Genomic DNA, 144,179 nt, shown 5'->3' on the forward strand with positions numbered 1-144,179 from the left:
AAGACTAGTAACATTTGTAAATATATGTTTTGATTATTAGATGACAACTATGTAAAATTAAACAATACATTTTAAAGCACGTTTATACAGACAGGACGTAACAATAATAATTAAAAAAAAGATTTTTAAAAAAAAACTGAAAAGGAAGTGACGAATGAATTCCGATACCACTACCATCAAATACGAAGCAAAAAGTTAAACCAGAAGAATCAAGACTATATGAGCTACCACTAAACAACTCACAGTCTGAAAATTACCATTAATAAAAACCCTGAACGTTTACTTTTCGTTTTAAACATTGTTTTAAGGTGTAAACGTGTCATTTAGAAATGCGCGTTCCCGTGACAAGGGTGGCATTCAGGCCCGGTTCTACGGGAGTGCATAACGGTGCAAACCTCAGTTGAGTCGTTATGCACCCTCATTTGACAAATTCAAAGTGAAAAAAAAAAAATCTAAAGGTAAAATATGACATATATATTAACAATAATAATAATTGTAGTAATAATAAGAAGAAGAAGAACATCGTCAATGATGGACATCATTTTCATATCAAATTAGCGTGTTAATAAAATAAGCTATCATGGCTTATACTTGCATATTTAAACAGAATCATGAAAGCCTGTTGGTAGAGTCAGGCACACGAGTCCGTTTGAGTTTTTGTGCTGGTGTCTGAACGCTCACTCACTGCTAGCTATGTAGCTAACTATTGGACTACTTAGCTAGCATTGTTATGGATCTAAAGGTAGCACATAGCACAGCTTTACTTCTCACTTAACACAATAACGAAACAGACCATACAGCACAAACAACACAAATGATCAATACTTACATATATTTTCACTTGTAGTATTATAATTGAAATGCTGGTTCTTCTGGAGGTGTTGTTGGCCCACCGCAGCGGCCTGCACTGTAAAATCGCTGGAGGACTGAGCTGTCACTCAAAAACTGAGTAGCCAATGTGTCAATGTTTTCCAAAAGAACTACGCATCGTATTCTCTTTTGAATGACAATATGCCTGCACTTCACCTCTAAGGTGCGCAATAAAATATTGCGCAATCTATGCCTGTGAGGCTGTGAACGTGCTGCGCGCGCCTGAAGAATGAATCGTTATATCAACAGACATTCAAATATATTGACAAGATACACTGTGTGTGTGTGTGTGTGTGTGTGTGTGTGTGTGTGTGTGTGTGTGTGTGTGTGTGTGTGTGTGTGTGTGTGTGTGTGTGTGTGTGTGTGTGTGTGTGTATGTGTGTGAGAGTGTGTGAGAGAGAGTCAGTCAGCTGATTGATGGGAAAATGCTGGGAAAATGGTTGGTTGAAGGATAACATTAAGTCTAATAATGATGTACCATGCATGTTCACATCATGTATACTTTGCATTATTTAATACAATTTTTCAAATATTTCATTTTTTAACATTTTGGACAAAATAGCCAATTTTACATCGAGTTGCCCAGATATCCCTAGTGCCCACCTATCCGATTTGAACATGCTGATGTACAATGTGATGTAGTAGCCTAATTCAGGTGTAAGACCATTGTGTTTGTATTGTGTTATAGGTATGCATAGTTTTCTATGCATTTTGAGGGTTTTGGGGGGTTTGACCCCCAAAAACATTTTCGAACCCTAGGCTGGCTCCCCCAAAGAATTAAATAACATAACCCTAACCTAACCAGGGTTCGAGTTATAAACTGACAGGCATAGTGTGTGTGTGTGTGTGTGTGTGTGTGTGTGTGTGTGTGTGTGTGTGTGTGTGTGTGTGTGTGTGTGTGTGTGTGTGTGTGTGTGTGTGTGTGTGTGTGTGTGTGTGTGTGTGTGTCGATTATTTTGAAAACGATTAATCGGGCGATTATTTCATCGATTAGTCGACTAATCTAACGATTATTTTTCTGTTCGATTTATAAAAAACATAATGTATCTCAAATAAATACCAAAAAACATTACTTCATTTATGACAACTGCGCATCAGCTTACGTGCAGCCCTGGCCTGGACATTGCTTGGCTCCGTTAGTTGAAATACATTGATACTATAAGCTGACTAACGTTATTCGAATGTTATGTTTGACTCGTAAACGACTACAACATGAGTTAGCTCTCCGTGCAGTTTGTTCGTTCCGGGTTAGTAGCGGCTAGATAGCGGTGTTCTGTAGACGTAAACTAGCTACCATTCCATCCAACATGAAATGCTGACAAACGTTAACTAACGCACAGCTGGCACTGCTAGCTAGGTAGCTAACATTAACTACTAACCAACCAAGCACGAACAAACCGCACGGAGAGCTATAAGATAGTTAGCACTACCGAAGTGCACAGAACTCAAGCTGCACAACACACTAGGGCTGTTCCTATTTATGAATATGCTTTTATTTTGAAGGAGAGGTAACGCAGTTGACAGGAAGTTGTTGTTGCTACAGATGTAACGATTAATTTCAGACAGTTTGAAACGCGAGGGCCGTGATTGGTACGTGATCTGCCCTCGCTCAAGGGAAAACCTCCAGCTTGACTTGAGACCGCCCCCGTGATAGATAAATGTAATTATAATGAAGCCAGCTGCAATGGATCATTGATCCACCAGGGGGTGCAGTGGGGTTCCACACTGGAGCTCATGTGAAATAAAGTCAGATACAGTACGCTGGATGTACAGCTGAACCTTGTTAAGATCCATATGTCACGGATATCACACTCTGTGCTAAATAAGAGACATGTAATCATTTACAAAACATCACCATGTTGTTATTTAACAAAATAATGTTGTTTAGTCGAAAAAAACGAACGGGAGGAAATGCAGCCCGGCTTTCGATTTTTAATCCTAATTTAATCATCATCTTCACCACGATCATTTATGTTTGTGTTCGCCGAATTGACATGAAATCACTGACACATATGAATATACTGTATTCAACTTCATTAAAATGTTATTAACGTGCCTAAACTCAGTAATTCACTAAAAATATTTATATTTTATTGGAGCCTCGTCGGCAGATCAGGATCCCAACGCGCAGCGGAGGGATCTTGGTCTGCATGACGGGTATTATTTTCCTCATAAGGAACAAGTCGCTGCAAATTATCCCGCTTATTACATGGCCACATTCTCAACAAAGTAACGACATGACTCCCAATATTAATTTAAATGCTTTTATGGATTTAGAAAATGTTTTTATTGATTTAAAAAATAGTTGTATGTAGCCTATTGATTTAAATTGACATGCATCCGCTAAGAAAAATAGTCCGTTGTTACCGTTTTTTAAACAGTGTGAATGAAATGGCAGCTCTCTCCCCCCCCTCCCCCCCTGATCTTTCTTCTCAGCAGCTAAATTAACTGTAGGTTACTCTGAGTGACCATAGACTGTATGTGACAAGCTTACAGTTAGTGACGTAACAACACCATAAAAGCTGGTGGGTTGAAAGCAATAGACAAGTTTACGCGCCAAAACACGGGTAGCGACATGACACTACACAAATGCACTTCATTTCCGCCGGAAGTCTTTTGCACAGCGTCTGTCGGTGTAAACCGATGTAAACAGTCAGACGGGCACTGGTGTAAACACAGCGATTTCGATGCTAACAGTGATGCTAGCTTGGGAACACGATTCTACTTCTTTGACTGGAGATGGCGTTACTCTCCCCCACCCGAATTCAGTGCAAAACTGGGAGGGTAACATGACGACGTGGCCCAGCATAAAACCAAAATAAACTGCCTTATTTAGGTCATGCCCACAGGAGCCAACAGTTGTCTGTTGTTTACATAATGCACAATTTACATGATCTCTTTATGCTGTGCAATATATCATATGTGCCTGTACTGTTTGAATGAAAATAAAGTTTGATGTAATTTAATTTCATTATTGCACTGTTATTGCATTATTGCATTTCATATGTTCCTTAGAGTGCTACAATTTATTTTAACACAGTTCATCATTCATATTAAGCTCATACTGTACATAAATAACACTGAATTAATTAATTGTTGAGAGGAAACTAAAGAAATGTCTTCAACAAGAAAGATCACATGTTTAATCCTAACAGGTATTACAAATTAAAATATAAAAGCAGCCCACACAATTACATCACTATGAAAATATTCATATATAATATTAAAAAATACAATGCATGCAGTATTTGTTGTGTTTATCTGTATTTAATGAACAACATGGCTGGGTGCTGGGTGCTGGTTTGTGGTCGTAGCACTCTCTATCTAACCACTCGTTCAGGTGCTTTCTCGAGTGATTGCAACCAACTACCGCACACGTAGTTCCCGAACCACTTTTCTTCATGTTGTAATTGTTATATCCTCTTTGTCTCTGCGATATCAGTGCTTTGTCGGCACAACGGAGCTAGCTAGCAAAACAAACCCAGTCCGCCAAAACGGAAGTGCATTGCATCGAAGGGAGGAGTTCAGGATGTAGAGCGGAAACGGCTCAATAACTTGTGTATACGGGAGGTAAAAATAACTACAATAATTGTGATTTATTTATTGTGGCTTTTATGTTTTTAGGTATAAAATGTTATGTAATTCAGGCTTATAGTTCATCCTTCTCTAAAAGCCTTCAACAATATTCATAGTAATTTAATAAATCCTTCCAACACACATTGTAAAAAATAGCCTACTGTAAGTTAAGAAATCATTCCAATATGTACATCTTCGGATGTAACAACAATAACATTATAAATAGTAACATAGCTGAACATGGTATTGCACATTTAGCTTTGAGTGTTACTGACCTGAGATGTTTTTATTACATGAATTAAGGTGACTGAGGCTTTGGGAATCAAACTCATCTGTATGAAAAAGGTGACAAGGATCCGAGCCCCCGGCTCCCCCACCCCACGGAATATCGGCTTTAAAATGAGGAATAACAGAGGATTCCAGCAGTCAGAACAACTAAAGCAGCAGTGTTAATAATAACAGAAACGCCAAAGAGTCACATCTAATAGAAATATATAAAAGCATTTATTTTAATTGTGTTGCAGTCAGTTTATAATTTTGGCAGCACTGTTGAGCATTTTGAAAATGTATTTTCATGCCTCTGTGCAAGGCTTAGTCTTTCTATCTTTATAGCCACATGGTGTAAAGTAACTAAGTTCATAAACTCAACAAGTAATATACTTGGGCACAATTTTGAGATACTTGTACTTTATTTAAGTATTTCAATGTTTTGCTACTTTGTTCTTCTACTCCTCTACAGTTCAGAGGTACATGGTGTACTTCTATTCCACTCCATGTATTTAATACCTTTAGTGACTTTACAGATGTGGATGACTGATGTGAAATATAATCAAGTGTTCCACCTGGAGTAAATCCACAAGCTACCCTGCAGTATACAAAGTCATTCAAACTAGCTGCACCTTTACCAGCTTTGAGAACACTTTCATGATCAATCATTATAAAACATATCATATCTATTATTCTGAAATGGACCAATCTGCACAATGACTACTTTTACTGTCGCTACTTTAACTATATTTTGATGAGAATACTTTTCTACTTTTACTTGAGGAACATTTTGAATGCAGGTCTTTTACTGTAACAGAGTATTCCTACACTCTGGTACTTCTACTTTTACTCAAATACAAGATCTGAGTACTTCTACTTTTACTCAAGTACAAGACCTGAGTACTTCTACTTTTACTCAAGTACAAGACCTGAGTACTTCTACGTTTACTCTACAAGATCTGTGTGTTTCTACTTTTACTCAAGTACAAGACCTGAGTGCTTCTACTTTTACTCAAGTACAAGATCTGAGTACTTCTACTTTTATTCTAGTACAAAACTCAGTAATTCACTAAAAATATTTATATTTTAATGGAGCCTCGTCGGCAGATCAGGATCCCAAAGCGTAGCGGAGGTTAGTTGACTTTTATGTTCAACTGCTAAATTCGTTACTGATAAAAAAGGGCTTCTACTGTACCTAATTACCTTAACAATAGAACCGCCAGAGGTTTTTGTATAGGCCTACCTAAAACCGTCAAATCCCGCTATTTGAATGCAATTTTTAACAACAAAGGGTGCTACATAACACACTTTCAGGAAAAGTCACGGACTGGGAGACTTTAATATTTTATTGAAAAAAAGTTACATTGCACACGCACAACACACATCACACAAAATGACCCGATTGGTGGTTCTAGTGTTAAATAAACTCACTAATTAATGAAACCAGTTCAATACGCATTATTGTTATTCTTATCATTCTTTATGAGCGCAGAAATAGTCTTAAAATCAGATCTGTTTTTTAAATGAAATCTGACGGCAGGCAGTTAGCTCTGATCACCTATGATAAATGCGCCACACCTAATCGCTGGCCATTCAGCCACAGAGCTCCCTCTATACAAATCAAACTGTAGACGGTGTGGAAGCATTGTTTTAAATAATGGTCGGAATGTGACCTCTGAGCCTTCTGAATTACCGTGGGACAGCACATTCTAAACTAAAATGTTCAATCAATAAAGTAACATCTTATCTTATCTTAATAATATCTTCATATTATTAAGAATAATAAATCATACAGTATGTGTCCGAAAGGGAGCAGGAGGAAGCAAACACAAAAATATACAAAAAATACACTGCATATTAAAGCAAACGATTGTAAAGGTAAAAGTATGAGCATAACAAATAAAGAAGTGTAATGTAAACATTTACATTATTATTATGATTATTTAATATATAAAGACTATATATTATTGAATTACAAGATTAGATATACTTTAGTATAGTATCTAAAATATTGATGTGTTCAAATGCTCTTCAAAACACAACTGAAAGTCCATGAAACTTGTCTTTCTGTATTTGTGAATGAAGCGCCATCTCCTGGTTAAAACCTGAAATAGAAAATCTGGCAACGCCCTCTTGGAAAATAGTGGGAGGGCTTAACATTCCTCTATACTGGTCTTAGGCAGGTCGTAGGCAGGAAGCTGTAAACTGGAGTCTGAAATGAAGTGCTACATCTGTGTTGAAACAACATGACGGAGATTAACGGAGAAAGTAATATCTACATATAAATACGGAGAAAGTAAACGATAAAGTTAATGGTTAAGTGTTAGCACCCCCCGAACAAGCTCTTACGTTGATATTGGAGATTTCAATAAATTCAATTTGAAAGACCTAGGGCGAGATGTTTTTGTTTGGGGGCTTTTTGCAGGGCTTTGTGCGCAATCCTGTGAGGAGGAGGTGGTAGCCGTTTCAGTCTCCGTAGTGTTTAAAGTGCGATTGCAAACTGCTTGTTGTTGTTTTGGGTGACCCACGTGTGTGTGACGAATCGTCGACGAGGAAATATGTCGTCGACGATATTTTGAAGTTGACGCATCGCTACAGCACTAGTGTGTGTGTGTGCTGGACCACGTAATTAGCAGTGAAGTCAGTCTCTCTCTCTCTCGTTTTATCTGTGAGAGCTAATTTTTGTATTTTCTTTCATTTGTATAGCTCTTACGTTGTTATTGATTGTGTATGAATTCATGTGTTTGAGCATGCGCAGTCTGTCCTGAAGTTGTGGAGAGAGTAAAACGTAATAAACGGAGGCGCTGTTTGTGACGCTCCAAAAGTACAGAGTTCCTGAGTTTTTGTGATTTTGTAATTACCTTTGAAGCCCTAACACATCAGACACTAATTGTATACTCGCAAGGGTGTCCAATGTATACCATCAGTTGGAGTCTGCACCTCCAAGGTGTACATACATTATTGCGCAATCTATGCCTGTCAGTTTATAACTCGAACCCTGGTTAGGTTAGGGTTATGTTATTTAATTCTTTGGGGGAGCCAGCCTAGGGTTCGAAAATGTTTTTGGGGGTCAAACCCCCCAAAACCCTCAAAATGCATAGAAAACTATGCATACCTATAACACAATACAAACACAATGGTCTTACACCTGAATTAGGCTACTACATCACATTGTACATCAGCATGTTCAAATCGGATAGGTGGGCACTAGGGATATCTGGGCAACTCGATGTAAAATTGGCTATTTTGTCCAAAATGTTAAAAAATGAAATATTTGAAAAATTGTATTAAATAATGCAAAGTATACATGATGTGAACATGCATGGTACATCATTATTAGACTTAATGTTATCCTTCAACCAACCATTTTCCCAGCATTTTCCCATCAATCAGCTGACTGACTCTCTCTCACACACTCTCACACACATACACACACACACACACACACACACACACACACACACACACACACACACACACACACACACACACACACACACACACACACACACACACACACACACACACACACACACACACACAAAACAGCACCGCGGACACAGCTCTTTTAGAATATCCCGAACAGTTTTGGGGCCAAGCACATTGGCTGTTATCATCTCAGCCTTTGTTCTTCCACATTGCATTTTTTTTTGCATTGTTCAAATCACTAAACATGGCACTTGCCAGCTTATTACTGCAGTCCATGCTGTTGTTACTCAAACCATGCTTAACTGTGTGATACACTGATGTTACCTCACATGCAGCAACTTTGTCTTGTTCTGCAGTTGAACTGCCGAAGAATTTAGTTATATGTGATGCACCTTTATTTTGTGTTGCTCGCTTGTGCATTTCTTTGCCAGCATGCTGTTTCAGGTCGTTTTCTCCACCGTGACCTATTGAAAACTCCCTCCGACACAAGGTGCAGAAGACCCGAGACAGATCTCCACTCACGGGCTTTACCCAACTGTGTTTTTCTTCCCACTGTTTGTTATAGACACAAGTCTTTTCTTTTTAGAAGGGTCAGGGCCCAGAACCACATCCTCTCTCTCTTCTCCTCTTTCATTATCACCTCCTCCACCGGCAGCGCTCATTTTCCACACGACTGAACAACAGGCTGACATGCCACACAAACAATGATGCCGCGCCCGCGGCACACCGGAGAAAATCTCACACACACACACACACACACACACGTGCGAGCATTGTGCCTGCCCTGTCAACTTAGCGGTCCTAGCGCCCTTCGCATCCAGCACACAAACACACAGGCACGCAGCCAGACACACTGCATTACGTGCAAACAGAACAATATTTTTTATTTTTCCCTTTACACGGGAGTCCGGGACAAACAAAGTCCCGTACGGGACACGCCCCTTTTGGCTCAAATACGGGTCATCCCGGCTAATACGGGACGGTTGGCAACCCTAGTTTTACCTAACAATGTTAACAGTGAAGTGCACTGTACTATTTAAACCAAAAGATAGATATAATGAGTTTAACTACCCACCACAGTTAGCTTTGCTAGCTTAGCTACAGATGGCGTCAAATTTATCTTCAAGCACCTGAAGGCGTTTATAATGCATTTTGATGGTGAGACGACCGGTGTTATAGTAAACCGAGCCAGACGTATAATGCTATAACTTTACATACAGCATTGATTGGGATATGACAACGTTGCTGCTGTGTTGAAACTTAGCCTTGACTTGTATTTTTACAGGCCAGCCTTGTCCAATGTTGGGTTGAATACGGTTTCCCCGTTGAAACATGGCGGCGACGTAAAAGCGCATGTAGACCATGGCGGAAATGTATGTCTTATACATTTTCGCTGTGAGCCGTTTTCGTACGTTTTATAAAGAACTTGTGTGTATGCGTGACGATACACGGAATGGGGGACATTGTTGTTAAGCGGTTATTGGGGTAGCCGGCCGCCGGTGACTCTGACATTGTTGTGTTACAGGTCTTGTTGTTTGGTTGAGGGTAAAAAACATCTCAAACTTGAGAGAAAAAAATATATACTTTGCCGCCTCACCCCGTTGCCAAGCAACACTTATTGTTTAGGTCACGCAGCCAGAGCTCGCAATTAACGATGTCCCGATGTCCCGGGGACCATAAAAATTCCTACTGGGACACAAATCTATTTTGTCTGGGACTATTTCGGGACAGTGAACATTTTTTTTAAAGTAAACTTCAAAATGGGTGTTATTTGCAAAGTCATTGGGCTGTCAAATCATAGAATGCATTCTACGTCATCCACTCTGCTGCTGACTGCTGCTAGACTCGTGCCAATGCAACGGTCACGACAGTTAAAAAAAGAAGAAAGAAATGCTGAGGTGGTTGAATAAACAGCCACCTGACGCAAGCCCCAATTCTGCCGACTCCGAAACGAAAACATCCCAAGTCCTGGTCATGATGCATCATCTTCCACCGTGGTAAGTTAGTTGTCTTAAGTGTCAATGTTAGCTAGCAACTGAAATGTGCCTTACAATGCATACAAACGTCCTAAAATGCGGTGTCATGTTCTTTTGAAGTTTGTGAAAATGATGTGAAATACAGTTGATCAGAATAAGAGGTGTAGCCTATCATTTTTCTATTTTCTTTGTCAGCCAGTCAGTGACAAGGCTAGAATCTTTAGCTGCAAAAACGTAAGGCATTTAGCTAATCATTTAGCTTTTCATCTTTTTTTAGTGTTTTAGTTTTTTTTGGTCAAGAACGTCAGTCAGATTGGGTGACGATTAGAAAGGGGGTCACAAGGTAATTTTAGTTTGTCAATCAACTCTGGTATGAGAATAATGTGTCATGTTAAGAGAGAGTAATGTTCCAGTTGTTTTTGTGCCTAGCTAATCTCCCTGTAGATTTTGCCCTTCAAAGCAAGGCTAAAATGTGCATTAGTGATGGCACGTTCGATGGCACGCTCGCTCGAAACGTGTCTTTAACAAGAACGAACTGACCTGACCATTGTGCATGTCTGCATTTTTTGGGATCAGGGCTCCCCCAACAGGCCGGAAAAAATATGTGTATATCTGTTGAAACCAAAGACTAAAATAATGCTGTAGAAAAATATCAAAATGACTAAGATTATAATGCTCATACAAATGTTGCATTTCACCACTTTTGTAATAACATTTCTTTTACAATTGATAATGTTTTTGTCTTCTACATCTATATTAAAACAAAACAGGGGTCTGGCTCAAAGACATTATCAGGGCTTTAAGACAAAGTTTTATACAACATTGTACCCTACTATGTTATGTAATGTTATATTATATTATTATAACATGAACATATGTTTTGTCTTAACTAAATTCAGGAGCTGCAAGTGCCCAAGGTCAAGGACAGAGGAGGCTATGAGGCGAAGAGGAAGACGAAGTGGCTTCCTGAATGGAGGCAACAATACCCCTTTGCCGAGTTTGATCCAGCTGCCAAAATGATGTACTGCTTACCATGCAGATCCTTCCCAGCAAAGGCCAAAGACAGTTCTTTGTTCATCGGTGTAAGTGGCGACAATGTACGTGTGAGAACACTAAAAATGCACGTCCTTACATCTGCTCACAATGATTGTGAGAAGGCTCTCAGAGTACGGGAAAATCCTGAGATCGCACCTCTGCCAAGCTGTCTTCTAAGAATGGATCAGAGTGTTGAAGATAAATTAATCAAGCTATTTAACATAGCATCCTATGTTGCAAAGGAGGAGGAACCCTTTACAAAATTTCCCAAATTAGTGAATCTGCATTTCAAGAATGGCCTTAACTTGGGAATCACATACAAAAATGACCACGCTTGTCAGACATTCACAGACAACATAGCTAAAACCATGAACAAGTCTTTGGAAGAGAAGATAAAGGCTGCAAGATTTTTTTCTATAATGTCTGACTCTTCCGTTGACCGATCAGTGCAGGACCAGGAGATAATTTATGTCACCTATATTGAAAATGGTCTACCTGTCAACGTCATGTTGACTATGGTGACATTGCAGCATGCTAACAGCCAGGGCATCCTAGACGCCTTAATGTCTGGACTTCACCAAGCTGGGCTCTCAGAAGGTTGGTTGGGTTCGGATGTGATGGGGCCTCTGTGATGATCGAGCATAGAAATGGAGTGTCTGCCAGGCTGAAAGAGATGTTTGGATCGCTGGTGACCATCTGGTGTGTGGCTCATCGTCTTGAGCTGACCCCATTAGACAGCATGAAATCTTTTCCAGCTCTCACAGAACTGAAGAAAAGTATCAACGGAATCTACAAACACTACCATACATCAGCCAAAGCTAGCCGTGAGCTCAAGACTGTGGCAGAAGCCCTCAACATACATCTGTTCAAACCAGGCACTATCGATGGTACACGGTGGCTTCCGCACACACTCCATGGTTTGTCAGCCCTTATCAGGAACTACCAAGCCATCCTTTTCCATTTGGAGAGCCACGCAAGTGACATGCATGATAGAGAACAAAGTGACCTCATGAAGGGGCGGGCCAGACACACTGTGAAAGGACTTACGCAATTCAAGACAGTCATTTTTGTTCATCTTCTTCTTGACATTCTCAGTGAGCTGAAAGACCTAAGCCTTCTCTTTCAGAGGGATGTGCTGACACTACAGATGGTGTCAGATGGACTGCAGAAGACGACCCTGGCTCTTGTAGCCATGAAGGTAAACAAAATTAATAATTGATAAATAAACTCCCTAGAGAGAATTTTGTATGCTACAGTGTATGTTTAGTGATTGTGACAGTGAAAGACTTTTTTCTTTTATCGTGTATTTCAGACAGTCCCAGGCCAGCATCTGAAGCAGTTCCTGGATGAAGTGGGGCCCTTTCCTGGAAACATGTACTCTGGTGTACAGCTCGACAGGAAACAAGTGGATGATGACAACCTCCACAAAGTGAAAGAAAAACGTATCAATGGCTTCTGTGACTACGTCACCACACGGTTTGGCAGCCTTGATGATGGTGTCTTTAAAGCTGCTGCCACCATGTTTGACCTTAGCAACTGGCCAGAGGACATCACTGACCTGGCTACCTTTGGCCTGGCTGATCTTGAGACTTTTGTCTCTCACTTTAAGGGAATTCTTGAAGCATGTGAGGACTTCAGATCAATTCAAGAAGCGAAACGGGAGTGGATTGACCTAAAGGTACTAGTGCATCGACACTTCAGGCATCTTCAGTCTCAGGTGTTATGGCAGAGACTTTTGCAAGGTGCCATAGGGAGGCCTGAACAGTTTCCCCTCATGCAGGTGATCGTAGAGATACTGCTTGTGTTCCCGATGTCAAGATCATGCTGTGAGAGAGGCTTCTCCTGCATGAAAAGGATCAAGTCTGACTGGAGAGGATCCCTCTCTAACCAAATGCTAAATTCCGTCCTCCGTATATATCTCTGCATGGCCCTGAGGTTGAGGACTATAACGGAGCCTACACACGGCGGCGTGCGTTTCCGCTTGCCGGCGGGGGGGGGGCTGAAACTCGACCAACAACCAATCACATGAATCTCCCGCCCCAGACACACAAGCACGCCGTTTGATTGGCTAGAGCTTGCACTGGCATATGATTCGATTGGCTGACGCCTCCGTCGAGGCAGCAAAACTAAAACATTGCTCTACTTTTGCAGCGAGCACCGCGAGAGAAGCTACGCTTTGCTCCCACAATGCAGTTCGGTGAATCGTGACGTCACCCCATTCAAAGTGAATGGGCTGAAGCGTTGAAGCGGCAACGCACGCCACCGTGTGTAGGGGCCGTAATGCAGAGCAGGCAGTTGAGAAGTGGTGGCAAAGTGGCCAGAGAACACGACGACCCATGTTTACCGACTAAATAAATGTAAATAGTAAATGTGAAGGGGGAGATCTGGTGGGGGGAGAGTGGGTGAATGAGTGAGAGCAAGATTATTGACATTCATGAATGAAGATAGAAGATCAATTTTTATTCCTATAGTACTACTGACTTGTCAGGATAAATTGTCATTTGATCTGAAAACAGATACATTTATTAAACTGTATTATGGAACTTCTGTTTTTTTATTATCATTCATACCACTTTTATTGCCAGATAGAGGGTTCCGATCATAAATCACAGAGACAATATAGCCATACCATATTGAATTGAAAAATACAAATCAGAATTCTTCAATGTTGACATGACAATGATAAATTAGTCTGGATATTGAGAAACAATAGAAACATGTCTTAAAACAACTCTCTTCCCTTTTACTCTAGGAGAGGCAACATATCAAACTAATGTTCATATGTTTAAAAGAATAAGTATTTTAAACTTACATGGTGGACCAGAGTCTATGGTGTGATGATTAAGTGACAAAAAAGTATCAAATTATATGTATTCTGCATAATTGGGGGGGCGACGATACAAATTTAAATTTGAGATACTGCTGGTTATATCCGGGACAATACAAAGTAGAATTCTGGATAGTTGTGGGACACTGAGGAAAAAAGTTAATTTCGAGCCCTGCATGCAGCTCCGTGATCACCTGAAGCTCAGCCGCTGTAACGGACCGGTGAGCGGAGCAAAACACACGTTTCAAGTTAGAGACAAACCAGCGCCATATAGATAGAAGAGTTACGACAACGGAAGTCCAAAAACGGTTATCGTCACGTGGTTCATGTAGACGAGGATCGTTCCCCGGAAGTTCATGGCGGGAAATGTGAATGCATTGATAACAGGAGATAGAACTACGATTTTTGGTAATTATTAGTGAATAAAGGTTTTGATTTGCAATATTTATAGAACAAATCGATATGTGTATGTATTTACATCAATATGTTTTAAAAAATAAAATAGAATTTGCTAATATTAAGTGATAATATTAGGATTAGTTTGAACAACTAGTTTACATGTTAGGCTAACAGTGCCTTGGTTAAAGAGCTTTATTTATAGCTTTGAATTCTTTAAAACCAATATTATCTTCTTAAACTTGTATGGTAGTCAGGAGCATCACTTTCTAATTTTTATTGATATATTTAGAGGGAGGGGATCTAAAAGAATGCTTCAAAATTCAGATTAGATTAATTTCTACCATTTTCTTAAATTAATGGTAGTTTCAGTAATCCCATGGTAATTGAGGACACAAGTTATCTAAATGACTAATGTCATCTTTATGGCGTTCAAAAAGGACAGGAGACCGACAGGTGACTATCAAAGGACTAGCAGCAGCAGCAGCAGCAGCAGCAGCAGCAGCAGCAGCAGCAGCAGCAGCAGCAGCAGCAGCAGCAGCAGCAGCAGCAGCAGCAGCAGCAGGATGATGATGATGATGTTGATGATGTTAAATGTGTTGTTTTAGGAACATCCATTGCAAATACATGGAATTCAATAAACATTGAATAGCATATCATGCAGTTTGTCTGTGCCTTTTCCTCCGTGTTGTCCTGGTTTGCCTCCTAGTCGCCACCATGGTTTCCTGTGCTGCCTGGTGATGCTCAAATCGCTCAGAGAAAGGAGTACGAATGTACGGCTTCCCCACTGACACAGAGCAGAGGAAAAAATGGCTGGCTCAAGTCAGCAGGAGAAATTTCACGACATACAGCAAAAAAATATGTGAGGTAATTATATACAAACACTGCATTTGCACTTTTTCACAAAACGAAAACTACACCATTGGGAAAGCTTAATGTTTTGTTTAATACAAAAAAACAGGGAAAGGCTTGAAAAACACTGAGAGTTGAGACTCAGGGTGAGGGTCTCAGTGCAGGTATTCAGGCTCCATTGAATCCCCCTCTGGTTCTTGTGCTGAAAGAGGGAGTAACAGACAGGAGAAAGGGTTATACACACCTATATAGCACACCTATTGGATGGGAAATTGCCTTGGGGAGATAAGGTGTGGTCTTTGTTCCCAACTGAAGTTATGGAACTGTATTATTTGTGAGTTTAACAAAGTACGACAAATGGCATCAGTAACAGATGTGATATGAATTTCTATAAAATTGTCTCACATTCTTGGTCATATTTTATATACAGTATGTAATGAGTATAATGAGTCCAGTAAGTATTAAGTGTTTCCTAATACTGTGTATTCAACCACTATGGAATATGTATGTGGGCAGACAAAACTGAGTTGTTCTGTGTGTGAAGTAACCTCAAGTCACTCCGCAGGCACATTTTGATGCAGACCAGTTTGTCAAGACAAAAAAGGGCAAGACTAGGCTGAGAGCAGAGGCTATACCCACCATCTTCGTGCATCGCCCTGTGATCAAAAAGAGAAGGGCCCCTGCACCACGATTCAACCCGGGACCTGTATCTACAAAGCCCATAGCTCACGATCACAGCTATAGTGTGAAAGGTGACACAGGTATAATAAGTATGAACTCTTAGTAACAAAAGTCATATTTCTTATTTTTAAGTGGTATAATATTTTAAATGTTCGAAAATGTACAGTGCCATGTCTTCTACTTACATTAGTCTCAAAGATTGAGGGAAGAAGGGATGAGGAGACTGAGAGAAAGGAAAGTGAGGGTGAAGAAAGAGAGGACATGGCTAGTGAGGAGAGACAGGGAGGGCGGAAACCACCCACTCAGCCAGCAGCCAGTCAGCCTACGAGGGAACCAGCGGCCAGTCAGCATACGAGGGAACCAGCAGCCAGTCAGCATACGAGGGAACCAGCAGCCAGTCAGCATACGAGGGAACCAGCAGCCAGTCAGCATACGAGGGAACCAGCAGCCAGTCAAACAGATCTATTAAAAAAATTAAAGAGAAAATTAAAGAGCCAAGAAGGAATCACCAAAAAAGCAAAGGCTGCACTAAGAAAAATCAGGAAGGAAAATGCAGCTCTCAAGAAAACAATGAAAATTAGGGACAAGAAATATAAGAAAACGTTTTCAAAAGACCAACTTAAAGCATTAGGCAGACTCACCACAAAGGGGATGAAATGGAGCAATGAGACAATTAAGAAGGCTTTAAAAATTTGCTTTGCTTGCGGACCAACGGGTTACAAAACTCTGCAGGAATTACAGATTCCCCTTCCAGGAATAAGGACACTGCAAAGAAGGATGCAATGTGTTAAGTTTGAGCCTGGTGTGTTGACAGAGGTCTTTGATTTCCTAAAATTGAAGGCAGATAGATTGACAGACCTTGAAAGGGAGTGTGTGTTGACCTTGGATGAAATAGCAATCACACCAAGTGTGGAGTTAGACATGATTACAGGCAAACTGTACGGTGATGTGACTTTACCAGGTCACACAAGGGTGGCAACACATGCTTGTGTGTTTTATGTTGGCTGGAAACACAACACGGTGGAAGCAAGTAGTGGCATATCATTACACTGGCAATTCTACCAATGGAGCAGAGTACAGGCCAATCATTATTGATATAATACAGAGGGCAGCATCCATAGGGCTACATGTGCTTGATGTCACCACGGACATGGGTAGCCCTAACCGAGCCATGTGGAAATCCTTTGGGGTGGACCAAAATAAAAAATCGGTGCCACATCCAGCAAAACCAGACAGGCAGCTTTATTTCATGCCCGATGTCCCACATCTGGTAAAACATTTCAAAAGTGCCCTTGTCCGTGGGCAGGTCTTCATAATTCCCGAGGATGTTGTTGACAGAGAGAACCTCCCCTCTAACGAGGTTTCTGTGGTCCCCATTAAGGACTTATTGACCTTTCAGGAAGGGATGGCATTAAAAATAGCTCCCCATCTTTCAGCTGCAGCCATCGAGCCAAGTCACTTTGATAAGATGAAGGTTGGTCTTGCTCTAAATGTGTTCAGTAAGGCTACAAGTGCTGGGCTGAAATACATGGTGCAGCAAGAAAACCGCCCTCTGTCCTACCTGACGACAGCGTGGTTCCTGGAGCAGGTTGATCGTTGTTTTGATCTGATGTCATCTCGCCATCCAATTACAGCCCTGACCAGGCTCAAGATGGAGGAGTACCAAAAGGCCATCACCGTCCTCCAGAACATCGTCCATCTGTTTCGTGGGATAAAGATAGGTCAAAAGGGAGGTTGGAAGCCTGTTCAAACAGGGGTGATAATGGCAACAACATCAATTTTGGCCATACAAGAGGAGATGCTTACACAAGGACACAGGTTTGTGTTAACGTCAAGGTTCAAACAAGACTGCCTTGAAAATACATTCAGCTGTGTGAGGTCTAAAAATCCTGTCCCAACTCCAGTGGAATTCCATCATGCACTGAGAATCATATCTGTGGGGCAGTTCCTCACCACCATCAGCTCTGGGAGCTATCAGGAAGACCACAGTAGCTTTTTGGCAGACTTCCTGGACACAGGGGAGCCAAAAATCACTCCATCAGTCAGAGTGGAACAGCTGATGGCGGTGAACAGAGCGGCTGCACCTGACCTCACAAAAACTGAGAAATGTATTCTCTTCCATCTTGCAGGCTACATTGTCCACAAAATCATCAAGTTTGCCAGCATCTGTGAAAAATGCAAAATTGCAACAGAGCACCATGATGAGAGTCCTTCTGGTGACAACAGCTTGTTAGTGGACTTGAAAGACTTCAAGGCAGGTGCTCTTTGTCGTCCCTCCCAAGAAGCCTTTGACTTCATTCACCAAATTGAGGAACTATTTAGGACCAAGACTGGTTCCTCTCTCATGCAGCTCCCCAACGCAGTGGGTGTCTTGGAGAAAGAAGCTCAGGCCCTCTCCAGCAGGCTTCCGTCATGCTGTGGAGTACAACAAAAACTCTTAAAAAGATTCATACGGCTGAGGCTGAGAATTGAGGCCAAACAAATCAGAAATGACAGGAACACATTTTTTTTAAAAGATGGCCATTTTGGAAGCAAGAGCCAATCCAAAAAGGTGAAAAGGAACAACAGCAGCCAAGCTACCATATCCAGCAACCCCCAAACAGATCCACAGCTGCAATCCTTTCCATTAGTCGTTGCAATGGAAATATTTGGACTAAACATTGCTCTTCCACCTGCCAGCACCCAGCTAACATCACTGCCCCTCCACCCATAACATTACTGCCCTCCACCTGCCAGCACCCAGCCAGAGGAGCGTAAACAACAAAAACAAGCAAGGTGTCCCGTCATGTACCTGGAAGTTTGGGTTGGCAAAACGGAGTAAGAGAGGGACTTGAAAAACATTGGTGGCTCTCTACTCATGTTGTTACAGTTGTCTTGGTTACAGCTCTCAAGTTTTTTTTTTTGCCATTTCCACATCTTGAGAAAATATGAAATAAATGAAGTGAAATCAACCTCTTCTCTGGAGAACAAACTTTGATTTCTCTGTCTTGTGTGTTTGCAGTCTTGCAGTTTTGCTCCTCCACCTGTAACATCACTGCCCCTCCACCTGCCATACAGTAGGTTACTAACAAGATTACTTATATAATACAGTGATAGAATATATATTTAGTATGCTTACTTATATAAAACAGTAGTATTAAAACGTACCTTGTGTTTTCACTCTCACTTAAAGGCCCAGTGAAGTGCATGTTTTTGCACCAAAATGAAATGGCAGTTTCATTCCTTACATATCATTGTGCCTGTTCATGGCTAAAATAATTTTTAATAATTCATAATTAATGAATTAATGAATTATTAATTTTGCCGTCTGAGCCTAACGGAAGTTGCAGACGATAGTGGCTGTGACGTCACAAGATGTACCCAGTTGCGATTGTAAACATGGCGGAGACTCTGGAAAGTGATACTAGTGTGAGAGAAATGATTGATTTGGACAGCTTTTCGTACAGGATAGATGAGGAAAGTGATCAATCTGGTGCACTTTGAGGGCAACATTAAGAGATTTATGGATACAGCTCTCAACACTCATATGAAACATATATTTCAATAATCAAAAAACATTGGAATGATTTCTTAACCTATTTTATACAACTAATATTACATAGATGGAAATATTTGTTTACATAGATGACCAAACCCACTGAGATAACTTAGGCTACAGTTTACCTCCCTGAGCTGACGTTATCTCTCTCAGTCCCACAGGAGAGCACTCTCCCTCTCCTTATTGTTGAAACAGCTAATCTCCGTTAGCTCCGAGCTAGCACCAGATGCTAACAACAACCCTGTAACTCTCTCAGTCTCTCTTTCTCTCTCTCTCGAATCGACCACTGGCCTTTATTTATCATGATCAATCAAATAATCTACGAAACAATGACACCAGCCAGGCTCACCTTCATCTTTTGGGAACAGAAACATCGCCACTTCGGCAGACTTGACATTACTACAGCCAGCGGCAATGCATCGTTTCCCCTGTGTTTTTCATCCCTCTTTCTTCACTGTCGCCTCCATTGTCAGGTTTTCTCGATTGGCAATCACTTCCAGTCGACTCCGACACACTTTCCAGGAAAATACTAGCTCAAAAACGTTGAGAAATTCGACTTTGAAAAAGAGAAAAAACGAACGGTGGTGAATGTAAACAGTGCAGCGGCGTCCATCTCGTGACGTCACGCAGTAGATCGCAAGCCACGCCCACGAAGGCGAAGGTCGACTGCAGATTTCCCCGGAAAATTCAAAACTCGTCAAATTTGTTGCTATTCCAACATTTTTTGATATGGGTTCCAATGGACAATTTTGGTCATTACTATACGTATTAGCATAACAGATCATGCACAGGTGCACACTTCACTGGGCCTTTAAGTCCCTCTCCCTTTGCCATCAATCCAAAATCAGCTGAGCTGCAACATTATACAGACAGGTAATAATCAACATAATCACAAGGACACACTATGGCTCTGCTAAAAACACTCACTCTTACACGCAACAAAGTTATATTTATCTAATATTTAACTCCCTCCACCCCCGCATACAATCCCGTTTAGAAGCCCCTCTTCTCTAATTCAACAACGTTGGACGAAAGGACATTAAGAGAACGGTATTTACAATTAAAAGGCTGTTCAACGTGTGTTGCTAACTTGATCCGGTATCCTAGCTTTATCTGTACATTTCTTTTAAAATCGTGCTGTGCAACACGAAAAAAAGGGGGAAATCGTGTTGGTGAACACGAATCAATAGATTAAAAATCGTGTTGGTGAACACGAAATGCCATGAGACTGGGTTGGGTGAACAGCTGTTACAACGGGCCGTTCAGGTGTTCAGAGCAGAGCTCCCTGTCGGAGCGGCAGAGCGTGATGTGAACTGAAAAGTTTTTCTGTGGCAATATTATTTAAGGAATCGTTGAGCTAGTTAGCTAGCACACATTGTCACTATCTGCTAACGTTAGCTTTAGCCTTCTATTTCTAATAGTTTTTTTCATAGGCTATAAACAGAGGTGGTATAAGTATATTGTACTTGAGTAAAAGTAGAAGTACTCAAATCTTGTACTTGAGTAAAAGTAGAAGCACTCAGGTCTTGTACTTGAGTAAAAGTAGAAGCACACAGATCTTGTACTTGAGTAAAAGTAGAAGTACTCAGATCTTGTACTTGAGTAAAAGTAGAAGCACACAGATCTTGTACTAGAGTAAAAGTAGAAGTACTCAAATCTTGTACTTGAGTAAAAGTAGAAGCACTCAGGTCTTGTACTTGAGTAAAAGTAGAAGCACACAGATCTTGTACTAGAGTAAAAGTAGAAGTACTCAGGTCTTGTACTTGAGTAAAAGTAGAAGTACTCAGATCTTGTACTTGAGTAAAAGTAATAGTCCCAGAGTGTAGGAATACTCTGTTACAGTAAAAGTCCTGCATTCAAAATGTTCCTCAAGTAAAAGTAGAAAAGTATTATCATCAAAATATAGTGAAAGTAGCGACAGTAAAAGTAGTGATTGTGCAGATTGGTCCATTTCAGAATAATACATATGATATGTTTTATAATGATTGATCATGAAAGTGTTCTCAAAGCTGGTAAAGGTGCAGCTAGTTTGAATGACTTTGTATACTGCAGGGTAGCTTGTGGATTTACTCCAGGTGGAACTAAAGTCTGATTTAACACTTGATTATATTTCACATCATTCATCCACATCTGTAAAGTAACTAAAGGTATTACATACATGGAGTGGAGGAAAAGTACAGCATGTACCTCTGAACTGTAGTGGAGTAGAAGAACAAAGTAGCAAAACATTGAAATACTTAAATAAAGTACAAGTATCTCAAAATTGTGCCCAAGTATAGTACTTGTTGAGTTTATGAACTTAGTTACTTTACACCATGTGGCTATAAAGATAAAAAGACTTAAGCCTTGCACAGAGGCACGAAAATACATTTTCAAAATGCTCAACAGTGCTGCCAAAATTATAAACTGACTGCTCCACATTTTAAAATAAATGCTTTTATATATTTCTATTAGATGTGACTCTTTGACGTCTCTGTTATTATTAACACTTCTGCTTTAGTTGTTCTGACTGCTAAAATCCTCTGTTATTCTGTGGGGTGGGGGAGCCGGGGGCTCGGATCCTTGTCACCTTTTTCATACCTGATGAGTTTGCATCCCTGTATGTTAAAAAGCCTCAGTCACCTTAATTCATGTAATAAAAACATCTCAGGCCAGTAACACTCAAAGCTAAATGTGCAATACCATGTTCAGCTATGTTACTATTTATAATGTTATTGTTGTTACATCAGAAGATGTACATATTGGAATGATTTCTTAACTTCAGTGATGCAAATTGGTCGCTTTTCGGCGCCTCCCGCTTTTTTAACGCTGCTTTGGATGACTTGTGTAATTCGTGGAGAACCGAAGAGTTTTCGTTCTGGGTTGGGGGGTGGGGGTCCGTCCGTACGTCAGTCCGTCCGACTGACGGACAACTTCTCACTTCAAAAAAGAAGAAGAAATCTAGATTGCAAAATAATTAAACAAGCGAGTGCCTGTTTTTCCTGGTTAAGGACAGGTTCCTTGACACAACACGAGCGTAACGTGTCTTCACGTGTTTATGTCTCGTCTGAAAGGAGTGTACTGTAGACTAGACTAGAGTGCTTACGGAGAGCACCGGGACGCTGCTCCAGCTCTTCAAATATTGCACTACCCATAAGGAGCCGTACACATGCCGCAGTGTTTGCGTGGCTGTGTCTTTAGTTGTAAGCACAGTGGCGATCTGTTGTTATTAGCATCTGGTTAGCTAGCTATGCTAACGAATTTAAAGAGCTTTTCTACAACCAGGTGGAAGAGAGCTCTCTCCTGAGAGGCTCAAATAACCTCAGCTCAGTGAGGTTAAGGCACACCTTGATATGATCATTATAGTTATTAATGAGACATTAGAGACTAAATGAAAAACAGGTATAAAATACTATATGACAGTAACAAAAAAGTTGTTAAAAATAACAAGAATAGAGTTTAAAAGGGGAGTGATTTGTAAAATATCCAAAAAGAAAAATCTGCTTACTGCTCTGTTTCAAATGGGTGTTGAAAGATGTACCCATAGATCTCCTCATGTTGCTCTCAAAGTGCACCAGATTGATGCTTTTAACTTCAATATTTAAAAAAAAATCTTCCCGGGGGGGCATGTCCCCGGACCCCCCTAGAGGAGGTTAGGTCCCCCCCACTTAAATCATGTTCACATTGATACTAAATACATTTTCACACATCTTTTGTCCATATCTTTCTGTTTTGGTGGTCATGCCACACCGTGCACATGCATGCATGCATGCATGCGTGAGTCATGGTGAGATATCTGGATTAAAAGGTTGCTTTTTCTTTGCACAGTATGAAAGAAAGGCCAAATGAAGGGGCTGTGATTTTAGTTTTTTTAAGCAGAGGTTGAGTTCAATCATTTGTACAGTCCTCGGAGGATGTTGTAAAAATTGAAAGGAAAAAGGTTCCCCACCCCTGCTGTAAATAATAATAAAAACCCTTGATTTATAACTTAACATCTCTGTCTCCTATTGATCTGAGTATATTATAAAGAATAGCCAGTTAATTGAAGCATTATAGCACAGGCCTTTATCAGATGGTATATTACGCTGTTTTTTTCCTGCTTCGAATAGTTCTCTCTTTTTTCACCATACCTGTGTTTGCATCACTGTAACTTACAGTAGGCTATTTTTTTAAATGTGTGTTGGAAGGATTTATTAAATTACTATGAATATTGTCATTTTTGAAGGCTTTTAGAGAAGGGTGAACTATAAGCCTGAATTACATAACATTTTATACCGAAAAACATAAAAGCCACAATAAAAAAATCATAATTATTCTAGTTATTTTTACCTCCCGTATTGCTTTCAACCCACCAGCTTTTATGGTGTTGTTACGTCACTAACTGTAAGCTTGTCACATACAGTCTATGGTCACTCAGAGTAACCTACTGTTAATTTAGCTGCTGGAGAAAAAAGATCAGGGGGGGAGAGAGCTGTGGGTGATGGGCCATTAGTTGTGTAAATACACAGATGAGAGCTGCCGTTTCATTCTGACTGTTTAAAAAATGGTAACAACGGACTATTTTTCTTAGCGGATGCATGTTAATTTAAATCAATACATACAACTATTTTCTAAATCCATAAAAGCATTTAAATTAATATTGGGAGTCATGTCGTTACTTTGTTGAGAATGTGGCCATGTAATAAGCGGGAAATTTTGCAGCGACTTGTTCCTTATGGGGAAAATAACACCCTTCATCCAGATGAGGATCCCTCCGCTACGCTTTGGGATCCTGATCGACCGACGAAGCTCCTTTAAAATATACATATTTTTGGTGAATTACTGAGTTTAGGCACGTTAATAACGTTTTAATGAAGTTGAATACAGTATATGCATATGTGTCAGTGATTTCATGTCAATTCGGCGAACATAAACATAAATGATCGTGGTGAAGATGATGATTAAATTAGGATTAAAAATCGAGAGCCGGGCTGCATTTCCTCCCGTTCGTTTTTTTCGAATAACAAAATTATTTTGTTAAATAACAACATGGTGATGTTTTGTAAATGATTACATGTCTCTTATTTAGCACAGTAGTATGATATCCGTGACATATGGATTTTAACAAAGTTCCGCTGTACATCCAGCATACTGTATCGCACTTTATTTCACATGAGCTCCAGTGTGGAACCCCACTGCACCCCCTGGTGGATCAATGATCCATTGCAGCTGGCTTCATTATAATTACATTTATCTATCACGGGGGCGGTCTCAAATCAAGCTGGAGGTTTTCCCTTCAGCGAGGGCAGATCACGTACCAATCACGGCCCTCGCGTTTCAAACTGTCTGAAATGAATCGCTACATCTGTAGAAGCCCCTCTTCTCTAATTCAACAACGTTGGATTAAATGACATTAAGAGAACGGAATTTACAATTAAAAGGCTGTTCAACGTGTGTTGCTAACTTGATCCGGTATCCTAGCTTAATCTGTTATCTGTAAACGTTCCCTAAATCTACTAATTTAGGGATAATCCACTGACATCCTTTAATACTCATGTTAATTTGAATCAGATGTACTGATAATATCCGCAATATTCATCTTTAAACGTCTTCTTACCTTTTAAAAGTCCGTCACGAACGGTCTATTATGCTGCAACTCTACAGCTCTGCTAGCCTTGGCGCTAACTTCCGGGGAACGATTGAGAGGCTCCACGATCCGCCATTGCTGTAAAAAAGTGGTCCATTGGAGTGAAAGGAGATGACGTAACTCTCAGTCTATATGGCGCTGGACCATGGCGGAAATGTATGTGTTATACATTTTCGCTGTCCGCCGTGTTCGTACGTTTTATAAAGAATTTGTGTGTATGTGTGACGATACACGGAATGGGGGCCATTGTTGTTAGGCGGTTATTGGGGTAGCCGGCCGCCGGTGACTCTGACATTGTTGTGTTACAGGTCTTGTTGTTTGGTTGAGGGTAAAAATCATCTCAAACTTGAGAGAAGAAAATATATACTTTGCCGCCTCACCCCGTTGCCAAGCAACACTTATTGTTTAGGTCACGCAGCTCCGTGATCGAGATGGGTCTGGATGCAGACCGCAGGCAGGGGGTGGTTCCTATAAGGGGAGGATCCTATAGATATCCAATAGAATAATGACACTCAGCAGAAATACATACTGTAGGTGGCAGTAATGCAACTTAAGGGATTCCAGCTGCTTTTATAAATCTTCGCAGAAGAAGTCATTCATTCTTTCAAGATGGCCGAACAACACGTTGAAACAGCGGTAATGGTATTTTCCAGAGATGCATGTTTATATTTATTGTAATGTCATTTTTCTTAACACACAATTGTCTCGTTATCAAAGTACAACATTGACTGTCCAACCTCGTTAAGCGTTAATAAAGTAAATAATAGTTGTATGTGGTAAAAATGTTTGTGGTATTAAATGCTAACTTAGCATGATGCTATAAACACGTTGGCCTATAGTCCCGTTTGCAACCGGGCCTACTCTATTGTTGTAATAACGTTAAGCTTAGATAGGTCAATAGATTATCAGGCTCGGTAACAATACTGATTTGTGTTACCAAAGCTGATTATCTAATTGACCTAAGGTTAGCGTATATGCTGTGATGCTAACCAGCACTTAGCATGATGCTAGTGTACTGTTGTGTACTTTTGTATTATCTTGGAAATATAAGTAGGCCTGCCCTACATACTGTAACTTAATCAAATAATATGGTATGGATTCGGATAGACAACATGGCTAGCTTGGTTGGTTGAATTGAGTAATAAGATGTGCGGTACTGATTAAGGTTGAAACTGTAACGGTTTGTAACTACTGGTTGTAATGAACCAGACGAGAGACGGACGCATCCTTTCAGTAAATGTCGGCTGCTAATCAATATGTAAAAATAACACTTCGGATGTGTCTTCTATAATTATGTAACATTAGTTATGGCATCATCAGAAATGTGGTAAAGTAATATGATTAGAGAAGAGTCACTGGTCATCTAACACATGCTTAATAGCTCACCTAACAGTATTAAAGACAGGTTAAAGAATGTAACATAATAAAAACTACCTAATATCGATAAGCAAAAACACTAGTTATATTATACAAATTATGTGACCCCTTGAGCTGCATAAACTAATAAGCAATCCAATTAAAATATAAATATCAAAGCTCATTCAAAAACTTTCCTGTCATTTATGTGATATGAATGGTTACTGTTGAAAGTGCAAATGAAAACAGTTTGAATAGTAAACAATTCCTAATTTTCTTCCAGATTCACCCAACTGTTTACAAGGGGGATGCCCTTCTAACACCCCTTTGTGAAGGCCCTAATAAGTACAAGTGCACATTCTGCAGCAAGGTGGGGGACTATGGCCATATTGTGGCACATCTGCAGACCCATAGAAGAACGGCTGTTAAACATGGAGGTATTTCTTAATCTAAATAAATGTTGCAGATCTTCCAAAATGTACAAATAGTTGACCAATTTTAGTTAGTCTAACCAATTAACTATTACTAACTAATATTATTCTCACGTGAAGTTGAATACAGTTTACATTTTTATATTGCCTTAAAGAGCATCTTGCAGGGGTTTTTTTTCTACATTTATGCTTAAACTTGCTTGAAAATTACAATTAAAAAAAGTGAATGGAGGATTTGATATGTTTTACGAGACATAAGGGCAGGAATTCAGAGGGAAAGGAGCAATTTTGAGCTCTGCTCTTAAAAACGGCTTTTTTTTAAGGTCATACGTCAAACGCGTCATATTACATCACAAAGGGTAAACATCTCCGCTCTCTGACCGCGGGTATAGTTAGTAGTTGCGTTGAGTTGAGCGGTTGTGTTTTAGTGAGCTGGTATTTTTCGGTAGTGTTACATTGTATTTCATAGGGATGTAACGATACCAAAAACTCACGGTACGATAATATCGCGATAACAAGTCCACGATACGGTATTTATCGCGATATTGAATAATAAAGGGAAGAAAGAAAAAATCAGAATTTTTTTTTCTTCAATAAAACATTTTTTTTACTCGGAAAATGTTTTTTTATTACATAATAAATCTGATTTTTACCGCATTTTTGTAGGATAGCAGTATTTTAAAGTGTCAAAAACAAAGTGACAGTAACAGACTGGAACAAGAAAACCAGTGTTTTTTTACCTACTAGTACTACCAAACAAAGTAAGCATTTTCTTTATGCTACTGCATCTCACAAATAAACAAGGACATTTAATAATCAGACCCTGCAATAAAATAAATCAAGTTTCACTTTAGCTTTTCAAGTAACTCAACTCAAACTCACTAGTCACTCACTCAGCATCATCAGACAGGTTTTTAGGAATATGAGAATGTCCACATTTCCAGGTATTTATAAGCTGGGATGTTTGGGCATTTACAATATCCCCTGCTCTGGAAAAAACTCTGTCGCTTGGTACTGATGTTGCTGGGACACCAGTGGTCGCGTTAACCGAATATTTTATTTAACAATGACGGAAAAATCTGAAAGCAGTCTGTCATTTTGACAGATCAGAACAAACTCGGAACAGCGCCAACGTTTCCCCGCAGCCAGGCTCTGCTGTTATGCCGTGTTATGCATGCCCTCCAAAAGGAAATGATATAGTTTCCAAACCGTACTTTGCCGTACAGATCAATACATGTCTGGGAGGTCTTGCTTTACGCTGTGCGCGTCCCACGAGGTGCATGCACACACGGCATAACATCGCCGGACAGCGAAAAAGTCTAACGCCAGGCTTATTGACAGGGCGAGATATAAATATATGGTTGATACTTGTCAATGTCTCGAGGTGTGTAAATGTAGCCCTGTAAATACGATGTCCTTTTGTGTTATCTGTTTTATTTTCATGTTGTAACCTACTTGCTGCCATGTTAGAGAGTTCTCTCTTGAAAAAGAGATCAATGATCTCAATGGGACCACCTGGTTAAATAAAGGTTTAAAAAAAAAAAAGTGTTTAAAAAAAGAAAAGTGTTTTTTTTTAAAAAACGGTATTGGGAAGTTTATTTACCGCGATATTCGGTATATCGTTACATCCCTAGTATTTCACCATTTGTAATCATGGTGCAGTATTGTGTTTGTGCAGGTTGCACAAATACCAGCCTGTCAGGACATCGAGTCCACAGTTTACCTCACGGGAAAAGGACCGGAGCTAGCGTTCGTTCCTGGGTGCGTTGTGCATCCACCTCCCTGCAGCACATACTCTCCACAGCTTTATCAGGAAACCGTATTACATCTCTCTCCCCCCCCCCTTCGCTGCTCTCTCTCTCTCTCCCCTCCGGTACAAGGCATCGTAATACGTAGTGTGGAGTTGCATTAGGTAACACTGTGGTGGCTGTACTGCTCCAGCCGTCTTCTTTGTGTTTGTTTGTTTCCCCCTGTCTGTGTGGTTTGTGTGTGCGTGGTGGCTGTCACTCCTGGCTCCCGGCTCAACCTCCACTCACCTGCTGCAATCAGCTGTGCACCCTCCCCGACTACACACCTGCTTTCCATCAAGCCATTTACAACGGCATATCAACGGAGGCTCCACAACCTTTCTCCGCCAGATCGTCAAGTATCAGCCGTATCTCGCGTCTCTCCTCCGGTACACAGCACCGTAGTGTGGATTTGCATTAGGTAACGCGAGATACGGCTGATACTTGCGCATTAGTTTCTGTTATGGATCAGTATCAACAGTCCTGCCAGTAACGTTACTATATTATCAATGCTACTTTAGTTATAGCCTGATATATGATAGCTAACTTCACAATGTTGATGTGACGTTAGCTAACATTCTGTAGCTAACGCCGGTCACTCACCAAGATAGCTGCCCAGTTCTCCACTGGTTCTCCTCACACCACAGCTCAATTTCTCTCCGATGGCCGTTATTTCTTCTAATCCTTGGCTGCTCCTGGTCTCTTGGACGCCTAGCAGGCTCATAATTATAAGGTTGTGGTCCGTCATATGCATTTGAATATTCATGTTCAACTTCTTCTGTCACTGCCGTTGTGACGAAAAGGGAGCTGAGCCAGAAGGCAAAGCTCTCTGTCTACCGGGCCATTTTCGTTCCTACCCTCAGCTATGGTCATGAAGGATGGGTCATGACCGAAAGAACGAGATCGCGGGTACAAGCGGCCGAGATGGGTTTTCTCCGCAGGGTGGCTGGTGTCTCCCTTAGGGATAAGGTGAGAAGTTCGGTCATCCGGGAGGGACTCTGAGTTGAACCGCTCCTCCTTCGCGTCGAAAGGAGCCAGTTGAGGTGGTTCGGGCACCTAGTTAGGATGCCACCTGGGCACCTCCCTAGGGAGGTGTTCCAGGCACGTCCAGCTGGGAAGACACCAAGGGGTAGACCTAGAACCAGATGGAGGGATTATATCTCTTCTCTGGCCTGGGAGCGCCTTGGGATCCCCCAGTCAGAGCTGGTTGATGTGGCCAGGGAAAAGAAAGTTTGGGGCTCTCTGCTGGAACTGCTACCTCCGCGACCCGACCACGGATAAGCGGGAGAAGATGGATGGATGAATGGAACTTCTTCTGTGTCTTCTGTGTCGAAACTAGCATTGGGATCCATGTTTATTAATACGTTACACCGGCCGCTCTCCCCCTTGTTTCCCCCATGTTACGTCACACGCGGGAGGTCACGTGCCGAGGCTTTTTTATGCGGAAGTGAAAATGTCTTACAAAAACGACGCCAGATGTCACTGTAGTGTATATTTCTGTATATTCTTTTGAAAATCTAGTGTATTCATCATTTTCCTACACATTTATTCACAGGTGTCTTTAACCTGGAAGTTGCTCTTTAAGAATGAAGTTATTTGTAAACTGGATTTCTCTTTGTAGGATTCACAATGTACAGGTGCAATGGTGTGTGTTGCAAATCCTCGCATTTCCACTGCTGCTACTGTGGGGAGATCAGAACCCAGCCCACTATTCTGAAACATGTTCAGAAGTGCGCAGGGGCAGCCTGCAGCATTGGATCACTTCGCCAGAGTAAGTGATGCACATGAACACACCAGAAGCAGTGGTCATAACCTTGTTCCCCCTAAACACAACTTAAACAAAACATGGGAAAAATGTATTATACATCTATACTGCTATAATGTAATCTATCCACTGTCTCCCCACCAGCCTCCACTGTCTCCTCCTCAGCCTCCACGGTAGCCTCCTCTGTCTCCTCCACAGCAGCCACTGTCTCCTACACAGCCTCCACGGTAGTCTCCTCTGTGTCCCCAGCAGACTACACCGTTGGCCCAGCAGCCTGCAGCGTTGGATCGCTTCGCCAGAGTAAGTGATGCACTTGAACACAACAGAAGCAATGGTCATAACCGTATTCCCCCTAAAGACAACTTAAACAAAACATGGGAAAAATGTATTATACAACTATACTGCTATAATGTAATCTATCCACTGTCTCCCCACCAGCCGCCACTGTCTCCTCCTCAGCCTCCACGGTGGCCTCCTCAGCCTACCCTGTCACCTCTGCAGCCTCCCAAATTGCCAGAGCATCTGTAGCCTCCACTCCACTCCAAGCCATCAGTCGCAGCAAAGTAGTCCAGTCAAGGGCCAAAAGGACAACATGCCCTTTGTGTAAAACTGAATTATATATGAAAAACCTCAAGACCCACATGGATCGACGTAACTCATCATCTGTTCCTGATATTACTTCTAATCACCATCTTCCATCCCAATGCTTAGACCTCAAAAAGGGCATTTTTGCTGTTGGAAAACATTTTCTGGGCTGAGAAACCCCATTCATGTACAGAAGTTCACCTGGTGAAACAGCCACCAAGTTGTTTGTGAGCTTGAAAATTGCAAGCAGGCATCAGAATTTTCCAGAAGAAGTAACTTATTAAGGTTTGAGTGTATTCATGTTAGGTCTCTGATATACTGTCCTACTTCATCCAAACCAGACGTCACACTGAAGGAGGAAGTTCTGTCAGATATGGTTGGGAAGAAATGGATTTCTGACAACACAAAAAGAAAGTGTCTAGTCAGAAAGGAGAAAGCTGAGTCTGAAAACAGCCCACTGAGTAAAGTGGTGACATTTTGCAGTGGCGCATCAAGAGTTTATGTGTCAGTACTTTAAACATGCACCTCATATTATTCGCGATTAGGGAGAGTGTCTGTATGTTATGACATAAAAAGAAATACTTGGCAGTGTCCATGCTCAAAGCCAAAGAATTCCTGTGCTCATAAGTCCATAGCAAAATGGCACTTGAATCAGACCCGACCTGAACTCTTCCTAAAGGTCCGAAGTACAGACAGTGATGTGTTTCAGACCTTTGTTGAATCTGATCCTGAAGGCCACAGTACTGAGGACATTCTCTATCCACCTGAGGGAGCCGCTTTGACATCACTTGTTCTTTACTTGTTGGACCACAAGAAATTGCCAGCTGTTCTGTCAACGGATGCGTGTTCACCGCAGAACATGGAGACACTGCCAAAGCGCCTCATACCTCTTGAGAACTTTTGCACTGTTTGCCCAGGAAAAATCCCTCTGTCGGATCATATGCCGATAACTCATAAAGCCAACATAGTGACATTCACTGGCATAGTAAAGGGTATGTTTAGTTTATGAATATATTAGTGATTAGTGAGGTCGTTACGGCCCCTACACATGGCGGCGTGCGTTGTCGCTTGCCGGCGGGGGGGGCTGAAACTCGACCAACAACCAATCACATGAATCTCCCGCCCCAGACACACAAGCACGCGGTTTGATTGGCTAGAGCTTGTACTGGCATATGATTCGATTGGCTGACGCCTCCGTCGAGGCGTCAAAAGTAGAACATTGCTCTACTTTTGCAGCGAGCACCGCGAGAGAAGCTACGCTTTGCTCCCACAATGCAGTTCGGCGAATCATGACGTCACCCCATTCAAAGTGAATGGGCAGAAGCGTTGAAGCGGCAACGCACGCCGCAGTGTGTAGGGCCCGTAATGGCCCCTACATGCCTTAGAGCATGCACAAGTTGAGGAGAAAATGGCCGGAGCCGGGTCCACCAAAGCCCTTTTCCCCCCGTTTGAAAATATGAAATGCTCTTTCGCCTAACATTTGCAGGAGCAAAAACTCTTTGATGGAAAGGCTTCAGTAAAAATGGATGTTAAAAGTCATTGCTTGGTGTTCTTAGTTGGTGCAATTTGAGAACTATAACAGTATTTTTAATTTGGAAAAGTAGAAATTAAAATTGTCCGCAGGATTGGAGTTTTTGTTTTGTTTTGCCAGTCTTTTACTGAAGCATGCTACTGGGATCTGACCTGTTCTTTATCCTCCTCATTACTATACAGAACGTCGGATTTTGTATAAATTCTCTACGGCACTAAACTAATTGATATGTTTGTGTGTTTCCACTGGGTACTCCTTAGACATCCGACATTGTGTCTCACGAAAGACAGCAGCACTGAGAGGCCTGCCGAGATGACACAACCAAGTTTCTTCTGGAGTGTTTGGTAAGTAACACTAACTGTAGGAAATAAACGTACACAATACAAGTAATATTGCTTAATGTAGCTTAAACATTTTATGACCTTATAGCTTATGCTAATCATTTATGCATAATACACTTTGTGTAAGATTTAAGATTATTTGGAGCCCAGAGATGTTTTCACCTCATGAACCAGAGTGCGATGAGTTCACCCAAAATTAAAAATAAATATCAGCGCTGTTTGAGAAACAGCCAACCCGATACAGCTGGCCATTGTTGTCTGGTGTTCTTTGTCAGAAAATACTTCTTTATAGAACTCGGCACAACAAGGTTGGTGGGTGATAGCCGCCGTGCTGTTGAGTTGCAATTATAACTTCCACAAGCTGAATGTTAAGACTTTGTAGCTTGGTGCTAAAGTTAGAATCAGTGGATATGTACAGACCTCTCTACTGCCTTTGCATACCTCTTCGGCCTACTTTATGCACTGAACATGGATTATCCAAAGGAGATCAGGTATACCTTTGAAACCATTCAGACTTTTACGAGCTTGGCTCTCGATGCTCGCAGCGCATAAGGTCTCGGAAAACAAAGCTTTTGCTGTGAATGTTAATGGGGAAGCCAGATATGACTTTAATCTATGTTTCGCATGTTCTAGTGCATTGTGGTTATTGCTCATGTAAGACCTCACAGCATTAATTTCATTTTAAGCATATAAGTTCTCTTCTGAAATAGAGAATCAAAGAATGTGTGGATGTGTAAGTTGCCAGTTCAAAAGAGGGGCATATCCAGTATTTCTACTGTTCAAGTTCATTGTTAGTGATCAGGTAAAACTTCAATGTACTGTATGTAGATGCTTGCACATGCAGTCCTTTTAAGCATGAAGTCCCATTTGCCTGTGAAATTGAAATGTGTGGAATTGTTAGTTGCCAGTTGACAAGAGGCACTGGATTGTAATTGTTATATTTGTTTATTCTTAAATTCTTTGATTGTGATGTGCTGAAGAGGCTGAGGCCTGATATATCACAATGATGTTAGGTGTGTGAATCCTATTTTGACCTGATGGATAAAAGCAGAAGCAGAAACGATCCTCAGAATCTGTGTTCAAAGGCCATCATAATTTTCTGTTTAAAGCAGCTTTGCTAGATGTTTATTATGTCAAGAAATGTCCTTAACGTGTCTTATGTTGCAAAACGTGCATTTTTTCAAATCCATATCTTCAGCATGTGAAGAATGCATGTTATCAACGTCTAGCAAAGCTGCTTTAAACAGAAGATGATGATGGCATGAGGTCTGCGAGACACAGAGGAACTCAAGCTGAGCACACACACACACACACTCTCACAGCCGGCTGTGTGTGTGGAAATCCGTTACGTCACTTTACTGAGGATGTAAACAATGGAAAAAGAGAAATGTCCAACAAGGCAGCACAGACAGGTATTTTCTGTGTTAGAGTTGTACTCGCTAAAGGGTGTACTTTGAGGGGTTGTGACTCTGCAGACCGTTTACATGCAGTAAAAGCTACATAACACACAAGGGGACGGGTAATAACCAGAAAAGCATGACATGGGACTTTAAGAGAGAGTGTTTTGTGTACAAAAGATGTTACAAAATGTAAAAAAAAAATAAGAAATGTAAGCTTGTGGACAAAAGATGTTACAAGATGTTCATATCATTAAATCTGAATAAATAACTGAATAAATAATGGGCTCTTTTTTTGTTTGTTCATTTTAGTTTATTTTCAATGTTGATTGCAATCTTCAGCGTGACAATATCACAATGTCGATTCGATGACTTTTTCTAATCTGATAATAACATTGTTTCAATGTATAATGCAACGCATTATATAGTTGAATCAATGTTGATCCAATTCTACATTCTTTCAATGTTGGTCATATCGTAATTGAATCAAGGTTGATTCATTGTTGGGATTGGTTGAAAATTCAATGTTGTTTCAATGCTGATCATAGCGAGCACATTCACTGTTGTTTCAATGTCTGACATCAATGTTGAGCACAATCTTCAGCGTGTCAATATCTCAATGTTGATTCAATGACTTTTTGCTATCTGGGAACGCTGCGCTGTCTGTCTACATGATGTGGCATCTGTTTCATATGGGTGTTTCCATAGATCTTCCATAGATCTCTTTATTTTCCCCTCAAAATCCACCAGATTGATGCATTTAACTCCAAAATTAAAAAAATATCTTACCAGGGGAGCATGCCCCCGGACCCCCCTGGGTCGTTCTACAGAAAAGGTGGAAGTACTGTCACTTACTTTTGCAGACACCAAAATACATGACGTTGACCTAACACTCACATTCATTATATATGTTGAATAAATAGAGATTGTCTTTGCAATTGTACTAAATAAAAAATGGTTTTATACATAAATTGCAATTTATTTAAAATGCCAAGTTCAAGGAACTGCCTTGTCACTTTGATCATACATGGAAGTGGAGCCTATAGTTTTAATTTAAAACATTTTTTTTCAATAAATATGTCTAATTTATATTTACATAACATTATATAACACTGAAATGGTAAAAAAACAAGACTCTAATTATTAATAATATCAAATACATTTCAGTCACCCAAAATTACATCATTGGTGTTACTGCTACACAAAACGCTTTTATTTTGAAATAATGTACTGTCTCTGAAGTGCCTCCTGTAACAAGAGATCATTTGAGACAGTGCAGTGGACAAAGACATAAGGAAAGTCAGATACTTCTTACTTTGTTTGTTAAAGGTGTCATTTTATCTTCAAATTGTACGTGCGTCTTTCAAGTCTGTCATTAGTGTTACCAATTTCATAGCCCTAGGGCTGAACATTTGAATGGGAAAATGTATTGTATTGAAGAGTTAAACGATTTTGATATTGACTGAAGCCATATTTGGTCTGACACATTGCAGCCATTTTGTTAAAATGTTAGTGTTTTCTCCAAATTGTCACTGGTGTTACTCTTCTTCCTGGTAACACGTAACACCAGTGACATTCCTATACAAATAAGCTTTGTATAATGTATAAAAATAATAAAAATACTTTAAGCTCTACTTGTTGTGGATTCATCAAGTTAAGAGATAGTTATTGCTAACAGGTTTTAGATGTGTTTAGAAGGAATATATTTCAGCAGATATGTATCACCCAGATTCCACCTTTTCAGTAGAAAGACTCCCCCTAGAGGATTTGAGGCCCACCCCCAAAACATGTTCACATGGATAGGTTCCCAAATACATTTGCAATTCTTTTTAAATAGTAACCCCTTATTACTGGTGTGTGTGTGTGTGTGTGTGTGTGTGTGAGAGTTTCAGTGTTCAGTGTGTGTGCGCGTGCATGCGTGCGCACGCGTTAGTTTCAAAGACCCCCATAGAGCTCAGTTTAAAACTCGAACCCTTACTACTGCCTGCTTACACCTATATGCTGTGAGCTGATTATCGAGCCTTCATTGTAACTGTCACGGGTGTACTGTGTATCTGCATTTGGGGATTGTTGCAGTAGAAAATTCAACTGTAGCGCCCGGTACCTTCATGGGAAACCCTACATGTTTGAGCACCCTCTATGAAACGTCAAGCTACCCCACAGAACAGGATGCCAGAACAGGAAACAGGATGACACCACAAGGCAGCCACTCTGTTTCACCAAGCCTTGCAGACTCAGAATGCAATCTACTGGTGAACAATGCATCACAACTACAAAAAATAATAATTTATACAAAAAAGAGGCAAGGTCGAGCTTCAAAGAAATGTCAAGTACATATAGGCCTACCAAAAATATTGAAAAACATGAATTATAAAGCTTAAATATTTCCTTAAACCATGAAAAGAAGCTTTCCTCACAGCCTGTTTCACAGCAAAAGAGGGCGCAGTCTGCCGCATTTCCGCCTATGGAGCTAAATCTCGGCCAAAAGTTTTGCTAAATTTGAAAAAATCTAATGTATTTGGAAATTCAAGTTTTGATCCTGAACTTTGACTACAAATAAGTATTTGAAAATTGTTTTCAGGTTGAATATTACTTTTGATTCAGCATAGCAATTCTTTTATTTTTTATTTCATTACTGTATTTTTTCAAAGTTCAGGATCAAAACTTGAACTTTCAAATACATTTTATTTTTTAGAATGAGCAAAACTTTTGGCCCAGATTAAGCTCCATACGCCTAACATCTTTAAACACAAAATATAAATATGGTCTTCTTTAAAATGTTGTAGGCCTAGTGATTAATTAGTAAAATGCTCTTTCTTGGTATAGGCTTATCCAGGCAAAAACTACCGTTTTACTCTTCTTATAAACAGTTTACTGGGGTGGAAAGTAACTAAGTAGGCTACTGTAATTAAGTAGGCTACACGTTTGAGGTACTTGTACTTTATCCGATTATTTTTGTTTTATTCAACTTTATACTTCTACATTTTGAGGCACATTTTGTACCTTTGAATCCACTATATTTATTTTACAGATTTATTTAGCCTACTAGTTACTTTATAAATACACATTTTGACACGCAATACTTAAAATATGATTACAACAATATTTAAGTAACTGAAACAATGAGTGGGTTAACAAATAATTAATTGGCATGAAATTTGCAAGTTTTGTGTTTAAAGATATTTGATATTTTCAGTTTCTCAAATGTGAAGATGTGCTCCTTTTGCTCTAAAATTATTTAAAATTATTCAATATATTTAAAGTTTTTTCTTCGAGGAGTACTTCTACTCCATTGCAGTACATCCTACTCATAGACTGTGATCCTACCATAGACTGTATGGATCCTACTCATAATTAAACACTTAGGCCTACTAATGTAGGCTACTGTTCTCTATGCGGTACTTATACTTGAAATTGAGTGTTTTTACAGTGTGTTACTAGTAGGTTACTTTTACTCAAGTAAAGAACATGAATACCTTTTCCAAACCTGACAGTCTACGGCAGCCAACCCCAATTAGCGGCCCGCGGGCCAGATCCGGCCCGCGAGAGGCAATAGCATGGCCCGCGCTGATCTACTGGCATTCACTTGTTATAACATAAAAACATAAAATAAAATGTCCGCGGTTTCGCTTTATTTTGACCTCCGTCGACACTCGTAAACCTGACCCATGACCTTATCGCGTGCATATGCAAGACGTGCTTCGCGCGCGCTTGACTTACTCGTCACCACCTGGAATAGCGGCAAAAACATATAAACAATAGCTCGCCAGCTAGACGCCTGTCATCCCAACCCAGCGATTGACCAACATGACACTAACGGGCCGTGGATAACTCAAACCCAGGATGGAATTCGCAAAGAAGAGGAAGGTAGACCAGGAGAACCGTCAGTTCAAAACTGACTGGACTGAGAAGTATTGTTTTTTTTTACCGGACCACGTCAATGCTAAACCGACTTGTTTGATTTGCATGCAGAATGTAGCTGTAATCAAATCAGACAACCTGAAGCGGCACTTCACCTCTATTCATGCTGCCAGTTTTAATGCTAACTATCCAGAGAAATCCGACCAGCGCACACAAAAGATAGCAGGTTTGCTTGCATCATACAAGCACTCTGTTTCCACAATGTCGAAAACAACATCGGCACAAGAGAGCGCAACAGCTGCCTCATTGCACGTCTCTTGGACGCTTGCTAGAGCCAAGAAGCCGTTTGCTGATGCTGAGTTAATTAAACGGTGTGCGATAGACATGGCTCATGAAGTTTTAAATCATGATGAAAAACAACAAAAAAAGGTTGTAGAGCTATTAAAGCAGGTGCCGCTGTCGGCTAACACGGCAACCAGAAGAGTAGAGGTTTTAGCGGAGGAGTGTTTTTCCAGTCTACTCACGGATTTGAAGAAAACAGAGGCTATATCCTTAGCCATAGACTCCTCCTGTGACCGAACCGACATGGAACAGCTGTCTGTGTTCGTACGATTTTTTGATGGGAAGATATTCCGGGAAGAGCTACTGTGTTTGCTTACTCTGCCCGGGCACACAACCGGGGAAATAATCTTCCACGAGCTGACACAGTTCTTCGAAAAGAATGGTTTGAATGTGAGTCAAATCGTCTCTGTTGTAACCGACGGGGCTCCGTCGATGGTTGGAAAGCACAAAGGCTTGGTAAGCAGGCTTTCCGCCGTTAACCCGGCGCTTCTGACATTTCACTGCATCATTCACAAATCAGTGTTGTGCGCAAAACTGTGTGGAAAAATGAAAGAAACGATGGATACTGTGACGAGACTGGTTAACTTTGTGCGTGAGAGCTCTAGTCTGCAGCATCGCCTTTTTAGATCGTTGCTAGAGGAAATGTCCTCTGAACACAAGGATCTCTTACTACACAACGATGTTCGCTGGCTGAGCAAGGGCCGTGTGTTGGAGAGGGTGTGCGACCTGCGTGATGAACTGGTGTCGTTCTTATCAAGCCTGCAGGGCCAAAAAGCCCATGAGTTTTTGAGCTTTTTAACTGACACCAAGGTGATAGCAGATGTTCATTTTTTGTGTGACATCATGTCTCATCTAAATCACCTTAACCTGCAGCTGCAAGGCAAGAACCACACTGTTGCTGAGATGTACGAGGCGGTTGAAGCTTTTCGGTCAAAGCTGCACCTTTTGGAGAGAGATATTCATGGGAGGAAGCTGCACTTTCCACGTCTGCGTGAGCACTGCGAGAAGAATGAAATGCCGGAAGATCCAGTAATGAAGGATTTTGTGTCAAAACTGGCAGAAAACTTCAAGGAGCGATTTGAAAGCTCCCCTAAAATCTCACGTGACATCCTCTTCCTCAGACAGCCGTTCTCTGTGTCAGCAGACGGGCAGTGGACTGGAGAGGCCAAAAGGCTGGTGCCTTCCATAGAAGAGGGAGCTCTTCAGATGGAGGTCTTAGAGATGGGAAGCTCTGAGTTGCTGAAAGCTCAACACAAGGATGCACCAGTGTGTGACTTTTGGATCAACATGGTTCCCCAAGCTCGTTTCAAAAACACCAGAGCTATTGCTATGTTCCTACTCACAATGTTCCCCTCAACATACATCTGCGAATCAGGATTTTCTTCAATGAATGCTATCAAAAGCCAGGACAGGAACAGACTCTCCAGTGCACATCTTGGACAGTGCCTCAGGATTGCCACAACAGAATACAAGCCCAACATCAGACAGGTTGCCTCATCCCGCCGCTCTCACTTCTCTCACTGATTGGTGAGTGAACAACATCAATTTATTTTTGCAATTTGTCAATTCTATTGTGGTATAATAATTATTAAGACAAAAATAACCATTTTATAGTTATATTTTATATGTACATTCATTTCCTAAATAAAATGCTACGCAGCGTAATTAAAAACAAATTATTAATATGATAGATAAAAAACCTTGGATAATGCAGGGCTTTTAACAACAGCCCACAAACTGGTTAAATTGAATACAACATTAAAATAATATATTAAAAATAAAGTAAAAAAAAAACAATGCTATTTGTTATTTACAGCCTGATATTATTTGGTACACATATTTAAAAATGTTAAAACTGATAATGTGGTGAATTTGGTACGACATTATAAAAGTAACTAACTGAAACTCTCTCTCTGTCTTCCTGTCTTTCCCTGTGTGTGTGTGTGTGTGTGTGTGTGTGTGTGTGTGTGTGTGTGTGTGTGTGTGTGTGTGTGTGTGTGTGTGTGTGTGTGTGTGTGTGTGTGTGTTACAGTGTTTGCTGAATTGGATGTGGACCTGTCTGACTATTTGATCAGAGTTCACTCTGTTGTTTTTTATTTTTGTTTTATTGTTATGCCCCATCAGACCACAGCAAAATCATTTGTATTTGTTAAAGCATTTATTTATTATTATTGTTAATAAATGTTTGATTTCGGTCTAATTTTGTTTCAAGGATGCATTTTTCCTTTACTCTCAACACAGGGTTTGTTTAATTACTACTGCCACTACTACAACAATTATAATAGAGGTAACATCTGCACATAGTGTAAAACAACTTTTAGTGACACATAGCATTTTGGCCCTTAGCTTGTCATGCTTGAAAAAAATTGGCCCTTTGGTAAATATAATTGGGGAACCCTGGTCTACGGCTTTAATCTTATGTATTTTATTAATAAACTCCGCCGACGGGGCAACGCCGTAGTTAAAAACGAGCAGCACCGCGCATTTTGATGACGCCATCACGAGCCACAACAAAAACAACAACAGAACCCAGCTGTTAGCAGCTAACTAGCCGGCCTAGTTACTGAACACCGTTATTTTCAGATTTTTTAAAAGTGAGATGTGTATTCGTTGCTTTACACTTACTAATACGTTCGCATACAAAGCAAACTCTATAGAAAACAGCAACAACGCGTTTTATTTATGTTTTATCTCATATTCCTTGGTCTCTGATCTGCTATCGTTAGCTTCTAACAGGATGTCTTTTGGGAGCCCGGTCCACTGAGAGGTAAATACTCCACTGTTGTCTGGATGGCGGCAGTGTAGATGGTGAGGGGCTGAGAATCTATTATGGGATGTTGTTTGGGCAGAAGCTGAAAGGTAACTGTCCCCAAAGCAGGAGGGCTCGAGTCATGTTACACACTGATATGTCACTGTAGTGTTTATTCAATTACAATTGAGTGTAATACCGTGATTAAAGTGAGCATTTGTTAATAACAGCAACTATACGTTTACTCAGTGGTGGAAGAAGTAATCAGAATGTTAACTTGTGTAAAACTAGATTGTTCAAATACTTTGTTGCAAGTAAAAGTCCTGCATTTAACATCTTACTTAAGTAAAAGTACAAAAGAATCAGCATCAAAAGTAGGCTACTGGTAACACGTAATGGCCTATTTCAGAATCATATATTTTGATTTATTTAGGATTATGATCATTGGTGTATTATTTTCATCCCAGCTGGTAAAGGTTGAGCTACTTTTAATTACTGTTGGATATCACATATATGACAACTTTGATTAAATAGTTGATTTATGTTTAGTAGGCCTATTGGGTAAAATCTAAATCTGAAAAGTAATTAGTAAGCTGTTAAATAAATGTATGGAGTAAAAAGGTATCCAACATGTAGTGAAGTAGAAGTATAAAGTAGCATACCCTGAAAATGCGTTGCTAAACTACCTCAAAATGTTACTTAAGTACAGTAGTTGAGTAAATGTACTTTGTTACTATCCACAACAACTTTTACTAAAGTTTACAGTTGTATTTGTAAGTAAATAGAGACTACAATGTTCCCCTCAGTGTTTGCATAAAGGACCCCTGCTTAAAGAGATCACATATTGTATGATTGAGTCTCCAGCCACATATATGATATTGATCCTGTACCTCAGAAAAAAAACTTTGAACTGAAGCCATGACAACAGGTGGAGTTTAAATACCACTCTGTGTTTGCTTCACATGTTAATGAAACTGATATTATATTGTGAGTTCTGGTATAGTGTTCCAAATTCCCGGGCATACACTGAGCTGTAGTGGATACATGAGGTTCATTCTTAATAAATAAAAAAGTTTTTAGAATTTAATTTGTACTTATTTATTTTTTATTACAGTTTTCTTTTGTATTGTGTTTTTTTGTTATGGTTTATCTACTTATTTATTGCATGTTGGTTTGCTTGCTATTTTTGGCTAAATTAAAAGGATTGAACTGTTAAACAAATACTATGTGACCCTCAAATAAGGAATACAAAGCTAGGTAGATTCTGATTATTATGACCTCAGGCATGTTGTATTGCCTGCTTTAAGACAGACCATTTCACAAACCAGTGGGTATTATTTATTTGCAGCATCTTAAATGACTTCCTGTCTGTTTATACTTTGTTTCTTTATCTCTTCCCGAAGGCTGGATATATTTATGGCAAAGCCAGACCACAAGACCACCCGGTGGAAAGTCTGACCTCCACCAATGACCACCAACATTATATCATCATCTGTCATCATGTCGCCACGAAAAAGAACCCTGGTCCCTGTCAGCAGCCGGAGGAAAGCAGCGGACGACTACTTCCCCTTCAACTTGCTGCCGGTGGAGTGCCAGCTGCACGTCCTGTCCTTTCTGAACGAGGTGGATAAATGCAGCTGTGCTCTTGTCTGCCTCAGCTGGAGCTGCCTGGTCCGCTCCTGGAAGCTGTGGCGGGTGGCCGACTACTCCCGGCGCGGGGTCTTCCACATGGGCCAGGAGGGGCTGCTGGTTTCGAACCGGGAGTTTGAGCGCTGGAAAGCCTGGGTCCACCACTACACCCACCACCTGGTGTCCCGCAGGGCCAGCCTGCTCACGCTGAAAGCCAGCTTCGACCTGGGGGACCGCTGCAACAAGTGGAGCGAGCTGCTGGGCTACCTGCTGGACCACGTGCACTGCAGAGACCTCAGCCACCTGGACCTGAACTGGACCTTCACCCTGCTGGAGCCGTTGGACCTCAGGGTGCACTCCAGCTCCAGCTCGCACCAGGACAGCATCACCAAGATGGACCAGGTAACTGCGCTCACTGATTAATTAAACTGATTTACTTAAAACAATGGCTGGTGCTTTAGCCTTGTAGTATTGTTCCTGATCAGCCTGCCCAATCCAATGAATATGACCAAAAAGACAGTAAAGTCAACTTTATTATCAATTTCTCTGTGTGTGTGATACAAACACGGAGATCGAAATGCCGTTTTTCACCGTCCCCAAGACTTAGAAAATATAAAAATATATGTGTATAGTTACATACATACACACCCAAACACCCACTTAAATATATATATATATATAGACACATATACTGTACATACTTTATACACACTTTAAGAGGTAATAATATTTTTATATATATAAACAGATTAGTGTCACACAATTTATAGATTTAACAATTGAACAATAATGAGTAATAAGTAATCTTACACGTTTTTGATATGCTTGAATCCCATTATGAGTGGAAAGGCTTCTTAGTAGAGCTGCACTATTAATTAAAAATGCTTAGCTACTGTGGTTGACAGTAATACTACAAATTCTACTTAATCCAAATCAGGTTTAATGCCTGGTTCACACATACATTGAATTGGCTTTTGTGTATAATGGTGCATAACATAAACGGGGTTAGATGAAGAAAGTTGTTGAAAAAAACAAGCAAATGTCAAACTATTCTAACTATATAATAATATGATTCTATAATGATGTGATATTTCCTCCATGCACATTCCACTGTTGCACAAGTCTCATGTGTAGTTTATATGTTTCCATACAAACTGCTGAAGGCTTTTGTAAAATAGTGAACCCCAAAGATCCAGAGAGGATCAGATATGCTTTATTGATCCCAAATTGGAAAGCAGCATATTAACAAGGCATTTCACATGAGCTTTAAATACAATGAAACAGATTACAATTAAGGCAAAAATAGAAATAAGTAAATGTATACACATCAACATCAGAAAAATATAAATCTCAATCTCTAGATGTATGGCAGCCATTCCATTCCAGTGTCTGTTGAATTCCTTTTATGTTCATTTTACTAAAACTCATACCTGTACATTGTTATTTTTCCAGAGCTGTGTATCTGAGAAAGAATGCACAATGAAAGATACACTTCATTGATCCCCCTAGGGGGAAATTCAGTTTTAGACCAATCTCATAATACACAAATATAAACATATATACTATGTAAAAGTGTGCATTACAGTTTTCTAAATATAACATTTAGATGCAGTGAGGTAGTGTGAGTGCAATATATGCACATTTTTGTAGGGTCCTTGAAAGAAAAAAAGTAACTATGGAGAATATGCAAAGCTCTGCAGAGGAGGTGTGCGTAACCATGGCACAAATATGGCATGAAACTAAATGTGGACGGAGGTTTTTCACTGCAGACGTTTGACTTGTCAAACACTCTGTAACTAATGGTGTAATTACCTGCTGCGGCCATTGTTAATGATATAGGTTCCACTTTTCTGCTGCGACTGCTAGGAGTTCAAATGTCTGCTGCCAAGATGGGCTTGGTTTGATTCAGGTTTAGCTTATTTAGTTGTGCCTGTAGGTAGATTTTGTTTGCAGTAAAAATACACGGTATCCATTTTGCGTTTAAAACAACACGGTCAACTTGCCAATCGTTAAAAAGTATCCTAGACTCCATCATATTACAAAACCACTAAAGAAATCTGGCAACTTTGCTCATTTTCTGACTAACCCTTTCCACCAGATGATTTTATAAATTCTATAAATATCATTTTTGGGAGTGATAATGTGGATGTTTTTTTTTCTTCAAGAAGGCAGCTTGTCAGAAATGTTGGAACTGCTAGTTATGTGTTCTTGGTCATACCAATATACAGACAATTTTCCAGGAAACTAACCCATGGTTGACCTGTTTGTCTGACTTGGCAGGTGACCAGTTTCCAGGAGCTGCTGACCAAACTCACCCACAGCTGCCCCCGCATCTCAAAGATGCGTTTACACTTCGACTGGTCGGACATGTCCATGTCGCTGCTCACCAACTTCCAGCAGCTTCGAGTCCTCGAGCTCAAGTACTTCTGGGTCTTCAAAGGAGTGACCCCGTCGACGCTGCAGCACCTTACCAAGTCCCTGCCTAACCTGAAGTCCCTGACTCTACAGATCCTGGTGCCGCTGAGGAACCTGGGCATCTCGTACACTCTGGAGTCTCAGTCTCTAGAGTTCCTGGACGTGTCCCCCAGTCGAGGCTTGGTGTTCTCCTGCCTGAAGCTTCCCGCCCTGCGCGAGCTTCGAGCCAAGAAGATTGTGCGAGGAATCACCCTGGACCGGAGGACCCGGCTGAGGATCCAGAGCCGCTGGCCCTGTCTGTACCATGTCCTGCGGGAGGGCACGCCCCGGCTCCAGGCCCTCAACAATGAGAGGCTCCTCCCCACATGGAGAGAGGAGAGATACGGGGAGATGTCGGCCATCCTGGAACAGTCCTGTTACTGTGTGCAGCATCTAGACAGCTGGCTCTGGTAGCACATTGCAGCAGTGACCATTAGCAATAAACCGTTTAACATGTGCGTCCCCTTTTGAAATAACATGGGGTGTTTCTCAATGTCGAGGAGGCTTGCTTGGTAGCACATGTACCTCCGAGTGAATTCCTTCAGAAGCGAGGCAAGAATGGCTCTGGAGCAGCTTTCCTCGACATTGAGAAACACCCATGGTGTGACATGGTTATGGTGGCCGAAAGGCGCAAACGCTCTACATGACACAAAACATTTCCATTAGGAGAAACCATGCTAATATAAAAAGACAAATGTGCTAAAACAAATGCAATGAAGAAACATTTTCACTAACTTGACAACACATGCAGCATTTAGAAAAACATTCCCCAATGTGAAGAAACATGCGCAGCGTTTACTAAAATAGCTTGAAACACGAAACTCTGCAAGAAGCTCAAACACAACGGAAACCAGGGGACATCAAAAAGTGACATGTGTTGTCAGGTTGGAGAATATGTCTCTTCATGTGTTTTGGCACATTTGTGTTTTTTTATCTGCATCGGTTCTGAAGCTGCATGGAGTTCCTCCTGATGGAAGTGTTGTGGGTTGTTGTAGCGCGTTAGCACCTGTTGGCCACTGTACATGGTTGCACATTGTACACAAAATGATCGTCGAAATAATTCAGCAGTTTTTCTTTTTAAAATTCTTTAACAGGAAGTTACAATCGAAAACAAGTCTAAAACTTTTATTGAGATTGCCCATTATCTCCAAAAGTGCTTCATGCTAATTGTACGGAGCCCTGGAGGGTTCATAGAGAGAAAAATAAATAAAACGTGGCCACGTTTTACTAAAGCGTGCGCACGAGTTACTAAAGCGTGCGCACGATTTAATAACTAAAGCGTGCGCACGATTTAATAAAGCGTGCGCACGAGTTAATAAAGCTTGGCCTTGTTTTATTTATATTGAGGGATTCCTGTCCGTGACTCACAGTATCTGCTGCCCACAGCTGTTTTATAGAAGGAAAACCTCCTTCACTTTATGAAATCTCTGCGGCACCAGTGGCCTGTGCTACGAAGCAGGATTCGCTATTTACACTATTCATTCATGAAGTATGACACTGCGCTGTCAGCACGCGTCTCCATGTTTGTGATTGGTCAAATGTTGCTAACCCCGTCCCTTTCACGTGAACGCGCTCTCAGCCGGTCAGAGAAACCCTGGTTGATTTACTGAGTTGATAACCAGCTTCGCAGGACCGCTTATCGACATTGCGTTTGTTAGGGCTAGTTAAGCCGGGTAAATCGAACATATCCAGGGTCTGTTGAACTGGCTCCGTAGTACAGGGCTCTGGAGGCAGTAACGTGTAACTCAGCAGAATCTGAGAAGAGCAGCACCAGCTGCAAAGAGCTGTGCCTTTTACTGTTTACTTCACTGTGTTTCCCTTCATTAGAACCGCTGAATAGAGATCGAGGCTGCTACGTTTAACCACACACACCTATACACACATCGAACTACCAGAGTATTCCGCCTCGTTTTATGAAGGAGATGTCCTGTCACCGGGGCGCATGGTGTGTGTGTGTGTGTGTGTGTGTGTGTGTGTGTGTGTGTGTGTGTGTGTGTGTGTGTGTGTGTGTGTGTGTGTGTGTGTGTGTGTGTGTGTGTGTGTGTGTGTGTGTGTGTGTGTGTGTGTGTGTGTGTGTGTGTGTGTGTGTGTGTGTGTGTGTGTGTGTGTGTGTGTGTGTGTGTGTGTGTGTGTGTGTGTGTGTGTGTACGCTCAGCTCCGCTCTGTGTGCGTGCTCGGTGTGTTTGTGTGTGTCCGACACCACCGGCATTTGTTTTCAAATGACCACGAACAGTAATTTACACAAATCTGGTTCTCCATAGTTATATGTGTATTCCCAAGTGAAAGAAATTCGTTTAATCTTAATCTCGATGTGATAGTCCTGCCGGAGTACACCGGAACGAACGATACTATCATAAACAAATGCCGCCCCCCACCCAAACGCCCCTCACACAAACACACACACACACGTGTGCGCGCACACACACAAAACGAGGCCACGCTTTATTAAATCGTGCGCACGCTTTAGTTATTAAATCGTGCGCACGCTTTAGTAACTCGTGCGCACGCTTTAGTAATTTGTGCGCACGCTTTAGTAAAACGTGGCCACGTTTTATTTATTTTTCTCTCTATGAACCCTCCAGGGCTCCGTATAATTGCACTCGGGCAAGAATTAATATAATTGTATTGGTACAAATGACATAATTAATTCCGGTTCTTGATAATTCCTTAATGAATTGAACTTTTACACTGTTTTAACAAAGCAATTTACCTATGTTAAATCAATACCTTCCTGGGATTGTAGCCCATGCTGTATGGACAGATGTTTCTGGTGTTTGAACTACTACTATTACTTGAAAATGAGCTTTGTACAGATATTACAAGTGGAAGTGTTGTCATCTTTCTTCGTGAATTGAGGCCACACTTTGGACCCTTTCTTCCTCTCAGCCAGGACTTCTTCTTGCTGACATTTCTAGAATTCTATACGCATGCCGAAAAATGATAAAATCACTTGAAAAATCGGAGCTGAATAATAATTCCGATGGATTGGACGATTTTGGATTTGGATTCTGCTCCCTATGCACTGTGTTGTACTGGCCTGGATTACTTTTTCAACATCAACTACAGCTCTACCTGAAGTGTGCATGGTCCATGTACCATACATGAGACTAGATGATGTGTAATGGCTGCTTAGAGTTGTGAAAATTGCCTTTTTTTAAATGAACTAAAAGACAAAATTGTGAGAGAGAACTAGGGAATAATGTATGTGCTGTTTTAAATTCCATTCCTTTTTTAACCTGAACCCCAGCTGAACTCTGTGCTTTTGCAGTTTGCATTCTAAACAGTAGAGGTCCTTATTGTCAAAGATGGTGATTTGCTACAGCAGTGTGTGTGTACACATGCGCTTGTGTAACAGTTGTAATCCTTTCACTTCAGTTCTTGTGCTCATGTGTTGTACGTGTGGCAGGTGTGTGCTTGAGGCTCGTCACAATATTTCAATGTACATCCATGTGAGATTTGGTTGAGATGATGAACGTTTTGAATGTAGAAAATTTCACAAGATTCCTCATAAAGAACTGTATTCAATCTCTTCATTCACACGCAATTTTTTTATTTCACAAGCAACATTAACCGCTTGACAGATGATGGCTCTGATCCCAGAGATGACCCCCTGGTTTTTGAGAAAATAATCCCTCCTGAGCCAAGCAAATGCATGATGTGGGAGTAGAAGAATCTGACATTCTGACACATGCATTATCTGGGGACATTTCGCAGAATAAGAAGTGATACATTGAATTTCCTGGAAGAGAACATTTCCTTGTTCTGGGGAATTTTTTCTTGGGTCACATTTAATGCACATCATTACGGCCGCTAAACAAAGGTAATGCCCCTCCACCTGGCTCCAGTTTCTGCCATGGTCTCTCATTGTTTGAGACATCTTACTGTTTCAATATGGTCAGGTTGGTTTGATTTCCTAGATCCTGCAACAGCAACATCTGTTCTCAGTACAAACATCCTTCGGCGCACCCTGCTCAGGGCCCATTTTCTCCTGCACTGTTGCCATTTTGCCTCTTATGGTTCCTCTCCTGAGGTGAGTAATTATGTGGGTGTTGTGGAGGCGGTGGTCGTGATCTCCTGCGGTTGGGCCTTTCTAGCTAATTTCCTAAAACAGTTTAGATCCTCCTCCTCTTTTCTCTCCTCTCTTATCCAACCCCTCCTCCTATCCTCCCATCACATACTTCTCGTTTGTAGGTCAGGATCTCTGTTGACATGTGTCTTTATTGAAGCCATCATCTGACCCCCGTGCATTGCGGTTTTTACCAAGAGCCATCAGTGCAACCTGAACCTCTGGACACCTTCCATTCCAAGCTTCTTCTGAAGGACTATTACTCACCAGCAGCTCATTTGTTCCATTCAGGCGTGTGATTATTGTGATCGTAGTGAGGGAATGTGTGATGAGTGCAGTTTAGGGAAAGTGTTTCCTGAAGTTTACCTAACCCCTTTATTAGTGGCAAGACCTCAGAAACCACCTCCAGATGTTTGAGAGCACAATCTGACCCATTATTTACAACACGAGGAACATCGCCCTCTTCACACGGACGCTTACTCTTTGCTCCTTTGGCAAGGGCCGAGTTAATGCTTAATCTAAGTACAGAGTCGTAATTGCTAAGGCCAAGCCCAGTTCACGGGAAGGAGGTTACTTGGTTGTGAACAGATCACTGCAGAGGCACTCAAGCTGAGGGATTCATCGGACTCATCTCTTCCTGACAAGCACCTTCAGGACAGACCACCATGTCTAAGAACTCCTCGGTCACCAAGGCTTTCGCCGCTGCCTTCGTCGTCCTGACGGCCTCCGCCATAGCAGGCATTGTCACCATGGTCATTTTGTACAAAACCCAGATCGCGACAATGAATCCCACGCCCCGGCCGACTTTCCCTTCCACCACCACGGGCCTACCGCCCGTCACACGGCTTCCGAAGAACCTCGTCCCGGAGAGATACAAGGTCTTGCTCTGGCCTCTCTTCTACAGCCAGATCCTTGAGGAGGTCAACGTCACCAGCCCCAACCAGACGGCGCTCTTCACTGGAAACACCACCGTTTACTTTCATTGTGTCCAGGGCACAAGCTCCATCTACCTCCACAGCCAGAACCTGGATGTTTATGGTCCAGTGGTGGCGAGCACAGACAGAGATGAAAGGATCCGTGTTACCAGAATGGAAAACCACCAAGACCAAACTAACTTCCTGGAGATCGAGTTGGATTATGCTTTGAAGACGGGGGGGAACTACAGTTTGTTTCTGTCTTTCAGCGGAGAAGTATCAGGTGGTCTCGAGGGGATGTATGGTAGCACATATGAAGAAGGTATCCCAGCTCATGAAGACGATACAGATACAGACAGGTGGGTACAAAGAGTTTAAAGCTTTTGAGTGTATATGTGAAGAATTAGTGATAATGACGTCAAACTATTCTGACGATATACCTTTTGCTTAAGAAAACATCCTGCCAAGTTTTAGCAAGGACACCGTTATTCACCAAATGTTAAAATTCCCTTATGTTTTACTTTGTGTCTTCAAGATTCACACATATATGGAAATGGATTAGGGCCACATGTAAATTTAAAAAAAATGGAGATCTTACCAAGAGTTATTTATTTTTTGTTCTGAGATGTCAAAATTCCGAGAAGGAAAATCTGAATTCTGAGAGAAAACTTTTTTTTCTTAGAATTTTGAGAAATTCCGATTTGAAATAAATAGAGCCCTAATCCTCAGTTATATTGCTACGGTTTCACAGAAACTGAAAGAACGTATGTTCAGCATTAAGCCTTTTTTATCTGACACCCACTAAAGTTCTGTGTTGTAAATTCCCCTTCCTTCCGATTTAGTTATTAGACCGAATGTGTTAGTCTATGACCTTCTGTCTGTCATTTTCTTTTACTTAGTTTCCCTAAAATGTAATCATGAACTCATTGCTTATTGATGAATGAATCCATTTTTATTTTCTAATTACTCAACACTGAAACATAATTTGTTCTGGCATTGCTTACAGTAGCTCCTCGAGCCATCTCCTATATTCAACACATGTAGAAACATTGAGACATTAAAGAAGTAAAAGAATCATTTTGCTTTTATTTTGGAGGTTTTCTTTAACGTTGGCAGGTTAAAACATTCTCAACTGAATGTAGTGAGACCATACTAATATCATCACTCCATTGTTTACTGTTCTGTCGGAAAGATAAAATAATATACTCTAATCTTATAAAAAGATCAAATAAGAAAGTAAATCCAAAGTCAGAACAAATGTATATAGTTGTCGGCTGCAATATGTTAAATATATATGCAATATATTATGTAAAGCAATACGGAAAGTATAGCACAGAAGAGGATTAGGGCCGCATGTGGAACGTTATTGAGATATGACCAAAAGTTCTGAGAAAAAAAGTCTGAATTCTCAGAACTTTAAAAAAAAAAAAACTTTTGGTCAGATCGTCAAAAATGTTTCACATGAGACTCTAATCCTCTTTCACAGTATAGTAAGACCTTGACTTTCATGATAATATTTATAATACAATAAAAAAAACATAGAGAATGAAGCACGGTGATCACAATCTATCTAATCATTTAAATCAAAGTGACGCTCCTAATTAATGTTCCTATCTTTTTGTGAGCAATTCAAAGTTCGATTTTTCAGATTGGAGTCAGTAAATCTGAGTACATCTAGATGTTGAGGATGTACTGAGGTCTTTTGCTAAAGGGAGAATAACAATACTTTGTGTCAGCTATTAATCTGAATCTATAAAATAAAAAATAACTAAGGCTGTCAAATAAATGTAATGGAGTGAGAAGTTCATTATGGCTTCTAAAATGTAGAGGAGTAGAAGTAACAAGTAGAATAAAATAAAAATACTCAGGTGAAGTAAAAGTACCCCAAACTTGTACTTAAGTACAATACTTGAGTATGTGTTCTTATGTACATTCCAGATATACAGTATGTGGTTTCAAACAGACGGAATGAACTGATGTATTTTTGATAAAGCTGTTTTCTGTCTACTTTCTGTAAGTGATTCATTTATCATGAATAATGTGCTAGTAGTGTATGGTGACCCTTTATTTATATTGTTCTCTCTAAGGAAATAGGATACCCCAACTCACTTTTGTCTTCATCTTGCTATTATACTTAAAATTAGAAACCAAATAATAGGTACTGGGCACTCGGATGTTGCTCAGTTGCCAGAGTCATATTTCACCCTTCAAAATTTTAAGACCACCTCAATGTGCTGCTACAATGCACTATCACTTGACAATCTCCACTCACCACTAGAGATATTGCATTTGGCATTGGCAGATACAGTATGTGTTAGTTATTCTCAATAAATCAACTTTTGCCATGGTTTGTGCCAAACTTACAATCTACCTGTTACAAACGTAGAGGACACACAATGACGCTGTATCCACCAGTATTTAAAATACGCAAATCTGATGGAGTTATTGCTTTTAAACGTACTAATTCAACGGAATCTACTGTATTATGGGATTTTCAAATTGTATCCTCATTATCTGTATCCAGTGTTCCCGCAGTGTTTACCTGACAATACACTGTCTTTCTCTGTAATTATAGATTCCTTATTGCCACCAATATGGAACCAACATTTGCCAGGAGGGTGTTCCCTTGTTTCGATGAGCCAGATTTTAAGGCAGAGTTCGAGGTGACAATAATCCACAGGAGAATGACGACGGCTCTAGCGAATGGCATAAATACAGGTAAAAAAAACAAGCAGTCACAATGCAAAAACATAATATAGTACCTAAATTCTCGTCAAAATGATCCAATATATCGTCCTAATACGGGCCTTCTTTGTTTCAACTCTCTCAGACGGTGCCAATATTATAGACGATGATTGGAAAGCCACAGCTTTTCAGCCAACACCGTTGATGTCAACGTACCTGTTTGCCTTCACGGTTTCAGAGTTTACACCAACCCCCTCCTCACATCACCGTGTGGAAATCAATGTATGTGTACTGTAGACGTAGGATAAATGATGTGTCTTTATTCTCGGTATGGAGTTGATGTTTGCTTCTATCACTTTCAGATCAGGTTTTGGATATATGATGGGAATTATGTTAATTCAAATAACCATAGGTACTGACTACAGTCTAACCATAGGTACTGAATAGAGTCAAAATGTTATGGCATGTTTTCAAGGTCATATCAAAATAATATTCAGAACCATGAAACCAAACCGTATCCAATAACTGAATAATTTTCAGGTTTAATAACTTAGTTTTTTACACGTCACTCCCACACTTTTGGGATTATTTCAAATTATAAATATGTAAAAGTACAAAACCCAAATATGTATCTTGCATGCTTTATGTTTTCCCATACAGACGTACGCTCGTCCTAAGGCCACTGCAGCAGGACACGCTAAATATGCAGCGGATATCACGGGAAGGATTCTCGACTACTTTGAGCGCCGTTTTGACATTATATACCCACAGAGAAAGCTAGGTAAGTCTTTGTCTACACAGGAAGAACATGTTGACTATATCCTACTTCTTTATCATTTGATATTAGTATACAGTACAGGCTACTCATTTTGACTTGTTTGCTATAGGGTTCACTAGCAAGGACCGTACCCCAACATTTTGTCATTTAAAGATTTAATGAAGGAGGGTTAGAATGAATGGATGGATGTAGGGGAGGGGAGGGGGCTTGAAGGAGACAAATGTTGTTTGTGAGGCTGGTTTCGGGGGACGTACTGAAGTCAGGGCAGAGGGAGACTCTTGGTGGGGGTTCTGTCTCCGGGAATTTCAGTTTGAGCCGATTATGGGCCCCAAGACAGTACCGAGAATGACACATTTGGAAAAGTGTGCATATATAGTATTGGATAGATATAGGAAGGGGTGAGGGGAGGGTGGGATGAAGGGGTCGATTGGTGTGAGGGGAAGTAATAGTTCAATGTGTGATGGGATGTGGGTTAGGATAAGGGTGTGGGGGATGAAGGGGTCAATGTGTGAAAGGGGGAAGAAATGTGGTATAGGATGAAGGGATGAGAGGAGTAAGGGATGAGAGGAGGAAGAGGTCAACAGGTATAGGGAGGAAGGAATAGGGCTAAGAATCGGTTGGAAGATCATGGGAAAGCTGTCAAAGTTCCTCAACCTCAGTTCCAGCCTCCATCACTCGTTAGGCGATCATCATCATCCAACAACATCCAAACTTTTATTCTCAAGAAAATAATTCAAAGAAAAGCATTAGACCCAACCAGAAAGACGGAAGAAAAGGATCAAGTAACTACTGGCTCAATGTATTTCAGGGGGCAGAGAGGGCCTTTATAGAGGGGCTCAGTCTTTTAACAGATCATGCAGATTTATTTCTTAATTTTTTGTAAATGAATTATGTTTGCTGTAGATACTTTATTGTTTTGGAAAGAATGTTGGTATCTAAACAATTCTGAAAAAAAAAAAAGCTTACGCAATATATTCTGGTTCATGTGGGCACAGCCAGTAAGGAACCACAAGCAGAACAAGTCAATATAATCGTTATAGCACACAATGAGAAATGTATTGCTTCAAACCACTACATTTACCACCAACACTGTTTGCACCTTTCAAACTTCCTCAATGTTTTTATCACCTCCAGAGAGGCTCTCTTTTTCTGAGGAAAACTCACTGGATACTTTCAGATATTGTAACACACTACTGGCAAATGTAGGTATCATCTCATTACTTGTCTATATTTCTGTGACTCCTACAGATCAGATTGCACTGCCAGACTTAATTTCGGACGGAATGGAAAACTTGGGGCTGATCACGTACCAGGAGGGGGAGCTGCTCTATGAGGAGGGGGTGTCCTCTCTGCTTGACAAGGAAAACATCGCTGAACTCATTGCACATGAACTGGCACACCAGGTTAGAGGAAACTACTCTTCACCCACTTTTGTCAATAATTAAAAGCCAAAAGGAGAAATGCCAAAATGACATTAACATTGCTTTTTTTTGTCGACAGTGGTTTGGGAATCTGGTGACGATGAAATGGTGGAATGATATTTGGCTGAACGAGGGCTTTGCCAGCTACATGACATTCTATGCAGTGGACGCTGTTGAGCCTGACTTTAAATTAGTAAGTTCAGACCAAACCTTCACCTCTTTATTATGAGGGTCATGGTTATTGAAAACGAAAGCTTGATGCAATAAGGCAAGCCAAACACATCTCTTCATGTTGTTATGCAGCATGTCTCTTCTTGTTTCCCCAGAAAGATGTAAATATCCTGAACAACCTCCACTCTGCGTTTGAGGCGGACGCTCTGGCCTCCTCTCGTCCCCTCAGCACTTCTCAGGGAGACGTGCAGACCACTTCTCAGATCATGGAGATGTTTGATACTATAACCTACTGTAAGGTAGAGACAGTATATTTCAATGAATACACCCTGCATGAGGAAGCAGGGCAAAGGATTTTATTAATACCACGGACCAAAATCAAGCTCATGGGGGGGCATAATACTTTAAATTTCTCAGATGTAGATAAGTGCTTTTTAAGATACTGTATTTGGAGTGGTAAACATTAAATTACAATTTTATATCAAATCAGTGGGCAGGAGCTTAAATGATCTTTCAATGAGCAATGCATGAGATTCAGGCTGAATAATGTGGACATTCAGAAGAGGCTGACATGATCACAGCATTTCTGAAAATGAATGTTGGCAATTTTAAAATAAAATAAAAGTAAAGAAAATGTATGAATACACTTTTTAGGCAATTATCTCACAACTTGTATTATATACATCACCGAAAACATTCCGAGGACCGAACCTCTGTGACGTCAATGTGGGTACGTCCTATTAGGAAGTGTAATGCATTCACTTGAGAAAACAATAGTTGTCTGTTTTTTTGCTGAGTTACCTCAAACAAAGATTTCATATAATTTAATCAAATCAAACATGTCCGTTTAGTTGAATCAAGTTTCATTATGATTCATTACTATGCTTTTGTCATGAGTTTGTTGAATTTGCGCTGAACCCCAGGACTTTGCATCTGTTCAGACGTACATTACACTGCTTTGCTACTGTGCAGTGTTTCACCAGAATCATAGGAAATGATATAAAATGCTTTGTGGGCATGAGGCATTTTAAATGCATTCAGGCTGGCTACAGTGATCCAAGAGCCAATCAGGCAACTGCTAAAAATACAGAATCCCCAGGGAAAAAACAGGGAAGATATATATTTGTTTTTCTCAAGTGAGCAGTGTCCTCAGTATGTTCATGTAACATGTATTTGGTGTTCACTCTGTAGGGGGCAGCTGTGCTGGTAATGCTGGCAGACCTTGTGGATCAGCCCGTTTTCGACAAAGCAATCGGAGTAAGCAATTACATTTAATCTCATTCAGTTGGGCTGACATACAGCTGTATATAATTGCCTCTGACTGTGCGACAAAAAATAGTTTTTGACACCCTGTTTAACATCAAACCATCAGTGTCCTATAATGTTGTTTTTATTGAGAAGATGCATCCTTTTGGTAATACCAAAGTTTGTCCAATTACATGGCTTACAGCATGGGTGGGATAGCTAATATCAAATGCGATGCCTTAAATGGGGGACTGAAACGATAAAAACTTCAAAATCACGTAGACCCCTTGTGGTGTTGATATTGGGTCAAACTGTCTCTTAGTACTCGTTAATGAGCAAAAGAACATGCTTGATTTTCAATTTCAATTTCTAGGTTTTGTACAATACTTTGGTTTGTCTTATTATGGAAAAGGGATAAGGTACAATTAGCACAGTACAGAGAAGACCCAAAGCAGCTGTAAAGCAGCTGTAAGAGCAATGGTGGCTAACTAGCACTAGCATGTTCCAGGCTTTTTAACTGACACTATTTATTTGAGTTTGGAGTCATGAAGTCAGTTAGCTTAGGTTATTTGGACAAACTGTTATGTTGCTCTAAAGTCTAACATTCCAACATCTGGTTTTGGTTGTTCTTGGTTTTTATTGCAATGTGAAAAGGCAAAGAAACAACTTTAAAATCCACAATGTTAGACAAACTTTACAACATTGTAGACATACATCATCTTCAACATCTTTGCTGTTGCAATTTTTTTTCTTCGATTTGGCAAATTAAAATAATACTTTTTAAACGTAACTGTAACTTCTATCTGGATCTCTCTGTGTTTCTGTTTTAGAGGTACCTCTCAGACTGGAAGTATAAAAACACAGACCAGAACATCCTCTGGGGATACATACAAAAGGTAAAGTGTTGGATTAAATCAGGTATTTCCACATGCAAATGTTTGGTAAGTAATCATTGATGAGTCTATTTTATTCATAATAAATGTTGCAGGCAGATGACGAGAGTACAGGTGAAAGGAATATTGCCGAGGTGATGAACAGCTGGACTAAACAAATCGGCTACCCTGTTATCACCATCAACACTACCAGTGGAGAAGCCTTCCAGAAGCACTTCCTGTTCAATGACTCAGCAGTATCTAGGTTTGCGCCAAATGTGTACCCGTTTAGGTCAAAGCTCTTATAATACTCATAACATTAAAGTTCATTTCAAAATTCTTATCAAAATAAATGAATATTGAGTAAGAATCAGTCAATATTTTCAATCAAGTAAATTAACATCTTAAGTATTAATTCTTTAGAGTGTGTTGGAAAGAAACTCCCTCTGTAGGGAACATAGGGATTTTAACCTTTGCACACCATTAACATGCACAAACCTTTTTTTTAAATCAATGAAATAAATAACTCTTTTTAGGTCAAAATAATGTCATATAACATATTCCTAATATGGATTAGATATATTGGATTTCTGTCAACATCCAACACCAGTGCAAAGGAATGCCGCTAGTTAAAATGGTGTTATCATTAGTTTGCTTGTTTACTTGAATCTTGCAAACTCTTGGTGGAAAATGTGAATAAATGTAGTAATGTGGTCAGTGCCCATTTGGACAAAAATTGAGAAAATATTTCACATTTACTATCTTTCAAATGCCAAAGTTCATGAATTTGTCTTCAAGTGACTTCACTCAAAAATGTCTTACTCCCTCTCAGAAGAATTGTCACCAAATATTCAAACTCAGGTGTGTGGCTGTTTTGGTTGGCAAAATACAGTTATTTATTTAGCAATCACTTTTGTCTGCTATGCCTGCATGAAATCACTGCAACAGACTGTATCATATATTTGGCCATGTAGAGCGTTCTAACAATGTGTTCAATAACACTGCCTGCTGACACATTCTTAAATTGCATTGGCCAAACTCAGAACAGCTCTGGACTCTTGCATGTTGGAAGTGCAGAGAACTGGTTATTGTACAGGAGATTTGATTTCATGAACCCTTTTACAGGTCATCTTAAAAAGCTTCTTTCTAAGTTGCCTTTCAATTATTCACTGCTAGACACTGAAGAACCCTTTGCTTGACTATGAGCGTCCTAATTGTTTTTGTCTTTTGTTTTCTGTCCATTTAGTCTTTCGTGGCACGTCCCGATCAGAGCCATGAAATATACAACTCTGCTTCGTCTAATCTGGTTGAAACCTGGCGAGTCAGGTAACAGGATGTAAAACACAGAGCCTTTCTCCTGAAACCCAATTTTTAACAGCTTTTTTTGCATTTTGGACAAACAAACCATTACATTAGATATTTTGTATTTCATCAGGCCCAGAAAATATAAAATAACGTTTAAATATAAATAATTATTTGGACCTTTAGACATCTTAAGGCATCTATGTGATGGTCCTTGATTGGGTAAAATCCAGTAAAAGTTTGATGAGACCGAGAAAGATGACCTTATACACAAGATAACTTTTAATATCGTTTTTAATGTGTATTCATACTGTTCCATTGATCTTTTATGTTATTGCTTTTTGAACAGCAATGAAAGACGAATTTGTTGCAACTAAAGGAGAGTGGATTCTGGCAAACGTCAACTGTACTGGATACTATAGAGTCAATTACAACCCAGAGAACTGGGATCGCCTCATCACTCAGTTGCAGAAAGACCCACGTGTGAGTACTGAGCCAAACCATGAGGTCCAGCACTCTGGGACATTCATGGTTCCCAGAGGATACATTCAAATGATTTTGTAGATCCCCAGACTCTCTATCTAGCAATACCAGTGAGTTCAATGTCATCAGGTTAGGGTTTGTGCATTTTTATATCATAGCTAAAGTTATTACATCCTGTTTGGAACATGAATATCTGTACCCAAACGTTAAGGCATCAATACAATCAATATGAATCATCCTCTGGGGAACATGAATGTCTACAAAATGTCATGGCAGTTTATCAAACAGTCTGGATGAACTGACTGACTTTAGCTTAGCGGTGGTAACTTGAAGTCATGGGATGTGACGTAGGTCATTTGGAGCCCCACATTTGCTTTTTGCTTCTGGCGATTGCATTTAAGCTTCAAATGTCACAAACTGGTGTAAATAGTTGGACATTAACCTGCAAAACAAAACGTGTACGTTTCCAAAACTTGTGTGCCACTGGGGAAATCATTGCTTTTTGTAAAGCGATGCACCATCACTGTACCACTCTATTGGTGAGCATCTTTAGACAGAACTCCTAATACAGGAGCATAGCTTACATTTAAAGAAATTAAGGCTTTATATCGAACTTTTAAAATAGTAAAAAGTTATTGTTTCCTGATCTAATGCAGAATTTTCACATTTATAGTAATATCATTGATTTCAGATGTCTATACTTGGGGTCTTTATAAACTAAAAATGTAACTGCCCCTGCTCTTCTTCCAGCGGATCCCACTGATGAACAGAGGGCAGCTTGTTGACGATGCATTTAACTTGGCAAGGTAATAACTTGGATTCAGATAAACCACACTGCTACAAATCCTAGTGTGTTCTGATAAAACCTGTTTTTTTTTTTTTAAATCAGCGCAAGCTAATGTCTACCTCTTCCTACAAATGTTATCTCTGTTTTCCTCAGGGCCAAACTTGTCGACGTGACTCTGGCGCTAAATTTAACGCGCTTCATTCGGAATGAGACGGAGCTAATACCCTGGGCAGCAACCATCAGCAACCTCGGGTACTTTGTCCGCATGTTCGATCGATCTGAGGTGTATGGACCAATGCAGGCATGTACTATTAAAACATTATTTTAACTTGTAATAATCCAAATGAACAATTCTTTCTAACATCACTAAATGAATTGACTAGTATTACATGAAGAAGCTGGATTTAACAGACTAGATGTGATTGGTGTCAATGTCCTTCCCTCATCAGGATATAAAGAGATGAGTCATAAAAGTGTTGTGTGTGTTCCTGTAACTCTGCTGTAAATGTGTCTCTTCCTGTAGATGTACCTCCGTAATCAGGTTGAAGGCCTTTACAATTCTTTCGGAAACTACACAGACAATTCCACAGTCCCAACTGATCACTCCTCACAGTAAGGAAAGATGAGTTGTTATGGCGTCATATAACACTATCACATGTTTCGGATAAAAACTCAAATTACTTGATTGGATGGTTCTTTGGTATCGTCATTTTAAATATCTTTGTATGTGTGAAACTTCAGCACATTAGCAAAGACCAACCTACCAAGATACAGTGTTTTATATATATATTGAATTTCTTTATTAGGACTTATTCATCAGAATCAGAAATCAGTATCAGAAACAGCATTATTGCCTTAAGTAGGTATGGTGCGTGCATAAACACAGTCAAAGAAAATACATTGTCAGAAAAACAACCAACAAATAATGTATATATAATATATATACCTAACAACTATGTACAGTATAATATGACAAAATACTCGTAAAAAAATAAAATATATGCAGTACTGGTATGAAAAGTGTAACGCCGTGAAGATATTAAAAGATCATCATCATTTAACACCTACTGATAATTTATAAATATTCAGCAAATCTCCGAAATGTGCTTGTAATTAAACGTAATAATGTTCCTTAATAAATGACATATCAAGCTGAATGAATTCAAATGCATTTTTCATCAAAGCTCTATTAATAAATATTTTATTTTAAAAATCGCATCTCTATCTTCTTCTAAACACTTATTACATTACATTTATCATCATGTATTACATCTACACTTCTAACATAGACATTGTGCTTTATTCCAAGGCAAATCCAGATAAAGGCCATAGATGTGGCATGTTCCAACGAACTCCCAGAATGTATTGAGATGGCTCAACATATGTATGCCGACTTGATGAAAATCAACAGCACCAACAGGTACGGACAATATGGCATAAGTATCTTTAACATCACATTTATTGCCTATCTGCCATAGTCCTATAGTGAAACCGGAATGATTGAGTGACCCAACGTTTTATGAAATAAATGTTTAAAACAGGTCCCCAACACATAGTGCTGCCGGATGCTAACTTGCATGTTGGGCAATTTGCACAATTAGCATCAGTTGCAACAATTAGCATATTGTGACTATAGTTAAAAACTGGCTTGGCCAATTTGCACTATTTGAATGTTGAATCCATTTCTGAATTTTTCAGGATAAAAAATGTTAGTTTTTACCAGAAACGTGCCATATTTTTTTTACTCCATTGCTATTTTACTTGTGGGCTGATTTTTATGAATTTTGGGTTGATTGTAAAGTTTTAGGGGACCCGTTTTTTAGCTATTGACTGCATAGGATAATTAACGCTAGTGAATGCAATTTATGCTAATTGTGCAAATTGCCCAAATGGGGACCCATACTATACATTTCTATCATGAAACTTTGGAGTACTCAACATCACAGGTTCACACTGCTGGCGACTAGACTTTTATACTTCATACCTTCTGAAATGATGCTACACTGGAGGACTGTTGGTTCTAAGGGTCTCACTGTAACAGCTGTCATCCTGTTCTGTTGCTTTACGCTCCAGCAATGATTTAAGAAAGGTAGGTGTCGTTATGATCCCTTTTTCGTGTTTGTTGTTGGTGCCTGCTGTTACCCGTCTGCATTGTGGTTTTTATCTTTAAAGTTGCTCTGGGCTGGATGTTAACATGCACTATAAGCTTAAATCATATACTTTGGCAACCATGGCAATCCTTTTCCAACTTATTGAAAAAGGGTTTGCCAAAACAAAACTCCTGTACCTTCACACTAGCTTTCTTTGTGTTTTGGAAACCAGCTGCAACTTTAAAGTAGAGACATTGACTTTTCAATAAATGTGTCTTCTTTGTGTGCTCATTACATACACACACTGAAAAAACTGAAACGTTGACTTTACATTAGGTTCAACGTCATATTATTTTTTCAACAAACCTAAAACTGTAATGTGCAATTTGTTGACATAATACATTTAATTAAAGTCAACTTCTCAGTTTTTCAGTGGTGGAAAGTAACTAAGTATATTTACTCTAGTATTGTACTTAAGTACTTTTTTGAAATAGTTTTACTTTACTTGAGTATTTCCCTTTAAGGCGAGACACTACAGTTGAATAGGGTAAAAAAGGTTTAACTTAAAGATATCAGCTAGAAATGTCTCCAGTTAATTAATTACATTAAGACAATTGTTTTTTGTATTACAAGTTTTCTGAAATAGCATTTTTAAATATGCAAATGAGCCATAATATCATTAAATATGCGCTTATTTTAATAAATTTCAGGAACACAAATCTGAACATTGGATTAAGCCAGGTTCAAAGTTCTTGTTTCATTTTGTAGTCACATTAGATTCTAAAGTTTTTACAAAAGGGATTTCGGATATCTCTTTTTACAGCCCTAAAATATCCATTGTTGCTCTGTTTTTAGGTATAACATGTTATATCATTCAGGCTATGAATGATATATGAACAAACCCTTCTGTAAAAGCCTTCAGAATATTGATAGGAATATAACTGGAAGGTTTGGTGTATGTACGTGCTACTGAAGTAGACATTTCTCACTCAGAATAGGAGAAAAAACTCATTTGAAAACGGCCTTTAAAGATTGCAGTGTGGCGCTACCTAAACCCTCCTGTTGTTTGGATGACAGCTTGCGCCTCGACGCACTCCGTGAAGGTATTTCATGGTCAGGGTCATTTGTTTTTTGTATAACCTTGCTTCGTGCAAGTAACAATTGTTGTCGTCTTCTCTGTGAACGTTTTTTTTTCGCTGTTCTTTTGCTATTTTGAGATTTAAACTTTCCAGTGGAAAGCTAAGGCAGGAAGTGTTTTAGCACACCACGTGAAGCATCTGAACGAATCACGTTGTCAGAGATTTACACCAGCCAATGAGATTTCGTTTTCTGGTTTAAGACCCCTTTGTACTTCCACGATTGGTTGCTGATACAAACAAAATGACCAAATTTGGATCAGATGAGATTGTGCAGTAGACGGAGCTTTCCAACGATACCTCTGATTACATGGTGCAAACAACGGTCGCGGTACTTTATGTTACGTTAGAATGCTAACTTTCGGTGAATTTAGGAGAATTCTACAGACGCAAATAGACAAACTATATTAAAAATAAACATCGGGCTTCCGGTTATGGCCCTGAGCTGAGAGGCTGACACTCCCCAGCACGGTTGCTATTCATACTAAAATCCTATTCTAATTCATCGGAACCCACCTAAAAATGCATGGTATTTGCTTCTAAACCCGCTCAACATCCATTATGCCACAGAAACCGTCAAAAAAGACAAAAAAGGCGGAAAACTCAACAGAAAACGGAGCAAGTGAGGACGCCATGGCCACGCTACAAGGCGACAACTCAGCTAGCAAGGAGTGCAAGGGTAGCTCAGAAGCTAACGCTACCACTGACAACACCGACAATGCTATCATACAAGCAATAAATGGCCTGAAGACAGAGTTTTCATCTGAACTGGATGGGCTACTTGCAGCAGTCAACAGCGTTAAAAGTGAACTGACCAGTTGTCAGAAGAGAATATCCGAGACGGAGGAGCGAATATCAAACGCCGAAGCTGGCGTCGTCTCCCTGCAGAGGAGAGCCGTGAGCCTAGAAGAACAAGTTGCCAAGCTTACCTCGAAACTGGACAGCTCTGAGAACAGTAGCAGAATTTCCAATTTACGATTGGTGAATTTACCTGAAGCGGCAGAAGGGAAGGATATTTGCGCATTCCTGGAACCCTGGCTCCCTGAAGCCTTGAGATTAGCGCCACCAGCCTCTCCTATTGTTATCGAGCGAGCCCATCGGCTCTCTGGCCCTAAACTTGCTGGTGGCCCGCCTAGACGACTGATCATGAAGTTCCTTAATTACAAGGATAAAGTCCTCGTTCAGAATGCAAGACAAATGGGTAAAATATTCTACAAAGATCGCCAAGTGATGCTGTTCCCGGACGTCTCTGCAGAGCTGCATAAACAACGGAGGAGATTTGATGGAGTTAAACGGAAGCTGCGGGAGATGGACGTCCAATATGGAATAGTTTTCCCGGCGCGACTGAGGGTCACACACGGCGGCCGGTCTTACTTTTTTGACAACCCCTCGGACACGGAGAACTTCATCAAGGACATACAGAAGAAATAAGACGGCGTGAACACTAACTGAACATGATTTACGGACGTAATTCAAAATATGTTAAAAGGAGAAGCGTTTGACTAATACCTCAGAAGCGGCAGGGCGAATACAGGCGGACAGCCGGCAATGAGACATACACAGGTGGGAGACGGGGCGGCTTGCCCCTACCTTACCTATATTCTTTCCTGATAAATAGTTGTTTTGGCTGTTTTGTCTAAACCGAGTTTGAAATTAACCACGTGAACACCGCTTATATATACTGTACATGTACATGCATGAAAGTGTCTTAATACATTTAGACGGCATGTTGAAAATGAGACAGTCCTGATGTAAGGAAAATGTGTGTGTGTGTGTGTGTGTGTGTGTGTGCTTGTTTGTGTGTGTTTGTGTGTGATTCAGCATCCACCCTAACCTGCGGTCTGTAATCTACTGCCAAGCTGTGGCTCATGGGGGGAAGGAGGAGTGGGAGTTTGCCTGGGACCTGTATCTTCGCTCCTCGGACGTCTCAGAGAGGGACCGGCTCCGGCGGGCTCTGTCCTGCACCAAGAAGATCTGGCTGCTCAGCAGGTGACCTTTTTACCTTTGTTTTGAAAAGTGGTTGGGACACTTCTTTCAGATACAAATAAAACTGTATTGCGTGCAACCCTTTTTTTGTACACACTAGTTTCCCTACCATTTGTAGACACAGGGTTCACAGTGTCAGGCTACAGACTGTTGTCATAGGAACCATTATATGTGTGGGGGGAAATATTTAGGAAGCCAATAATATACGTCTTTCTTTAGGAGACTTGCACACCCCTGTTCTCCACGGCGACACGCATACATGCAAACATGTTGTGATAAGGCGTCATCTTTGTAAACCAAACCCTTGTAGGGGGGTCTGGGGAAGATGTTTTAATAAAGCAGTGACACTTATTACTTCAGGCAAACAAGCCAAACCACATAGCACTTCTTGGGTCCCCAGAAATACACCGACCATTTGACCAGACAAACTATTCTCAAGATGTGCATGTTCAAAAATTGGTAGAGACATGTCCCCAGAGTCCCCAGCGTAAACGACAACTATACTTTTTTACCGTGCACATAATACCTTCTTTCAATATGCTAGACTTTGATAAGGTGAATCCCAAACACACAGTTGTTATTATGAAGTGAAGAGTTTGTCAGTGACTTCCTTATCTTGCAGATACCTGGATTACACTTTGGACCCTGAGCTGATACGTCTGATGGAGGTTGCTTCCTCTATAAGCTACGTCTCGAGGAATGTGGCCGGGCAGGCGCTGGCCTGGAACTTTATCAGAGCTCACTGGAACTATGTCAGATATGGGTAAGGTTATATTGCTTTATTCATGAACAGCTTACAGATTGTGGCTTTGGGTTTGACCAATATATACTTGATGGCTATGTTTAAATTTAGCCGTTTCTTATTCAGACAGATTTACAAGAAAATTACAAGTACTTGTGGTTGAAACCAAAAACATATGATAGGGTGGAGAAACGAACAGAGTGTTGAGATTGTGAGAACTGGGACAGAAATCGGACACACACATTTGTCCTAATTCTTCTGAAGTTGACTACAACAAACAGATCTGAAGTCCGGATGAATTCTCCTTCACATCTTTCCTTCACCCCGTGACGTTTCCCATTTAGGACAAGTGGTTAGGAAAACAGACATGACCTGACACCAGCCTGTGTCTATCCAGAGATGGGTCTCGGAAACTTTTAGCCTAACATTGCTAGACTAGGCTCAGGTTGTGCTGTGGCATTACATCTTAGCAACATTGATTACAGAGCTACATGATGGATACAAGATTCAAGGAAGAACCTCCACCACCTCATAGCACTGACTCAGTGGTAGTTTAAAGAGCAGTATCAGCCCCACAACTCATCTATCAGTCTAACCCTAAACGCAGTGTTGGCTTGCTCATGGGCTTATCCTCTCAGCTCTGTCTCATGACCTGCTCTCAGGCCATGAGCTGCCAGTTAAAGACGAGGTTGTTGTTGTCGTCTGTGTTGTCTTTATGGACGTTGTGTTGGTGGGCTCCTCATCACAGAGGTCTCTGGACACTGAAGCGAAAAGCGGTTGAGTCACTTGAATAAACAAGCAATGCCATAAAAGAACAGAATATAACTAGAGAATGCAATTCCTGAAGAAATTGCTCGTGGGAATGCTTTATGCTGAAAAGCTCACGCTAAACTGCTTTGCTGAAATGTGAAGAATTTAGATTGAAATGATACATGAACACAGGGGGCTTGAATGTGTGATGAGAGAAGAAAAGAAAGTAAAAAGGCTTGGAAAAGCAGCGGAATATTTGAACTGCAAACTTCTGAACTAACTTGATGATCTGTCGCCATGGCAACGACATTTGATGACACCCCATAATACGCTTAGATGCGTTGATGGCTGCATCGTTACCAAACCTGTGAAGTTTTTGGGCGTTTGGAGCAGTTTCACTGAAGTTATGGGAAAGCCGTGTTTCATGGCGAGCATTGTGTTGCCATGGCAACGGCATTTGAAGAAATCTCAAAACTGTCCCGTATATGTCTTCACGGCTGGACTGTTAGCACACATGTGAAGTTTGAGCACTTTTTGAACATTTTCATAGGAGTTATAGCGACATCATGTTTTATGGCGAGGGATACGAAACGGCATATGGTGAGATCTGAGATTTGGCGTAGAGCTGTTGAGTCATGGACCGGTGATATACAAGTGAAGATTGGGGGACGATTGGACCGTGTTGATTGGACTTAGAGCAACATCATGTTTCATGGAGAGTGGTCCGTCGCCATGGCAACGGCATTTGATGACACCCCATAATACGCTTAGATGCGTTGATGGCTGCATCCTTACCAAACCTGTGAAGTTTTGGGGCATTTGGAGCAGTTTCACTGAAGTTTTGAGAAAGCCGTGTTTCATGGCGAGCATTGTTTTGCCATGGCAACGGCATTTGAAGAAATCTCAAAACTGTCCCGTAGATGTCCTCACGGCTGAACTGTTAGCACACTGCTATCTGAAGTCTGCTGCTCTGAGCATGTCAGTTGTAGCGATGACATCATCGTGTTCCATCACACAGGTGTTTATATTTGAGCTAACGAGGCGTCCAGAGATCAAAGGCTTCATTGTTCTGAATGAGAGATAAACCTCTTACATGTGAACGTTTTGTGTTAGAACCGTAACAGATATCTGTGAAATTTCAAAACGTGAAGCATGTCAAGGAAGTTGAGTATCTGAAGTGTAATTTTTGTGTACTTTCGGGTTAATAATGTGGCCTTTTTGGCAGTTTAACTAAAGGTGCTACCGTGCTGCTACCGTGAGGAAATATCTGCCTGAAATTACAATGGGGTTTAATGGAGGAATGTTGAAAGTTGTTGTCACTTCATGCTCTCAAGAGGCATTTTGTTTAATTATTTTTGCTTAATTATTTGTCATTTTTCAAGCTACGAGATGTTTTCCTACGTTTGTCATGATAAATTATGTCTCAGGAATGTAGGTTTTGGGAACTATGGCTGTTTTAAAAAAATATATGAAGGCACATTTCAAGATTTTCTACCCTCTAGCTGTGACATCACGCACTCTAGTTAATGTTAAAATCTGAAGAAAACCTCTAAAACAAGGTCTGAAAAATGTTTAATATCTCTAAAAGTAAGAATCAGATTTAAAAGTTGTTTTACACGAATAATGTCAGAAAGATGTGTAACATTTTAAAGTTAGAATGAGGTTTCTGAGTGAAAGTACGAATGAACAGTTAGCAGTTGAAGTCGCATGAAGATTTGTTGAAGTTAAAGAATTTCTCCATTGACTTCAATGGTTAAAAATGTGATGTATTATGGGATGTATCTCTGGAATTATGAAAGTTATGAATGAGAAAAGTAATAGCCATCGATTCCCGACCGAGCTGAAAGTTTTGATGTTCAAACGGAGTTTCTGCGATGTTCAATGCGGGAGGAGAACCGCGGCAAAATAAGTCGGCGGAATAATAAACTTTTCGTACGTAGAATAACAGTTAGTTGGAATGCTGTTAACAGCATTCCCACTAAATAAACAGGGGCTTATATAAATCTTCTTCAGTTGTCATTAAGTACAAAGGTCTTGTTATTTAATCAGTGCTTATCATTATCTCTTCTTCATAAAGTCCCCACTGTGTGTGCCGTTACCAGGAAGCGAAATAAATTGGTATCAAAGTTTATATAGACATAACAGACAGACAAGGTTTAATTTCATGAGCAAACAAGGACACCTCAGATGAGCTAAATCAAATTACCAGAATGGTCTCTGACTTCTTCATACTGTAAATACTACTTCATACTACAATTAAAAAGTGTATAAGGCAGCTAAAACCAATGCAGTCTCATACAACACTCCTGCAGTAAAGTCCACCTTCTTTGCGGCCATGATTCTTGCAGAAACTGGTTGACTTGTGTTGACTTTTGGCCATTTTAGAGTCTGCATGGGGTTTGTGGAGTTGTTGAACTGCGTTGCACTACATGGAAGATAATTGCTGATATGTTGTCCACCCTGTCTCTGCTTCCAGGGATCCAGTCACGCTGATCGAGGAAGTGACCGGCAGGTTCTCCACCCAGTTCGAACTGGAAGAGGTAATTTATGGATGTCTAATCATTATTATGAAATTGATAATACTGTCATGCAATGCCATCAAGTGGGAACTCCTCTCTCCAGTCACGCACCGCTAACTGATTCATACCCAACAAATGAGTGGATACACCCTACAACTTATCAGATGTATCGTTGTCATCGTCAGTTAATGGATGACGGCAAGTTAGTTTATCTGTGAGCCAAAACCTCAGATCTCTTACAATGTCATTTATTCTCATTAAGATGATTTTTTATCATTTTTCATTTAAGGTGAAGGCTGGTTATTTTTTATATTTTTCTTATTACCAAAATATTTCATGAAAAGTTGAAAACCACCACTAATAAGTATTTATACAGCCTGATATCTCTTCTTCGTCTGTTCCATAGAGCTCCATTGTTGTTAAATACATCAGTGAGCCACACTGTTGCGCTGGTTTCATGTTCATCCTTCATTACCAGACACACTGTTCTTCACTTTTGGTCAATCCCATTTTTTTTTATCAAACTATATTCAACTTATTCTGCTTTGAATTAGGTCCAGTGTAAAGGATTTAGTGACGTCTAGTGGTGATGTTTCAGAATGCAACCAACTGAAAACCCATCCGTTACTAACAGCTCCCTTTCCAAGTGTGTAGAAAATCTAGAGCTGACAAAGGTAACGTGAAACAAAAAGAGGCCTTCTCTAGAGCAAGGGCTAATGTAGGAACATGGCCATGCAACAAGTTGAACTCCGTAAAACGGACTCGATCCTTATTTTGATACTACAGGCTCATTCTAAGATAACACAACCATCCCTATTTTTAGGTGATTATAGACCTATAAAAACGGTGTGTGTGTTTATTGTGATGAAGAAAATTGTGTAACAGTGTTGCTCATTATTGAGTTTGGAACATAGAAAGATGAAATGTCAGATTTGGCCTTCTATGTGTACCTGGTTAACAAAGCAATTTGGTTGTAGCCTACTTTTCATTGAATTATCATCAAGCAAGATAAAACCATGGTGGTCAGACATGTTTTGCCTAACCTAACATTACTGTGTGTGTGTGTGTGTGTGTGTGTGTGTGTGTGTGTGTGTGTGTGTGTGTGTGTGTGTGTGTGTGTGTGTGTGTGTGTGTGTGTGTGTGTGTGTGTGTGTGTGTGTGTGTGTGTGTGTGTGTGTGTGTGTGTGTGTGTGTGTGTGTGTGTGTGTGTGTGTGTGTGTGTGTGTGTGTGTGTGTGTGTGTGTGTGTGTGTGTGTGTGTGTGTGTGTGTGTGTGTGTGTACACACACAGCTGGAGCGTTTTGCGATGGATAATGATCTGGGTCCAGCTTCCAGGGTGGCGTACCAGGCCATTGAGCAAACCTCAGTCAACATCCAGTGGGTCAGCGAGAACAAAGATGTTATACTAGAGTGGTTTGAAAGAGAAACAGCTTAGTTGAATGTAAAAAAACAAGGACTCTTAACGACCAGTGGTGCTAGCATTTTTACATTAGTTAGCTCACTTTCATCTGCCAATAAATGCACTTCAGAAGCAAGAACTCATCAAGACTTAATCAGGAAAATAATCATCATTCGTGACATCATAACACTGAATCATAGCATAGAACCGACTCTGAAACAAATGTGACACCAAGTGAAGACACAGCAGTGTTTACAGTTTGTATATATACATTATTTATATAGTATATTCAATGCTATAAGTCAAAGTAAGAAGAGAATTACCCTACTGTTGGTCATTATTGCACATGATACTAAAGATGCTATACTGAAGTATAATCGTTTGAAAAGTTTAATGTTAGATTCAAAATGATCACATTTACTTTTGAAAATCATTTTTGTTGTTGCTCTTTATCACAGATGTTTTAAAATCTTTGTTAAATTTGAAAATGGATTGAAACTTCCAATAGGTATGTAATTCTCCAAAAAACCATTGTTCCAACGTATTAGGAAAACAAACACTAGTTCATTGGAGCAGTTAAATGAACCCGCTTGTGAATCATTTACACCGCTAAAGGATAGAACTTCCTCCATTTGTTTACAGGAACACATGTATGTGTTTTATATATGTGGTAATCAAAGACAGCATTATTGTTGTATGTTGTTGAAATTGTGTTTTTTGATAATAAAACATTGATTAAGTGATTTAATCCTGTACATGTATATTTTACAATAGCTATATTGACTCACTTTAATATATATTGTAAGAAGATGACCATGATAATAACCAGCAATAAAATATTGTTTAAATAACTTGAGGTTTGAATACTCTTTCGATATATAACACTCCACTGGATTGTTTTTAGCCTGTTTATTCAACAACAACAAAAGCAGCTGATTACAATGTCTCTCGACTGAACACATGTTGAGTATTTGTGCATGAATTAAAACGATGAATATTTGGCGTTATATCAGTTAATATAGTAGCGAGCAACAAAGAGAGAGCTTTACCCAGAATGCCATGCACCCCTGAAACAATTAATAGTGGTCCCCTTTCAATACATTACACAGTATGTGAAAAACTTGTCAAGAAAAATATACAGACAGACAGAATGACAGTCTCTGAAGATAGAAGTATGGATATTTGACTTTAGAGCTACACTTTAGAGTCAAATGTTCCAAACCGTAGACAAGACTTAAAATGACCGTACTGAGGTACCAACATAGTGATGAAGTTAGATATTTGGGTATGTCAGAGCGGTGCAGTGATGACGTATTTGTGTAGGTCGGACTGGAAATTAGCATCTCAAGGGCTATCACAACAAAAAGCAATTGGATTTCAGAATATTGCAGAAAATACGTTTTGTGTCAAACACACGTAAATGTTACTTATCACGTTTTGTTCAACAGGATAACATATTAACACAACACAGTGTTTTAAGTAAATGCGATCGGCAGCAGTACAAAGTTAATGTAATGATATAAAGGAACTAGATCCCGGTCACATGGCTGCGGACTTGTGTCGACGAGAGGACGTTTAACAGTCTCATTTAGCCACTTGTTAGCAACTGCCTTTTTTACACACATGGCAGCTTCAGACATTCACGAGTGGAGTTTTTGCTGAGTTATTTTATGTTGTAGAACAAAACATGAAACATTTCGTACGATTGTGTTAACCACAGACCTTAATCCAGGCTTCTGGATTCAACTTGGACCTAAACTGGCAAAAATAGAAGAATGAGCCAAGAAAGATTGAAAAGTTCCAGTCATAACAATGGGGATCTAAAGTACAGAGTGTTCACGAGAGCTAACAGCTGAGAGAGTCCCAGTGTCACATGACTTCCAGCCCAAGGCCACATGTTTGAGAGGTTAGGAGAAAAGTCGTCCACTCCGAAGGCAGAGGGACGGGGTTGATCCAAGCTGAAGAAGTTCAGCATGCAGCAGGGCCAGAGACTCTCCTCACTCCTCCTGAGAGAGAAGCAGAGAGTCAGTCAGATACCTGCCACCGTGGAATTCTGCTGCCACTTCCTGTCTCACTGAGGTTCACACTCAAGAAAAGTCTTTATGCCTTTTGGTACAAAGTGATTCAGTTAGCATACTGTCTTACAGAATCAAACAGTTACAATGACAGCAGCTTCAAGTTCTCACTTGGAGTGTTTGGTCAAATGAAACACATTCAAGAGAGAATAGAACCCTAGCTGCATTAGGGCTATAGAGTGGTAGATTGATCATGTATTTGTGAAAGACAATCTGGAAGTAAGCATTGCCATGGCAGTGGCAAAGATAACTTCATCACTGTGGACTGATGGCTTCAGGTATGGTGTATATTGCACATGTGTTTGAAAAGTGTTCCCCCTCCCGTTTTTCCTGATTGTGTTCACCTGGTGCCCTGTGTTGTCTTCTCCCCCCTCACCTGTGTCTTGTTGGGTTAATTAGTGTGGGTATTTAGGCTCTGTGTTTCCTGTTTTGTGGGGTGTGTGAGATCCTTGTGGCTGGTGACTGTGCTCACGGGAACAGCGAGATTGAGGCTGTGTCCGAATTTAATAAATGCCCACACCGGGTTGTATTTTTTTGGACGTTCTGCTTGGCCTCCTTGCTTGGTCGGGCCACTCAATTGTCGGCTGCACAATGATACTTTCACATTTAGTTGAAAGGCAATACACAGAATACAGCATGTAAACTAAGCTAAAGGCTAATGTTCACATGCTACTGTTTGTATGACACAGAGAAGCTTCCCACATACCAGTGGGGTGTTTACTGACTTTGAGACAGAGGAGAGGAGAAAGTGCTAAAATGCTAACTTATTTCCAGAATGAAGGTCTCATTCCTGCACCGCTATAACTACAAATAAGGTAGGTTTTATTAGCCCCAGTATTTCATCTTGGGTGAGATTTGGAAGGTGTCCTCCTCACCCACTCGTCCTCCTCCGCTCCCTCTCCCTCTCCCCCGGGCATCTGGGAGCTGGCTCCATCCGTTTTGTTGGCCAAGATCTTCTCCGTCCACGATGCTCCTGCCTTCTCATCTCCAGCGAAGTTACACTTGGTCACAGTGTGACCGTCCACCTCGGCTAAGGAGACTGGAAGACACAATGAAGGTGGAAAGTTCATTTATTTAATTGATTGAGCCAAAAGAAAAAGAGAACCAAAAAAGTAAAACAACAAAAATGAAGATAATTCAACGAAACAAAGGTACGTCAGCATACAGATCTTCCGCGGGTGTTCACAGATCTTACATATTTCACTTTAACATGAAATAATCATGACCAAATAACTCTCAAAGTTTGGAAAAAAACATTGGGAGTCATTATTTAGTTATCATTTGTTCTTTAACAGTTTATCTCAATTCATTTTACTTCAAATCTTAGAGTATCCTTTCCTTTAATGAGTGTACCGGATGCACATTCACTGTTTTCTCCTTTCTACGGTACATTTAAAGCAGTAAATCAGCAGGGTTTGGCCTCACATATGAAAGGACTGTTTCCTCTGGTCTTCAGCCGTACTTCCTGTCCCGTCTCCAGTTCTGTTTGCTCCATCTCTGCCTCGGGGTACCAGAAGGCCCAGGTCCCGTCGGGGCGGTGTTTGTCGGTAATCTTCAGCAGCTCAGATTTGTTCACCGTCGCTGACAGCTGATGCTCAGAGAGGCGGTCCGACCCGCCTTTAGCTTCCACCTCTGAGGAGACAACATGTTTATAAAGCTGATGAAGTTAGAAGACACAACAACTCACACTGGCTCTGAAAGCTCAGCGCACTGCAACTTTAGAACAGTCTACAGCCAGATGGAACAACACAAGCAAATAATAAAAGCATCTTCACCAATTAGACAACACATTTGCATAGAGAAAGTCAGAAATGCTTAATCTCCCCAACATGAAGCCATGTGGTTCATGTAGTGCTCTGCGGTTCCTATTTTCTGCATTACTGACATAGGTTAGCGCGGCAAAAATAAGCAAAGTGATGCATACAGATGATTTTCCCTGTGTATATTCAGTACATACAGCTCCGGAGAATCAAGAGACCACTCCACATTGTTCTTAAATCTTAATCTCTACATGTATGGCAGCCATTCCATTCCAGCGTCTGTTGAATTCCAACACAGAGAAATGCTTAGAGAATAAAATACAAAATAAAATAATTTTACTCAAACACATACAGTACCTTTAAATAGTAAAACTAGAGAAACTGAAAATGCTGCAGTGGTCTCTTCATTTTTTCCAGAGCTGTATATGCCAGCGGAAAAAAGTAATATATAAGCAATATAAAGTTATTTCTCAACACGTTGGCATTACATATTCCCAGCTGAGAATCTGTGTTTTCAAAGGGAACTACTTAGTGAATGGCCCAGATAATGTCTCCCCCTCCACCCTGAAGCACTGCACTGATCAGCTGTCTCCGGTGTTTACTGACATCTTCAACACCTCACTGGAGACACGCCACGTCCCAGCATGCTTCAAATCCTCCACCATCATCCCGGTTCCCAAGAAAACAAGGATCACAGAGGTCACCCTGACCTCTGTGGTTATGAAGCCCTTTGAGCGCCTTGTCCTGTCCCACATGAAATCCATCACAGACCCCCTCCTGGACCCCCTGCAGTTCGCCTACAGAGCCAACAGCTCTGTGGACAACGCTGTCAACATGGCCCTTCACTTCCTCATCCAGCACCTGGAAACAGCAGGAACCTAAGCCAGGATCCTGTTTGTGGACTTCAGCTCCGCCTCCAACACCATCATCCCGGCTCTGCTGCAGGACAAGCTCTCCCAGCTGCACGTGCCCGACTCCACCTGCAGGTGGATCACAGACTTCCTGTCTGACAGGCTGGGGAAACACGTCTCTGACCCCCGGACCATCAGCACTGGTTCCCCTCAAGGCTGCGTTCTTTCCCCTCTCTCTTCTCCCTGGCAGGGGAACCTTTTTCCTCTCAAGGGCCATTTCAATGTTTTCAACATCCTCCGAGAGCCGTACAAATGATTGACCTCTGCTTAAAAATACTAAAATCACAGCCCATTCATTTCGCCTTTCTTTCATGCAGTGCAAAGAAAAAGCAACCTCTTAATCCAGATATCTTACCATGACTAACGTTGCTCGCGCATGCATGCACGTGCACGGTTGTGGCATGACCACCAAAACAGAAAGATGTTTTTAGTTTCCTATCCATGTGGACATGATTTAAGTGTGGGGGGGGGGGGGGGGGCCTAACCTCCTCTAGGGGGGTCGGGTGGCATGCTCCCCCGGGAAGATTTCTTTTTATATGTTGAAGTTAAAAAGTATCAATCTGTTGCACTTTAGCAGCGTTCACACGACGTACTTTGCAGTACTTAGTGCCCCGGCACTTATTCCCCCAGGGCACTAAGTACCAATCGCGTTCACACCGGAGTACTTTTCCCTGAGGGAAGATTACGCAAATGAGCCTCTGACGTCACTTCGTCTTCTTCTGCTTTGGGTTTACTGGCAGGCTGCAAACAACTTAACGGCGTATACTCCCGCCTGAATTCCCGTTTTCTTTTGTGTTGCCATAAGTTATTCTCTCTCCGTTGGTGCGCGTGGCTAATGCTAATGCTAATAATGCTAATACCACAAATACAATGGCGGCTTCACAAAACTTTTCAGAGTTTTACGGGGCGTGGTTTGCAATTCGCCCAGCCAATCAGAACTGGGGCACTTTTTCCCCCCAGGATAGTACCACCTCTCTAGCAGGCACTAAAAATGGGGGTAAAAGTTCCCGGCACTAAGTACTCTTTTTGGTGTGAACGCAACATAAGGGGTACTAACGGAACTAAAGGGGAAAAGTACGGGGGAAAGTACTCCGGTGTGAACGCGGCTCTTGAGAGCAACATTAGGAGATCTATGGATACATCTCTCAACACCCATATGAAACAGAACTGTAAACTGATTTTCTTTTTCTTTATGGATATTTTACAAATCACTCCCCTTTTAAACTTTATTCTTGTTTATTAATAAAAACTTTTTTTTACTGTCATATAGTATTTTATACTTGTTTACTTTATTATCTTAATGTTGTATATAACTATAATGATCATATAAAGATAATAATAATAATAATAATATATTTATTTTTTTAGCGCTTTTACAGGTGCTCAAAGACGCTTTACAGATATAGTGAAAAGAAAAGAAAGGAACAACAAATAAATATATAGTTAAAGTCAAATAATACAGAAACAATCACACATTAAAAGCCAGGTTGAAGAGGTGAGTTTTTTGAAGGTGGTGAGGTCAGTGCAGTCTCTGATGGGTTGTGGGAGTGAGTTCCAGAGGGAGGGGGCAGCGACGGAGAAGGCTCTGTCCCCCCAGGTCCGGTGATTGGTGCGGGTGGGGATGGATAGGAGGTTGGCTTCTGATGAGCGGAGGCAGCGGGAAGTGGTGTGGTGGTGCAGCAGGTCTGTGAGGTAGGGGGGGGCTGATTGTTGAGGGCTTTGTGAGTAATGAGGAGGACTTTGAAGTTGATTCTTTGACGGACGGGGAGCCAATGGAGGTTCTGGAGGACGGGAGTGATGTGGTCTCGGGAGCGGGTGTGGGTGAGGAGGCGAGCAGCAGAGTTCTGGATATGTTGGAGTTTATTGAGGAGGTTGGATGGTATGCCGTAGAGGATGCTATTGCAGTAGTCGAGTCGTGAAGTGATGAATGCATGAATCAGGGTTTCAGCAGCAGAGGCGGAGACGGGCAATGTTTTTGAGGTGGAAAAAGGCGGTCCTGGTGATGTGATTGATGCGGTGGTTGAATTTGAGCTGACTGTCGAAGATGACTCCGAGGTTGCGGATGTGAGGGGGGAGATAGAGTGTGGCTGTCAATGGCGAAGTTGAAATTCTGGATGGTTTTGATACGGGATGGGGGGCCGATGATGATGATGTCTGATTTGGCACTGTTCAGTTGGAGATAGTTTGTTTGCATCCATGCTTTTATTTCTGCGAGACAGTTGGTGAGAGTGGAGTGTGTTGTGGGGGTGATGGTTTTTGTTGAGATATAAAGTTGGATGTCATCGGCGTAGCAGTGAAATTGAAGGTTGTGGCGACAAATTATTTTGCCAAGGGGGAGCATGTAGAGGATGAAGAGGAGGAGGCTTAGCACCAAACCCTGGTGGACACCTTGGGACAGAGGAGCAGTGGAGGAGGTGCAGTTGTTGATGTTGATAAACTGATGTCTGTCGGTGAGGTAGGATTTCAGCCAGGAGAGTGCAGTGTCGGTGATGTTGAGTGATGATTCGAGGAGGGACAGCAGGATGGCGTGGTTGATGGTGTCGAATGCTAATGAGGTCGATGCGCCTTTACATCACTGGTTGGAGAAAAAGCTTCTTATATTCGCTAGCTAACCAGATGCTAATAACAACAAAGTTATTGACCGTATGATCAGTATGACAGATGAACAGATCGCCACTGGGCTTTCAACTAAAGACACAGCCACGCAAAAACTGCGGCATGTGTACTGCTCCTTATGGGTACTGCAATCTTTGAAGTGCCGGAGCGGCGTTCTGGTGCTCTCCATCAGAACTGCACCCCTGTCAGACGAGACATATACCACGTCATGACACGTTAAGCTTGTGTTGTGTTCAAGGACCCTGACCCGTGGCCAGGAAAAACAGGCACTCGCTTGTTTAATTATTTTGCGGTCTAGATTAAAAAAGAAAAATCTTTTTTGCGTGTGTTTATGAATTACCTCGAGGGCCGTATCAAATGGTCTTGCGGGCGGTATATGGCCCGGGGGCCGGAGGTTCCCCACCCCTGCTGTACACCAACAGCTGCACCTCCAGTCACCAGTCTGTCAAGCTCCTGAAGTTCAGACGACACCACCCTCATCGGACTCATCTCTGGTGGGGGCGGGGGGTCTGCCTACAGGTGGGAGATGGACCATCTGGTGACCTGGTGTGGGGACAACCACCTGGAGCTTAATGCTCTCAAGACAGTGGAGATGGTTGTGGACTTTAGGAAGAACGCAGCCCCAACCGCCCCATCACTCTGTGTGACTCCCCAGTCACTGCTGTGGAGTCTTTCCGCTTCCTAGGCACCATCATCGCCCAGGACTTCAAATGGGAGCAGAACGTCGGCTCCTTCATCAAAAAAGCCCAGCAGAGGATGTTCTTCCTGAGGCAGCAGAAGAAATTCAACATGCCAAAGACGATGATGGTGAACTTCTACACCTCCATCATGGAGTCCATCCTCACCTCCTCCATCACCATCTGGTACGCCGCAGCCACAGCCAAGGATAAGGGCAGGCTGCAGCGTGTCATCCGCTCTGAAGAGAAGGTGATCGGCTGCAATCTGCCATCCCTCCATGACCTGCATGCCTCCAGGACCCTGAGGCGGGCAGGGAAGATAGTGGCCGACCCCTCCCACCCTGGAAAACTAACTGTTCACCCCCCTCCCCTCTGGCAGGAGGCTGCGCTCCATCAGCACCAGAGCTTCTTGCCACCTGAACACTTTCTTCCCCTCTGCTACTGGCCTCTTAAACAAGGCCCGGCCCCCCACTGAAACTTTACCTCAGCCACATCATAGACTCTATGCATTACATTAATGCACACAATGTACAACAATATTTGGTATTACAGCTGATTTTTATTACATCTTATTCCATTCCAATGTAAATACTGTTATATTTTACTATATTTTTCTAGTTCTCTTCTAGTTCTCTTCCTGTGTTTTTAATTCTTGTTTTTGTGCTCCACGACACCAAGTCAAATTCCTTGTACGTGTAAACCTACCTGGTAATAAACCCGTTTCTGATTGGCATTTTTAAGACACTTATATCCAAAAATCTGAACGTAACCTTTTCCAGAACAGGTTAGCAGTGCAGCATAAGTTGCCATGGCGATCTAGCCAGGTTAAAGATGATCTTTGTAACAAAATCAACTCTGGTTTTAGGCCTAGCTTAAATAGCTAACTGACTAATCTAGCTTTGCTTAGTTGTGATCGCTCACTCAACATCCCTCACAGCATAGTTGGCAGACAGACGAGTTTAATAAACACGCAACTCAAATGTGTGATCCACTCACTGTAGGAGGACATGAGGAAGCCAGTGTTGACCTTCTTGGTGTCGCTGAAGTTCGGCTCCACCTCTTTCCCGCTGGCATCGAACTTCCTCTGGTGGACGCGGCTGGGCCTGATGTACAGCACATAGAAACGGGCCTGCCAAGAACAGACACAGTGAGGCTCGTTTCATCAGAGTGTGAGGTTCAACGCTGACAATGATAAGGTAGTCTTCGGGAGGTCTTTCTCCCACAATAAAAGAAGGAAGGTTAGACATTTTACCTTTTGATTGTTGCAATCAGTGATCGCATGTCTGGAAACGTCCAGCAGCTTTCCTTCTAGAAGAACCCCCGGGCCACTAAATGGAAAAATAAAATGATATTGACACTTGTGTAAAAGTACATTTCATGTAAACATCAAATATCAGTCATGTAGGCTACATACCCTTTAATAAATAATTTGATAAATAGGTGTAAACTGTAAGACCACATTAAAACAAGAACAAAATATGAAAAGGACATTACAGATACAATCAACAGAATTTAAAAGATGAGAATGCAGCGTGGGGTCTGGGTGCCGTGTTGGCGGGACGTTGCAGGGCTCGTTGCTTCGGCCTGTGGGGCTCGAGGAGCGGACAGTGTGAGGTGGATTACTGGTGTCGTTTCCTGGTTGCTGCGTGGGGTCTGCGTGACACCGCGAAACTCAGCCTGAACTCAGCCTGAGCACACACACACACTCGTAGCCAGGCTGTGAGTTTGTGTGTGTGCTCAGGCTGAGTTAAGGCTGGGTTTCGCTGTGTCTCGCTGTCTCAGGCTGAGAAATCCTCTGAGCTGCGGCTGAGAAAATATAAGTGTGTGTGTGTGTGTGTGTGTGTGTGTGTGTGTGTGTGTGTGTGTGTGTGTGTGTGTGTGTGTGTGTGTGTGTGTGTGTGTGTGTGTGTGTGTGTGTGTGTGTGTGTGTGTGTGTGTGTGTGTGTGTGTGTGTGTGTGTGTGTGTGTGTGTGTGTGTGTGTGTGTGTGTGAGCCGTTACGTCACTGTGACCCTTACGTCACTAGGACCAGGAAGAACACAATGGAAAAAGAGAAATCTCCAACGAGGCGTTCTGGGGCAGCATAGACAGGTCTTTTCTGTGTTAGAGTTTTACACGCTACAGGATGTACTTTGAGGGTTTGTGACTCTGCAGACCGTTTACATGCAGAAAAAGCTACATAACACACAAGGGGACGGGTAATAACCAGAGAAGCATGACATGGGACCTTTAACATAAAAGGCTTTCCTCATGAGCATGTCATTGTGTCTTTATTGTACATTAAAGGAGGTGAATCGGATAAGACCTCAAATAGCGGCGGCGCAGCTAAAAATAATAATAAGTGGCCACCCTTTTTCATTTTTGATTGTTTGTTATATGGATTTGTAGTATTTGTGTTACTGTATGTTCAATAGAGGTGTATTTTTGCTAAATCTTGAGAGATTGCCACTGTATGTACTGGCAGGGCTGATTTTTGGACTAGGCGACATAGGCTGCGCTAACGGATATAAGAAGTAGATGTTTCTACAACCAGGGTGGAGGAGAGCTCTCCTGTCAGACTCTCTGAGTGTTTAGATAGTTAATTTTAGTCTAAGTTATCTCACTGGGTCTCAAACAAATGTGTTTACAAATTATGTAAACACATTTTTCCAAGGCACTCCTTTAAAATTATTAGGATAAATAAAAACAGGTTTGAAATCATTCCAACGTATACTATAGGACAGTAAACCAAAAATATTGTTTAAAGTTGGAGAGATATATTTCATATGTGTGTTTTAGAGTTGCCCCCCCTAGATCTAGTCTCTAGTAATTGTGTGCTCAAAGTGCACCAGATTGAAGCATTTTACTTTAAAATGTTCAAATAAATTGGACCCCCCTAGAGGATGTGACGTCCACCCCCCAATTAAAACAAGTTAATACAATACTGAATACATTTTGAAGCCATTTTGACATATATGACCTATGTCAATACGTTTCTGTTTTTGTAGTGTATTTGTCTTCTGTAGAGATTTTTCATTTATTCTTTATATATAAAATCTCGCCTAGGGCAGCAAATTGTCTAGAACCGGTCCTGGTACTAGGCCTCAAGAGCCTTTCTTGTGTTGGCAGACTCATAGAAACAAATTGGCGGGGCGCACTTCACACGCGCACACACTAAAAAATTCCATGCGCTCCGCATTCACATTATGCTGGGCCCACGTGCCTTAGCACCGCTGCTATGACTCCATCCTAGGGGAAACACTGTATATGGCAAATGAAACCACAGCAAGCTCAATTCTTTATTTGGACAGATGTTTTTAACTTTAAAGCTATAAAGTGGTGTCAAACTAGTCGAAAGGCATAGAGGGTATACAGTGGTGTAAAGTAACTAAGTACTTTTACTCAAGTACATGTACTTAAGAAAAATCTCAAGAGTATTTCAATGTCTTGCTACTTTGTACTTCTACCACACTACAATTCAGAGGTAAATGGTGTTCTTTTACTCCACTACACGTATTTAATACCTCTAGTTACTTTACAGATGTGGATGAATGATGTGAAATATAATCAAGTCTTAAATCAAACTTTAGTTCCACCTGGAGTAAATCCACAAGCTACCCTGCAGTATACAAAGTCATTCAAACTAGCTGCACCTTTACCAGCTTTGAGAACACTTTCATGATCAATCATTATAAAACATATCATATATATTATTCTGAAATGGACCAATCTGCACAATCACTACTTTTGCTACTTTAAGTAGATTTGACACTAATACTTTTGTAACATTTTGATTGCAGGCCTTTTACTTGCATTCCTACACTCTGATACTTCTACTTTTACTCAAGTACAAGATCAGAGTACTCCTTCCTCTGACTGTATAACATATGTAAAGAAGGCGTTAGCTAGCAGGAACTAAACACCTTTTCCGTTTTATTGAGATTACTATGGCTCTCTGAAGATTAACTTTAATGCGGAATATCCAAACCCTTCCAGAATGATGCGTTAGAGGTGTGTGGGACAGGTTGGGGCTTGGTCTCAGTGAGTGGTTCTGTCTCAGTGAGTGGTTCTGTCTTAGTGAGTGGTTCTGGTTCTGTCTCAGTGTGGTTCTGTCTCAGTGTGGTTCTGTCTCAGAGAGTGGTTATGTCTTAGTGAGTGGTTCTGGTTCCGTCTGAGTGAGTGGTTCTGTCTCAGTGCGGTTCTGTCTCAGAGAGTGGTTCTGTCTCAGTGAGTGTGGTTCGGTCTCAGTGAGTGGTTCTGTCTCAGTGGGTGTGGTTTTGTCTCATTCTGGTTCTGTCTCAGTGAGTGTGGTGGTTCTGTCTTATAGATTGGTTCTGTCTCAGTGAGTGTGGTTCTGTCTCAGTGAGTGTGGTTTTGTCTCAGTGTGGTTCCGTCTCAGAGAGTGGTTCTGTCTCAGAGAGTGGTTCTGTCTCAGTGAGTGTGGTTCTGTCTGAGTGTGGTTCTGTCTCAGTGAGTATGGTTCTGTCTCAGTGAGTGTGGTTCTGTCTCAGTGAGTATGGTTCTGTCTCAGTGAGTGTGGTTCTGTCTGTGGTTCTGTCTCAGCCTACCTGTGATAGGAGGACGGAGCCCACGCGCGCTCCACCGTCTCATTGTGCACCGGCTTGTTCTGTAAGGACGTGTTGTGATAAATCCGGCTCATCTTTCACAAACTGTTCTGTAACTTTTCCCGTCAGTTCTGTCAGATTGTTCCTGTTTCCTCCTCATTTCCTGTTCCTGCATGTAGCCGCTTGAGAGAGGTGCGCTCAGTTTTCGTCCCAGCACGTGCCGACTGGAGACAGCCCTGAGGGGAAAATATGCTTCATTCAGCGATAGACAGGGTCTATCATTGAAACAAATAATGATTCAAATATTTCATTTTGTACAGGTAAAACACAATAGAGGTTGCTGGTATGCAGAGGTGGGAGAAGTACTCAGATCTTGTACTTAAAAGTAGAAGTACCGGAGTGTAGGAATACTTAAACCGTAAAAGTCCTGCATTCAAAATGTTACTCAAGTAAAAGTAGAAAAGTATTCATCAAAATATACTTAAAGCACCAAAAGTAAAAGTAGTCATTGAGCAGATTGGTCCATTTCAGAATAATATATATGATATGTTTTGTAATGATTGATCATTAAAGTGTTCTCTAAGCTGGTAAAGGTACAGCTAGTTGTAGGCTTATAATGACTTTGTATACTGCAGGGTAGCTTGTGAATTTACTCAAGGTGGAACTCAAGTCTGATTTAACACTTGATTATATTTCACATCATTCATCCACATCTGAAAAGTAACTAAAGGTATTAAATACATGTAGTGGAGTAAAAGTGCACGGTTTACCTCTGAATTGTAGTGGAGTAGAAGTACAAAGTAGCAAGAAATTGAAATACTCAAGTAAAGTACAATTATCTCAAGATTGTTCTTAAGTACATGTACTTGAGTAAAAGTACTTTAAACCACTGCTGGTATGTCACTTTTTAAGCCAAAGTTTGACGCCGGATGGTCACTGGTTCCAATCCTAGTATGGACAAAATAATAAAGACTGGCATCTGGAGTAGGGCCAGTTCCCCTCCTAGGCCCTGCTGCAGTGTCTTTGAGCATAGCATTGAACCCACAACTGCTCTTAGTCACTGAAACAAGACGGCCCCCTTGACTCACGTCTCCATAAAAAGCATGTGTGTATTTCAGCGCTGATGTGTATGGGTCCTGCTTGTTGCATATTTCAGCGCTGATGTGTATGGGTCCTGCTTGTTGCATGTGTGTATTTGTATTGCAATTCATATAATTAGTGAGATCCTAGTTTCCCCTTGTGGGATTGCTAAAGTATGCATTCTCCTTCTCCTTCTTGGTAATGATATACTATCCTGGAGTCCTGCATATTACCTCATGTTGATAATTATTATGGTCACACGTTCCTCACCCTAACAACGCTAACGGATTGGGAGATGTTAGCAAAGGTTCTGCAAATATCAACATTTTCCTTTATTTTTTATCAGACTTCCTAAACTGACTTCGAAATCAGTAGGAGTGTAAGTGATTCTCATTACAAATAACATCATTTCAAGTGTAACAGGGCACCAAAGCACATTTAAAACAAATATAAAACTGTTTATCGCATGCTTTTTGATAGTACCATTGTCCTGTCGTAGCAACTTAAAATCAGCTGCTGTCTAGAGAAAATGATGAGTTAGGCAAATATGCAAAGAAACATAATATCGATATAAAGTATTTTGAGATCTTCGTTTTAATGCTCGCAAGCAAGACACCTCCACCAAAGAGAGCGCCCTGTTCTGTGTATTACAGTTGGGCACTCTTAGGCGCTGTCTACACGGAACGGGTGTTATCAGCAACAGTTGTCTATGGACGGTTCGTTCACACGAGGCCGTAACGGAACCGCGGAAACGGAGCCCTCAAACGATGACGGGTCCCAAGCATAGACTGTATATATGGTCCCAAGGTGGGTAGATCTTCGGACGGAACGCTCTGGGGGGGTCAAGCGGCTCCGTGTGTACGCCTCATACTATGAGGTGTGATTTGTGCCAATGAACCAACTCACTGAGCTCACTAACGTGTCGATCGTCGCCTACCATGCCGTGAACTATGCCGCGAGAGAAGTAACGTGACACTCTCGTCGCCACCCCTCTCGTCTGAGAAGCTACGTGACTTCTGCGTCTGAAGTTACTTTATTTTGGTAGTTATCACCAAATAACCCATTAATGTTACAGCTACGCAGTTGCTGTTCAAGCGAGACTCTATTTCAATATAGTTTTGGTATTAAAATAATGTTACACCCCTTGTATGCCCTGAACGCAAAAACAACCACAGACAAGAATATATATTTGTAATTATCAAAATGATAACAAAGGCTGAAAAAACAGGAGAAGCCTGTCTTCCCTTGGTCTCCAGGAGAAAACTATATATCACCAAGTTTTCATAGTTTTGTGTGTAAAATAGATCGCTGCAGTGAACACGACTTTATGTATTTGTTTATGGTTTTTTTTATATGGAGGGATGCAAGAAGTTCAGAGAAGAAGCAACCCTTATATATTGTTTATTTTATTTCGTTTCATTTTGGCACCATGGTAGAGGCAAATATAGAGTTAATGTGCGGAGATTGTAATGTCCCGTTTACTAAAATATGTATTGTTTTATGATGTTTAGTTGACAAAATAGTCACTGAGCTACATTTTGCTGCACTCAAGCATACATCTGAAGACAAGAGTTGTGTCCCCCTTTGGCCACAAAGGGGAGTATATATATATATATTGTATAATATATATATTTTGAATAGATGTTGCAACTATACAGAGCTTTGGCAATACTATATGTAACTGAGGTCATGCTAATTGAATTGAATTGAGTATACCTTTAAGTGGGCTGTCAGGAGGAAACAAAGGTTCGCCAACACATTACTCTACTGCTGAGAGAGGCTGTACAAAGACGTGAGACGATGTGCTGCAATGTCTGTGTATTTTTGAAGAATGCCAAGTAAAGGAAGAAAGTAATAACTCGCACTGAGTCTTAATACATCACTTTATTTCCTTATTTTCCCCCTTCATTTGAGAAACACTATCCAATGATTTATTATCTTTGTGTTACACACACACACCATTACTGAATTAATTATAAAAACAAGAATAACCTACATACAACAATAGGGAGCCCTGGCTCAAGGACGGACAAAACAAGGACACCACACATGATTCTTTTCCAATTACAGTATATTTATTTAAAGAGAGTAACTAAATTGTGATATCAGTTTAATCAGTAATGTGTGTGTAGTGTACGGGTGTGTGATATGTCAGCAGGGCCGGACTGGGACCATAGGTCAGGCCGGGAAGTATACACCCAGCCAGGCCATACCAGTTTGTTTTGGGGGCGTTTTGCTGGATGTATCGTCAATATCTACAACGTTGCTGCCCTACTCAGTTGCAATTTCCCTTGTGCTGGACCCTGAATCTTGACTTGTCTCGTCAACCTCCTCAGCATCTGCTGGTACTGAATAAGAATCAGCATTGGGATGGCTTAAACTCTGATCAATAACTATAATAACTTATTGAGAGAACATGAACATAGCGTGCTATTATACTGTTGTCATTACATTTCCTTTGGTTTTGTTCAGTGTCAGTCATAGCTGAAACAGTTTCCTTTCTACCTGCCAGTTCTGTCCACTGAGCTCTGCATCTCTCCCTCAGGGCCATCACCATCAGCATCGTCTGATAGTGGAACTGAATAAGGAGAACATGTAATCATTACATTAACAACTATGTATGAAATAACATTATTCAAGAACATATATTATACAACACTTATTTTATCACTTAGTTGACCCTGTATTTGCATGGCCTAATACCATAATGATTGTCTCCCCTTTAAACAACATAAGTAGTATTAATGATACTGTTTCAATCACATTAGTATGCATGACAAGTGACAGGTGGGCCCGCCCCCAATTATGCTAATGAGCTAAGTCCCGCCTCCCTTTGTTCGAGGTGGATGTCACACATAGGTGTGAGATCCTTTGATGTGAGGGGTGAGGTGTCATCACACGTAGGTGTGAAATGACCCCCTGTGTAGCGCCTTTGTTGTCTAATCCTTTGATGTGAGGGTTGAGGTTTTATAACAGGTAGGTGTGATTTCACACCGGTGTGTTATAAGCCTCTGATGTTAATCTAGGTGTTGATTAAGGCAGTCTCTTTGAAGTTGTGAGTGAGACTGTCTGGCCCCTGTCCCCTCACAACCCTTTGTTGTCTAATCTAATTAGCCTTTGATGTCTGTCCTTTGATGTTGTGTCCTTTGATGTGAGGGTTGAGGTGTTATAACAGGCAGGTGTGATTTCACACCGGCATGTTACAAGCCTCTGATGTTAATATGGGTGTTGATTGAGGCAGTCTCTTTGAAGTTGTGCGTGAGATTGTCTCGCCCCCGTCCCCTCACACCCACGGCCTCTCCCCCTTTCCCCACCCCTTCCTGTCACACGATATGAGCCCTGAAGATAGTGGGGGTGGAGTTAGATGAAGAAGAGAAATCCATGCAGACTAAATAAAAGACAGTCATTTCCACCCACTAAGACACCTAAAAACGTTATTGTCCTCTCTAAATTTGATTTAGGGCAGGGCTACTTCAAGGGTACTGAGTAATACGAAGGGCTACTTGTTTGATACAAACTTCCTGAATAACATAATTGCACGGTTCACCTTTAATGATAATATTATTATTAATAATAATCAGAATACATATTAATTTGCTGTATGTGAAGGACTGTCTGATCACATGTTAATGTTAATTATTCCTCACAATAATTATTAACAATGATTTACCATTGCTATAGCAACCCCATTGTTTTGTTATGAAAATGTATCTATATTTATACACATTCTTGCGAGATCTATCAGGGGTCGTTGTAATGCTGCGTTCACACCGGACGCGACTTCGCTCTAATCGCTCGAGTTTCACCGCTGCTGCCAGCTGTGTTTACTCGCATCATTCAAACAAGACGCGCTGGCTCGGGAGCTACAACTAAAACAAAATGAACACATTTTACCGTGATTAAATTGTAATACACGTTTCTAAATGATGCCGAAGTAACAACATACTGATACCGTTTAGTCAAAACCATGAATTAATGCTTGACAAGTCTGCAGACAAGACGGCAGGCGAAAAACCTTTTTTGTTTGTTTTCTGAATGGAGATTGGGTCGACCAGGCTAAGCTAACGTTGTATATGCTTATTCCACACTCATAACAACGGCCTACAGACATAAATAAACCAGCGACGGTATTCGCCATGACACAGACAGTCTGTGGTTTGTACTTGTTTAACTTTTGTCCAGTTTCTGAAAAGATATGAGGAGCTGTGATCTCTGTTTGCTAACTGCTAACAGCTAACTGCTGATGTTTTCTGGTTGAACGTCAGTGGCAGGTTGAGATCCTCACCTCTGGTGTGTGTGTGTGTGTGTGTGTGTGTGTGTGTGTGTGTGTGTGTGTGTGTGTGTGTGTGTGTGTGTGTGTGTGTGTGTGTGTGTGTGTGTGTGTGTGTGTGTGTGTGTGTGTGTGTGTGTGTGTGTGTGTGTGTGTGTGTGTGTGTGTGTGTGTTTGCGGTGTGGTGATGAGGCCCATGATCGTAGCTGCTCATGCTAGCTTGTCTCAGCCAGCGCCGTATAGACTGAGAGTTATGTCATCTCCGTTCACTCCAATGGACCACTTTTTTACAGCAATGGCGGATCGTGGAGCCTCTCAATCGTTCCCCGGAAGTTAGCGCCAAGGCTAGCAGAGCTGTAGAGTTGCAGCATAATAGACCGTTCGTGACGGACTTTTAAAGGTAAGAAGAAGCTTAAAGATTTATATTGCGGATATTATCAGTACATCTGATTCAAATTAACATGTGTATTAAAGGATGTCAGTGGATTATCCCTAAATTAGTAGATTTAGGGAACGTTTACAGATAACAGATTAAGCTAGGATACCATACCATAGTACCATACACTATACCAGGCCTATTCAACTGGCGGCCCGCGGGCCAGATGCGGCCCAGAACCAACTCCTGAGTGGCCCAGCCTCCCGTAGCCAAATTCCTACACTAGTACAGTACAGACCATGAACGCAACACTCCGGGTTGCATAGAAACCACCAAACCACAACGCAGCATGTTTTTTGAAAGTGCATCTAGTGGTGCTAGTAACGGTGGTCCTATGATAGCAACTCTAAAACATGTCTCTCTCAACTCTGAAGCGTAAACAGAGACAAAACGGTCATTGATCTTGTGGAGCAGATCCAAGTCAAGCTGGACCTTTTCGCGACCGACTTGAGCACGGGTCGGATACTGCATTTTCCGACGCTCCCCAAACACATCACATCTCCGGCACAAATCACGGATGTGATCACAGATTTCATTGCGAGGTTGAAAGAGAACTTTGCCGGTCGATTGGATGGACTTGCTCTGCCCACAGAGGTGATGATGGGCTTTGCCAGAGACCCCTTCACTGTTGCAATAGAGGGGGAAGTATCAACCCGAGCAAAGGAAGTGGTCCCCTGCATCGACAAGGGGAAATATACACTGGAACTTATTGACATGCAGCGCACTAACGGGCCAGCGAAGTTTTGGAGTGATGTCAAAAAACAGCAGTTCCCTAACGTTCAGAAAGTAGCGATCTGTGTGCTCAGTATGTTTGGATCAACATACACATGTGAATCAAGCTTTTCACACATGAACTCAATCAAAAGTAGCTGCTCCCTGACTGACAGTACTCTTCACCAATGTCTTAGGATTGCATTGACATCCTATGAGCCAAAAATCACTGCTCTTGTTCAAAACAAAAAATGTCCCTTCTCCCATTGAGAAATTAGCGATGACAAATCACAAATGAGGTGATAGTAAGCACCTAGTTTACTATAGTAGACGTGTAGTGTAGTATAGTATTCATAGTTACCCGTATCCCTTGTTATGGGTTTGTGCACTGAAGGGTTTGACAGTTCTTTCTGTATTCATTTAAATGCACTTTGTAATGTGTCTGGGTCAAATGTGACCAAAACGTATGATCTTTTTGTTATTACTTGAAAAGTGAAAAAATAGTATTGCTACAGTACTACCTCTTTGTGTTGCATTGGAGCTCTTTAGCTGTTTTTTTTGTATGTGAGGACATTTATTAAGACTGCTATTATTGTATTCAGTAAATGGACTTTGTGATGTGCCTGATTAAAAAAAAATAACCTGAATATTTGACTTCTAAAGCAAACAAATGTAATGCTACAACTGTGCACTTTTTTTCAGATTCTGTTAAATTAATGCTAATTTGTTGTGTTTTTATGCACTTTTTGACCTACCTTTGTTAGATAAACAATGAATAAAAATTGCATGTTTTTCATCGCAGTAATATGTGTTGGTTTAAAATGTGTCACTATCCGCTTTTTACAGGCCGCAGAATGTCTGGCCCAGCTGAATTTTGTAGTTATAAAATCTGGCCCAACTGAATGTGTAGTTGAATAGCCCTGCACTATACCATAGTGGTTGAATACACAGTATTAGGAAACACTTTATACTTACTGGACATGTTATACTCATTATATACTGTACAGGGCCGTGGGAAGTAGGGGTGCTGAGGGTGCTGCAGCACCCCCTGGTGGAGGACAGGGGATCTGCACTTCCACAAGATATAATTAAAAAAAAACGAATTTTCAGCCTTGATGTAACAACATTCATAATTAAGTAAAGATAACAATCTTTTCCCCGGTTACATTTTCCATTTGCCCTGTACGATGGGCGCTGTGAGTGATGAAGTGGGGGATGTTGGCTTAGCAGGCGCCCGCAGCTCACAGCCAAAGTGAGAGAGATAGAGAGAGGGGATACCGCGGTACCGGCGGGGATTGTTGTTAGCTTCTGCTGCGCTAACGGATATAAGAAGCTGTTTCTACAATAATGTGGAGGGAGAGTCCTCTCCTGTCAGACTGAGAGGCTCAGTGAGGTAAAGGACTCTGAGGGCTTAGATAGTTCACTTTAGTCGAAGTTATCTCAGTGGGTCTCAAACGTTTTGATCACAATTTATGTAAACAAATATTTCCAAGGCACACCTTTATAATTATTAGGATAAATAAAAACAGGTTTGAAATCATTCCAATATATACTATAGGACAGTAAACCAAAAATATTGTTTAAAACTGGAGAGATTTTAAAATATACATAAATAAATAAATAATAACTTGTAAAATAAGATATGAATGAACAACACAAATAAAATAAGTTACATGTATTTGTTATTGGCTATGGTAGGTTATTGGAAATGTTCACATACCTGCTTATTTGATTGATAAAATGCAAACCGATCTTTTTCATATGGGTGTTTAAAGTTGTACCCCCTAGATCAGTCTCTAATTGGGCGCTCAAAGTGCACCAAATTGAAGCATTTTACTTTAAAATGTTTAAAAAATCTTCCCAGGGGGGTACCCCCGGACCCCCCTAGAGGATGTGAAGTCCACCCCTCCAATTAAAACATGTTATAATATATAATAAATTTGAAGCCTTGTTATATAAGCTGTCCAACATGTCAATATATTTCTCTTTTTGAAGTGTAATGGTCTTTTGTAGAGGTTTTTCATTGCCAGCTAAAATATTGCCTTATAGGGCAGCACATTGGTCAGAACCAGCCCTGGTGTCATCCCCACAGCACCCCCCATTTGAAACATGTTCCCACGGCTATGATACTGTATATAAAATATGACCAAGAATGTGAGACAACTTTATAGAAATTCATATCACATCTGTTACTGATGCCATTTGTCATACTTTGTTAAACTCACAAATAATAAAGTTCCATAACTTCAGTTGGGAACAAAGACCACACCTTATCTCCCCAAGGCAATTTCCCATCCAATAGGTGTGCTATATAGGTGTGTATAACCCTTTCTCCTGTCTGTTACTCCCTCTTTCAGCACAAGAACCAGAGGGGGATTCAATGGAGCCTGAATACCTGCACTGAGACCCTCACCCTGAGTCTCAACTCTGTGTTTTTCAAGCCTTTCCCTGTTTTTTTGTATTAAACAAAACATTAAGCTTTCCCAATGGTGTGGTTTTCTTTTTGTGAAAAAGTGCAAATGCAGTGTTTGTATACAATAACCTAACCTCACATATTTTTTTGCTGTTGGTCGTGAAATTGCTCCTGCTGACTTGTGCCAGCCATTTTTTCCTCCGCTCTGTGTCAGTGGGGAAGCCGTACATTCGTACTCCTTTCTCAGAGCGATTTGAGCATCCCCAGGCAGCACAGCAAACCATGGTGGCGACTAGGAGGCAGCACAGCAAACCAGGACAACACGGAGGAAAAGGCACAGACAAACTGCATGATATGCTATTCAATGTTTATTGAATTCCATGTATTTGCAATGGATGTTCCTAAAACAACACATTTAACATCATCATCATCATCATGCTGCTGCTGCTGCTGCTGCTGCTGCTGCTAGTCCTTTGATAGTCACCTGTCGGTCTCCTGTCCTTTCTGAAAGCCATAAAGATGACATTAGTCATTTAGATAACTTGTGTCCTCATATTACCATGGGATTACTGAAACTACCATGAATTTAAGAAAATGGTAGAAATTAATCTAATCTGAATTTTGAAGCATTCCTTTAGATCCCCTCCCTCTAAATATATCAATAAACATTAGAAAGTGATGCTCCTGACTACTATACAAGTTTAAGAAGATAATATTGGTTTGAAAGAATTCAAAGCTATAAATAAACAGCAACAGGCTCTTTAACCAAGGCACTGTTAGCCTAACATGTAAACTAGTTGTTCACACTAATCCTAATATTATCACTTAATATTAGCAAATTCTATTTTATTTTTTAAAACGTATTGATGTAAATACATACACATATCGATTTGTTGTATAAATATTGCAAATCAAAACCTTTATTCACTAATAATTACCAAAAGTCGAAGTTCTATCTCCTGTTATCAATGCATTCACATTGCCCGCCATGAACTTCCGGGGAACGATTCTCGTCTGCATGAACCACGTGACGATAACCGTTTTTGGACTTCCGCTGTCGTAACTCTTCTATCTATACGGCGCTGGTCTCAGCTAAAGGTGGAACGGAGATTTGGTGCGTGGAGTTCAACTCTGAACCTATCTGGGGTCAGAGTTCAATTTCACGCACCAAATCTCCATTTCACTTACATATGTACATACAAAATGTGTGCTTTTAAATGTTATATTCAATATTGTCATTTTAAAAATAAAAATGTATTCAATAATTTTTTTAGACGGAGCTCCATGGTGACTTTTTAGAGGCTATTTTTAGAACATGCACGCGGGCGACCAATTTCCCCCCTGCGGGCGACTTAGTGCCAGCGGGCACCGCGTTGGCTACCCCTGATTTAGGGTTTTTTAAATGATTTGTGCTTGCTAAGGATGTTTCTTTTTAAGTTTTTGTGAGACTGTTAACTAATGTAGCAGTAGTTTAACTACAAGGAAGTCTCTTTTTATGAAGAGGGTATTCATATTAATTAAAAAAGATCGAGGGTAATACTAATTTAAAATAGCCTATTGTCCCCATGATCTTGTCTTTTTTATTGTTTAATTACTTCACACGACTATAAGGAAGCCCAATATGAAGTTATGTGGGGTTGTATTGGGGTAATATTAGAACTTGCTGTATGCAAAAAATAGAAGTTTTTGGTGTTATAACAGGCAGGTGTGATTTCACACCGATGTGTTATAAGCCTCTGATGTTAATCTAGGTGTTGATTAAGGCAGTCTCTTTGAAGTTGTGCGTGAGACTGTCTCGCCCCCGCCCCCTCACAGCCCTTTGTTGTCTAATCTAATTAGCCTTTGTTGTCTAATCCTTTGATGTGAGGGTTGAGGTGTTATAACAGGTAGGTGTGACTTCACACCGGTGTGTTATAAGCCTCTGATGTTAATCTGTTGCAAGGGCAGAGTTTCACTCTGTGGAGGGACAAAAGAAGCATCGCCTGGACAAAAGGACCCTTTAAAGCAGAGATACCATATGCAGACACATACCTGAATATCAGCAGGAGAGGACTCTTTAAAGTAAATACATTACAAGGTTAAAATAAGATATATATATATATATATGTGGTGGAATTAGTTTAAAACAGTCACCTTACACTTTTAGTTGTCCTCTCTAAATTAGATTTAAGGTTTTTAAAATGATTTGTGTTAATTAAGGGCTATTGTTATTTTGGTTTATAAGGGGCTAGGAGTTCAACTTTAAAAATGAACAGGATCATTCTAAGAAGAGTGAGAGGGCTAATGAGCCAGCACCATACTTCCTCTATGCGTTTTCTTGACCTGTATCTGATCTTGAAAAACTCTGGTAAGTACTTTTTATTTTATTTTATAATATCATGTAATTATTTAATGCTGCTTGGTGTGTGTTAAACAACCTATGTGCATCTGTTGTTTTTATTTTGGAACAGCACTATGGCTCGTAATGATTTAGAAGCTTAAGGAAAAGTACCCCACTATGTACAAATAATGTGGTGTAGATTTTTAATCAAATCTTTTTTGTGTGTGTCTCAGTTCAGGAAAGTCTGAACCAAATACGAATTGGAATATTAGGGGGGATTAACTCTTTTGGTGGAACCCCATATGATTCATTCCCTTTGGAAAGTGAGTATATATGTATTTAAAACTGTATGTGTTTGTATCTAGCTTATTTTTTTAAATCAAATATGTTTTTTTTTTTTTCTTTTTTTGCTGATGTGTAAAATATCCAACATAACGTTTTATATACTTACTCTCTTGTTAAAAGGTGATGAAGTTTGCAACGTAAGCCAGCCATCAGTGTACCAAAATCTCCCCTCTATGGAGTTTACACACAGCCTACCTTCTGCGACAAGTACTGATCTAAGTTTGATCTTCAGTGATCCTCTCACACACCATCCCTCAGAGAGCCAGACAGACTCGTACCCCTGTAACGCCCCCCTTCAACAGTTCTGATGCTAACCCCCCAACACAACTAAGGAACTTGTTTTTATTTTAATGGCCTAGGCAGATTATGGCTTTTTTCTCTTGCCAAGATACTTTTAGACACACTTTGAGGTATGCAAAACCTTAAAACTAGAAAATGAAGTACATTGTCTGATTAGATTTTTTTCTTAAAGACTGTTTATTGTAAAATGTTTATTTATATAGCACCTTTCAACACAAGGCAATTCAAAGTGCTTTACAAACATGAAAGACATTAAGAAAGTGGCATTTCAAAACAGTCATTAAAAAGGAAAGGTAATAAAATAAGCATTAAAAGACAAAATACATGAATAAAAGTTACAGTTCAGTGTAAGATATAAATAGTTCAATTAATAGCAGCGGCAAAAAGAAAAGTCTTCAGCCTGGATTTAAAAGTAATAAGAGTTGCAGCGGACCTGCAGGTTTCCAGATATTTGTAGCATAATAACTGAACGCTGCTTTTCCATGTTTAGTTCTGACTGGGGACAGAAAGCAGACCAGTCCCTGAAGACCTGAGAGATCTGGATGGTTCATACTGTAGCAGTAGGTTAGACATTTATTTTGGGCCTAAACCATTCAAAGCTTTATAAACCAGCAGCAGTATTTTTAAATCAAATATTGAAGGTAACGGAGTAAACCACCAGTTGTTACTTACTGACATTAGGCAGATTTTTGGCTTTTTTCTCTTTTCTTGTGTTACTAAGATACTTTTAGATACACTTTGATGTATGCAACACTTAACAACTGGTAGAATATGAAGTAATTTGTAAGGAATTCGGTTTCTTTTTAATGGCCTAGGCAGATTTTGGCTTTTTTCTCTTGCCAAGATACTTTTTAGACACACTTTGAGGTATGCAAAGCCTTAAAACTAGAAAATGAAGTACATAGTCTGATTAGATTTTTTCTTAAAAGACTGTTTCTCTAAAAGGTAAGTTTGTGATTTTAGCACTTTTTTTTTACTGACACTCGGCAGATTTGTGTGTAATTCTCTCACAAAGGAACTGTAAGATACACTTTTTATGTATGCAAAACCTTAAACATGAATACATTTTCTTTAAAGGTACTTTTTGATTTTAACGCTATTTCAATGGAACATTCCAGTTTTTGTTGACATCAATGCTTTTTTCTCTTTTCTTGTGTTACTAAGATACTTTTAGATACACTTTGATGTATGCAACACTTAACAACTGGTAGAATATGAAGTAATTTGTAAGGAATTCGGTTTCTTTTTAATGGCCGTTTTTTCAAACACTTGTTCAGTTAAACAATGTTTTTTTTTTCTGATAACCTTACATATTTTAGTTATTTTCTGCTACTAAGATACTTTTAGATACACTTTGATGTACGCAACACTTAACAAAAGGGTCTTTTGTTGAGAGTCAGTCAACCCGGCCAGAGGCAACACGATTGTCTGAATGACATGCCCGATATTTTCTTCAGAAACAATTATAACGCGTTAATGAAAAGACTCTGGCTCACCGACTTCATTACTGAGATCGACCAGACTCTTATTGATAAAGAAATTTTCACGGATGATTGGAGGATCCAAGGCGCTTCGGAGGCTTTTCTGCACAATCTCAAAAATTGCAGACGCCTCAAGGAGAGACTTGAAAAGATCCATGCCGAGTTGGATGGAGAAGAAGAAGACTAATAACCAGCGATTGATTGAAGCCAGGGATCTTTTCTTTTTCGATACATTGACTTTTTCTTTAAAGTAAAATAAAAATGGGGAACTACTATGCAAAACGCTCGGTATATATTGATCGGAATGTAGTCAATACCCTTTTAATAAGTGTGGTGATGAGGACGATTGAAAACAGAATGTATATTGACCCCCGTGTAAACAGAATGGCTGAAGTTTGTAAACTAGAAGACATTTTGGATATCGTTCGTTCTGGCAGTACTATTCCTGGTCATTGGGAAACGATTGTAAAAGAAACATTTAAAGTGGTCCTGGAATCTTCATTTTCCGAAACATTCTGTAACATTACCGAAGAAATGAAACAAACATCAAAAGTGTATCATGTGCTCTCATTGTATGCTCTGTTTGTAGATGTAATGCATCTTTGTGTCAAAAACAGCATACGCATGAATATTTTGACTGAAGTGAAAAAACTCCATTATGATATTTCCAGTAATCTTGGGAATTCTAAGCTGGAGACGGTCCTGGGGACGTTACAATCAGTATAACTATTTGATTTTGAGTGTGAAAAAAAAAAAAATGTAAATAGGACATTTAAAAAAAATTAAAAAAGTGTTTTTTACATTTTAAAAACTTGTCTTCATTATAGCAAGGGGAGCATGTCTAAAACACTGAAACACAGAAACACAGAAACCACCGAAACACTGAAACACTGAAAAAACACTGAAACACAGACACACAGAAACACCGAAACACAGAAAACACAGAAACACAGAAACACAAAAACACTGAAATAACGACACACAGAAACACAGAAAACACAGAAAACACTGAAAACACAAAAAAAAACAGGCTTGTGTGCTAGTATGGTTTTTGAATAAACACAGTCAGTATTTTAAAAAGTCGATGGGAGGCTGATACAATTTGACTTTTTAAAATGAAACAAAGATACAGGGGGGCAAAGTACAAACACTCTGCTTCTGACTAAACCTAACCCTGGCAGGTTTATGTAAAGTATAAGTGTCTGCAGTTAAAGATTTATCTGAACAAGACACTTATACTTTATATTATTTGGCAGACTGAAAGTCAGTGTAATGATCTCAGAACCGGAGTGATGTGATCCACTTTTCTAGTGTCAGTGCCACTATATGAGCCACTTTTCTTTCTATATTGTAGCCTGATGTGCACATCGACTGTCAACAAAACAGTTTCTCAGTCCAATGCTAAGTTAGTGGCAGGCTCTGTGTGACTGGAGACTATAAGGCTACACAAAACCCAAACATGTCCTTAATGTTACTCAAGGCAAATATATGTATAACCGTTAGACTGCAGCTAACTGTATACAAACCTCTCATACTGTGAGTGAATAACTTGAGATGATTATGTTGTCTAAAGGGGAGACAATCATTATGGTATTAGGCCATGCAAATACAGGGTCAACTAAGTGATAAAATAAGTGTTGTATAATATATTTTCTTGAATAATGTTATTTCATACATAGTTGTTAATGTAATGATTACATGTTCTCCTTATTCAGTAACACTATCAGATGATGCTGATGGTGATGGCCCTGAGGGAGAGATGCAGAGCTCAGTGGACAGAACTGGCAGGTAGAAAGGAAACTGTTTCAGCTATGACTGACACTGAACAAAACCAAAGGAAATGTAATGACAACAGTATAAGCAAGCTATGTTCATGTTCTCTCAATAAGTTATTATAATTATTGATCAGAGTTTAATCCATCCCAATGCTGGTTCTTATTCAGTACCAGCAGATGCTGAGGAGGTTGACGAGACAAGTCAAGATTCAGGGTCCAGCACAAGGGAAATTGCAACTGAGTAGGGCAGCAACGTTGTAGATATTGACGATACATCCAGCAAAACGCCCCCAAAACAAACTGGTATGGCCTGGCTGGGTGTAGAATTCCCGGCCTGACCTATGGTCCCAGTCCGGCCCTGCTGACATATCACACACCCGTACACAACACACACATTACTCATTAAACTGATATCACAATTTAGTTACGCTCTTTAAATAAATATACTGTAATTGGAAAAGAATCATGTGTGGTGTCCTTGTTTTGTCCGTCCTTGAGCCAGGGCTCCCTATTGTTGTATAGGTTATTCTTGTTTTTATAATTAATTCAGTAATGGTGTTTGTGTGTAACACAAACATAATAAATCATTGGATAGTGTTTCTCAAATGAAGGGGGAAAATAAGGAAATAAAGTGATGTATTAAGACTCAGTGCGAGTTATTACTTTCTTCCTTTACTTGGCCTTCTTCAAAAATACACAGACATTGCAGCACATCGTTTCACGTCTTTGTACAGCCTTTCTCAGCAGTAGAGTAATGTGTTGGCGAACCTTTGTTTCCTCCTGACAGCCCACTTAAAGGTATACTCAATTCAATTAAATTAGCATGACCTCAGTTACATATAGTATTGCCAAAGCTCTGTATGGTTGCAACATCTATACAAAATATATATTTATATATATTAGGGCTGTCAAGTTAACGCGTTAATAACTGCCCCGTAGTTTCAGAGCGCATCGAGTTTAAAATACCATCTACAAGCTGAAAGCCCCGCTCCTGCCGCCCGCTTGTGGCAAACCACACTTCCACGCTCACCGGCAGGCCCGGACTGGCCATCGGGAGGACCGGCAGGGTGTTTGTGTGTATGTGTGGCGCGAGCGAGCGAGAGAGAGACCTTACGTGTTTTGTTGTTGTTAGCATCTGGTGCTAGCTAGCTGCGCTAACAGATATAAGGAGCTGTTTCAATGAAAACAGAGGAGCGACATTTCGCCACAACTGCGCCGAGCACTTGACTTTAATGCAGGTAGCCAGACAGTGGGACATTGTTCGAAAAGTCAGCACACTCAGCACGGATAGTGCGCGCAACATGATTGCAGAAAGCGTCCAGGCAGCTCCCGTCCGAGCATATGCCTTGAGCTGCACAGCTCCAACGATATCCATCACCGTGTCTACACACACACACACACACACACACACACACACACACACACACACACACACACACACACACACACACACACACACACACACACACACACACACACACACACACACACACACACACACACACACACACACACACACACACACACACACACTTTGTATTCTATTATTGTATGAGAGAGGTTTGAATTGAGGCGAATATTTGTAATGTTCAGTTTAATATTCATGAGAATATTTTTCATTGCTCAAATGATAATAAACATTTGCATAAAGCATTTGTCCACTCATATGTTGATAAGAGTATTAAAAACTTGAAAAATAAGTACATTTAGAACAGATAAAAAATGTGTGATTAATTTGCGATTAATCGCGATTAACAGTCATGCGATTAATCTCGATTAAATATTTTAATCGACTTACAGCCCTAATATATATACTCCCTCTTGTGGCCAAAGGGGGACACAACTCTTGTCTTCAGATGTATGCTTGAGTGCAGCAAAATGTAGCTCAGTGACTATTTTGTCAACTAAACATCATAAAACAATACATATTTTAGTAAACGGGACATTACAATCTCCGCACATTAACTCTAAATTTGCCTCTACCATGGTGCCAAAATGAAACGAAATAAAATAAACAATATATAGGGGTTGCTTCTTCTCTGAACTTCTTGCATCCCTCCATATAAAAAAAACATAAACAAATACATAAAGTCGTGTTCACTGCAGCGATCTATTTTACACACAAAATTATGAAAACTTGGTGATATATAGTTTTCTCCTGGAGACCAAGGGAAGACAGGCTTCTCCTGTTTTTTCAGCCTTTGTTATCATTTTGATAATTACAAATATATATTCTTGTCTGTGGTTGTTTTTGCGTTCAGGGCATACAAGGGGTGTAACATTATTTTAATACCAAAACTATATTGAAATAGAGTCTCGCTTGAACAGCAACTGCGTAGCTGTAACATTAATGGGTTATTTGGTGATAACTACCAAAATAAAGTAACTTCAGACGCAGAAGTCACGTAGCTTCTCAGACGAGAGGGGTGGCGACGAGAGTGTCACGTTACTTCTCTCGCGGCATAGTTCACGGCATGGTAGGCGACGATCGACACGTTAGTGAGCTCAGTGAGTTGGTTCATTGGCACAAATCACACCTCATACATTTGGCACAAATCACACCTCATACACCACCGCCACGTGAGCGCGTACTTTGATCGCACCTATGATACGTCGCCGTGACGTCTGACGTCTGACATCGTCGTGACGTCGCCTGTATTCTACGCAAGCGGCAAACTCTGTGGAAGAGCCGGGACGCCAATACGGAAGTGGCACACACTGCAGTTCATATATTGGCCGATAGGGACTGACTGCAGAAAGGAGCAATTTCCATAGACCCCAATGTTAAAATGCCCAACTTTACAGCAGAAAAAAACATGTTTCTACCCATGGATGCAATAAATATTATTATGAATATAGTTAGATTCCACCTTCATGATTATGGATCTGTGAGTGAATTGTTTTCTAACACGACCCTTTTAGTTATATTAGGTCTTAAAGTTTTTGCATAAATTAGGGCGTGGTCACATTGAGTGACGGCTCTGTGAAGTGACTGCTGCTGTTAGCTTCGTGTCTCTCTGCTAGCTGCCCCGTGAAGCTACAGGCACTCTGCCTGTTCAGCTCATCCAGGGAACACAACTTGCCCCCGGCCGTGTTTGTTTGTTCTTCATGCTTATATATCGGACTATTGTGACTCGCTTTGCGGTTGAAACAGACGGTGCATGAATGCGGTTTTGCGGTAAGTGAAATTCGAGTACTTATTTATGTGTTAATGATTTTAATCAGCTACGTAATTATAGTTACGGCTTGGGTTAGCGTGTAAGCGAGTGGTAGCTACATCGGTGCTAACGATGCTAATAGTAGCCTCCAACTTAAAATCATAGACTATATATAAAGGTTAAAACGAAATAGAGAAGTGTTAAGTGGGATAATACTGTACAACAAACGGCTTCTGTTTGAGGTTGATAAAATAAGGTCATCCTTGTAACTTAGAGAGATTATTATTATTTAGGTAGGAACTGTATGCATCGCTCAGGTTAATTTAAATTGGCTATGCTCAAGTATGTAGACAAGCTAATGTCGAAGTAGTGTATGTGAAATCAACCTCACAACAAGATGTGTGTATATTACAATTATTAATGTCATATTTCAAGATGATTACTTAGATATTACAATATGGTTGGTTGAGCTGGAGTTCATTATTGAGCTGAAGAACAAACCCAAACCTTGTTGTTTTTATGAATTACATTACCAAATTGGTATCAAATAAACAGCAAGCGTTGGTAACACAACTTCCAAAGTTACAGTAAAATAAAAAGGACCCTGACTCGGACAATACACAATCCAACATGTTCAACAGAAGATAATCAGTTATATTGTTTGTACACATGGTACTTTACATATATATCTGTTTGTTTAAGGAGTCCAGGTGATGCAGACAGGCTGGACCAGAGAGTGAGAGACAGAACTGGACTCCTCACAGCAGTGAACTTCAGCACAGGTACAAATACTATTTTTTTCATACTGTACAAAGAATCAAGAAAGTATTGACTTTAATACACTGATATACATTCCATTAAACAATACTAGATCACCTACACACCAGTGAAGTTGAGGGTTTTTTCTGTGCAAAAAGTTACATTTAGATGTTAACAAGCAATATGATTTTGTCAGCTTTCTAATTTAATGTATTTTAGGCAAAGATATTCAACACATAGTGAGAACTGCTACTATTTATCTCTCAATATTGTCTGTAAAAAACATGGTAAAAGTTATTCTTTCAGTGAGACAACAGAGCAAGCTTCTACAGTTGCACTACGTTTTGATAACAGCTCAATATTATTTGGATAATAACATATATTTCAATGTTGATGAACTTCATACTTTTCATTCATAATCTGATTGTCTTTGTAGCTCACTGTTGAAATAAAAAAAAAACATTACAATTACAAAATAATTATATCTAGAGACCCTAAACACACAAACACACCGCTTTCATAAATAACGCACTTGTTCTGCAATAATGTTTTATGTTTCCTGTAATTTTTGTTAGGAAAGGACATGCCTGAAAGACACGACATTTTCTCCTTCTCTGAGGGTCAAGAAGAACATCCAAGAGGAAAATTAAAAGCTGATGCTATGAGATTTTAAGACCAGTACACTAATAAACTACTTTTATTGTAAAAACAGTCAGCTGATCGAATGCACCTATTTCCACATCTACAATCAGCTGATTATTTCTATTTGCCTCGCTTTATGAGCTTCACATCACTTGTGCCTTGTGCCGCAGAGTTTGCAACGTCACAAATAAATAGGGCCAATCTTCAGTAAGAATAATGGACAAAAGGAGTGCAAATACAAATACTATTTATTGAAATGTGAACCAAAAGTTAATCAAATGTTTTAAATTAAACGCACATATGGACAGAAGGTGTAAACCTATTAAATGTAAAAGTAAACACATTTAGTCAAATAAAGTGACAGACTAGGCCTGTGCAGTTGGTATCAGCTTTGCCCAGCATGGGCTCCTCCATCAGTCCCTCCCCCCAGTCCCCCCAGTCCCCCTCGCAGAGGAAAGACCCTCAGTCCTCTCCAAACCAACAGACAGGACGTCCATCACACGGAGGTTTCTCCCTGAAGTCTCTGCAACTTTCTGGACACCACGCTGTCTCAATCCGTCCACACTGAATATGAGAGGGGGGAAATGAAAATAACAAATGCTTTAGACAATAAGAAACATAAAGTTGACTGTTGAGTTGCTCAGTTTTTTTAGATTGTCAATACTATTACTGTATAACTAATATATCAGGTTAAGAGGCACATTCAAATAAAGATTGGTCTTTAAATACATGATGTCTTTTGAATTGTTTGTCTAAAGTCAAGGATCTAGAACTGGTACTTAGTTTTAATGATACAGTCTGGTTATTATGCTGTTTGGAGGAGGCCTCACAGGTAAGAGCACTAACTAGCTACCATCACATGTACCTTAGCTTGACTTAAATGTATTAAACGTATAATTAAGTGATATCAAAATATAAATAACTAATGTCATGCAAACATTAATATTTGCTTGATTCCAATGTTGAATTTAGCACAATTGCATACAAAAGGGATTTTAAGATTCTGAAGTATTATGCTAAAAACTCAATAACTTAGATTATTATTTATAGTTTTGCTGAATAGTTTCATGTCCGCTTACCTTAGAGAAACGTAAAATACCACGGCAGTGTGCCGATGGGGAGCATGTTAGCTTAGCTTGGTAGCTTCAGCTAGCTCTGGAACTTTCAGCTCGGTTGCAGCAGGTCCCGCCTCGGCTCCGCCTCTTTGCCCTTATTTTGAGCAGGATGGAGCAGGCGGGAGTTGAAATCTGAATTCACTGTCGAGCCGTTAGTGGCCGACTCCGCCTACTAAGGGCTTCTCGGCAACTCTGCAGAATCCTATGGGTGACGTCACGGACCCTACGTCCATTTATATATACAGTCTATGATTCTTCGTCAACCCATTCAAAATTGATGGAGGCGCTGGCGTACGTTGACACGTCAGTGCTCCGCTCAGTTAGCTTAGTTATCTTAATTGGCACAAGTCACACCTCATACTTTACGCCCTAGCCCCGCCTCTCCCCACCTCCCCTGCTCACCCCCGTGTCACCCACGTCATTGCTGATGTGTTTCGCCAACAACAACAACCGAGTGTTTCGAGCCAGGTCCCTGTATCTCGCATGACAGTGCACCCAGCAGGAGCCTCCAGCTAGATTTGATTGATATGGACATAAACGCGAGTGAAGTCTAATTGGACAGGAGAGAGAGATCAGAGATCAGCTGCTGCTGACGGAGACACGCAGCTGTGGAGTCTATTTGTATATAACATTAGAAAGACCGATTCTTATTATTACATTATTTGCTTATTGTGCTCATTGTATACTATGCTGTAATGGCAGGCAAACCATTTTTACTTGACTTCTTTTCTAAAAAGAATATAATTCACAAGAAGAAAGAGGCTAGTAGCACCGAAGCTACAAGTGAAGCTGCTACTAGTACATCATCATAAGAGCCGCCTAAAGACGTGGATAATGCTAGCACTAACGTTAACGTTAGCTGCGCTAGCAATGTTCCCCTGGCTAGCTCAAGCTCACCTTTCCCAGAGGTATGGACGGAGGAGATGTGGCGGAGGAAACAAGAGGCATACCCGTGGAAAGACTGCAAAGCTGGGAAACTGGGCTGCAAAGTTTGTTCATCCATTCCGGATGTATCAGTCTTCAAAACGCAAGGTGTCTGTGTGTGTGTCTGTGTGTCTGTGTGTCTGTGTGTGTGTGTGTGTGTGTGTGTGTGTGTGTGTGTGTGTGTGTGTGTGTGTGTGTGTGTGTGTGTGTGTGTGTGTGTGTGTGTGTGTGTGTGTGTGTGTGTGAGAAAGAAAGGCAGCTCTGTCTGCTTATTTGCAATGTGGCTAGGCCTAATCAGAATAATTCCAAGTCCAGATTCAATGTAGTTTGCATAAGTAGGCTATATTTTTCGTTTCGTTTAATTAATAAGTTAATTTCAGGACAACTTTGGGAATTTTGTTTGTTTTGAGTTTTAAATAGATTTGGAAAGTAGAGAGAGAGAGAGAGAGAGAGAGAGAGAGAGAGAGAGAGAGAGAGAGAGAGAGAGAGAGAGAGAGAGAGAAGCAGCGCTGTCTGCTTAGTTGCAATACTGTAGCTTATGCAATTTAGGCCTATACATTGTTTATGTAACTTATGTGCCTGTGTGTCCATGGTTTTGAGTCTGTGTGTGTTGAGCGCAGTCTGCTTTTTGCAGTACAGTAACTAAAGTAGGACTAAGCATACCGGTAGTTTCTGTGGACCTGTCTGCCCGTTTTGTGAGTGCACTGTTCGTGTGCGCACTTGTGTGGCATTGTTTGGGATGACCTAATTAAAATAGCGACCCCCCAGTAAAAAAATCCCCACTACAGCACTGGCCAAGAGACTCTATCTGAGTCTGTGCACCAACCAAAGAGAACCAAGTCTAAACCGCGGTATCTCTTCAGCTAGTCTTGACCAATCATAAATGTACGGGCAACGCCCTGTTTAATAAAATGTATTGTCGCACGAGGTTCGGGGCTCTTGACGGATTTGGTGGTTACAGATTATGGCTTTGCTGCCTGTGATTCCCAAAGACGTGATGAGTCCTTGGCCAAGTAATGTATATATTTTGCTCTCTTTACAATAAATAGTTAAACTTAGAAGTTCTGTTTTTCTGGAATTCTGAACCCAACACAGCTCTGCATGATCACCTGCAGCTCCGCCCGCTGTGGTGGAGCGATGAGCGGAGCAAAACACACAATTCAAGTTAGATCATCACCCTTAGCTATTTTAATTACATCTCAAACTAGCTAAACTAGTTATAAATATGTTTATTTTTACTGTCGGGTCCCTCATTACTGGATCAGCCAGCTGCATGAGACGATACTGACAGGCTGTCAGGAGAGGGGGAGGAAAAGAGAGACTCCGTATTTTATTATTATATGATTATATAGTCGTTATCAATTTGTTTTAAAGCTCAATAAATAACAAAGAAGACCTTTGACCGGCACATTTCTAATTTTGTCGGGAAGATTTCAACTTTAACCGACATGTTGACCGGCGAAAATACAGAAGGGCAACCAGGCTACCATGGCAACCATGCTTGGGAGGTCTTCTTCGATGTTTTGGTGTATTTTGTGGCTGAAGTACAGCGCCACTTACAGGCCCGGGATATGTACTACAGCGTCTCCAGCGGGTCGAGCGGTCTCGTGTGGACGGACACGTTTCTTGAGCCGATTGCGTGTGAATGGAAGACTTTTTTGATATCGAATTCGGTCCATTTTCGTTTCCGTCTCCGTGTAAATGGGGCCTTATAGGGAAACATCAAAGATAACTCACATGACAGCACAACATCATGTGAGGCCAGGTGTTTGCCCCATGGCAGAGTACTTTATGCGAAAACTCACACCCTACAAAGAACAATGGAATATACAGATAACCCCTATCATAAATTCCTTCCACTCATTCTCTCTTCCTGTAGTGTCATAAAACCCCCTTGTCCAAACACATCTTTTTATCACACATACATTTAAATGCCATTTCCAGGATGCAGCAGTTTCCATTTCATTAGGATTACACTGTATTAAGCTTTAATACCATAATTGCCATAACAGTCCTTTCAATGAATCCATATCTCAGCCTAGAAAGTTAAAGTTGTAAAGGTCACCTAGGTACAGGAGGACAGAGCAGCCTCCTCTGTATACTGTAAACAGTTTTCTACTGTGTCTGTATTCTCATGTCCTTCCAATTCGTTTGGCATTCCTTCGTGCTTCCTCTACCTCTCCAGGCTCTGCAGATACAGAGGGTTTAGGTTTCAGGGCTTGTTTTGTGTTGAGGGACTGTGGGGGTCTGCAGGGAGGTCCAGAGTCCAGATCTTCAGCGTGGGCTGCAGGACAACATCCTGTTCCAGAGACACTGCTGCTGGGGGAGCGTCCTGCTCGTCGCTGAGCACAGAGCTCCAGTTGTTGTGCAGAGGAGCCCGTCACCAGTGGAGCGTCCACATCAGAGCAGCTCTCTGGGGTCAGGTCCGGCCTGCAATCACTGCTCTGTATTAGATACAAAAAAAGGAAAGTCTGAGATGTAACCTCCCGAAGACTACCTAATCACTGTCAGTAGGCATGGGCGGTATCATTTTTTTCATACCGTCATACCTTGCTGACATCATACCGTGGTATACGGTATATGGTATACGACATCATACCGTGGTATACGGTATATTCAGAATTCTTATCAGAATTCTCTGAGTTTTTATCAGCTTTGGTACTTAAAACAGATAAAGTAATTATCGTAGGTGACTTTAATATTCATGTTGACGATGATAAAAATAGCCTTACTGTTGCATTTAACTCTATATTAGATTCTGTTGGTTTCTGTCAGAGTGTAAATAAACCAACCCACTGCTATAATCACACTCTTGACCTTGTTCTGACTTATGGTATTGAAATTGAGCAACTATTAGTCGAACCGCATAATCCTGCTTTATCCGACCATTTCTTAGTAACTTTTGAAGTACTGTTACTAGACTACAAAGCATTAGCCAAAAGCTCCTGCAGCAGAAACCTATCTGTTAGTGCTATAGCCAAATTTAAGGAAGAGATTCCACCAATACTTAACTCGATAGCATGTCTGCATGTAGGGGAGGAAACTTATACAAAATGTACACCACCCCAAATTGATCATGTTGTTGATAGTGCTACAGATGCGCTGCGAATAAAATTAGACTCTGTTGCTCCTTTGAAAAAGAAGAAAATAAAACAACATAGATTAGCTCCATGGCATAATGCCGAAACCCGCAAAATAAAGCAAAAGTCGAGACAACTTGAAAGGATATGGCGTTCCACTAAACTTGAAGAATCTCGTTTAATTTGGCATATTACTCTCAATGAATATAAGAAAGCACTGCGTAAAGCGAGAGCAGCATACTACTCTTCATTAATAGATGAGAATAAGAATAATGCAAGATTTCTTTTCAGCACTGTAGCCAGGCTGACAGAGAGCCACAGCTCGACTGAGCCTTCTATTCCCATAGCACTCAGTAGTAATGATTTTATGTGCTTTTTTAACGATAAAATTGTTACTCTTAGAAACAAAATCAATGACCTCTTGCCTTTGACCAGTATAGTGTTATCAACAGCTCCCGGAAACGTAAGTTCTAATAATATTACACTAGATAGTAAACTAGAATGCTTTTCAGCCATAAACCTTGAACAATTAAATTCAATGATTCTCTCTTCTAAACCATCAACGTGTATCTTAGACCCGATTCCAACTAAGCTGTTAAAAGAAGTTTTTCCATTAATTAGCACTTCTTTATTAAATATTATGAATATGTCTTTATTATCAGGCTATGTTCCAAAATCATTCAAAGTAGCAGTGATAAAACCGCTTCTTAAAAAGCACAACCTCGATCCAGAGGTTTTAGCCAACTATAGACCTATTTCTAATCTTCCGTTCCTCTCAAAAATTCTTGAGAAAGCAGTCGCAAAACAGCTGTGTGATTACTTAAAAAACTATGATTTATTTGAAGATTTTCAGTCTGGCTTTAGAACACAACATAGCACAGAGACAGCTCTGGTTAAAGTCACAAATGACATTCTAATAGCCTCAGACAAGGGACTTGTCTCTATTCTTGTCTTACTCGATCTTAGTGCTGCATTTGATACTATCGACCATGATATCCTATTGCAAAGACTAGAGCACTTAGTTGGCATACAGGGAACTGCTTTAGGCTGGTTTAGGTCTTATCTATCTGAACGCTCTCAGTTTGTACGTGTCAACGATGAATCTTCCATGCAAACCAAAGTTAGCCATGGAGTGCCACAGGGCTCAGTGCTTGGACCTATTTTGTTCACCCTATATATGCTTCCGTTAGGCAATATTATAAGGAATCATTCTGTAAACTTTCATTGTTATGCGGATGATACTCAACTATATTTATCAATCAAGCCTGATGAAATTAATCATCTAAATAAAATTCAAGACTGCCTCAAGGACTTAAAAACGTGGATGACCTTAAATTTTTTGATGTTAAACACGACCAAAACTGAAGTTATTGTACTTGGCCCGAAGAATCTACGAAACAAATTATCTAAAGATATATTAACTATGGATGGCATTAATTTGGCCTCCAGTGAGACTGTAAGGAATCTTGGTGTTATATTTGATCAGGATTTATCCTTTAACGCCCACATAAAATCAATTTCAAGGACCGCCTACTTCCATCTACGTAACATTGCAAAAATCAGGCATATCTTGCCTCAAAACGATGCAGAGAAACTAGTCCATGCATTTGTTACTTCAAGGCTGGATTATTGTAACTCCTTATTATCAGGGTGTACCAAGAAGTCAGTCAAGTCGCTTCAGCTGATTCAAAATGCTGCAGCTCGTGTACTAACCAGAGTTAGGAAAAGGGACCACATTACTCCTGTTCTGGCTGCCTTACACTGGCTCCCTATAGAACACAGGATAGAATTTAAAATTCTTCTTCTCGCCTACAAAGCCCTTAATGGGCAGGCGCCATCTTACCTTAAAGAACTCATTATACCCTATTGTCCTACTAGGGCATTGCGTTCCAAGAATGCAGGGTTGTTGGTTGTTCCTAGAGTCTCTAAAAGTACAATGGGAGCCAGAGCCTTTTCTTATCAAGCTCCACTTTTGTGGAATCAGCTTCCAGTTTGTGTTCGGACGGCAGACACCCTATCCGTTTTTAAGAGTGCGCTTAAGACTTTCCTTTTTGATAAAGCTTATAGTTAGGGCTGATTAGATTCAGCCCCTAGTTTTGCTGATATAGGCTTAGTTTGTCGGGGGACATCTTACTTCTTCCTTCTCTCTGTCTATACCTGTGTACTCTCATGTTCCGATTAACCCAGCTTCCCCAAATTTCTTTCTTTTGGTGTCTATATACGCCGGGATCCGGAGTCATGGATGATCCTGCGGTCCTGTGTCATGGATTGCGAGTCCTGGATCTTGAGTCGTGGCTGCGGTCCTGGATCATAAGTCCTGGATGGATATCCTCGTGGATTCATCTTCTTATTATACACACATGCATTTCAAAACATTTGGACTACCTATGTTGCAAATGTATTATCTTTTCAATTTACACACGGCATCTATTGCACGTCTGTCCGTCCTGGGAGAGGGATCCCTCCTCTGTTGCTCTCCCTGAGGTTTCTCCCATTTTTCCCTTTAAACTGTGGGGTTTTCTCTGGAAGTTTTTCCTTGTACGATGTGAGGGTCTAAGGACAGAGGGTGTCGTATTGTCATACTGATATTCTGTACAAACTGTGAAGTCCACTGAGACAAATGTAACATTTGTGATATTGGGCTATATAAATAAACATTGATTGATATGACGGTATCAGTCCCAATTTAAGGGGTAATTTCTCCCCCAAAATTTTTTTTTACTCACTATATCAACAGCCCCACCAAAAATATTTTTCACCAGCTGCCACTGACAGTATGACTTGGGTCGACTTGAGTGAGGTGGCGTTCGGCGGCAAATAGATGTTTCGAACGGTATATTATATGTTCGGTGTAAAATGCAGCCCGAGCCGGTAGACGCCCGCAAAGTGCCGCGACGTGCGCGCAAGTGCAAAACAAGGGCTGCATACATGACACATTGTGCAAATAGCACATTTTGAGATCGGATACAGGACGCGTTTGTAGATGTCCGACGTTGTTTCCATTGTGAGCTAAGTTAACTATATCATCATACATAAACATTTTCCAGGAGTAAATACTTGACTTATTGAATAAAGTTTGCTATATTCACTAACTAGTTTGGCAATATTATTCCGTGCATGTGTTAAAAACCTTATTTCCATTTGATTCATTGGATTACTCGCGTGAATGTTTAGCACGTAAATGCTTTCGTTTTTAAAACCGTCCGACTTCGACTACAAAACCATCAACCAGTTGCATAGGATTAAAAAATGTCAACACTCACTCACCCCGTCTTAAACATTCCCAAAGAAGTGCCTCTGTCTCTCGTTGTGGTGGATGAAGTCACTGGCAACGAGTAAACCCAAAATAGTCCCAAACAGGAGCAGAGGCATTTTTCTTTTTTACTAGTTGTCCGAGTTCGGGGCCGGCAAATGCTGCCGCCATCTTGCTCAGCTCAACTCTGTGCTGAGCTCTGAGAGCGGGAAAGACGGACTGCCCTCCCCTGCCCTCTGCTGGCGCATGCTGTGCATTACAACCAATGTCATCCCTGTCAAAACTCTGTGTCAGTGTAATAGAATGAAACGCATCTGTGATTTGGCGCACAGTCTGTGACGTCACGGTATTGAAAATCATACCGACGGTATTTCGAAATACCCTGGTATACCGTAATACCGTCATACCGCCCAAGCCTAACTGTCAGCGTTAGTCTTTTAGACAGACTGAACCTCAAACTCCGATGAAACGAGCCTCACTGTGTCTGTTCTTGGCAGGCCCGTTTCTATGTGCTGTACATCAGGCCCAGCCGCGTCCACCAGAGGAAGTTCAATGCCAGCGGGAAGGAGGTGGAGCCGAACTTCAGCGACACCAAGAAGTAACCCTTCTTGGTGTCCTAACCCTAACCCTTCTAGCCCTAACCCTAACCCACTTCCAACCAAAAGAGATTCATGCAAAGTGAACAGAAACAAACACCAATATGTTCTACTCTGTTAAAGCTCATGATTGTTGGTTTTCCATTGTTGGACGTGTTGATTCCACTCAAGCTTCATTTTTGGGACTGTGCATTGTAGTGTCTATGCCAAACAAGAAAAACTGCATTCACCGGTTCAAAACAAAGCATTATTTGAAAGGACCCTATTTTGTTTTCCCTTCCCTGTAGTGGGGAGTCCCCAATGTTCTCTACAGAGGGAGTTGTTTTGCATGAGATTCAATCAGAATTAGAAAGGTATTGGAGACAAAAATCTACTTTGATTGGGATGAACTTTTTGTAAACCCAAAAACAAAATACCAGTATTTGGAACACTGAGTGTAAATTCTAGAAAAGTCATGACAAGAAAATGGCATAAACTGGACTCAGAAGATGGTTCAATATTATACACAACATCTTAGTGATGGAAAGAATCACTTCCTTCTAGAGCAGGGGTGGGCAATTATTTTTTCCATGGGGCCACATGAGAAACAAAAAATATTGTGGAGGGCCGGGCCAAAAGGCTGAACTCAATTCTGCATAATATTAATTGTATTTCTTTATAAAAAGCAGTAAATAGCATTGTTTTGACAAGCTGGTAAGAGTATATGTTATAGTTGAGCAATGAAAAAGTGAGGTTGCCTTACAAAAAATGTAATTTATTCAATCAAATTTCCCAAAACAATGGTAAACAAAATGTGAACGTTTTTCACCATTTCTGACTCATATTAGTGAACATTTTCAGTCGCATTCACTACAAAACACATTTTGAGTTTCGTATACTGTTGGAAAGTTGTGTAAAGGTTCTTAGCATTCTTAAGACATCACAACATTGTCTTTGTGCTCCAAACATTCAGCAAGATACATCATATTGAACTGTCACTGAACATCACTGAACTGTGATTTTGAGAAAAGGCTTCCAAAGAAAGTGTCCCAGTTCACTGCTAGTTGGTTCCTTTACATGCCTACATTTGTAGTCTAACCACCTCATTTGGTGTTTTTAAGTTCTTTTTTCTTGTTCAGTGAGAGAAATCTAGTCTCTGCTGGGCTTTAACGAGTACATCGAAGTCAGGTTGAATGTCTGAGGTGGAGATGCGAAGCACAGCTGACAGATGATCATCAGTGAGAGAGGATCTATACCTGGATTTCATAAACTTCATCTTTGAAAATGTTTGTTCACATATGTAGGTAGAGCCAAAGAGAACCAACATCTTCTGAGCATGTCTCCTCATGTTTGGAAAGTTCTCCTCCTCGAGAGAAGAGTAGAAATCCAGCAGAGATCCTGACTTAAAGCGCTCTGCCAGTACTGCATCAGACTGCAGGTCAATGAGTTCCAGTTGAACATCACTGGGTGCATTATCCATACTGCAGGTAAAGGGAGAGGAAATCATGAGCATTTCATCCTCGATTGTTCGGAGATCTTCAAATCGCCTTGAAAACTCACCATGCAATGCTCCTAACATGGATGAGTACCTGCGGAGGTGATCAGCTGATGGTGTGACTTCTTTCAGGGTTTGCATGTGAGTGAGAGTGTTGCTCTCCAGTTGGCTTGAAAGAAACTGCATCTTTCTCATGAAAGCCTTCACCAGGCTGTGCATTTCATGAACAAAAAGGCCCTTGCCTTGCAGTTTGGTGTTCAGTTCATTCATCAGTGCAGTCACATCAACAGCAAATGCAAAATCTGCCATCCAGTCCTCGTCTGAGAGCTCTGGGATGTCTTTGCCTTTCTTCTCACAAAACTCTTGAATCTCTGCTTTCAGGTCCCAAACTCTTTTTAGCACTTTGCCCAGGCTGAGCCATCTGACAGCTGTGTGGTAGCCGATGTCACTATGCTCAGTCTCATGCTCCTCCAAAAGTGCAACAAACTGTCTGTGATTCAATGCCCGTGCCCTGATGAAGTTTACTATTTTAGTAACAACATCAATAACATGGTGAATTTTTAGCACTGACTTGCACAACACATGTTGGTGTATAATACAATGCAAAAATACCAATTTCTGATCTGCGTCGATTTCAGTCACTTTATCTTGCATACGTTTCAAAAGTCCAACATTTTTACCTGTAAGATTTGGACAACCGTCTGTTGTGACACCTGCCAGTCTGTCCCATTTCAGTCCCAGCGTGTCCATGCACGCATTTACCTCCGTGAACAGATCGCTCCCTGTCGTCGTCCCTTTCATCGGCCGCATTGCTGCCAGCTCCTCCGTAATCTTGAAGTCCGGCGTTATCCCACGGACAAATACGAGTAACTGCGCTGTGTCGCGGACATCACAGCTCTCGTCCAAAGCCAAGGAGATAAAGTCAAAACTTGCCACTTCATGTTGCAGCTGAAGCTCCAGATTCCCCGCAATGTCCTCGATCCTTCTCGTCACGGTTCGCCTGGACAGCGGGACTTGCTCAAAGGCTTCTTTTTTTTCAGGGCATATTAGTGCTGCAGAGTCCACTAAGCACTCTTTGACAAACTCCCCCTCTGAGAATGGCTTACTGTGTTTAGCTATTTTGTGGGATATCACGAAGCTGGTCTTGGTTGCTGCATCCTTGGATGTGTGAAGCTTGGTAAAAAAGCCTTGCTGCTTTTGCAGCTTAGCTAGCAAAGCGTTCGATGTGCGCGCCCTTTCAGCATCAGTCAAGTTTTTGTATTTCTCCGCGTGTTTCGTCTCGTAATGCCGACTCAAATTGTAGTCCTTGAACACGGCGATCTGCTCCCCGCAAACTAAACACACGGCTTTACCTCCGACTTCAGTAAATAAATACTTAGCAGTCCAATTTTTATTGAAAACCCTACATTCGGCATCTACCTTTCTTTTTTTAGCATCAGCTGACATTTTTGAGCGCTAAAGTCGTCTTGTGACAATTATCCAATAACGCGCACGTCTTGATTTGACGTATTGCGTCATTATGTACGTGAATAAAAAAACAACTTCAAAATAAAAGCATTGCAGCTTTAGTCCATGCATGAGGTAAAATTAGAAAATGTTTATTTTGTAATTTCCAATTAACCTTACACGGGCCGTTCAGAGTCAACCAAAGGGCCGTATGTGGCCCGGGGGCCGTACAGTGCCCAGGTCTGTTCTAGAGGCTTCAGGAGAATACATTTGAGGAAGCTTTGAAAAAGTGGAAGCATTATATTTTCCCAGAGACACCTATCCTCTGCTTGAATATAGTACCTGTTTATGCTTTGGTTGTGTATAATTATACTGGAAAGAAACCTACGTGACGGATTACTACATAGATAAAAAATGATGATAATTGTTTTCATTTTTTAATATGAATACTCCATAATAATAACTCCAAATAAATAATTGCTTATTGAATCTCCAGGAATGTGATTTAGTTCACCCACCTTCAGAGAGGAGTTATTATTCCTCTGAGTGTCTCCTGATGTCGGACCACTCTCCTCCTTGATACCTAAGAGAACACAAGTTCATAGAACCAGATCAAGGATGTACACTAAACACTAAACAATGCTGATACATATCTGTGTGTACAAGAAGTGTAGCGTCCCAGCTGGATGCTGAGCCAGATGTTTCGTCGTTGGGTCCACCCCCCCGGAGCCTCCACCTCGTACAGACTCTCCAGATGTTCTTCATGCTGCTGCAGAAAACTCCTGCACACTGGAGGAGAGGACATGATGTATATGTTTAGACTTCTGGGTTTACTGCCATGAGAGATTCAAATAAACAATAACAGTGTGCATGTGGCTATGAGAGCTTCTAAGTCTTTTTACCTTGTGTTATTACCATATTTAAATAACCTTGGACAATTTGTATATATTGTACTTAACTCTAATTCATTGCATTTATATTTTATTTAAAAAAAATAACTTGCACTCTTGTATAATTTGTGGCTTTGGGCTTTGAATGTGTGTTTAAGGTATAGTCTAATGTTGAATGTTGCTGTGTGAGCTCAGATTTTTTATTTGTATTATTAATATTATTCTTATTAGGTACATAGTATCTTGTGTTCATATAACTTGTTTTAGTAAACTTAGCTGTTGCTATAATGGTGTATTTGAACATATTTTGTATATTGCTGATTGTATATATATATATATATATATATATGTGTGTATATATATATATATGTGTATATATATATATATATGTGTGTATATATATATATATGTGTATATATATGTGTGTATATATATATATATGTGTATATATATATATATGTGTATATATATATATATATATATATATATATATATATGTGTATATATATATATATATATTGCTGGGAACCGAGGAAAAAAACCGCTTCTATAACATTTTGTTTTTGGTATGCCAGCCATTTTGGATGAAAAGAGAGAGGAACTTCCCAGCATGCATTTTGAACCAATGACCTCTCACTGGAAAGACCAGGATGTCCTTTGTACAGTACATCAGGGATTGCTAGAGTAGCTCAAAAGAGTCAAAGGAGATGCATGTTAACAAAATGTCCACTACAGTTATTATATTATATTCTATAAATAATGATGTATTCTTCTGCCAAATATGACGACATCTCACCGAGATAAGAAATAACAGAATGCAGGGAATAGAAGCAGAATTGGATCATTTGGCTCTGATATAGAGAGGGTCAGCTGACCTGCCACCATGCTGGGGGACAGCGGAGCGCTGACTCCCAGGATCTCCTCTGTGGAGAAGGAGGAGCAGAAGTCCTCCAGCATGAGGAGCCCCAGGCCCCTCCTCCTCCAGCCCCTCCTCACCAGCAGCGTGTCCAGAGCAGGCAGCAGGTAGCAGCGGCTGCTCCAGCCGTCACACAGGCTGCCTGAACAGAGAACCACCACAGAGGAAGAGTCAGGCTCTGCAGGACACAGCTCTACCTGTACAGGAGGCCTGCCAGCCCTGTAGGAAACCCTCCAACATCATCAGGAACTAAAGAGGGAATCATTTAGGCACAAAGAAGCCAAATCATCCAATATATTACAACAAATTCAACAAAGAAAGTATTTTGTTTATCAAAATTGTGTTTGTTATTAAATGCTACTAGATGGTACAATATTAACGAATGCAATTTATATTAATAATATAACACATATGGAGGACATTTTTCTGAATAATGAGTACTTCTGATACTTTAAGTACATTTTGCTGATATAACTTTTGTACTTTTACGTAAGTGAGACTTTGAATGCAGGACTTTGACTTGTAGTGAAGTCATTTGACATTCATGTATTTTTACTTTGACTAAAGTAAAAAATCTGAATATTTCTTCAATCACTCAAACTAAGAAACACCAACCTGAACTCAGTTAAAACGTCTTGCTGTGGATAAACAAGAAGACATCTGGTTTGCATGTTGTTCTTGCATCATCTTCCCCAGTGTGTAATTCATACTCGTGGTTATGACCTCTTGTTGCTAGTAAAGCTATTGTTGATATGAATTTGTGTAACTTCCAAAACTTTGATTTTTCTTATTTTTAAAAAGTATTATTTGGCCCAATTTATCTGGTGCGATTGTGTTGCCATCGCTCTCCCCCCCCCCCCTACCTTTGTGTTTGATGGTGTAGAAGCCCACCGCCTGGCTGTCTCTCCACAGCAGCTTGCAGCTCTCTGTGCGGGGGTGCAGGGAGAACAACGTCTTCTCCTGAGGGGACCTCTCCAGCACCTGACTGAGCAGGAACACGATCACTCGCTCCATCAGTGACTGCACCTGCAGGACAACACACACATGGATCAGAGTAAACAGCATGGAACACACAACCCAAAAGAGGCTATTGTGCTTCTGGGGTTTTCCCTTTCCTGTAGTGTGTTCTTGTGAAGCTGACCGTTGAGCGGCCCGACCAAGCAAGGAGGCAGAGGCAGAGAGTTCCAATGCAACCCGGTGTGGGCATGTATTACTACTTGTGGTACATGACACAGCCTCAATCTTACTGGCCGTTTCTCAATCTCGAGGAAACTGGCTTCCAAGCCAATATTTCAAGGATGCTACGTCATCGAGTGCCGCCGAAGGACTGTTCCAATCTCCAGCATACTTGGAATTCCACGAGGCCGCGTCCTTGGTTTGGGGGTAATTCCGAGGCTGCACATGTGTAGACTCCGCGGTCTTAAAATACCCACAATGCTTCGCGCACGGACCAATTTCCCCAAATCTGTGGCGGAAAATGTAAGACGGGGCCTCTCATATGACGCACACTTGCTAGCCTGTTCCACTCTTCGTTTTCCGAATGCCAGGAAGGATTCTTGCCTCGCTTCTGAAGGAGGTGACTTGGAAGACATGTGCTACCAAGCAAGCATCCTCGCGATTGAGAAACGGCCACTGTCTCATGTGAACACAGTCACCAGCAACCAGGATCTCCCCCCCACACAAACAGGAAACACAGAGCCTAAATACATACAGACTAATCAACCAACAAGACACAGGTGAGGGGGGAGGAGACAACACAGGGCACCAGGTGAACACAATCAACAACAATGAAGCTATACAACCCGTAACGGAGGCTGAGATGTATGGGCCCAGAGATCACCTCCGTGACAGTTCTATAGGTTTGTGTGCAAAGGCTCAAATGTCCTGTTCCCCTCCCACACACTCCCCTCTCTGGTTTCAGACAGAGGGTGAAAAGACGTGCTGCAGCACAGGCAGTATGAGAACATGTCACAGTAGAGACACAGACTACACATAGGAAACCTGAAAGCAACATAGGGCCCCTTTCAATTACAAGATGATATATTTTGATTAGAATCTGTCAAATGATAGATAGATAAATAAAGTTAATTCTGTTAACAATGGTGCAGATGAATAGATTGCATAAACAGATGTTTGTTCCCACACTGTTCAGACCGGTAGAGGAAGCCTGGTGTGTGTATTACTGTGTGTTGTAGTGATGCTGACATACAAACAGATATGTAAAAGCACTTACCGAGATCAAGCCGTTTCTGTCCTGGCAGCATGTCCTCAACGCGTCGTCCACACTCCACCACTGGTCCTGCAGGTAGAGAGCCAGCACTGGAAGGGAGAGCACACAGAGTTAGGGTCTGTCTTCAGGGTGTCTGTGGGGGCGAGGGGGGGTCTTCCACACCTTGTGTTGGATCATTAGGAGGGTGCAGCGCCAGCAGCGTACAGTCGGACTGATCATCATCAAACAGCTGCAACCGCCTCACATTGTTTGCTGTGATCGCTACCTGAGGGGACAGAGAGACAACTTCAAAAGGCCCTATCCTGCTTTTAATAATAATGATGGGTTTCATTTGTAACGCACTTCATATTTGAAGTCAAATCCCGAAGTGCTACAAGCAGTGATGAACCTATGATGAACCTCCAGTAGAACCAAACTTGTGTGCAGATATTTGCCACCATGTAAGAAGTAATAGATGTAAAATATGTTGATAAGGGGGACAATTCTGCCTATATAGTAATGATATATTTTCAAAAAAGCATCATTATTATATTGCGCTTACTACAATTTGGATATCGCACTGGTCCATGTTCGGATTTTGATAAAAGTTTGATTATTGTGCAGGCCTTATTATCATACCTTTGAAGTGTGTGATAACTCAAACCACTCCTCATTGTGAGGTCCTGACTCCAGAGAGGAGAGGTAGAGTTCAGATACAGATGTCAGGTCAGTGTCCTCCACAGCTGGAAGGTCGACAGGATACATGTCCTCTCAGAGGGAATACAGCTGTTCAAGGGAAGTTTACACATTCACAACGGTTAAAAAACAAAACACACCAAACATATTCCTTGGATGTAATCTCAATGGGCCCTTTGGGGTGCCATGGCAACACACTTAAAAAGTGATCCCAACTAAATACATTTAGTGCATTTTACCCTTACAAGTGTCCCTTCACCGGACTCCTTTATCTCTTTGCCTTGTTGTACAAACAGAGTATTAACAGGAGGAGGACTCCATGACCTTTGACATACTTTTAGTTCATTCTAAGTAACGTTAGCCTATCTGTGCAGGTGGAGCTGCTTGTGGTTAAACATTAAAGGTGGGGTAGGTCATTTTGGAGAAACCAGCTTGAGTGCTCTAGAATTTGAAAATACACAGCCGGAAAAAATCTGCCACTGCCTTACAGAGACCCTCCTCCAACACACGAACGCGCACATGACCAATGAGGGCACGAGATAAGTTTGTGCACAGATGGAAGGCTGACAGGCAGGTAGGCCATCCAGATATGTTAGCCGGGCCGGCTCAGATGATTGGTCGTGCTTTTTACAGTACTACGGCTTCCAGAGATACATTTTTTTAAATGTATTTATTGTCAAAGCATTTCATGTATTCATTGCTATCGGGATGTTAAGAGCATTCCATGGAATATGACAAAAAGTGTTTCTGAAATAAATTACATACCTCACAATGTGCATGTTTGGTGGATGCTTAGTGTCTCAATTAAGGATTATTTATACTTCATTACTTCAATGAAGTACATTTACTCAAGTACTGTACTTAAGTAGTATCTTAAGTTACTTTCTATAAAACCACAACTTGAAATACACTTTTCAAAATGACTACAATGTCTCTTTGAACTTTGGACACAGCCAGGCTACCCGTGTATTTTACCTGAGTATTGTCATGTTATGCCACTTTCTTCTATTCCACCATATTTTCAAAGATAATGTTGTACTTTTCTTTACTTATATCTGAGATTTGAATTGTAGCCTATGTGCTGTATTTTGTGTTGATCTGCCCATGGACTGAAGATGGAAATGAGCAAACTGCTATAATCTGGTACAAAGCATCTTATCTCTTTGAGATGTATGTTCTTTTTGTACATGGTCCCTGACAACTAAACCAATAAACTAAACTAAACCTTACAGGACTTTAACTTCTAACAGTGTTTGTACTTTTACTAAAGTAATAAAAGAATAGTGTTGTGAGGTTCTTAAGAGACTTCACAGCAGGGCAGCACTGATATAACAACATTACTGTGACAGATATGAGTAGTGTTAACATGTGTACTTTGAACTGCTAACTCACTAAATGCTAACAATAACAATAACAACATGTCATGATAACATAGCGTTACCCATACACCCTCGCAGGACAACACGGTGTCAACATGGACTTACTTTACGACTGAATAAGTAATAAATTAGAAAAGTTGTTGACGCTGACCGGGGAGAAGTGTTCTGTCTAGTAATGTTACGTATTGCGCCGAGGCTTCGGAGTGTGTGTCGAGTAATCCCCGAAGCTTTTTGTGAAGCTTGTATCGTTTTGCATAATATCTATGTCGTTTTGGGCCAGTGACGTCATCGATGACAAACGAAGCCTCGCTGCCTGTCGATACCAGGTGACTAGGGCTCTGCACGTGACTGCTTCAGGAAGCGAATCAGATGGATGCGCGCCCCCCTCTGTCGCTACGTCACTTCGTCCGCGTGCAAGCTCCGTCAGGGTGACCGGAAGCAGAGGAGGTGGACTTCAAAATGTGAGTATACGATTTCAGAATCAGAATACCTTTATTCTTCCCACAGAAGATAAATGTACATTGTTACAGCAAAAGTGAAGATAGGGACAAACAAATAAAACACTATTAGAAAGAGAATAGCCTACACACAATTTATATATATATATATATATATATTTATATATATATATATAAAAAATAAAAATAAATAAATAAAACAACATCAGTATTTATTTATACTAAGGCCATACTGTTTTCATGGTATAACAAGTTAATGTAACAAAAGCTTCCAAATATATGTTAACTGTGTTCTGGATTAATGCAATGTAATGGCAAGCATTCTTTATATAGAATAAACAAAGTATTTATTTGTGCATTATCTAAATTTCGGTCTGTTTTGTTCTTGAAGTATTTGCTAATCTCTCCATTGATACATACACCCCTCCAGACATGTTTTAAAATATGGGTTGTATGTTTAAAAAATATATATATTTGTGTGTGATGAAAAAAGGCTTGAGAAAAGAGACTAGAATGATTACCATTATATCTCATCCATCGCTCTTTTTAAAATCTAGAATTCATAAATAAATATGCAAAACATGTTCATTAGACACAAGACATTTCTCAATGATCTGGAAAGCACATTTTCAAGACTCAAAATCAATTTTGGTGAATATTTATACTGTATAATAGTAACGTTATTGAAGATGATGCCATGTTTATTGAAGATGTTACATTAGAAATATTCACCAAAATTATTCAAAAGCACATTCTTCCAAACTCTCTGCTGTAGTATGAGCAACAGGAGACTATTGATGTGTGTAGTGAGTTTGGTAGAAATATAGCCTACTGTATAAATGTGAAGTGATTGAATATTATTGTATTATCTTTTTTCGGAGTTGCCCTTTGCAGATGGTCCCTGAGCACTCGTTTCTTCTCCAATGTAATTGTAAGATTTCTTCTCCAATGTAAATGTAAGAGACCAATGTAATGTGTCCAGTTTGGAGGACAGCACGTATTGGCTTTTTAAAAAAAATCAAAATGTGATTGTAGTTCGTTGTCAACCTTACCACAGTACTTAGGAGACGTACTTTTTTTCTGAACCACAGTTTTGTTCATGAGTTATTGATCCGTGAAATCTGAATCTGCCAATATCGTTCCAACTTTACTCAACTCGGTCAGGAGCTGTCAAACTCGACCCTAAAGCTGCTTACAGCCGGCCAACTAAAAGTTGTTTTCCGTTCACGTTGTCATTTTTAGACTCCTTCGCTTCTATGCTTGTGAATCCAAAAGCTGCGAGGCAAGGCTGTTTTCGTTTTGCCATATTTTTTATCACAAAGCCAGAGCCGGCATCACCTGCCGTAACCATAGCAACGTAAGTAGCGTAAAGAATGCAGCGCCGCCAAGTACAGATGGCAACACCCAGAAATATTCACAAATATAAAACAAATATACAGAAACTGTAATGAACAATAACTATTATTTATTTCAAAAAAATTTATTTACAGAAACTCAACATTTCTAATCTGTGTGACACAAATATGCACGATTGTTTTGGGCTCCCCCTATTTACCTCAAAGTCGGCCTTCAGGTGAGCTCCCTCCCTCTTCGCGGGAGCCAAGCTCCTCCTGGCTCCCCCCCATTTCGAACAGTGGTTAGAATGCTAACTTTTGGTGAATTTAGGAGAAATATACAGACGCAAATAGACAAACTATAGTAAAATAAACACTTAAATGTGTATTTTGTACGTTTTCCTTCCAAAACCCTGAAAGAAAACATTTTATGGAATCAAAATAGCACAACATCTCAACATTTACCAGTGCATGAAAAACGATGTTTTTGCCTGCCGTGTCTCGCCTTTAACACACAATTTATGCGGCTCGTATCGCTGACAGCCCGCCCGGCCAGGCACCGCGGTTTTTCTTTTTTTTTTAAGCGGCCCCCCTCCCCACTTTTGGCAGCACCCCCTGAGCAAAATGACTTCCCGCGGCTATGACGGTGACGATCCACTTTGATTCATTCAAACATTCGAAAATGCTTTCTGCTGCTGCGGACAAAAAAGCCAAACAACTCACGTTCAGCGAGGCATTAACCTCCAAAACCCTTTCGAGGGCTACAAGAAACGAAGTGAGTAGCCTACAAGATTGAAGCTAACGAGATAACGAACGAGTAAATTAAAACAGAATGAGGCGGAGAAGTGTGTGTGTGTGTGTGTGTGTGTGTGTGTGTGTGTGTGTGTGTGTGTGTGTGTGTGTGTGTGTGTGTGTGAGAGAGAGAGAGTGTGATTAAAAATAGCCCCATTGCTTTTACAATAAATAAACATTGAATGTGTTTAATTGAATAGGAAAGGGGTTTAACGTTAGTGGCAGGTTGTGTGTGAGAGAGAATAAATAAGACAGCCCAATATTTTAAAAAAAATCTATTATTTTTCGCAACTTTCCGTATATTTTGCAACTTCCTGCAATTTCACCGCATACAATCACATAAAACCCTTCATGTTTAATCACATAAAACCCTTCATGTTTAATCGCATAATCAAGGACTTTAGCACGCATAATCAAGGATTTTAGCCCGCATAATCAAGGATTTTTGCCCGTGTTTTTATGGAGGGTCTAATAGCCGCTGCAATGAGCACAAATCATTTATGGAATCTCATGTGATCTCTAAATGAATATAGAAATACGCTGAATTAAATTTTTTAATATAACACTATGGAAACTGTGAACACCTTTACCCTCCACGCGAACGCGCAAACGGAGGGGTAGTGTGTAGAGGTAGGGTGTAGGGGGCGGTTTGGGATTGGGCCTTATTCTCCGTCGGGACTTCCTGCAACAACACCACGCCGTTATCGTGATTCTGATTGGCCAGAAGACCTTAGCAAAGACGTTTTATTGAGAAGACGATCACTACGTGACAAAAGTTTTCAAAACCGCTTCTAGTCTTCGGCATTTCCAGTCGTGGCTACTGAAATCAATCTTACTAGCTGCTGTCTGTGCAATTTACTCGGCGCGAGTTTAGAGGACTTTTTTTTGCTCACTTTAACATAATTTTTCATGGTGGGGTAGGGGCGCGGGCAGGTGCTGAGGGCGCTGCAGCACCCCCGGCGGAAGGCAGGCGGAGCTGAGCTCCCCTGTCTGCAAATGTATGTTATTTGTATTTTGTATATTTATTTCATTTCATTGTGCCTGAGATTACATTTTATATTATATATTATTATTCTAATGATTCAGGGAAGAAAAATAAAAAAGATGTGGAAAAAAAAGTGTTTTGTTAGTCGGCTACTTTTAACGTGACGCACAACAATACAAGTCACTAGAGGTTTCTCAATACTCAAATTTCCCCTCCTCGACTCCTCGGTCCTCCGGTAGTGACCCGGAAATCAATTTCAGCGCGCCATTTTGAAGGACATCTCATTTCAATGCACTTCGAGGACCGAGCATCGAGCATCGAGGAGGCTCTCTGGAGGAGCTCTAACCGAGGAGACACTGATGGGTCCTCCACGGCTCCTCCACGGATGCATTTCCGGGAACGGTGGAGGCGTGACGCACGGCCGGACTTATCTCAGCCAATGACAGCTCTACATGCAACGCGATGTTTACAGTGAGAACAGCTGTGAGGTCTGTGCAGAAAGCAGAGCAGTGTGTACAATATATATCACTCAGTATAACAGGCCTACTACATTACTTTCTGTATTTGTATTCTGTAGTTTAGTAGATATCTACAAACAAAGAGTCGATATTGTTCTAAGACCATTGAGTGATTCACATAATAAAATACACAGCGGCTGGAGCCTGATTATGCTTTAGGAGCAGTAGGTGTGTGTAGTACAGTGTGTAGGTGTTTGAGACCTCAGAAATCGGGAGCATTTCAAAACCGGTGTGGGGGTCCAGTCTCTGATTGTGTTACATTATTATGAGAGTGCTCTCATACTTGTTTGATTCTGAAATTGTATATATTTATATAAATATATGTGTGTGTGTGTGTGTATATGTCCGCATCTGTAGCCTGTTATTGTCTCATTATACCGCACTGTCAATGAATTAAAAGTAAATATATATAAGTTGTCATGAACACATCTGTCCATCAGAGTGCTGCTGTGCCTCCTGTCATCATTAATGGACGTCTCTTTAAAATGACCGCTCAGAGGAGAGGAGTTCTCATTTCTCTAACCGCCTGCTTCCACTCCTCTTTCCTCGGTTCCCCTCCTCAGTCCTCCGCTCGCATCTCCTGTGGGCGGCACCAGGTCTCGAGGATAGGAGTCGAAGAGGGGAAATTTGAGTATTGAGAAACCTCTACTGACATGGCGCAAAAACATATCTCTAGAGTTTTTTCTCTCTATAACGCAAAATCTGCTAAATAATGTGCATAATCTGTATACTGGTCAATATCATGTTTGTGGTATTTGAATGATTATTTTATGGTTATTGTTGCTGCCGTCGTGCAAAATCTTTGTATGTAGCCAATAAATTCCACATTGTTGGTAAAATAATATTTTACATCATTGTAGTGTGTGTGTGTGTGTGTGTGCTCGCGCTTTTGTGCATGCTCTATAGTGCCTGTAATAGTGTTCACTGGAGTCCATTGTTATGCCACTGTGTGTGTGTGGTTTTGCCAGCCATAGCCTACCCTGGAGCCGACACTGTGCTTCAGAGGTAAATAGTTCTTCTTTTTCTCTAGTTTTGTTTTATTCTGAAAATACTTTACCGGAAGTTGTGCATTTTATCGTGCCCTACTTTCTACAGCCATGCGGAACATGTTGAGAGATATCGGTGTGATATGAAGGGTCAGTGAGGGTCATTATAGCTCTGAGTCCGGTATTATGTTGCTGGGCTTCAGACCGAGCCTCCGGCTGCTGTCTCCCCGACTTCAGCTCCTGCAGAGCCGCAGCATGCAGTCAGAACACCCCGCCACAGTAAGTTGGCTGCAGAGACAGTATCCTGCTAAAATGAACGGTGACACAGCTAGAAAATAACTAAACGTATATGCATGGTGGACATAAGTTAAGATACATAGTGTTGCGTCGATCTCTTCAGAGAGGTCTTGGGATGATAACCTCTTATTATATTTTATAGTGACGTGACGTTGTGTGGCAGGCAGTGATATTTTGCACACGCAACAGAGTACATTTACTTAAGTGCAGTACTGTAGTACATTTTGAAGGTACTTGAACTTCACCTGTGTATAGTCAGCTACTTTATACTTCTACTCCACTACATTTATTCAACAGCTTGTAGTTACTAGTTACTTTTTAGATTTAGATTATTAGCTACTACAACTAATTATTGAAAGAACTATGATACATATTTATAGGTTAAGCCAGCAGCAGTAGGCCTATAACATAATTAATATTAGCTCTACCGTTACCAGCTGTGATAAACACATACAACATAAATAATCATAATCCAGTCATTCAATATAGGATTTTGGAATGGGCCCATACCATAAGGACTCCTTTAATTGTTGGTACTTTAAGTATATTTTAATACTGATACTTTTGTACTACTACTTAAGAAGATTTTGAATGCAGGACTTTTACTTGTAACAAATGATCTTTACAATGAAGTATTCCAACTTTAAAGTATCTGAGTACTTCTTCCCCGTTGTGTGCATGTGATGCTGCGATTGATTCACGTAATTTGGCTTCTGCTTCTGAGGATATATATCTTGTTGTGATTGAACGCCACTGTGTTAATTGTTAAAGTAATGTGTAGTAAGCTGGCAATGGCCATGCTCTTTTGGTATTTGACCAATCATTTAGACTGAGGATACAGTTTATCCAGTAACTACAATAAACCATTTGTCTATGGGAAACATTGCATTGGGCAGCATACCAATTACATGTTTAGCTGTCCTTGCTGTGCCCTTGAGGGTTGAACACTACTGCAGCCTCTTCCTTATGCTAGTTCCTCCTAAGGAAGATGGTAAAAGACCCCTTCTTCTGGATATACTGTACCAGCCTGCAGGATGTATTCTCCAAAGCCTCTATGGTAGGAGACCTTGACCTTGACCTCAGTTAGTGTTTGGTGTGAGCAGTTCCTCCTCCACAGGGGAAGTTTTCCCTATAGAGACGATTGGCTGTGTCAGAGGTTCTTTGGCAGATCATTGTTTTGTGAAACTGGTTGACTTTTTGACTTTGTTGACTTGCAGGTAATTTTGCAGTGGCAGGTCATTCATAGAATTGTGTTGTTCATAACATTGTCCAGAGATGTTTCCAAAAACCCAAAGATACAAATGAATGACTCAGGAACAGTAAACGGAAGAGCGTCTGCGAGGGGTTTTTGCTTTTTACTTTTTACCTTACTAAATGGTCTAATGGTCAGTGGAGCGAGGGGCGGGGCGAAACTCACGGAAGTGATTTCAAAACAAAAGTACTCGTTTGCTTGGAACAGCGACAATATTATAAACAAGGTGAATTTAGCAATCAAAACGAAAATATATTGAACCCAGAAAATGAATGTTATTAAGGGCTGTAAATATAATAAGCCTATGTCTAAAATGGACAACATTGTTAGGAGTTGTAAACTATGCAGAGATTCTGCACTGCGGTCACTCAGCCGTCTCTCGAGTTTGTTTTTTCAAATCAGCTGCTCTTCATTTTTCCTGCTATATTTGACGAGTGATACAAATATTCATTCAAATATCATTGTAAGGCAATACATGATTTTCATTAAAACCTTGTCTCTACATTACAATAAAATATAAAAAATAATTCATTAATTAATTTGAATAAAAATTCAAGTTAGTATTAAAGGCATAAAAGACAGAAATGTATAATTATTTCTTTAATAGAAATGTTTCTTCTGCGCGTTAAGTGTCCAAACCAGGCTTGTCTGGATAAGCGCATTTTTAAAACATAGTCATTGTCCATGCCGGTTTCAGTTGGATTATTTGTCACAGTTGCTCCGATCAGATCAGTCTCCTCCATTTTGTAGAGTATTTACGACTTTTGAATCCACATAAACACATCGGCAAAATCCGGCTTACTTTGAGCATGTGTTTAAAACAGTTTAATCCCTTTGTGAATTGTTTCCACTTCCATTGTTTTCCGTCCTTTAATTTCTTCATACAGCGGGAATCCAAATTAATGAATCCTGAGTCCAATAACCATCAAAGTCACTCCAATAGTGCTCCTTAATTATGCTTTCATCCTCCTTTAACAAAATATTTCACATTCATCCAGTTTGTGACAGAAGTTGTAGCATTTTTGAGACTTTTAAACTTGAATTACCGCTGTTGGTGTTGTGTTTTAAATTAGGACTGTCAGTCGATTAAAATATTTAATCGTGATAAATCGCATGATTGTCCATAGTTAATCGCGATTAATCGCAAATTAATCGCACATTTTTTATCTGTTCTAAATGTACCTTAGAGGAATATTTTTCAAGTTTGTAATACTCTTATCAACATATGAGTGGACAAATATGCTTTATGCTAATGTTTATTATCATTTGAACAATGACAAATATTCTCATGAGTATTAAACACAACAACCTCTGAACATTAAAAATGTGTGTGTGTGTGTGTGTGTGTGTGTGTGTGTGTGTGTGTGTGTGTGTGTGTGTGTGTGTGTGTGTGTGTGTGTGTGTGTGTGTGTGTGTGTGTGTGTGTGTGTGTGTGTGTGTGTGTGTGTGTGTGTGTGTGTGTGTGTGTGTGTGTGTGTGTGTGTGTGTGTGTGTGTGTGTGTGTGTGTGTGATGGATCGTTGGAGCTATGTGCAACTCAAGGCACATGCTCGAACGGGAGCTGCCTGGTCACTGCAATCATGTTGCGTGCACTATCCGTGCTGAGTGTGCTGACTTTTCCCACAATGTCCCACTGTCTGGCTGCCTGCATAAAGTGAAGTGCTCGGCGCAGTTATTGGCGAAATGTTGCTCCTCTGTTTTCATTTAAACAGCTCCTTATATCCGTTAGCGCAGCTAGCTAGCACCATATGCTAACAACCACAACAACGACAATACACGTAAGGTCTCTCTCTCGCGCCACACATACACACACCCTCCCGGTCCTCCCGATGACCAGTCGGTGCCTGCCGGTGAGCGTGGAAGTGTGGTCTGTCGCAAGCGGACGGCAGGAGCGGGGCTGTTAGCATCAGCTTGTAGATGGTATTTTAAACTCGATGCGCTCTGAAACTACAGGGCGGCCGAGGACAAAAAATACACATGCGTTATCGCGTTAAAATAATTAGTGGCGTTAATTTATTTTTGCGTTAACGCGTTATTAACGCGTTAACGCAGCCCTATTTTAAATATAACATCTCATCAGTAGCAACATCAAACAACCCAAAAAATACATTGGTCATAGGTGGAAACAGAGCCGGCCCGACCCATTAAGCGACATAAGCGGCCGCTTAGGGCCCCGCAGCCACTAAGGGGCCCCCTAGCAAAAAAATAATTAATTAATTATTAAATGTCAGTAAACTTCCAAGTTATGCGAACATGTAAGCAAAGCATAAATTACAGCTACGTTGACGTTACTTTGAATCGCGGGGGTAAGCTAAACCGTTAGCAAGTAGCTATAGCTAGCCAGATATATTAAATGAACACTTTGTCATACAATCTAAATGTAATGTTTTTTTAGCGTTACCTGGTAATTTCAAAGAAAGCTCTCTGGGAAATGTTGACTTACTGTTCGACATGAAGCTAGAAGCTACCTTACAGTACAAAGTTGATCCAGAGTCCTGTCAGTTAAAGTGTTTCATAGTTAGCTTAGCTAAGCATCAACTTAGCACTGAAATATATGGATGTTATGTGACAGTATTTCTGAGAAAAAGTCAGCTGAAATGGTGGCATAGTTGCCACTTCTTTATGTGTCAACAGTATGTTTGAATGTATTTGCAGCAGTAAATGTGGCTGTTTGGCCACTGACGTTGCCATAACAACACCTGAATTTAAATGTGCAACCTCTTTTTGTGACAGATTTTTGCAAGAAATTATAATTCTTCTGAATGATATTCCTATTGACAGCTAGTTTTCTATGTGAACATTATGAGATGGACAGCCAGAGAGAATAAATGAAAAACAGTTATGAAATACTATATGACAAAACAAGAATACAGTTTAAGTGATTTGTAGAATATCCATACAGAAAAATCTGTTTACAGTTCTGTTTCATATGAGTGTTGAGAGATGTATCCATAGATCTCTTAACTTTGCTCTCAAAGTGCACCAGATTGATGCTTTTAACTTCAATATTTAAATATCTTCCCGGGGGAGCATGCCCCCGGACCCCCCTAGAGGAGGTGAGGACCCCCCTAGAGTAGGTTAGGTCCACGGTGTTTACATGCTTATTTATACAATATGTGTGCTTATGCTAACATCATTAGACAAAAGTTGGTTCCGTGTTGTGTGTAGTGAGAACGCGCTAGAGTGAAGGGGGCCCCCAAGCCAAAACTCGCTTAGGGCCCCCAAAAGTCTAGGGTCGGCCCTTGGTGGAAATGTGTGTACATTTGCTCATTAGTCCTCTTTAGCCTGAGGAAACACTTTAGAGGTCATCATTCCAAAATCCTGTTACAACAAATGGACAACGTGGAATACCATACACTGTAAAATGTTTTGCTGTAAAATTACAGTAAATTACTGGCTACTAGTTGCATGGATTTCACACTAATTGTCTGTGAATATTTGACAGTAATTGACTGTAAATATTTTACAGTAAATTAGACTAAAAGTACAACTAAATACTGTGAATCAGCCGTTTGCTCACACAAGCGAAACAGGAAGCAAAAATAGATCTGGAGGACTGGCCAAAAGGAACAAACAGAAGGAGGGAACCTGAGCCAGCCAAACCACGGGCCGTAGGACCCAGAACTCCCCCCCCCCCTAACCAGAGATCAATTGTAAACCCTATGGGAAAAAAAATAAAGCTGCGAAAACCTGACTACCAGGTCCTCCAGGGTAAACACATCTGCAAAAATATGACCTACAGCTCAAAATGGCAAAGAAGTATTCTAAGGAGAGTGTCTCCTGGCGTTAGGACAGGCGAGACATCCTTCTCCTCCAGCTTCTCTTTATATATACACGGCTGAGTGGAATTTGGAACACCTGGGCAGAGGCGGAGCCAGGGGCAGTCCAGGTGCACCTGCAGGAGGGGAGCACGTAACACATGTCTACACATTCATTTTTCTGAAGAATGTGCTGACAGGGGGGTTTAAATTGCCATGCCTCTTTTTGGCTTTCGAGCCCGTCTCAGGATTAATGCCCAGGAAGCACCTGAAAACAATAAGCCAAGACAACCAAATAAATTTTACATAGATTTATATGTTGCATCGTTTATTTGAAGGCAGATGCAACGGTGCCCCTTTCAATTTAAGTAAAACTTGCACCAAAGAAAGAAATCAGTATTTAAAGCCAAGCAAGAGCGATGAAAGCAAGAAAATCACTTAATTTGTTGTGTTATCACAGAGGATGGTCTGAATACAGTATTATAATACAGTAACATGTTGTGAAATCCTGGTAATCATTTATCCTGTACATTCACAGTAATTAACTATGCCTGTATTGTTTTCACTGTGAAATTCAAAATTACAGTATTATATTGTGAACATTACAGGTCAAGACTGTATAGTGGTAAAACAGTAATTTATTGTAAAATATTACAGCTAAATATTGTGAAATCATGGTAATATTTTACAGTGTACACTAGTGCTAATGTCCAAAGTAAACTGACAAAAAATATTGTTTTAAAAGACTAACAATCACTGAGCAGGATGACCAACATCTACAAGTGTACATGGCAACCAGTTTACATCAATGTTGTAGATGGTGGTCTGCAAAAATGTGTACATGCCGTTTAAGGCCCGGTCATAGGAGATCCCAAACACATAATGTGCTTTAAAAAGTTCATCAAAACTGACAGGGAAGACTTGGCCTTGCAGGGAGGGAGCTCACCATCCAACGCAATGTAGTACTCATGAAGCTGTTTCTTGTGGTCCCAACTGCTAGGATGTAGGGTTTCCTCTACTTGTCTGGACCAGAGTACTCCTGAAGGCTGGAGATGAGTGTAAGATAATAATAAACAAAAATATAACTACACAGTACATCATATTTTGATGGATAAATCAGACTCTGACAAAAACCTTTGATAGCAAATCAGATCCGACTCGGCCATTATAATAATAATAATAAATGTGATTTATATAGCGCTTTTCTAGACCCAAAGACGCTTTACATTACGAGTAAGGTCGTCAAACAAAACATACACATTAATGCAGCAGTAATATAAAACCTAAAAGCATCCCAAAAATAGTAAAACACTGACAGAAACTATTTCACTGTACAATGAGTGCTTTTACTGATACTTAAAGTACATTTAGCTGATTATACTCGCATACTTTTACTTAAGTCAGGTTTTAAGTGCAGGCCTTTTACTTATAGTATATTCACAGGGTGGTATTTGTACTTTTACTAAACTTAAATCATATGAAACTTCCTCCACAACTGGAATTGGTCTATTGCAGATGTACAGTACCAAATGTAGTGCGAAGTTAGACTTAACTGTTAACAGCATTATATGAGGCGGGAGGCGAGAGCTACAAAATCATTCATTCTACATGAGTAACGTAAATTGGCGGTAGCTAAGCTAACAGCTGCTAACGTTAACGGTCTCATTATTTCAAACGGTGCCTGCAGACTAGAGTTGATTATCGATTAAAAAAACATTTATTCAAGGCCGCTGCGGCACTTCCGTAACGTTAACCCCTGTCGAATGATTGGAAAGAGGAGCGGTTTTCCCCCTGAGTCAGTGTGAATGAAGCCTAACAATTAACACGGGAGCAGCAGCTAAAATAGCAAATAAATACATATTTCGTTGTCAGAATAATGTTAATCTGATTGACTACGGCTAACGTTACCGCTGCAATAACGTCACAAATATTCTACTTGCTAACGTTATCGTTTTTAGTTATATGAATATTCAGAATTATTCACTTGGTGTCTACTTACCTAGAGTTACAGTCCTGCGAAGACATTTTGCCGTGTTCGATCCATGGATGTATAACTCTTGCATCAATCTGTAACGGTCACGGTCGCGCTTTTCCTGGAGAATATTTTTTAAAAGCCGAGGGTCACGAGGCTGCGCTGAACCAATGAGAAGGCGCGGCCTATCTGATGACGAATCGAAACCTAAGATCGATGCGGACCAGACAGACTCAATGCAAAGATATACTCTGAGGGAGTCCATCATACCAGAATAAACACTACACAAGTCAACACCAACACCACACAAAGAAACAACACCAAAGAGAGGTTCTGGTTCACTCTGAGAAGTGTACTTTATGTCCATTCTACTCCAAAGTGTAAACATTTCTACTCTGGTCATCAGTACTCTGGGATTTTAACACTTTGGTATTTGCTGTGCACCAGAAACAAAATGAAGTACTTTTACTGTGTACTTTGTGAGTGATCCTCTGTCAAAGTCCCCTCCATAGTAAATAATGCATGTTTTCTGCTATCTTTGATGAATGATACAAATAAAATGTTACCATTAGTTCTTCATGAAATTGATACTGTTTGACTTTGTATTAGCCTACTACTTACAATACATTGAAGTACTTTTACTGTGTATTCTTTTAGAAATCCTCTGTCAAAGTCCCCTGCTGAGAACAAAATCAAGCCACTTCTGCTTAGTTTGATGAGGGAACTCTTTTTTGTTGCCAATAGTTCTTCGTGAGATTGATCCTGTTGGACTCAGTACTACTGAAACTACCCCCACAAGTACTATGAAGTAATTTTCCAGTCATCCTCTGTCAATGTCCCCTCCCGAGTACAAGAATGCATGTTTTCTTTTCATAAGCGTTATTATTGATATGATATTGTTGGACAGAGTATTTTGAGAGGATACAGTAGACATATTATCAGCAATACTTCCAGTTAGTACTCCGGGCAGCAGCATTTTTACCCCTTGGAAAGTCTTTAGAGACTGGTCTCAAATATCCTTCAGCAAAGTAACACATCATGTTCAAATCAAATCATGTTTTATTTATAAAGCACATTTAAAAACGATTTTTGGTCGAGCCAAAGTGCTGTACATGCAATAAAAACACTTTACTACAATAGCAAACAGAAGACAATAAATTACAACATCAAATATTAAAATAAATAAAAGGAGTTTAAAATCAATTCGGAACCGAATTGGAAGCCAGTACAATGAGGCCAGAATTGGGGTGATGTAGTCAGGCTTTTTGTGGCCAGTCAGAAGACGCGCAGCTGCGTTCTGAACTAGCTGCAGGCGTTTAATTGACGCCTGGTCCATACCCAGCACGTATAGAGCATTCCAGTAATCCAGCCTCGTGGTTACAAAGGCATTAATAACCCTTTCTAGGTCTTTAAAAGATAAAAACGACAATAGACGTATTTTAAAAAAGCAGGTCTTGACTACGGTGCTGACCTTAGCGTCTCGCAGCGGAGAAACTTTGACACGCTGGGACAACTGGGACGGCTGCTAGTGGAGCCTCGCAGCAACTCTGCTTTCTGCACCACAATCTGGTGCTGCTGAATTGGGACTACTAAATGAGTGAGACTCAAATATCAGAACAAGTTTTAGTAGTTTTTATTTTATTTTTACTTCATTTACCTTACTCAGGGTCACAGAGAGGAAACCAGTTCTAAGATGTTGAAAAGTTCATTAAACATAAAAAGGCATTTCATAGAAGTTGTGTTATTCTACATTTTGACACCAAGATTTTCTGATTTTACTGCAAATGTATATCGGTTCCAAATATCGGTTATCGGTCTCCTTGATTACTAATAATCGGTATCGGTATCGGCCTTGAAAAAGCCATATCGGTCGATCCCTAGTTGTCTTTTGTGAGAATTGAATCTGGGGGCAGTATGTACAGTAGAAAAAGGATGGGGCCCAGAATAGAGCCTTGGGGAACGCCACAGGTAAGAGGGGCTTTAGCAGAGGAGAAGGCACCTAGCTGCACTGAGAAGCTACGGTCTGTCAGGTAGGAACTGAACCATGCAAGGGCAGAGCCTGTGATGCCTGCGGACTGTTCAAGCCGTGACAACAGGATGCTGTGGTCCACAGTGTCGAAGACAGCAGTCAGGTCTAACAGCACCAGAACAGCTGGGCTACCTGAGTAGGCGGCTCGGAGCAGATCATTAAAAACTCTTAAAAGGGCTGTTTCAGTGCTGTGCATGGGTTTGAAGCCAGACTGAAACTTTTCATGGATTCTATGCGTGGTTAAGAAAGACTGCAGCTGGGCGTAGACAACTCGCTACAGGACTTTAGATAAAAAAGGTAGCTGGGAGATGGGCCTAAAATTTGCGAGAATGGAGGGGTCGAGATTTTTCTTTTTAAGTAGTGGATGCACCACGGCATGTTTGAAGGCAGCTGGGACACATCCTGAGCTAAGAGAGGTGTTTATTAGTAATACAATACTTGCTTCAACTGATTCGAAAACATCTCTGAGAAGGCGAGAGGGAATGCTGTCTGAGGTGCAGTTTGTCGGCCGCAGGTGCATGACTACATCCGAGAGAGAAGAGAGGGATACAGGCTCAAAGTGGTCGAGGACAGCAGGGCACAGAAAAGGAGCAGGATCTCGTGTAGCACTAGTGTGGGCTAGCCTAAGAGCAGATACTTTTTCAATAAAAACTGTAAGAAACTTATTACAGAGAGTAGTCGATGGCACAATAGAAGAAACATCACAGGGATTACATTACATTACATTGCATTTAGCTGACGCTTTTATCCAAAGCGACTTACAATAAGTGCGTTCGACCAACAAAGTACAAACTTGAAGAAAACAGAATCATATAAGTACATCAGGTTTCATAGAGCTAAAACATTTCAAGTGCTACTCAACTGGCTTTAGATAAGCCAGTCCTTTATTAGTATACAAGTGCTTTTGTTAATAGTTCTATTGCTCGAAGTGGAGTCGAAAGAGATGAGTTTTCAGTCTGCGCCGGAAGATGTGTAAGCTTTCTGCTGTCCTGATGCCAATTGGGAGCTCATTCCACCATTTTGGAGCCAGGATAGCAAACCCACGTGTTTTTTCTGATGGGAACTTGGGTCCCCCTCGCAGTGCGGGTGCAGCGAGCTGTTTGGCTGATGCAGAGCGGAGTGCACATGCTGGGGTGTACGGTTTAACCATGTCCTGGATGTAGGAAGGGCCAGATCCATTCGCAGCATGGTACGCAAGTACCATTGTCTTGAAGTGGATTCTAGCAGTTACCGGAAGCCAGTGAAGGGAGCGGAGGAGCGGCGTGGTGTGGGAGAACTTAGGAAGGTTGAAGACCAAACGAGCCGCTGCATTCTGGATGAGCTGCAGAGGTCGGATGGGACATGCAGGTAGACCAGCCAGGAGGGAGTTGCAGTAGTCTAGGCGTGAGATGACGAAAGCCCGGACCAGAACCTGCGTCGCTTTCTGGGTCAGCTGGGGACGTATCCTCCTGATGTTGTAAAGCGTGTATCTGCAGCAGCGGGTTGTAGCAGCGATGTTTGCAGTGAAGGACAGTTTGTTATCTAGGGTCACACCCAGATTCCTTGCAGTCTGAGTCGGGGAAACAATAGAGGTGCTGATGTTGATTGTTAGGACAAGAGTGGGACAATCTTTTCCCGGAAGGAAAAGCAGTTCAGTCTTGTCAAGGTTGAGCTTGAGGTGGTGAGCAGACATCCACTGAGAGATGTCAGCTAGACAAGCAGAGATGCGTGCGACGACCTGGGTCTCTGAGCGGGGAAAGGACAGAATTAATTGGGTGTCGTCAGTGTAGCAGTGGTATGAAAAACCATGCGGGCTAATGACTGATCCGAGCGAGTTTATGTACAAGGAGAAGAGGACGGGACCAAGAACAGAGCCCTGAGGGACCCCTTTAGTTAATTGACAAGGGTCGGACTCGGACCTTCTCCAAGTTACCCTGTAGGTACGGTCTTTGAGGTATGAGGTGAGAAGGGAAAGTGCAGAGCCTGAAACTCCAAGTTCTTGGAGAGTGCAAAGGAGGATCTGATGATTCACTGTATCGAATGCAGCAGACAGGTCCAAAAGGATGATGACAGAGGAGAGGGATGCTGCTTTAGCAGTGTGCAGTTCCTAAGTGACAGCAAGGAGGGCAGTTGCTGTTGAGTGACCTGCCTTGAAACCAGACTGGTGCGGATCCAGAAGGTTGTTCTGATGGAGATAACAGGAGAATTGTTTTAAGACAGCGCGTTCAAGTGTTTTAGAAAGGAATGGGAGGAGAGAGACAGGCCTGTAGTTTATAACATCAGACGGGTTGAGAGTGGGTTTCTTTAGGAGAGGGTTTACTCTTGCCTCCTTGAGACTGTTTGGAAAGTGACCAGAAGTTAGAGAAGTGTTGATGAAATGGGTGAGAAACGGTAGAATATCAGGAGCGATAGTTTGAAGGAGGTTTGAAGGGATAGGGTCCAGAGGACAGGTGGTAGGACGGGCAGAGGTAATGAGGGTAAGAACCTCACTTGGAGAGAGAGGGGAGAAGGAGGTCAGTGTGTGACCCAGCGGTGAGTAAAGGTGAGTCAGAAAAAGAAGAGCGAATATCATCAACCTTTTTTTCAAAGTGGTTAACAAAGTCGCTTGACAGAAGGGGGAAGGCGCTTTGGGGGGGTCCAAGAGGGTGAAGAAGATGGAAAATCGTTTTTTGGGGATTGGAATAGGAAGATTGGATCTTATCTTGAAAGAAAGTGCTTTTTGCCTTTGAGATGGAAGCAGAGAAAGAGGAGAGGAGAGCCTGATAGGTTAGGAGGTCGTCATGGTGTTTGGATTTCCACCATTTCCGCTCTGCTGCCCGAAGGATGGTTCTTTTAGCACACAGTGCGTCATTTAGCCAGGGAGCAGGAGGGGACTGACGAGCCTGCCGATAATAATAATTAATAATAGAGTTGAGGACATTAAAAAGAACCTGAGGTTTATGGCTGTTTTTGGAGATTAACAGAGAAATGTGCTCCGTTTTGGCTGCTTTGGCTGCCGTCTGGTAGGAAAGGCAAGCACGAAGGATTTCTAGGGAAACATGGAGTTTATCCTTTTTCCATTTTCTCTCTGCACGCCTGCAAGCGCGTCTGAGAGCGCGAGTACAGTCATTGAGCCACGGCTCTGAGAGAACTTTGGTGCGTCTAAGCGTAAAAGGAGCAACGGAATCCAGTATTAGGGTACATGTTGAGTCAAACATGGAGATAAGCTCATCCGCACTAAGAGCAGAGTTCACCTCTAATTTACAGATCAGGGAAGCATTAAAAACATCTGAAAACTGTGAGGCATTCAAGGGGTTAATCGAACGCTGACGACGCGCAGGGACACGTAATTCGACGCGGAAGGGATCGAGGTTGTAAACAGAACCGGTAAATGGTCTGAGATACGCATTGCTGCACAGATTTCATCCACAGAGACAAACAGTCCAAACGATAATACTAAATCTAAAGTGTGTCCTTTTTCGTGTGTTGGGCCAGCCACGGACTGAACGAGACCAAAAGAATCAAGGAGATTTAAAAAGTCCCTAACCAGAGGTTTGGACTCGCAGCACACATGGACATTGAAGTCTCCGGAAATCAAAACACGATCATATTTCACCATGATCCCGGACAGAAAGTCGGAAAAGTCAGTTATGAAATCCTTATTGCACTTTGGCGGACGATACACGACAGCGCAGAGCACAGACGAGGCTGGGTTCAGTTAAAAAAGCTGCAACTCAAAGCTAGCATAGCTAGTTACAGGGTGAAGCAATCGGCACTGGAGACTAGCTCTAAACACTGATGCTATGTCCCTGTTAACGTATAACTTGTGGGACGAGCAACTGCCCAGAGGCGCGGGAAGGTATTTTTAGTGGGGGTGCTGAGGTGCTGGACTCCAGTGAACACTATTACGGGCACTATAGAGCACGCACAAAAAAACTCCCCACACGCCAACACACAGTAAACCCGCGACTGTTACAATGAAGGCTCGATAATCAGCTCACGGCATATAGGCAGGGGTAAAGTGCTATTTTTTACGAGTGGGGAGCGGACCTCACCTCCTTTAGGGGGGTCCGGGGGGATGCTCCCCCGGGAAGATTTTTTTTAAACATTGAAGTTAAAAGCATCAATCTGGTGCCCTTTGAGAGCAACATTAAGAGATCGATGGATACATCTCTCAACACCCAGATGAAACACAACTGTAAGCAGATGTTCTTTTTCTTTATGGATATTTTACAAATCACTCCCCTTTCAAACTGTATTCTTGTTTTACTGCCATATAGTATTTCATAATTGTTTTTCCTTTATTCTCTTATCTTTTTTATAACTATAATGATCATATGAAGGTGTGCCGCGGAAATAATATTTTGAATAATTTTTGACCAAACCGTTTGAGACCCACTGAGATAACTTAGACTAAAGTTAACTATCTAAACACTCAGAGAGTCCTTTAGCTCACCTGAGCCTCTCAGTCTGAGAGGAGAGCTCTCCTCCAGCTTGTTGTGGAACAAACAGCTCCGTATGTCCGTTAGTGCAGCTAGCTAACCAGATGCTAACAACACGGTCCCTGCTGCTGGCACCGGTCCCTCTCTCTCTCTCTCCCCCTCTCTCACACACACTAAATGCGCTATTTCCGCACACACACAGAGCCGCGAGCTTGAATGACACAAGCACACTTTTATTTCCATCCAACTCTCTGATTGTTCTGGTGTCTTGCCTCTGTTGCATTCACTGAACACGGGAAATTACAGTTCTGCCGTCCTTTCTAGTGTCTTGATGAGGTTCACGTAAAGCACGGTTAATGTATTATATTATTGAGGTAGAATTGTCCGGGGCTACAGAAAAAACATTCGGGGCAGGCCAAAATATCATTTTACCAACAATGTGGAATTTATTGGCTACATATTACACAGATTATGCACAGCGGGAGCAGCAATAACCGTCAAATAATAATTCAGACAGGGGAGCTCCGCACCCCCTGCCTGCCGCTAGGGGGTGCTGCAGCGCCCTCAGCACCCCCCTTGCCGCGCCCATGCAACTGCCTATATTCTATAACGGTAGGCAGATGTATCAGGGCCTTTGTCGAATAACTAGGAAATACACATTTCAATCGATTCTTCTGCCGTTTATATTCATCTATTGGTATATTTGGCTAGATAGGAACACTTTGATGCACATTCAGCACCAGTGTGTGAGGTTGTGGTTGCGATGCCGATATCCGGATGCGTACAGTCAGTGAGGACTACAAAAAGACACATGAGGTGACTGGGATGCCTGTTCAAAACATTGCACGCTTAAATAAATCATTTAAACCAGTTATTTTTGCCAGACTTATCACTGAATATCATTCTTAATGTGATACCAAGTCCATCTGAGACCTGTGTACACCTTCGGACAGCCTCCAAGTGAAGCACGCGTAGTTTATTCACAGTTTGAAAGCAGCGTGGAGAAGTCTTCAGCTGTGGAGCTGTGATCCGCCCAGGATAAACTGTGATACGACTTCTGTGGCTTGTTCTTGTTGTCAGTTTTATATTTGTATCATATATCATTATTAATATGATGTTGAGTTGATTTGAGACCCGTTTATACTTTCATACAGTCTGTTAGTGAAACATACAGTCTGTCTGAGTTGTTTACACCCATCTCCAACACAGCGTGGAGAGCTGTGGTAAACAGTGATCCGCTCTGATTAAACTGTGATACTACTTCTGTGGCTATCAACCAGCCATCATTTTTAATATCAAAGACTACACACATGTATCCCTTATGAAAACCGTATTCTGCATTTGCCGCACTTATCCAGATAAAATGTGACTGTTTACTCGTTTTGCAAAGATAGAAGCAGAAATGTCATTGCTACATTTGCAGGGATATTTAGAATTTTAAATGCTGCTTGATAATTAATTTTGTTTGCGGCAAACAATATTATGAATCCTCTATTCAAAAATATTATTCAGTGTCCATCGACATGAAAATAACAAAAAAGTTCATGCTGGACTCAAACCCGGGTCCCAATAGCAAAAATCCCTCGTGCCATGCGCGTTATGAGTGAGCCAGGGATCAATACGATATGCTCGGTCATCACAGATCATTTTGTAACATTAACATTGTTAAAAGAGTCAGAACAATTTAAGCCGACCATCTTTTCTAATGTGAGCGAATGTATGTACACTTTAAGCCATATAATATAAGCATTTGCTTTGAAATAGTATATACTGACTGAGCATCATTAAGACCCACCCACCGAGATATCCTAGTTTATCAGCCTGCGAGCCTACATTATGTTGTGATAAGTGGTCATTTTACATATAAATGTATTCTAGTGCACACATTAAGTTCAAATATGCAAATCAGGCCATGTGTTTCGTGATGTAGTAGCTATAATCATCACCTGTCATGGAAAGACAACAATAATAAGGAATTAATATTAATATTACCAAGTTACACAGAAATAGATAAAACACATGAGAAGAAAGACCACACAGATAAACGCATACACGTTAAAGTGGACCTATCATGCTATATATAATATATTGTAGGGCCATACCTATACAAAACATTTCTGTGAAGTTTTTTTTTGAAAATACCAAACAGATCCTGCATTTTAGCCCTGCATTTGCTCTTTCCAGCCCTGTTCTTGCAAGGGCTGATTCTGTGACGTAGCTTTAATGCAAATGAGCTGCAGCTGACCACGCCCCCCTGCAGGAGAGGGGAGCGTGCTTTGAGATCAGCTGCTGGGCTGTCAGAAGAGGGGGAGGAAAAGAGATCTCTGTCCTCCGTGTTTTATTCTTATATTATTATATAGAGTCATTATTCATTTGTTTTAAAGCTCAATAAATAACAAAGAAGACCTCTGACCAGCACATTTCTAATTTTGTCCGGAAGATGTAAACTTTAAGGGACATGTTGACCGACGAAAAAAAAATCTAGCTGAAACTCTGCCGCACGGTCCCCTCGTTCCTTAGAAGAGGTGGAGAGGTGGGTGTTTGTCATCTTCTGGTGGCAAACCGGAGAGAATTACAGCGAGGGAGGGATTGCAATGAATAACAGCAGCAGGAGCAAACGCTTACCTCGGGGAGGGAGAAAAAGAGCCACAGCGGAGAATAAACAGAAGGCCAACCATGGCAACCATGCACGGGAAGTCTTCTTCGCTGCTTTTGTGGCAGACTACAGCGCCACTTACAGGCCTGGCTTATGTACTACAGCGTCTCCAGCGCTCTCGAGCAACAATGGCCGTGGCCGTGTCCCAACTCCACATTCCCCTGATAGGTGGAGAGTTGGCCATATAGGCGGAGCTCCTCGTTCCTGACTTCAGAGAACTTTCAAATCTGTATCAGTCTGTATCAGATCCGTTGCAGCCCCGTTTTTAGAGATTTGGGTATGGAGGAAAAGAGAGAAGGTTGTGTTTTCTGACACTTGATGAGTTCCCTGACACACCCGGGACACATATTCATGTATAAAAGACGTACAAAAGTGCATTTTGCATGATAGGTCCCCTTTAAATTAGAAACTAAAACATGTTAACAACAGTGTGAAAAAGTATGAATATATGTGTTTCTAGTTCTCAACGTAGCCTATGTGAGTACCCTCGTCATTCGGTGTCGCTGTATCAATGCATAACGAGAGTTAACCAAGTTAACAGTCACATTACATTTGGATAAGTGCGGCAAAGTGCAGAATACCGTTTTGATAAGGGATAAATGTGTGTAGTCTTCAATATTAAAAATGGTCGCTGGTTGATAGCCACAGAAGTAGTATCACAGTTTAATCTGAGCGGATCACTGTTTACCACAGCTCTCCACGCTGCGTTGGAGATGGGTGTAAACAACTCAGACAGACTGTATGTTTCACTAACAGACTGTATGAAAGTATAAACGGGTCTCAAATCAACTCGACATCATATTAATAACGATATATGATACAAATATAAGACTGACAACAAGAACAAGCCACAGAAGTCGTATCACAATTTATCCTGGGCGGAGCTCTCCACAGCTGAAGACTTCTCCACGCTGCTTTCAAACTGTGAGTAAACTACGCGTGCTTCACTTGGAGGCTGTCTGAAGGTGTACACAGGTCTCAGTTGGACTTGGTATCACATTAAGAATGATATTCAGTAATAATTCTGGCAAAAATAACTGGTTTAAATGATTTATTCAAGCTTGCAATGAAATATACCAAAAGATGAATGTAAACGACAGAAGAAGCGATCGAAATGTGTATTTCCTGGTTATTCGACAAAGGCCATGCCCCTGATACATCTGCCTACCGTTATAGAATATCACGGCTGTGCGAGCCGACACAGGCGCCATCTTCCCACACTGGTCACAGCTGTACGGTTTCTCCACTAAGACACAACATGCTGCAGCTGTTCACCCTCTGTCACTCTGGTTGGCCTCTTATGATGCTGCTGTCTTTTAATATATAATTATTTCTCTGCCGCTAATTCGTTCCTCGCAGATTCTTCAGTCTCATCAGCCTCATCCTTCCATCAGTCACCTGCAGTCAACGCATCAGCCTCCAGCACACTTCCAGTGTCTGACTCCATGATATTGTCCTGATGCTGTATACAAGGGTGATCACAAAATGACCCCTCTAGAGTCTGAGTGCCAACTGCAAGGACCTCATATTATGTCTGTCATTCATGTTACATCACCCATTATAACAATTTGCTTTCCTTTTTTCTCTTCTCTTAACTGAATAGCTCTGTCTTTAAGTATAACCCAATGTAAAGTCCTTTTCCTGCACCATTTTAAGGCTTCAAAACAGGCATTTTGACTGTATGTGTTTGGAGAAATGACACAATCAATGGCCCAGAATTGTACTTTATAAACTCTGAATCTTGTGGTGCTTGAAGAAATACACACTGGCTAAGCCGGCCAGGTTATATGCCGTTTTTGGAGCCCTTTTTTTCAATATTTATTAAAATGTCACTAGTTATTTAAACAAACTACTATCTGAGGATAATA

The 144,179-nt window shown here is 40.8% G+C and overlaps 8 protein-coding genes and 2 long non-coding RNA genes across 17 annotated transcripts in view; 7 read left to right on the top strand and 3 right to left on the bottom strand.

Annotated features, from left to right (window-relative positions):
- The first annotated feature begins 11,244 nt into the window (after positions 1 to 11,244).
- LOC307039595 (zinc finger protein 862-like) lies at positions 11,245 to 13,632 on the top strand. Its single transcript, XM_079681825.1, has 2 exons — positions 11,245 to 12,351; positions 12,466 to 13,632. The coding sequence occupies exons 1-2, from the start codon at positions 11,785 to 11,787 to the stop codon at positions 13,180 to 13,182; spliced, it is 1,284 nt and encodes a 427-aa protein (XP_079537951.1). The 5' UTR covers positions 11,245 to 11,784; the 3' UTR covers positions 13,183 to 13,632.
- Positions 13,633 to 15,303: 1,671 nt separating this feature from the next.
- LOC307039604 lies at positions 15,304 to 25,487 on the bottom strand. Of its 3 annotated transcripts, XR_013808273.1 has the most exons (6): positions 25,023 to 25,487; positions 17,716 to 18,324; positions 17,471 to 17,608; positions 16,768 to 16,790; positions 16,551 to 16,674; positions 15,304 to 16,371 (listed from the first exon to the last, which is right to left on the bottom strand). It is a non-coding gene; the product is annotated as an uncharacterized lncRNA (long non-coding RNA). The 3 variants fall into 3 exon arrangements; XR_013808272.1 differs by lacking the exon at positions 16,768 to 16,790; XR_013808271.1 differs by lacking the exons at positions 16,551 to 16,674; positions 16,768 to 16,790.
- A 58-nt stretch (positions 25,488 to 25,545) lies between these two features.
- LOC307039597 (uncharacterized protein) lies at positions 25,546 to 34,528 on the top strand. Of its 3 annotated transcripts, XR_013808266.1 has the most exons (6): positions 25,547 to 25,688; positions 26,692 to 26,845; positions 30,248 to 30,397; positions 30,536 to 30,691; positions 30,830 to 31,968; positions 32,768 to 34,528. XR_013808266.1 is itself a non-coding variant. In XM_079681830.1 (5 exons), exons 1-5 carry the CDS (start codon positions 25,662 to 25,664, stop codon positions 32,821 to 32,823), a joined length of 543 nt encoding a protein of 180 aa, XP_079537956.1. In that variant the 5' UTR covers positions 25,546 to 25,661; the 3' UTR covers positions 32,824 to 34,528. The 3 variants fall into 3 exon arrangements, 2 of the variants coding, with proteins under 2 accessions (XP_079537956.1, XP_079537955.1); XM_079681830.1 differs by lacking the exon at positions 30,830 to 31,968 and having other exon boundaries at positions 25,546 to 25,688; XM_079681829.1 differs by having other exon boundaries at positions 30,830 to 34,528.
- LOC307039596 (uncharacterized protein) lies at positions 32,713 to 48,805 on the top strand. 3 transcript variants are annotated; one of them, XM_079681826.1, is made up of 3 exons: positions 32,713 to 32,851; positions 42,601 to 43,228; positions 45,107 to 48,805. In XM_079681826.1, the coding sequence occupies exons 2-3, from the start codon at positions 42,665 to 42,667 to the stop codon at positions 45,692 to 45,694; spliced, it is 1,152 nt and encodes a 383-aa protein (XP_079537952.1). In that variant the 5' UTR covers positions 32,713 to 32,851; positions 42,601 to 42,664; the 3' UTR covers positions 45,695 to 48,805. The 3 variants fall into 3 exon arrangements, with proteins under 3 accessions (XP_079537952.1, XP_079537954.1, XP_079537953.1); XM_079681828.1 differs by lacking the exon at positions 32,713 to 32,851 and adding an exon at positions 40,802 to 41,307; XM_079681827.1 differs by lacking the exon at positions 32,713 to 32,851 and adding an exon at positions 40,802 to 41,215.
- On the top strand, positions 36,947 to 40,648 carry LOC307039593 (protein FAM200A-like). The gene is made up of 2 exons (XM_079681823.1): positions 36,947 to 39,975; positions 40,481 to 40,648. The coding sequence occupies exon 1, from the start codon at positions 38,089 to 38,091 to the stop codon at positions 39,970 to 39,972; it is 1,884 nt and encodes a 627-aa protein (XP_079537949.1). The 5' UTR covers positions 36,947 to 38,088; the 3' UTR covers positions 39,973 to 39,975; positions 40,481 to 40,648.
- Positions 48,806 to 49,900: 1,095 nt separating the features above from the next.
- anpeplb (alanyl (membrane) aminopeptidase-like b) lies at positions 49,901 to 71,476 on the top strand. The gene is made up of 20 exons (XM_079681822.1): positions 49,901 to 50,619; positions 52,836 to 52,978; positions 53,091 to 53,227; positions 53,606 to 53,726; positions 54,972 to 55,126; positions 55,224 to 55,337; positions 55,471 to 55,614; positions 56,507 to 56,572; positions 57,391 to 57,456; positions 57,549 to 57,697; positions 58,679 to 58,758; positions 59,084 to 59,217; positions 59,968 to 60,023; positions 60,158 to 60,305; positions 60,528 to 60,616; positions 61,314 to 61,424; positions 65,052 to 65,219; positions 65,839 to 65,979; positions 69,185 to 69,248; positions 70,518 to 71,476. The coding sequence occupies exons 1-20, from the start codon at positions 50,012 to 50,014 to the stop codon at positions 70,659 to 70,661; spliced, it is 2,838 nt and encodes a 945-aa protein (XP_079537948.1). The 5' UTR covers positions 49,901 to 50,011; the 3' UTR covers positions 70,662 to 71,476.
- A 43-nt stretch (positions 71,477 to 71,519) lies between these two features.
- arpin (actin related protein 2/3 complex inhibitor) lies at positions 71,520 to 83,374 on the bottom strand. The gene is made up of 6 exons (XM_079681831.1): positions 83,211 to 83,374; positions 79,917 to 79,992; positions 79,661 to 79,793; positions 74,126 to 74,332; positions 73,576 to 73,739; positions 71,520 to 72,631 (listed from the first exon to the last, which is right to left on the bottom strand). Exons 1-6 carry the CDS (start codon positions 83,300 to 83,302, stop codon positions 72,623 to 72,625), a joined length of 681 nt encoding a protein of 226 aa, XP_079537957.1. The 5' UTR covers positions 83,303 to 83,374; the 3' UTR covers positions 71,520 to 72,622.
- Positions 83,375 to 100,996: 17,622 nt separating this feature from the next.
- Positions 100,997 to 106,537, top strand: LOC307038714. The gene is made up of 3 exons (XR_013808073.1): positions 100,997 to 101,516; positions 102,199 to 102,278; positions 102,831 to 106,537. It is a non-coding gene; the product is annotated as an uncharacterized lncRNA (long non-coding RNA).
- A 150-nt stretch (positions 106,538 to 106,687) lies between these two features.
- fam169b (family with sequence similarity 169 member B) lies at positions 106,688 to 121,232 on the bottom strand. 2 transcript variants are annotated; one of them, XM_079680337.1, is made up of 9 exons: positions 121,027 to 121,232; positions 119,440 to 119,586; positions 118,984 to 119,086; positions 118,825 to 118,910; positions 117,455 to 117,617; positions 116,551 to 116,733; positions 115,449 to 115,574; positions 115,304 to 115,368; positions 106,688 to 107,380 (listed from the first exon to the last, which is right to left on the bottom strand). In XM_079680337.1, exons 2-9 carry the CDS (start codon positions 119,563 to 119,565, stop codon positions 107,069 to 107,071), a joined length of 1,164 nt encoding a protein of 387 aa, XP_079536463.1. In that variant the 5' UTR covers positions 119,566 to 119,586; positions 121,027 to 121,232; the 3' UTR covers positions 106,688 to 107,068. The 2 variants fall into 2 exon arrangements, with proteins under 2 accessions (XP_079536463.1, XP_079536462.1); XM_079680336.1 differs by having other exon boundaries at positions 120,981 to 121,230.
- Positions 121,233 to 126,041: 4,809 nt separating this feature from the next.
- Positions 126,042 to 144,179, top strand: part of ldhd (lactate dehydrogenase D) — a 34,695-nt gene continuing 16,557 nt past the window's right edge. Inside the window, exon 1 of the mRNA XM_079681824.1 lies at positions 126,042 to 126,227. Within this exon, the coding sequence (XP_079537950.1) occupies positions 126,135 to 126,227 (93 nt within the window). The 5' untranslated portion in view covers positions 126,042 to 126,134. The remainder of the gene's footprint in view (positions 126,228 to 144,179) is intronic.

This window comes from Notothenia rossii (assembly GCF_949606895.1).
Source record: "Notothenia rossii genome assembly, chromosome: 5".
Taxonomy (NCBI): domain Eukaryota; kingdom Metazoa; phylum Chordata; class Actinopteri; order Perciformes; family Nototheniidae; genus Notothenia; species Notothenia rossii.

Bases quoted from the DNA above. Each gene is read 5' to 3' on its own strand.
- LOC307039595 (XM_079681825.1), top strand. From the start codon at position 11,785: ATGATCGAGCATAGAAATGGAGTGTCTGCCAGGCTGAAAGAGATGTTT. The intron at 12,352-12,465 runs GTAAACAAAATT...CGTGTATTTCAG, and splicing joins TGGCTCTTGTAGCCATGAAG to ACAGTCCCAGGCCAGCATCT.
- LOC307039597 (XM_079681829.1), top strand. From the start codon at position 25,662: ATGGCCGAACAACACGTTGAAACAGCG. The intron at 30,398-30,535 runs GTAAGTGATGCA...TCTCCCCACCAG, and splicing joins CATTGGATCACTTCGCCAGA to CCTCCACTGTCTCCTCCTCA. The intron at 30,692-30,829 runs GTAAGTGATGCA...TCTCCCCACCAG, and splicing joins CGTTGGATCGCTTCGCCAGA to CCGCCACTGTCTCCTCCTCA.
- LOC307039593 (XM_079681823.1), top strand. From the start codon at position 38,089: ATGGAATTCGCAAAGAAGAGGAAGGTAGACCAGGAGAACCGTCAGTTC.
- LOC307039596 (XM_079681826.1), top strand. From the start codon at position 42,665: ATGACCACCAACATTATATCATCATCTGTCATCATGTCGCCACGAAAA. The intron at 43,229-45,106 runs GTAACTGCGCTC...CTGACTTGGCAG, and splicing joins GCATCACCAAGATGGACCAG to GTGACCAGTTTCCAGGAGCT.
- anpeplb (XM_079681822.1), top strand. From the start codon at position 50,012: ATGTCTAAGAACTCCTCGGTCACCAAGGCTTTCGCCGCTGCCTTCGTC. The intron at 56,573-57,390 runs GTAAGCAATTAC...TTTCTGTTTTAG, and splicing joins TTTTCGACAAAGCAATCGGA to AGGTACCTCTCAGACTGGAA. The intron at 60,617-61,313 runs GTAAGGAAAGAT...CTTTATTCCAAG, and splicing joins CCAACTGATCACTCCTCACA to GCAAATCCAGATAAAGGCCA.
- arpin (XM_079681831.1), bottom strand. From the start codon at position 83,302: ATGAGCCGGATTTATCACAACACGTCCTTACAGAACAAGCCGGTGCAC. The intron at 79,794-79,916 runs GTAAAATGTCTA...TGTTCTTGGCAG, and splicing joins CTGATTGCAACAATCAAAAG to GCCCGTTTCTATGTGCTGTA. The intron at 74,333-79,660 runs GTGAGTGGATCA...TTGTCTCCTCAG, and splicing joins CTTCCTCATGTCCTCCTACA to AGGTGGAAGCTAAAGGCGGG.
- fam169b (XM_079680337.1), bottom strand. From the start codon at position 119,565: ATGTATCCTGTCGACCTTCCAGCTGTGGAGGACACTGACCTGACATCT. The intron at 118,911-118,983 runs GTGTGGAAGACC...TCTCCCTTCCAG, and splicing joins TCCTAATGATCCAACACAAG to TGCTGGCTCTCTACCTGCAG. The intron at 107,381-115,303 runs GTGGGTGAACTA...TATCTAATACAG, and splicing joins ATAATAACTCCTCTCTGAAG to AGCAGTGATTGCAGGCCGGA.